General features: G+C 44.6%; 1 protein-coding gene and 1 long non-coding RNA gene across 4 annotated transcripts in view; one reads left to right on the forward strand and one right to left on the reverse strand.

The window, feature by feature from the left end:
- Window positions 1-12,909: 12,909 nt before the first annotated feature.
- On the reverse strand, window positions 12,910-70,083 carry Polr2F (RNA polymerase II subunit RpII18). The gene is made up of 4 exons (XM_068359872.1): window positions 69,912-70,083; window positions 56,697-56,760; window positions 35,365-35,453; window positions 12,910-13,245 (listed from the first exon to the last, which is right to left on the reverse strand). The coding sequence occupies exons 1-4, from the start codon at window positions 69,938-69,940 to the stop codon at window positions 13,035-13,037; spliced, it is 393 nt and encodes a 130-aa protein (XP_068215973.1). The 5' UTR covers window positions 69,941-70,083; the 3' UTR covers window positions 12,910-13,034.
- A 73,092-nt stretch (window positions 70,084-143,175) lies between these two features.
- Window positions 143,176-144,179, forward strand: part of LOC137628331 (uncharacterized) — a 54,204-nt gene continuing 53,200 nt past the window's right edge. The window contains exons 1-2 of one of the 3 annotated variants that reach the window (XR_011041333.1): window positions 143,180-143,303; window positions 143,472-143,652. This is a non-coding gene — a long non-coding RNA (uncharacterized lncRNA). Of the gene's footprint in view, window positions 143,653-144,179 lie in introns of all 3 variants that reach the window. The other 2 variants (XR_011041331.1, XR_011041332.1) reach the window with 2 other exon arrangements.

Consider the following 144,179-nt stretch of genomic DNA (forward strand, 5'->3'; position numbering starts at 1 on the left):
CCTGCCTCAAGGGTTGAGGAGGTTGCCGCATAGCAAGAGGCTCCTGCCTCAAGGAAAGTGGAGGTTGCTGCATAGCGCTGGTACCTGGCAACTCCCAATGCGGCAGCTCACGCATGGAGGCAGGAGGAGCCTCAACATCATACGTCTGGCAGGGTGGACTGCGCAGAGGTGGAGGAGCGCTCGCAGGAGGAGGTGTGCTAACCTTCTCTGCCTGAAACTCCTGCATCAACACCGCAAGCTGAGACTGCATTGTCTGCAGCATAGACCACTAGAGTCTAAGAAAGACAACAACAAACGGAGCTACTGTCCGTTGAGACTGAGGGTCTAAAACAGCTGGTGCGGCAACAGACGGAGTTACTGCCTGTTGCGGTACCACCTTGCCTCTCTGGGAGGTGTGCAGTTGTCGTACTGCAGCAAGTCCGAACTGACCCAGTGCTAATGGCTCCACCTAGGAGTTGGACTTGCGCGGAAGGGACCGACTTGCACTTAAAAGCTGCAAGATTTGGTCCATGGTTTCTGCGAGAAACCTCTTCCGCAGACGAGGAATAAATGGGCTCTCTCGTCTTTGTGTGGGTGGGGTGATCACGTCGGCTACGTGAGTTGGTTACACCCGAAACTACGGAGGGAAACGTCTGTTCGTCGATCAAGGCCTGATGAACCCATAAGTCCTTCGACGTTACTTCTCCCCTGGGCTTGGGAGCTTGTAAGAGGTCCCAGACTAGGCGAACAACTGGCACGAACAGACGAACCCTCGAACGCAACACTGTAACACTTTGCGCTTATCACTTTATCACTTTTGATTTTCTGTTTGCACTTATTTCACTGGAAGATTTCCCAAATAAAAAGTTCCTTTATTAGAATTAAAACCATTTAAGCTAAGAAAGAATGAACAAAACGCTAGAATCGGTTTACTCTTACTGCAACGTGACACCGTGAATACTCTCTCTCTATCGTAACGATAGAGCGCAAGTTGAACGTTCTGTACGTCAACAACTGCAGAGACAAAACAAAACGTTAGTTCAACTTTGAAAACAGTACGAGACTATCAAAGAAATTCTTTCAAAAACATTAAAATAGCATAATATGTTAACAGGTAAAAACGAAATGACGGGCTCAATGTTAATTAACTTCGGTTCCAAGAAAAGACCGCCTACTATTAGGAAAGGTCGAATATAAACAAATATAAAAATTAATTTTAATAAGTTTATAATAAAAGGAAGTTAATCGAAGAGGCCTATAAAAGGCGGAGAGATATAAAATAAATCTATAACTTTTGTTAAGCAAAATTAAGAGAGTCTATACTCTCTTCGACACCAACACTTCCGTCTAAGGGAAGGGTCGGCCATTAAAAGTGAAAGAGAGTTCATACTCTCTTCGTCACCAAAATTAAATAAAAAATTAAATCAAATTAATTCCAAAAACTTGCTAAGCTAATGATAAAGCTTCCTGAATAGCGAAGGCTAAACTCTAGAGCAAATACATCACCAAATCGTGAGCAATAACTCCAGAATCAACAGCGTATCCATGTAGGTCTAGCCGGAGGCACGACAGAGGAAAAATTGAGGTGGTGTTGACAAGAAGTACTGGAGTACCTGACCACAGATGGCGCTGTTGTGTTCACCCCCACCTGTATAGCGATCGCTGGCGTATCCCGACCGTAGATTTCTGTCGGCAACAGAGTTGACAGCTACATGATTATCGGGTAAGATTAATATTGAAAAATTAAGGATATAGAGTTTCCTTTATCAGGGCAACTCAAAAGAGAAGGGTTCTAACCTCTAGGGATAGAAAAAGTGTACACTTGCACTGACTCTTCTTATATTATTTAATATTGTGGGGTAAGTATTAACTGATTTCTAATCAGAGTATTGAAGGAATTCTATTCTTTCAATATAGGATTGGTCTCAGCAAAAGACTGTACAAGGATACACAAGGTATGTTGGAAAATAACTACTGTATAATATATACTATAGTTTTCTGTCTGCAGTATATACTATACTGCAAATATACTGGCTACTGTATAATCATATACTGTAGTTCAGCCAGCAAGTTGCCGGCAGGGTCAGCACCTGGCGGCACAGTCCGGCTGGACTAGAAATTAGGAAAGACACATACTTGTGTATCCCTCCCAGGCAATTGCTGTGACCTTCCCCACCCAATATTAAGACTATAGAATTTCCTGCTCAGGGAAAACTCAAAAAAGAAGGGTTCTAACCTCTAGGGATAGAAAAGCGTACTACCACTGACCCCTCTAAAACTATCTAATATTGTAGGGTAAGTTATTAACTGATTTCTAATCAGAGTATTGAAGGAATGCTATTCTTTCAATATAGGATTGGTCTCAGCAAAAGACTGTGCAAGGATACACAAGGTATGTTGGAAAATAACTACTGTATAATATATACTATAGTTTTCTGTCTGCAGTCCATACTATACTGCAAATATACTGGCTACTGTATAATCATATACTGTAGTTCAGCCAGCATGTTGCCGGCAGGGCTAGCACCTGGCGGCACAGTCCGGCTGGCATGTCGCCGACCGAGTAAGTACCTGACGGCACAGGTTAGTACCTGGCAGCACTAGCTGACAGAGAGAGAGAGAAAGCATGGAGTGAAGGGCTGCCTTATTAAAATGTATGTTTACAATAGGTATGGGTGTAAGTATATAACCTTACTGCCTTCCTCCAGAATGAGGGTTCAAATGGAAGGGGAGAATGCATCATTCAGGCTTCCATCCAGCCACAAGATCCGTTGCCGGCATTGCCAGTTTCAGGAATGCGGATGGCAGTCCAAGGGAGGACTGAAGAACCTTCAGCAGCAGAAGGGTCTCCCACCGGCAGCCGTCATAGTCGGCACAACCTTCCCGGAGCTTTGTGTCCATAAGGGAAAGACTGAGTGACTAAACAGCTGCTTATGTAGGAGGATATCTATTCTTCAGCCTAGGGTCTGCCGAATCTAACAAGTGTAGAAGAAGGTGGCAGGGTTGCCGCCACTTCCACACGAGTGAAAACGGATTTTGAGCGAAGCGAAAAATCTATTTTTGGGTGAGATAGCCAGGTCTTCCTGATGGAAGTTCCTTTAAAGTAGCTTCCTAGGGTATATTTGACTACAGTGATATTCCCAGAGAATTTAACCTTAAGGTATCCAGAATTCTAACTCCTGGCGCGAATATCCCTAACTATTACCTTTAGGGATATCGCATATCAGAGGACATATTCTTGACACGCCACATAGCTATCTTCACCCCGAATAGCGTTTACGCTTCGAGAGGGAAAGTGGCAAGAATAAAAGGAGAGCCATTATTAAGGCACTACTCCTTACTGTTTTGAGTAGCGATATCCCTAAAGGCAAAAGCCAGGGATATTCGCGCCAGGAGTTAGAATTCTGGATACCTTAAGGTAAAATCCTCTGGGATACAGTGAACCCTCGTTTATCGCGGTAGATAGGTTCCAGACGCGGCCGCGATAGGTGAAATTCCGCGAAGTAGTGACATCATATTTACCTATTTATTTAACATGTATATTCGGACTTTTAAAACCTTCCCTTGTACGTAGTACTGTTAACAAACCACCCTTTAATGTACAGAACACTTAATGCATGTACTACAGCACCCTAAACTAAACAAGCACAAATATTAAAGGCGATTTTATATCATGCGTTTCCTAAACACCTAAAAAGCACGATAAAAAATGGCAACCAATGTTTTGTTTACATTCATCTCTGATCATAATGAAGAAACAAACTCATTTAGTGTACACATATATGTATAGGTTAGTTTTTGCATCGATTATATTGATTATACAGTACTGTATGTTGATTTTTTTATTACCAATGTTTTAGTTTATGTATTTTTCTTAGGACTTCCAAATGAAATGTTTTTCTTTATGACGCCGCCTGAAACGACGGCGTCATAAAGTACTGTACGCTCAGTAAACAACCACGCTCAGAACAAACAAGGCATTTAACGCGCATGATGATAGTGATAAATAATGATACAGTACAGTATTTACAGTAAAAGCATTTACAAAATATGTTACCTTACAAATATAATTTACCGTATCTATATAAAATCATACAGTACTGTACAGCACATACAGTATTGTACGTAGCAAAGCAGGAAAACAATTTACGAGAGAGAGAGAGAGAGAGAGAGAGAGAGAGAGAGAGAGAGAGAGAGAGAGAGATAGAGAGAGAGAGAGAGAGAGAGAGAGAGATTGTTTTACGTACGTACAGTAAATGTAAATTTTAAACATAAAAAATCAATTTACGAGAGAGAGAGAGAGAGAGAGAGAGAGAGAGAGAGAGAGAGGAGAGAGAGAGAGAGAGAGAGATTGTTTTACGTACGTAAATGTAAATTTTAAACAAAAAAAATATGATAGGTTACAACATGTAGACTTTTAAAACCTTCCCTTTAACTTAATGCATACAGTACGTACAGTACTAAACTATAAAACAGGCACAAATACAGTTTTAGAATGTAAGAATATTAAAGTAAAAAATAAACATTGTTACTGTACTCACCACGAAAGAAGTTGACGAAAAACTTGAATGATGATGGCGATGAATTTGCTGCACAGTAGAAATGATGATGATGAAGCTGATGATGTGTTCTACTGTGCAGCCAGGTAGTATTTTACGTCTCTTCAGACGGAGGTGTCTTTTCCTGGGACACCTCTTCAACTTCTTCCTGGGAAACTTCTTCAATTTCTTCCGAAGGCGTACTAGCAGGAGGAACTGGCTCTTTTTTGCGAGGCTGGAAGAACATTGTGATCGGAAGTTGTTGCCGCTGCTTCTTTTTTCGATCCAAGAGCATTTTGTAGGGAGTCATTATGTCATCAACCTTGTTGCAGAATTGCATCGAGCGAACCATATCCTCGTCCCACTCTTGCAACATTTCTTTCAACTCCTTCGCATGGTTGCAGGCCTTGGCAAGCCGTTCTAATGTTAAGCCCGTTTCTTCGACATTTTCTTGGGTCTCTTCCTGGGTTTCACTCTCTTCTTCGCTTGCCGATTTCGTCAGGTCTTCGAGGTCTGCGTCAGTTAGGGGCTGGGAATGGCAGTCCAACAACTCGTCGACGTCTTCAGTCGTCATGTCGCCAAACCTGTCACCTCCAATTATGGCAGCCAACTGCACAGATTTGCGTACTGCAGAGTGTTGGATTTCAGCAGGTGTAAATCCCTCGTCGTCGTAAACAATCTGGGGCCACAACTTCTTCCAGCTCGCATTCACAGTTGCAGGTTTCATCTCTTGAAGTGCCTTCTGAATATTCTGCAGGCACGTGGCTATGGTGTACTGCCGCCAGTACGCCTTCAAGTTAAAATCTTCATCCTCATCATCTTGAGCAGCATCCACACACGCAACGAGGTCCGCCAAGGTGTTCTTCGTGTAGAGGGCCTTGAACGCCCTGATAACCCCCTGGTCCATCGGTTGAATTAATGACGTGGTGTTGGGTGGCAGGAACTCAACCTGAATTCCCTCATGCGACAGGTCAGTTGCGTGTCCACCAGCGTTATCCATAAGGAGAAGGATCTTGAATGGCAAGCCCTTCTCTAAGAGATATTTGCTGACTTGCGGGATAAAACACTGATGGAACCAGTTGGAGGTCAGCATCTTCGTAATCCATGCTTTTTGATTATGCATCCAGTACACGGGAAGGAGATTCTTATTTTTATTTTTCAAAGCGCGAGGATTTTTCGACTTATAAATAAGCCCCGGCTTTAGCAAAAATCCAACAGCATTGCCACACATCACGAGGGTAACGCGATCCTTGAATGCTTTAAAGCCAGAGGCTTTGGCTTCCTCTGAACAGGAAAGTTCGCGACGGCATTCTCTTCCAAAACAAGCCGGTCTCATCCATATTAAAGACTTGTTCCGGCTTGTATCCACCTTCGCCGATAATATTCTTGAACGTCTGGTTCACGTAAGTTTCAGCAGCGGCAGTGTCAGCCGAACCAGCCTCCCCATGCAGGGAAATGCTTTTCAGGGCGAAGCGTTTCTGAAACTTCGCGAACCATCCTTTGCTGGCGGAAAAACGTTTCTGAGGCTGGGAATCAGTGGATGTCCCTGGTTGGGGATCATCTGCATCATCATCATCTTCAGCATGGTTGCCGTCGTCGTCTTTAGGTTCCTTTGCAGCAAAATTCTCATATAAGCTCAAAGCCTTTGTTTGGATGGTGTTCGTATCCAAGGCTATGTTCTTCTTCCGGCAGTCGGCAATCCACACAGCTAAAGACCTTCCATGCGTACGATCGTTTTATTACACGTTGTAACGACTCGCTTCGCTGATCTGCTAAAGGTGATTGCAGCCGTCTTTCTAATGTTCGCCTCGTCCTTCTTGATATAGCGAACAGTAGATTCGTTGATGCCAAAATAGCGCCCAGCGGACGCGTAACTTCTACCATCTTTTAACATATCGAGAAGCGTAACCTTCTCAGCTATCGTCATCATCCTTCGGTGGCGTTTAGGCTCACTACCAGCCTTAAGAGAAGCAGAACGCTTGGGAGCCATTACAGTAGGATTTGACAAAAAGTTCAACTTAAAAAGGTCACACACAGCACAGATTCACAAACTTAAGAACGTCTACTCAGCGATACGCGGGAACAGAGAGTGGACGATCCGGGCCCGCGAGAACCTAGATGCTGCGGGTTGGAGATGATGGCAAAACACCAATCACAGGCTAGATAACAAAACTTGAGTTCTGATTCGTCATCTATCAGCGCTTGAACCAATCACAACCCGTCTTACAGTATATGATGCGTAGGTTACCAACTCATACAAGATGCCCCGCGCATACCGAACGTACGTATTAATAATAATAATAAATAATGATAATAATACAGTACAGTACTGTAATAATAATAATAATAATAATGATAATAATAATAACAATCATAATTTTATTAACAACAACAATAATAATAATAATAACAATAATAATAATAGCTTTACGTATGCTATTTTTTTCTTTTGTAGGATGTGTGTGTGTGTGTCTCTCTCTCTCTCTCTCTCGTACGCTTATTCGAAATGTGATTTTTGCAACAAAGAATATTATTGGATGCAGTACTGTACTACGTACGTATACATACAAAAGATTCATGGAAAAGAAGCACATCCATTACATTTGTAGTACTGTACGTACAGTAGTAGCCATCAGCAGCCTTACACCATTATAATATTGTATGACTGCATCTGATTTGAGTTTCATGTTCGATTTAATTTTACTACGTACTGTATACAGTACTGAATTATCGTATGATAATACAGTACAGTACAGTAATACAGTAATAATAATAATAATAATGATAATAATAACAATAATCATTTTATTAACAACAACAACAATAATAATAATAATAACAATACTGTAATAATAATACAGCTTTACGTACGCTATTTTACGCTTTTGTTGTACTGTAGGATGTGTGTGTCTCTCTCTCTCTCTATCTCTCTCTCTCGTACGCTTATTCGAAATGTGATTTTTGCAACAAAGAATATTATTGGATGCAGTACTACGTACGTATACATACAAAAGATTCATGGAAAAGAAGCACATCCATTACATTTGTAGTACTGTACAGTAGTAGCCATCAGCAGCCTTACACCATTCTAATATGGTATGACTGCATCTGATTTGCGTTTCATGTTCGATTTAATTTTACTACGTACTGTACTGTATACTGTACAGTACTGTACAGTATTATCGTATGATCACATTCTCTTTTCGTGTTTTATTTCTTTCTGTGCTGAATTATTTATCATATGTAATGCAATGAACAATCAGTAAGAGCAGATATTACTAATTACAGTATTAATGGAATTACAGGTAACAAAATATCGTATTTGGTTGTCTTCAGATTTCGCAGTATTTTCGAATTTTCCGGAAAATCCGCGATATGTATATATATATGGGTTATGGAAAAAACCCGCGAAGTGGTGAATCCGCGATTGTCGAACCGCGAAGTAGCGAGGGTTCACTGTATATCACTGTAGTCAAATATAACCTAGGAAGCTACTTTAAAGGAACTTCCATAAGGACGACATGGCTACCTCACCTAAAAATGGATTTTTCGCTTCGCTCAAAATCCGTTTCTTCAGCCTAGGGTCTGCCGAAGCAGGACTAGTCTTCTAGACCGCAGGGGAGAAGGTGTCGGCATCATACTACCACTTCAGGTGCAGCCTAGGGAGGCTTAGCCTCCTATGCCGGCAGCTGTAAGCCAGCAGGGGGAGTGACTACTCGCCCTGCTGCTCTGCTGCTGGCAGAAAGACTGAATACTCTGAGGTTCTGTCGAAAACCAAAGCCGGGATTTCCCCGGCAAAGGTGGGAGACAGAAAACCCTAGCCTAGTCAAGCCGGAGTGAACTACTCTAAGGGAAGACCAGATAGGGTTCTCGCCTACGGCGGCACTCAGAGGGAAGGAGGGTTACCCTTAATTCTCCACAGGAGACAAGTATCGAGTTATTTAATTCTAGGAGATGTACTATCTCCCGTTGAATTGAAAAAAACGATACACGAGGGTAAACGGGGATAATATCTGAAAGTATACTACAGCGCATAGGCTAGGTAGCCTAGCGCGAGACGAGATCTCGGTTACCTAAATCGCCGAAACTCTAATGTATACGATCGACAAAAGGAAGAGTAGATTATGCATAAAATATATATCTTTACTAGTATAATAGCGCCTAAATAGCTTTCATAATTTATTAATGCTATTACTACCGGGAAAGTCGTTCTGCTAACTAAATAACACATGCATAACGAACGACAGCACCCATGGCACCTCCGGTGACAGGCCTAGCTCCTTAACACAATAAATTACTCTAATTTCACTGTGAAGCAGGAGCTAAAAACTATACACTGTAAAGAATAAATACTCAACTTTCCAGAGGCAAAAGAAGCTAGAGATTGCATATTAATTCCTCACAAAAGCGATCAAAAACTTTAGATCAACAGGGAACACCACCGTGCGAAATCACTACAAAAATAGGAATGAGCGCCATCTTGGATACTCGTAGTAGTAGGGGAGGAAGGGTAACCTTGACATCGGCTTCCCTTCTGTTTTCGCCACTCTTCCCCCTCGAAACAAAAACGCTATTCGGGGTGAAGATTGCTATGTTTCGTATCAAGATATAAGTCCCGATATTATGCGATATCCTTAAGAGAAATTTTAAGGATATTCGCACCAGGAGTTAGAATTCTGGAGACCTAAAGGTCAATTCTCTGGTTATATCACTATAGCCAAATATCCCTCAGAAAGCTACCTATAGGAACCTTCCATCAGGACGACATGGCTTGAGCCCAAAAAAGCACGTCTACAATCATCATTGAACCACGGTTTGTCCTTCACTCGGTACCTTAACATACGAGAAGGGATACACCTATCAATTATTTTGACTAGATTCTCAAAGGGACAACAGGATCAACACTACTATATATTTGTGACCAATTCAGCACATAGATCATGCAAAATCCGGAGTTTCATTCATGTTGCCAATGGACGATAATTTATAGTTTTTAGATCTGTAGTGCTTGATTATAAAGCTTCAGAAATTATCTAAATTGTGTTATAGCAAAACTATATTCTGTTTTCTGACTTTTTTTCTAAATTCAGCATTTACATTTAATTACGCGACTTGCACATTCACATGTTCCCACTAAATTTCCTTTTTATTTCCTCCAGAATAGCAGCTATGAATATTGTCTATTTTCTTGCCTTCATTTATAGCTTGGCAGTATATTTTCTTGAGCATCTTTTCTCCATAGTGAATACGGGTATACAGTAACGTGAAAATGTCGGTCTTATGGGGGCATAGGAAGAAAACCAAAAAACATTGTTTCCTACAAGAAAATGCAGTATTTCTTGTTATCATAAATTTTGATAATTATTACATCTTAATGTTAAAGAAATTGTGAGCAATGGCATCTGTATAACTTCCCCAGTCGCAGACGATGTATTACACCCTTCGCCCTTCAGTCCTACCACAACCCTGAGAGAGAGTACATGCCCCAGTTTGACCTCTGACATTCAGTCCTTTTTACGTATGTTTTTCTTGTTTTCGGCAAGAATTTCATCATTTCAAAGAGGAAAAGACAATTTCAACATCATCTTGCTAGCATAAGGAAGAAGGAAATTTGCTCTGTTAAGAGTTCAGAAGAGAGAGAGAGAGAGAGAGAGAGAGAGAGAGAGAGAGAGAGAGAGAGAGAGAGAAGAGTGGCCGCCTTGCCTCACAGGAGCCAAAGGAAGCAAGATATTGAGCAAAAGGACCTTTGTTTATGAGTAAATTATGATAAATAACTTTGTTTTCATTTATCAGTATCCCAAAAGAAACATAAAATTCATAATTATCAGGATTTATCATTATTGTCTTTGTAAAAATACAAAGAAAAACTTGGAACGCCAACTGACATTCACTCATTTTTACGTTTGTTTTTTTAATTTGCGGCAAGAATTTTATCATTTCAAAGAGGAAAAGACAATTTCAACATCTTGCTAACATAAGGAAGAAGAAAATTTGTTCTATTAAGAGTTCAGAAGAGAGAGAGAGAGAGAGAGAGAGAGAGAGAGAGAGAGAGAGAGAGAGAGAGAGAGGCGGCCACCTTGCCTCACAGGAGCCATAAGAAGCAAGATATTGAGCAAAAAGGATCTTCATTTATGATTAAATTATGATAAATAACTTGGTTTTCTTTTATTAATACCCAAAAAAATACATAAAATTCCTTATAATCATGATTTATTAATAGTATCTTTGTAAATATACAAAGAAAAACTTTGAAAGCCTGTATCTCAAAACTATACTCATTGACCTTCAAATTCAATAGTCTCCCTTAGTTTTAGATATATCATTGAAATTTGGTAAATAAATTAGAAATACATTATAAAATAATGAAATGAAGCCCTTTTTTCCAATTTTTGTTTCATTTTTTTTTCTGATTTTTAGAGTATAATTTTTTACCATAATGAAAAAATTCATATCTGGCTAAAGAATTTAGAAAAAAAAAACTCTTCATATTATTGGAGGTCTATATAGGGTAATAATATGAGATCTTAGAAATAATTATCAAGGGATAAGATAGACTTTGAAAAACACTAATTTTCAGGTAAATCGCCTTGGCGTTGCAAAACCAAAGGTTAGAGACAAAAATCCTATGCAGATTGGAGATGTCCTAAGTCACCTTAATAAGTGATATGAATGTCAAAGTCCTGTCATTAAAAATTGGCATTAGCCGGCCCGCCCCCCTTTATGCTATTTTTTTTTTTTTACTATTGTACGGTGATTGAAATGCAAACAAAACAGCTGCTGATTCGATTGTTTATGACAAAACAGCTATTTTTTGTTCGATTGTTACTATTTCTGTATGCATTTACGCAATGATTACAGTATAACGTTACTAAGCATACTTTTATCATTATCTTTTAATTTTCTAACCCATTAAAGTACAAGATGGGATAAATATTTATACCGGGTTACTGTAGATATCAGATTCCCTACAGCACTGCGCAAGAGACGATGCCTCAGGAATTGCGCCATATTCAAGATAGCTGCGTATAACTTTGTACAAAAATGGTTAGTGGTCGTTGCATAAGATATGTACACTTAGTTAATCTTAAATTGTATAAATATTGTACAGAACAGTATTACACAACAGACTGTTTATTAACTATGTACTGGAATCTACAATACTATACTGTATATAAACGTTGGCTGATTGTGCAGTGAGTTGTCAAATGTAGTAGTCATCTGAACGAAAATAGTGCACATACGCACTACAGTGAAGCTGTACTGTAGTAATAGTACTGTACGTATAGTAGAATAATAAACACTACAGTACCAGCGAGTATTATACAGTACTGTATTATTTGATAGGAACAATAGAGTTTTACTATAAGTGTATGATGACTACTAGGTAAAATTATAGTTTTGGTCGGGGCAACAACTATGTACTGTAGCCTTACCGTGTCTAGTACATAGTGTACATGTGTGCACAAGTACTATATACTGTATATTTAAAAACAAACTACTCATACTGTGATAGAAACCAAATAAAAACAATATTAGGCAGTACTTAATACTCGAACACCTGCTCGTAGTCAATGGGGCAGCGACTTGTTAGGTTAGGAGTTATCCCATCCTAGGGCATCAAACACTCACAAAATCACCCTTTTCGCACCTGTCTCTGTTACCTAACCCTTGCGAAGAATAGGGTCTGACTGTAAAGAGAGAATTTCAGAGTTGAACTGAGGGAAACTAGTATTAAGTTTGAGAGCCCTCTTGTCCCTCACTTGTTGAATTCAAATGACTTCAACAAGGTATTATCTCAATAAGAGGGTTAAGGATCATGTCTGTCAAGATCAAACCAAGCACTATGGGTAAAGTTTGGTATAATTTTTTCCTTCACTCAACCACATTAATTAGCTGTATTCCACAGACGTTCTGTGATGACATCCATCACATTCTGAGAGTAATCTAATTCATATTCAAATCTGCTTTTCTATAGTCAAAAGAGAGCCCACCCTGATAGGGAAAATGTTAAGCTGGCAGGTTGCAACAAGTAAAAATGTCTAGTTAATTTAGGCAGGCACAACTACTCAGGGCCAAATTATGGCTTGGTCATACCTTGCTCAAATAAGAATCCAGCCAACTACAATACAAGGTGTTAGTAGTCTGAGAAGCACAGTCTAAGTGAAGTATGCTTCCCAAGAACTCCCCAAGAGTGTCTCCCATTATCAAATGTTAAAGTTCTCATCCTTTCTAAGTTTCTGTCATTCAACAACTGCAACTAGACACCTAAAGTATTTGATTACACACCAATATAATTTATACTTCTTTGCAGACTTTTGACTTTTAGATAACACATGCTTTTTGAAAGCTTTCAAATACCTTAAGTTTCTTTCTAGGACTTGCATAATAAAAATTTATATAAAAAATCTAAATGTACACTTTATTCAAATGTAGGCAATGTTACAATCAAAAGCAGTGACTCTTTCACAAACAATGAGTCTATTATTGATTGGTGAAAAACATAAACAATTACTGTATTTAAAAATCACTTATAATGAGTTCATCAATGCCCCAATCTTCATAAGAGCCATCAGGAAGATACCGTCTAATAATAATAGGAATTTTTCTTTCTCTCAATTCCTTAGCAGCAATCTGAAGTGGATCACTCTCTCCATCAATTTCAACCATTACTGGTGCACACATTGCAATCTGCAATGCTCTCGTACCTAGGACCCTTGCTCTCTCATATCTGTAAAAATAAAAACTATAAGTGACTCATCATATAAAATCTTGAATAATAAAAGAACCCTTAACTCTTTCAATCTTAACCAGCCACCCATTGAGATACTACCGCTAGAGTTAAGGAGTCTTTTGATTGGCCAGACAGTACTACATTGGATCCTTCTCTCTCGTTACATTTCATTTTCCCTTTGCCTACTCACACACCAAATAGTGTGGCATCTTCTTTACATATTCTCCTCTATCCTCATGCAACTGACAACACCAAGATCACCAAACAATTCTTCTCCACCCAAGGGGTTACTGCACTGTAATTGTTCAGTGACCACTTTCCTCGTGGTAAGGGTAGGAGACACACTAGCTATGGCAAGCAGCTCTTCTAGAAGGACACTCCAAAATCAAACCATTTTTCTCTAGTCTTGTGTAGTTCCATAGCTTCTGTACCATGGTCTTCCACTGTCTTGGGTTAGAGTTATCTTGCTTGAGGGTACACTCGGGCACACTATTCTATTTTATTTCTCTTCCTCTTGTTTTGTTCAAGTTTTTTATAGTTTATATCGGAGATATTTATTTTAATGTTGTTACTCTTCTTAGAATATTTTATTTTTCCTTGTTTCCTTTCCTCAATGGGATATTTTCCCTGTTGGAGCCCTGGGCTTATAGCATTCTTCTTTTCCAACTAGGGTAGTAGTTTAGCAAGAAGTAATATGTTATTTTTATTAGTAAAATAAATTTTTGAATATACTTACCCGATAATCATGTAGCTGTCAACTCCGTTGCCCGACAGAATTCTATGGAGGGATACGCCAGCTATCACAATACTAGAAGGGGGTGTACTTACCAGCGCCACCTGTGGCCAGGTACTATAGTACTTCTTGTTGACACCTCCTCAATTTTTCCTCGGTCCACTGGTTCTCTATGGGGAGGAAGGGAGGGTCGATTAAATCATGATTATCGGGTAAGTATATTCAAAAATTTATTTTACTAATAAAAATAACATTTTTCAATATTAAACTTACCCGATAATCATGTAGCTGATTCACACCCAGGGGGGTGGGTGAAAACCAGTGTACAAGATTAAAGGATAGCTAAGTATCCCATATTTCATATAACAGTTATCTCAAATAACAATGAAATAATAAGTACCTGGTAAGGAAGTCGAATTGAACCGTTACTCTGCCTCTTTTTTAAGTTCGTCTTCCTTACTGAGCGCAGCGTTCCTCTTGGAGGCTGAATCAACCCAAAGGTGCTAAAGTATATAGGGCTGCAACCCCTACTAAAGGACCTCTACACAACCTCTAACCCAGGCGCTTCTCAAGAATGAATTGACCACCCGCCAAATCAAAAGGATGCGGAAGGCTTCTTAGCCTACCGTAACAACCATAAAAAACAACAATACAAGCATTCAAGAGAAAGGTTAAAAAAGGTTATGGGATTAAGGGAATGTAGTGGCTGAGCCCTCACCTACTACTGCACTCGCTGCTACGAATGGTCCCAGGGTGTAGCAGTTCTCGTAAAGAGACTGGACATCTTTAAGATAAAATGATGCAAACACTGACTTGCTCCTCCAATAGGTTGCATCCATTATGCTCTGCAGAGAACGGTTTTTATTAAAGGCCATCGAAGTAGCTACGGCTCTTACTTCGTGGGTCCTTACCTTCAGCAATGCAAGGTCTTCCTCCTTTAAGTGAGAATGGGCTTCTCTAATCAGAAGCCTTATATAATACGAAACCCCATTCTTGGACATGGGCCTCGAAGGTTTCTTGATGGCACACCATAAGGCTTCTGACTGTCCTCGAATAGGTTTAGACCTATTAAGATAATACTTGAGAGCTCTGACAGGGCAAAGAACTCTCTCTAGTTCGTTACCTACCATGTTGGAGAGGCTAGGTATTTCAAACGATCTAGGCCAAGGACGTGAAGGAAGTTCGTTCTTTGCTAGGAATCCGAGCTGAAAAGAACATGTTGCAGATTCGGTCGTGAAACCAATGTTCTTGCTGAAGGCATGAACCTCACTGACTCTCTTAGCTGTTGCAAGGCAGACGAGGAAAAGAGTCTTGAGGGTAAGGTCCTTGAAGGAAGCTGACTGGAGAGGTTCGAACCTAGGTGACATAAGGAACCTTAAGACTACGTCTAGGTTCCAGCCTGGAGTGGATAGACGACGCTCTTTAGAAGTCTCAAAAGACTTAAGGATGTCTTGAAGGTCCTTGTTGGAAGAAAGGTCCAAACCTCTGTGGCGGAGAACTGAAGCCAACATACTCCTGTACCCTTTAATCGTAGGGGCTGAAAGGGATCTCTCATTCCTAAGATGTAATAGGAAGTCAGCTATTTGGGTCACAGAGGTATTGGTAGAGGATATTGAATTGGCTCTACACCAGCTCCGGAAGACTTCCCACTTAGATTGGTAGACTCTACGAGTGGAAACCCTTCTAGCTCTGGCAATCGCACTGGCTGCCTCCTTCGAAAAGCCTCTAGCTCTAGCGAATCTTTCGACAGTCTGAAGGCAGTCAGCCGAAGAGCGTGGAGGTTTGGATGTAACCTGTCTACGTGAGGTTGACGTAGAAGGTCCACTCTTAGAGGTAGAGTCCTGGGGATGTCGACTAGCCATTGAAGTACCTCTGTGAACCATTCTCTTGCAGGCCAAAGGAGGGCAAACCAGCGTCAGCCGTGTCCCTTCGTGCGAGATGAATTTCTGCAGGACTTTGTTGATTATCTTGAACGGTGGGAATGCGTAAAGGTCGAGATGGGACCAGTTCAGCAGAAAAGCATCCACATGAACTGCTGCAGGGTCTGGAACTGGGGAACAGTACAGCGGAAGTCTCTTGGTCATGGAGGTGGCAAACAGATCTATGGTAGGTTGACCCCACAAGGTCCAAAGTCTGTTGCACACACTCTTGTGGAGGGTCCATTCCGTGGGAATGACCTGATTCCTTCTGCTTAGGCGATCTGCTGAGACGTTCATATTGCCCTGAATGAACCTCGTGACCAAAGTGAGGTTTTGACTTCTTGACCAAATGAGGAGGTCCCTTGCGATCTCGTATAGGCTCCTCGAATGGGTCCCTCCTTGCTTGGAGATGTAAGCCAAGGCTGTGGTGTTGTCTGAGTTCACCTCCACCACTTTGCCTAGCAGGAGGGACTTGAAGTTCAGCAGGGCTAAATGAACTGCTAGTAGCTCCTTGCAGTTGATGTGGAGCGTTCCCTGTTCTTCGTTCCACGTTCCCGAGCATTCCCGTCCGTTCAAGGTCGCACCCCAGCCCGAGTCCGATGCATCTGAGAAGAGATGAAGATTGGGGGTCTGAATAGCCAACGATAGGCCCTCCCTGAGAAGGAGATTGGTCTTCCACCACAAGAGAGTGGTCTTCATCTCTTTGGTGACTGGGATAGAGACTGCTTCGAGAGTCAAACCCTTGTCCCAATGAGCTGCAAGATGGAATTGAAGAGGGCGGAGGTGGAGTCTCCCTAGTTCGACGAACAGGGCCAGTGATGAAAGGGTCCCTGTGAGACTCATCCACTGTCTCACCGTGCAACTGCTCCTCTTCAGCATGCTCATGATGCAATCTAGGGCTTGGCTTATCCTTGGGGCCGATGGAAAAGCCCGAAAATCCTGACTCCGAATCTCCATTCCCAGGTACACAATGGATTGGGAGGGAATGAGCTGAGACTTTTCTATGTTGACTAATAGACCCAGTTCTCTGATTAAGTCCAAAGTCCAGTTGAGACTCTCCAGACAGCGACGACTCGTGGAGGCTCTCAACAGCCAGTCGTCTAAGTAGAGGGAGGCTCTGATGTCCGATAAGTGGAGGAATTTTGCTATATTCCTCATCAGATGCGTGAACACCATAGGAGCTGTGCTTAGGCCAAAACACAGGGCTTGGAATTGGTAGACAACCTTTCCAAAAACGAATCTCAGGAAAGGTTGGGAGTCTGGATGAATAGGAACGTGAAAGTAGGCATCTTTCAAGTCCAACGAGACCATCCAGTCCTCCTGCCTGACTGCTGCTAGGACCGACTTCGTCGTCTCCATCGTGAACGTCTGCTTGGTGACATACGCATTGAGCGCGCTGACGTCCAGCACCGGTCTCCAACCTCCTGTCTTCTTGGCCACCAGAAAGAGACGGTTGTAGAAGCCCGGGGAATGATGGTCCCGGACTATAACCACTGCCTTCTTCTGCACAAGTAGCGATACCTCCTGGTGCAACGCTAGCCTCTTGTCCTCTTCTTTGTAGTTGGGAGAGAGGTTGATGGGAGATGTGGTCAGAGGGGGTTTGAGGCAGAATGGAATCCTGTAACCCTCCCTCAGCCAACTGACAGACTGTGCGTCTGCACCTCTCTTTTCCCAGGCTTGCCAGAAGCTCTTGAGTCTGGCTCCTACTGCTGTCTGGAGATGCGGAGAGTCAGTTTTTTCCTTTAGAGGCCTTGGAACCTTTCCTAGACTTGCTCCTGGAAGAGTCTGGACGGGAGCTTCCTCGGCTGGGGGCTCTACCACGAAAGGGCGGTATGAACGTCGTAGCAGGAGTATCAGCTACTGGGGTGCGATAAGTCCTAGGGACTGAGGTAGCAACCTTAGTCTTACGAGCCGATGAGGCTACAAGATCATGTGTGTCCTTTTGTATCAGGGCAGCAGACAAGTCCTTAACCAGCTCTTCGGGGAAGAGGAACTTCGAGAGCGGAGCGAAAAGGAGTTGAGACCTTTGACAAGGTGTAATGCTGGAGGAAAGGAAGGAACAAAGCTGTTCACTTTTCTTAAGAACCCCTGATACAAACAACGACGCAAGCTCGCCAGACCCATCTCTAATGGCCTTATCCATGCAGGACATCAGTAGCATGGCAGAATCCTTGTCCGCAGGGGAGGTCTTCTTGCTGAGGGCCCCCAGGCACCAGTCTAGGAAGTTGAACATCTCAAATGCTCTAAAAACACCCTTCAGAAGGTGATCAAGGTCTGAGAAGGTCCAGCAAACCTTAGAGCGCCTCATTGCAGTTCTACGAGGCGAGTCTACCAGACTTGAGAAGTCAGCCTGGGCAGAGGCAGGTACTCCCAAGCCTGGTTCCTCTCCTGTGGCATACCAAACGCCCGCTTTAGAAGTGAGCTTAGTTGGAGGAAACATGAACGAAGTCTTGCCAAGGTGCTGCTTAGTCTGCAACCACTCCCCTAAGATCCTAAACGCTCTCTTAGAGGACCTTGCTAGGACTAGCTTAGTAAAGGTAGACTTAGCTGGCTGCATGCCCAGCGAAAACTCAGATGGTGGAGAGCGGGGAATAGCAGAGACAAAGTGGTCTGGGTATACCTCCCTAAACAGAGCCAAGACCTTACGAAAGTCAATAGAAGGCGGGGAAGACTTGGATTCATCCACGTCTGATGAGGGATCCAGGTGTGCCGCCTCATCATCAGACGCCTCATCACCAGAGTGTAGCGAAGAGATCGGAAAGGTATGCTGAACAGCAGAGTCAGTACGAGCTGGAACATCAATATTAGTGGTTTCCTCTTCAAGACTCTGTTGAGGGAACACCTGAGGCTCAGACTGCAAAGGCTGAACAAAAGCAGAAGCAGAAGGTAGGCGCATGGGTGGAGGAGGCTGACTCCTGGCATGAGTGGCTGAACTCAAGGGTTGAGCTTGCTGAGAGGTTGGCGGAAGCGGAGTAGTAAGTTCCTGTTCCTGTGGTGTGAGCGGAGAGCGATGAGATAGAGGCTGCGCAGAACAAAGTAAATGTCTCGCCAGTTGAGGCTCCTGAGGCGCAAGGCTAAGGTGTTGTGGTGCTTGCCTAGAGGAGGGTTGAGCTCGCTGCAGCGAGAGCTGAGGAGACTGACTCATGGTTGGGAGAGGTTGTTGTACCTCGACTGAGTGTTGCATCACTGGTGGAGCAGCAAGTGGAAGTGGAGGAAGAGGGGTATAAGCCTCCTGATCCCATTGCTGAGGTTGCCTTAAGGAAGGCGGAGGCTGAACACCACTGAGAACAGTAAACTCAGAACGTGGCTCAACATCGTACGCCTGGCAGGTGGTACTGCGGTCAGGCGGAGCGAGCGCAGGCGGAGCGAGCGCAGGCGGAGCAAGTGCAGGCGGAGGCGGAGGCGCAACCTTCTCAGCTCGACACTCACGCATCAAGACCGAAAGTTGTGACTGCATGGACTGCAGAAGAGACAACTTGGGGTCGGCAGACACTACGGTCTGCTGAGGCAAAGCCTGAACAGTAGAGATCTGTTGCGGCAGAACCTTACTCCTCTTGGGCGGAGTGCAGTCGACTGATGACTGTGGCGAGTCAGAGCTGAGCCAATGACTGCAGCCCGGTTGAGCGCTCGCGTACTGGACTCTGCGTTTGAGTGGTCTAGAGACCTGAGTCCAGCGTTTCTTCCCTGACAATTGATCAGCGGACGAGTAAAAGACGGGCTCAATCGTCTGCAGGTGGGAGTGACGGTCTCTGGAAGACACGCCCGCAACCACCGAGGATACTTCTGTGCGCCGATCAAGGCCTGCCGAACCCTTTTGCCCTTCGACATTGCTTCTCCCCTGGGCATGGGAGCTTGCAAGAGGTCCCGGACTGGGAGGACGACTGGCGCGCACAGAAGTATCCTCACGCACCACACTGACACTGACACTAGCACTTGGCACTGCACTGACACTAGCACTCGTCACAGCACTGGCACTAATACCACCCACTGCACTCTTGACCTTAAGCTCCTTGACTTCGGCCATAAGAGACTTATGATCGCTAACCACTGACTCTACTTTATCGCCTAAGGCCTGAATAGCACGCAACACAACAGACATATCAGGCTGAGGGCAAATAGTAGGTTCGGGGGTAGCCACTACAGGGGTAGGAAAAGGTAGGGGATCATGAGGTGAGGAAAAAAGTGAAGAGTGAGAAGAACTCCTCCTAACTCTGCCTCTCTCTAACTTAGTTGAATATTTCAAAAGACGGACAAAATCAAGTTCCGAAAGTCCGGCGCATTCCTCACATCGATTTTCTAACTGACAGGGCCTGTCCCTACAGTCAGAACAAGCGGTGTGAGGATCTACCGAGGCCTTCGGAATACGCCTATTACAAGACCTACATCGTCTATGGGTGGGGGCTTGTGAAATATCAGACATCTTGAATCCAAAGAGTTAGCCAAGTGGGGTTTCAAAATCAAGCAAAAGATCGTTAACCGTTAATCAGGACTATATAAAAGCTATCTAAGCTAATATAAGAAGGTTTCCAGTAAAGCGACAGCCGAAATCAAAGAGAAATACTTCACCAAATTCGTGAAAATACTCCAAGAACATAAGCGTATCCCAGAACGTCTTGCCGGAAGCACGACAGAGGAAAAATTGAGGAGGTGTCAACAAGAAGTACTATAGTACCTGGCCACAGGTGGCGCTGGTAAGTACACCCCCTTCTAGTATTGTGATAGCTGGCGTATCCCTCCATAGAATTCTGTCGGGCAACGGAGTTGACAGCTACATGATTATCGGGTAAGTTTAATATTGAAAAAATAATAATAATAATAATATACCATCCCCTCAAAAAAAATCATATCACAAGTACATGGCCCTTTATTGATATCTTGCTTATCAACTTATTTTATGTAAAAAAGTATTAGAATTAATTATTCAAAATAGTTCTTATTGTACAGCTGATTAAATTCCTTTCTATTTAGCCCATGTACTTTAATACACGTCATAAATTTGGTTCCTGGAGATGTGAGGATGTTGATTTTTTAAATAGGTCAGAATTCCACGATATAAATTTTTTAATATGTTCCTATGACACAACAGTCAACGAAGTACTTACAACACACTATCATTTATAAAATCCCAATGCAATATCAAAATACCTACGCACAGTAATATTAACCCTTTAATATTGGTCACTTTATCTTAAACTTGGATAGTGAGTTATTGGGTATTTTTGACTGGCCAGATAGTACTATATTGGATCCCTCTCTTGTTACGGATTTTTCCTTAACCTATAAAAACACTAGATAGATAGGCTATTCTTTAAACATTCTACTCCCTTCACACATCTAAAAACACTAAGGCATCAATGACCTTTGATGTCAGGATGCCCCAAAACCTCAAATTATTCATTCATTCTAAAAGCACTAAGATGACTGAAAAATTCTTCTTTACCACACTATAATTGTCCAATGGCTACTTTCCACTTGGTAAGGGTGGAACAGACTCTTTAGCTATGGTAAGCAGCTCTTCTAGGAGGACACTGCAAATCAAACCACTGTTCTCTAGTCTTGAGTAGTATCAAAACCTCTGTACCATGGTCTTCCAATGTCTTGCTTGATGATACACTCAGGCACACTATTTCATAGGTTTCCTTTTTTTTCTTTTCTCACTGAGCTATTTTCCCTGTTGGAGTTCTTATAGGGCTTATAGCATCCTACTTTTCAAACTAGGTTTATAGCTTAGCTATTAATAATGTAATAATAATAATAATTTATTCTCCTTACTGGACATGAAAGTGAGTGCAATCAAAAGTAACAAACTAGTTGTTGGAATACAATGACAATAATGCAGTTGGTAGTGATGGCACAGCTGCAAAAAGGTTTCTTTGCTGTAAAACCTGACATCAATGGAAGTGGTAATTCGTTTTTTTGACTTACATGGAACTGATCTATATTTTGCTGGACAGTGTTTCTCCTCTCAACATTGAAAATTGTCCTATAAGGAGGGAACAAATCTTCAACACTATTGCAGTCAAACCTCTTGACGTGAAGGAATCTGCTTACGAAACTTTCACACTGCAAAACGCGATGTGAAGAATTTTACAACTCGCATCACTAAAAATGTTTCAGACTACGAAAGGAGGTATGGTGCAAGAGCCTGACCGTATCCGAGACTGATTTCAAAATTTGCATACAGCCAACCCATAAACTCAATACCATTCTCCAACGCTCCCAGTGGATTATGAGCTAGTAATCGGTGATAGGCGGACTAGTGAACAGAAGTCGGTGAGCTGGCAATTAGAGATAGGAGAACTAATGATAGGCATTTCGCAACGTCCAGATCGTGTTTGCTAAGAGTGGTACTGTCAGAAAAATATCCTGATTAGAAAGGGACCAAGGGTTCCTTGTGAGGAGTCTTAACTGAAGGAAGATGAGGTGGATCGATGGAATCTTCGGGATCTTGTACCCTTCTGTGAAGCCTCTTCCCTCTTTTCCCGGAGGGCGCACTGTTATGCGTTTGCGAGGAGGGCAATGGGGAGATGGTGACCTGTCAAAAAGTTTCCCCTTTCGTTCTTTTGCCTCTCACACGAGTGCGCAGGAGAGTACTGGATTGTTGGCAAGCGCTTGTGCACACGAGAGCGCTGGTGCACAGATAAGCCGGAGAACGCTGGTGCGCAGGCGAGCGCAGGTGCTCAGGTGAGCGGGCGCGGGCACGCAGGCAAGCTGGAGAACACTGGTGTGCATACGAGCACAGGTGAGCGCTGGCGAGCTGGTGAGTGCTGACGAGCTGTAGAGCGCTGGCGTACAGGAGAGCACTTTGTGAGCTGGAGAGCACTGATGAGTAGGAAAGCACAGATGTGTAGCAGAGCAGGGGAGCGCAATTGTGCTGGTGAGCGCAGGTGCGCTGGCGAGCCAGTAAACGCTGGTGCTGAGAACGGCGAAAACGCGTTGGAGAGTGCCAGCGAACAGGAGATCGCCGACGAGCTCTTGGTGAGCACTGGCGCCCAGCCGAAGGTCTGGAACGCTGAGAAGGAAGGCTCATTCTCTAGGGTAAGGGGTGTTTTGCAAAATCACGTGGCAGGAACGGTGAAGGCATGTCAGGAACGGAGATGTGCCCTTTGGAAGGGCGAACATCCACCATGGGGGATCGTAAGCGATCCACAAAAGTGTCCAAGACCGAAGTCTGAGGACTAGCGGCAGCGTCGTCAGGAGAAGGTCCAGGAACGGCGAAGGTAGAGGGCCAGAAGACAATGGAAGAGGAGGCTCCTCTGTGGAGGAAGGCTGCGTTGGTGAAGAACCAAAGAGGTGTCTCTTAACCGGAGGTTTAAGATTTACTTCTAAGGAGGAAGGATGACGCCCTTTGATGATGCCCCTAGGGGCCGGTGGATCAGCAGGCTGACTTTCAGAAGTAGCAATCCTCCGAAGAGGAGTCTCTACAAGTGGCCCCTCTCGCGAACGAGTGATCACTTCTCAGGAGAGACTTGCCTAAGACTATGCTCTGACCCCGAAGGAAGTGAGACTCAGCAAGGGGGGAGCATAGTCTAGGCGAAGACAGCAACAGCAATCGGAGTCGATGAAGTGATGAAGATGTATGGAAGTTCTCCCTCAGAAGGGAGAAACAACCCAACACCTGGGGAGGAAAACTCTCCCTTGGAAGGGAAAGTAGTCCAACCCCTGGAGGCGAACCTCCTGGCAGCGCTCTAAGATGATCTGCCAAGAGCGGTGCCTGAGGAAGCGTAGCCGGAGCTAGTTCCTCGAAGATGAAGTGCTGATCAGGAGCTGCCAAGGGCATACTTCTAAGGAGAAGGGATGACGCCCTCTGGGGGCCAGCAGTGACAGCAGATTCCCCAGGCATGAACGGAACAGCTTTACTTTGTCGGCTCTCATAGTCGAATGAAAAAGAACTGCATCGCTGAGGAAAAATAAAACAAATTATGTAACAAAAAACTCCCTCAAGAGGAACACCTAGTCCGCGATGGGAAAGGAGACCACCGAGGGAACAAACATAAAATATAAGCAGCACACTCCCTTCCCCGGTCGACATCGACTTGAGGAGAGCGGAGAATAACTGTAATAAAACAAGAATTGCAATTATTTAAATCAACTAAAAATATTCCCTAATCGGAAGAACCACTGGATCCTCTAACGGGAAGTGTTCCTCGCGGTGAAGCAGCTGAAAAGTTAAATTACAAACAATTATAATTTCACTTGAATAATTAAGAAAAACAATAGGAAGCGCAACCTAACCCACGAACTGGAAAAGTGCTCCCCCTGTTAATATACTGTTGGAAGCCCAAGAAAGGTGAACGGCCTTGAGAAGAGAAAAACCGAAGTCAAGTTCTGAAAGGCCACACTCCCTTCCCTCAATAAATCCATATGTTCCCGTGGAAGAGCGAAAGGCTTAGACAAAAGTTGAAAGAGGAGGGTCCAAACGATGACGATTCCCCTGCGGCGGCGGCCGAGTCAACGGCAAGTTATCCGCCGACGGGATAACCGATGGACAAGGGGGGAAAGGTTGGAAAAAAGTAAGTCAAAAGACAAAATTTAATGGCAGTCTAAAATAGGCGAGGAAGAAGAGCCGTAACAGCTGAACTCTATCCGAGCCAAAATTAAAGTGAGCTAAATCACAGGAGTTTGAGTAGGAATAGCAAGCTATCCTTCCTAACCCCGCTAAATAGCGGGATGGGTAGTTAACTCTCGCTAAAATTTTAATGGCTCGTCCTTTCAGTTTCACAGAAAGTAATATCCCTAATAAATAGCGTAGGTTTGTATTCCAGTTACAGAACAAATCAGTTGTTTGCTCGCGGTCAAGAATTTCTAGTTGCTGTAATCGTATGAGTCTTAATTGTTCAAGAAGCATCATCCACTGCAATTCAACAGGGATAAAGTAAAAGGTTTTCTCTGTTTCTGGTAAATATGGAGAGTTTTCTTTTAGACAGATTATTATTACTATTATTATCTAATCTACAATCCTACTGTATTTGGAAAAGCAAGTTTGTTATAAGCCCCATTAGGGCTACAACAAGGTTAATAAGCCCAATGAGAAAAGAAATGCAGAATAAACTATATGAGAAATAATGAATAAAAGAAATTAAAATATCCTAAAATAGATTTGTCATGTAAGAACTATGAAGAGTGACTCATGACAACCTGTTCAACATAAAAATATTCGTTGCAAGGTTGAACCTCCGAAGTTGCACTGATTCAACTGACTGATTATGATCGTTCCATCTGATCATGGCTGGAATAAAACTTCTAGAATACAGTGTAGTATTGAGATCTATGATGGAGAAGGTAAGAATGTTAGAAATAATGGCATACCCAGTACTACGTGCTGGATGTAATAGTCTGGGAAGGTATGAATGCAAAGGATGGTCTGAATATGTTATTTTCATTAGTAAAATAAATTTTTGAATATACTTACCCGATGATCATGTAGCTGTCAACTCCGTTGCCCGACAGAAATCTACGGTCGGGATACGCCAGCGATCGCTATCCAGGTGGGGGTGTACACAACAGCGCCATCTGTGAGTAGGTACTCAAGTACTTCTTGTCAACAAGAACTCAATTTTCTCCTCGGTCCACTGGTTCTCTATGGGGAGGAAGGGCGGGTTCTTTAATTCATGATCATCGGGTAAGTATATTCAAAAATTTATTTTACTAATGAAAATAAAATTTTTCAATATTAATCTTACTTGATGATCATGTAGCTGATTCACACCCAGGGTGGTGGGTGGAGACCAGCATACATGTTAACAAAGAAGCTAAGTATCCCGTATTTCATTTTATCAGTTATTCAAAATAACAAACATAAAATAAATAAGTACCTGGTAAGGAAGTCGACTTGAACTATTACTCTGCCTTTTTTAAGTACGTCTTCCTTACTGAGCCTAGCGGTCCTCTTAGGATGCTGAACGACTCCTAGGTGCTGAAGTATAAAGGGCTGCAACCCATACTAAAGGACCTCATCACAACCTCTAACCTAGGCGCTTCTCAAGAAAGAATTGACCACCCGCCAAATCAACCAGGATGCGGAAGGCTTCTTAGCCGACCGTACAACCAAAAGACAACAATAAAAAGTATTCAAGAGAAAGGTTAAAAAGGTTATGGGATTATGGGAATGTAGTGGCTGAGCCCTCACCTACTACTGCACTTGCTGCTACGAATGGTCCCAGGGTGTAGCAGTTCTCGTAAAGAGACTGGACATCTTTGATATAGAATGATGCGAACACTGACTTGCTTCTCCAATAGGTTGCATCCATAACACTCTGCAGAGAACGGTTCTGTTTGAAGGCCACTGAAGTAGCAACAGCTCTCACTTCATGTGTCCTTACCTTCAGCAAAGCAAGGTCTTCTTCCTTCAGATGAGAATGTGCTTCTCTAATCAGAAGCCTGATGTAGTAAGAAACTGCGTTCTTAGACATCGGTAGAGAAGGCTTCTTGATAGCACACCATAAAGCTTCTGATTGTCCTCGTAATGGCTTTGACCTTCTTAAATAGTACCTAAGAGCTCTAACTGGGCAAAGTACTCTCTCTAGTTCGTTCCCCACCAAGTTGGACAGGCTTGGGATCTCGAACGACTTAGGCCAAGGACGGGAAGGAAGCTCGTTTTTAGCCAAAAAACCGAGCTGCAAGGAACATGTAGCCGTTTCAGATGTGAAACCTATGTTCCTGCTGAAGGCGTGGATCTCACTTACTCTTTTAGCTGTTGCTAAGCACACGAGGAAAAGAGTTTTTAATGTGAGGTCCTTAAAAGAGGCTGATTGGAGCGGTTCAAATCTTGATGACATTAGGAACCTTAAAACCACGTCTAGATTCCAGCCTGGAGTGGACAACCGACGTTCCTTTGAGGTCTCAAAAGACCTGAGGAGGTTCTGTAGATCTTTGTTGGTGGAAAGATCCAAGCCTCTGTGGCGGAATACCGCTGCCAACATACTTCTGTAACCCTTGATCGTAGGAGCTGATAGGGATCTTACGTTCCTTAGATGTAACAGGAAGTCAGCAATCTGGGTTACAGTGGTACTGGTTGAGGAAACTGCATTGGCCTTGCACCAGCTTCGGAAGACTTCCCATTTAGACTGATAGACTCTGAGAGTGGATGTCCTCCTTGCTCTGGCAATCGCTCTGGCTGCCTCCTTCGAAAAGCCTCTAGCTCTTGAGAGTCTTTCGATAGTCTGAAGGCAGTCAGACGAAGAGCGTGGAGGTTTGGGTGTACCTTCTTTACGTGAGGTTGACGCAGAAGGTCCACTCTTAGAGGAAGAGTCCTGGGAACGTCGACTAGCCATTGCAGTACCTCGGTGAACCATTCTCTCGCGGGCCAGAGGGGAGCAACCAACGTCAGCCGTGTCCCTTTGTGAGAGGCGAACTTCTGAAGTACCTTGTTGACAATCTTGAACGGCGGGAACGCATACAGGTCGAGATGGGACCAATCCAGCAGAAAGGCATCCACGTGAACTGCTGCTGGGTCTGGAATCGGAGAACAATACATCGGGAGCCTCTTGGTCATCGAGGTAGCGAATAGATCTATGGTTGGCTGACCCCACAGGGCCCATAGTCTGCTGCAAACATTCTTGTGAAGGGTCCACTCTGTGGGGATGACCTGACCCTTCCGGCTGAGGCGATCTGCCATGACATTCATATCGCCCTGAATGAACCTCGTTACCAGCGAAAGCTTTCGATCTTTTGACCAAATGAGGAGGTCCCTTGCGATCTCGAACAACTTCCTCGAATGAGTCCCTCCCTGCTTGGAGATGTAAGCCAAGGCTGTGGTGTTGTCGGAGTTCACCTCCACCACCTTGTTTAGCTGGAGGGACTTGAAGTTTATCAAGGCCAGATGAACCGCCAACAACTCCTTGCAATTGATGTGAAGTGTCCTTTGCTCCTGATTCCATGTGCCCGAGCATTCCTGTCCGTCCAGTGTCGCACCCCAGCCCGTGTCCGATGCGTCCGAGAAGAGACGGTGGTCGGGGGTCTGAACAGCCAATGGTAGACCTTCCTTGAGAAGAATGCTGTTCTTCCACCACGTTAGAGTAGACCTCATCTCTTCGGAAACAGGAACTGAGACCGTCTCTAGCGTCATGTCCTTTATCCAGTGAGCAGCTAGATGATACTGAAGGGGGCGGAGGTGGAGTCTCCCTAACTCGATGAACAGGGCCAGCGATGAAAGTGTCCCTGTTAGACTCATCCACTGCCTGACTGAACATCGGTTCCTTCTCAGCATGCTCTGGATGCATTCTAGGGCTTGATTGATCCTTGGGGCCGACGGAAAAGCCCGAAAAGCTCGACTCTGAATCTCCATACCCAGATAGACAATGGTCTGGGATGGGACGAGCTGGGACTTCTCTATATTGACCAGGAGGCCCAGTTCCTTGGTCAGATCCATAGTCCATCTGAGATTCTCCAGACAGCGACGGTTTGTTGGAGCTCTTAAAAGCCAGTCGTCTAAATAGAGGGAGGCTCTGATGTCTGCCAAGTGAAGGAATTTCGCAATATTCCTCATCAGTCTGGTAAACACAAGAGGTGCCGTGCTTAGGCCAAAGCACAGGGCTTGGAACTGGTACACAACCTTTCCAAAGACGAACCTTAGGAAAGGTTGGGAGTCTGGATGGATGGGGACGTGAAAGTACGCGTCTTTCAGGTCTAACGAGACCATCCAGTCCTCCTGCCTGACCGCTGCTAGGACCGACTTCGTCGTCTCCATCATGAACGTCTGCTTGGTGACAAAAGCATTGAGAGCACTGACGTCCAGCACCGGTCTCCAACCTCCTGTCTTCTTGGCTACCAGGAAGAGACGGTTGTAAAAGCCCGGGGATTGATGATCCCGGACTATGACCACCGCTTCCTTTTGTAGCAAGAGCGACACCTCTTGTTGCAACGCTAGCCTCTTGTCCTTCTCCTTGTAGTTGGGAGAGAGGTTGATGGGAAACGTAGCTAGAGGGGGACTGCGGCAGAACGGAATTCTGTATCCCTCCCTTAGCCACTTCACAGACTGAGCGTCTGCACCTCTGCTCTCCCAAGCTTGCCAGAAGGTCTTGAGTCTGGCTCCTACTGCTGTCTGGAGAGGAAGGCAGTCAGAACTTGCCTTTTGCGAACTTGGAACCCTTCTTGGACTTGCCACGGTGACTGTCTGCACGGGTACCTCCTCTGCTGGAGGCTCTGCCACGAAAGGGCGGGATGAACCTAGATGCAGGTGTGTCAACTGCTGCAGGGCGGAAGGGTCTAGGCACGGAAGGTAAGGTTTTAGCCTTACGTGCAGAAGATGCCATAAGATCATGAGTATCCTTCTGGATAAGCGAGGCAGCCATCCCCTTAATCAGCTCCTCCGGAAACAGACACTTGGAGAGAGGAGCAAACAACAACTCTGACTTCTGGCAAGGAGTGATACCAGCCGATAAGAAGGAGCAAAGATGTTCTCTCTTCTTAAGGACTCCTGACACATACGAAGCCGCAAGTTCACCAGCCCATCCCGAATTGCTTTGTCCATGCTAGACATGATCAGCATGGCCGAGTCCTTATCTGAAGGGGAAGTCTTCCTGCTTAAGGCTCCCAAACACCAATCGAGGAAGTTGAATATCTCGAAGGCACGAAAGACTCCCTTCAACAGATGATCCAAATCAGAAAAGGACTAGCAGATCTTCGAACGTCTCATAGCCAACCTGCGGGGAGAGTCAACCAGACTTGAGAAGTCGCCCTGGGCAGAGGCAGGAACTCCCAAGCCGGGTTCCTCTCCCGTGGCATACCAGACGCTCGACTTAGAAGCAAGCTTGGTAGGCGGAAAGACGAAAGAAGTCTTTCCCAGTTGCTTCTTGGAATGCAACCACTCTCCCATAACCCTCAAAGCTCTCTTAGATGATCTGGCGAGAACAAGCTTGGTGAAGGCAGGCGCAGCAGACTGCATGCCCAGAGCAAACTCGGAGGGAGGAGAACGAGGGGTTGCAGACACAAACTGCTCAGGATACAAGTCCCTGAACAAGGCAAGGACTTTACGAAAGTCTAAGGAGGGAGGCGTAGACTTGGGCCCTTCAAAATCAGAGTGAGGTTCATCCAGATGTGCAGCTTCGTCATCCGATACACCATCATCCGAAAGCTGAGTTGTAAGTGGCAAAGGTAGAGCAGAAAGCTGAACGGCTGAATCCGGCAGTACGGGTGCATGCGTACCTGCGGATCCAACATCATGCCGCTGCTGGTCGGTCTGCGAGCTGGCAACAACAAAAGCAGAGGGCTGGTGTGTGGGAGGGGCTGCGGTGGGTTGAGGAGCATGCGGTATGGTATGCGGAGCATGCTGTAAGGTATGCGGCGCATGCTGCATGGTATGCGGAGCATGCTGTAAGGTATGCAGAGCATGCTGCATGGGCTGCGGAGAATGCCGCATAGTGCTGGAACCCGGCAGCTCTACAGAACCTTCCCACTGCTGATGCGGTAGCTCACGCATGTTAGCAGATGGTGCAGCAAGAACATGCGTCTGGCAGGGTGGACTGCGCATCGGTGGTGGAGCTCTCACAGGTGGAGTGTGGGAGCAGGCAGCCGCAGTATCTGCTGAGCGCACAACCTCGGCGGGTTGTAGGTTAACAGGAGCAGTGTTAACCTTCTCAGCATGATACTCCTGCATGAATGCCGCAAGCTGAGACTGCATAGTCTGCAGCATGGACCACTTAGGGTCTACTGTGGTTGGAGCAACAACAGACGGAGCAGTAGCCTGTTGAGGGACCACTCTACCTCTCTTGGGAGGTGTGCAGTCATCAGATGACTGCAGCGAGTCCGAACTGACCCAGTGGCTACACCTGGGCCGTTGGACTCGCTCGGAAGGGACCTTACGTTTGAGCGGTCGTGAGACCTTGGTCCACCGTTTCCTCCTGGAAACTTCTTCCACAGACGAGGAATGTAAGGGCTCATTCGTCTGTATGTGGATGGGACGATCCTTAACAGATACGTCCGCAACCACTGAGGATACATCCGTGCGCCGATCAAGGCCTGCCGAACCCTTTGGTCCTTCGACATTGCTTCTCCCCTGGGCTTGGGAGCTTGCAAGAGGTCCCGGACTGGGAGGACGACTGGCACGCACAGATGTACCCTCATGCGCAACACTGACACTGACACTTTGCACATCACTAGCACTAACACTTCCCACTGCACTCTTCGCTTTCAGCTCTCTGACATCTGCCAAGAGCTGATTACGGTCATTAGCCAATGACTCCACTTTGTCACCGAGAGCCTGAATGGCACGCAACATATCCGCCATTGCAGGCTGAGCACTCGTAGCAGGTTCGGGAGTCACCACCACAGGGGAAGGAAAAGGTTGAGGGGCATGGGGAGAGGAAAAATCCACAGAGCGAGAAGAACTCCTCCTATTTTTCTCCTTCTCTAACCTACGTGCATATCTAAGGAATTCGTTAAAATCGAATTCCGAAAGCCCAGCACATTCCCCACATCGATCTTCCAATTGACAGGATTTACCCCTACAATTGGAACATACGGTGTGAGGATCTATAGAGGCCTTCGGAAGACGCCTAGCACAAGTCCTAACGCTACACTGCCTGTACTTAGGTAATTGAGACTGGTCAGACATCTTGAATTTAGAAGTAGTCAAGGGGGGATTCCAAAATCTAGCAAAGTTCGTTAACAATTAATCCAAATTAATTCCAAAAGCTTGCTAAGCTAATGATAAAGCTTCCTGAATAGCGTAGGCTAAACTCTAGAGCAAATACATCACCAAAACGTGAACAATAACTCCAGAATCAACAGCGTATCCAAGTAGGTCTTGCCGGCGGCACGACAGAGGAAAAATTGAGTTCTTGTTGACAAGAAGTACTTGAGTACCTACTCACAGATGGCGCTGTTGTGTACACCCCCACCTGGATAGCGATCGCTGGCGTATCCCGACCGTAGATTTCTGTCGGGCAACGGAGTTGAAAGCTACATGATCATCGGGTAAGATTAATATTGAAAAAAATGGAATAATCTTATGCCACATCGCATAAAGAACTGAACAACAATGCAAGATTAATTATTATTATTATTATTACTTGCTGAGCTACAATCCTAGTTGGATAAGCAAGATGCTATAAGCCCAAGAGGGTTCAATAGGGAAAATAGCCCAGCGCAGAAAGGAAATAATGAAATAAATCAACTACAAGATAAGTAATACACAATTAAAATAAAATATTCTAAGAGCAGTAACATTAAAATAAATCTTTCCTATATAAACTATAAAAACTTAAAAAAAAAAACAAGAGGAATGTTAATGTTAATGGAGTCTCATCAAATGAATTTCCAGTGAACAGCGGAGTTCTCCAAGGGAATGTGTTGTCACCTATATTGTTTATCCTCCTCATGGATTTTGTAATACATAGAACAGTCAGAGATAGTGGAGAATGTGTGCAAAGTTAATGTTAATGGAGTCTCATCAAATGAATTTCCAGTGAACAGCGGAGTTCTCCAAGGGAATGTGTTGTCACCTATATTGTTTATACTCCTCATGGATTTTGTAATGCATAGAACAGTCAGAGACGGTAGAGAATGTGTGCAAAGTTAATGTTAATGGAGTCTCATCAAATGAATTTCAAGTGAACAGCGGAGTTCTCCAAGGGAATGTGTTGTCACCTATATTGTTTATCCTCCTCATGGATTTTGTAATGCATAGAACAGTCAGAGACGGTAGAGAATGTGTGCAAAGTTAATGTTAATGGAGTCTCATCAAATGAATTTCCAGTGAACAGCGGAGTTCTCCAAGGGAATGTGTTGTCACCTATATTGTTTATCCTCCTCATGGATTTTGTAATGCATAGATGGTGGAGAATGTGTGCAAAGTTAATGTTAATGGAGTCTCATCAAATGAATTTCCAGTGAACAGTGGAGTTTTCCAAGGGAATGTGTTGTTACCTATATTGTTTATCCTCCTCATGGATTTTGTAATGCATAGAACAGTCAGAGACGGTAGAGAATGTGTGCAAAGTTAATGTTAATGGAGTCTCATCAAATGAATTTCCAGTGAACAGCGGAGTTCTCCAAGGGAATGTGTTGTCACCTATATTGTTTATCCTCCTCATGGATTTTGTAATGCATAGATGGTGGAGAATGTGTGCAAAGTTAATGTTAATGGAGTCTCATCAAATGAATTTCCAGTGAACAGCGGAGTTTTCCAAGGGAATGTGTTGTCACCTATATTGTTTATCCTCCTCATGGATTTTGTAATGCATAGATGGTGGAGAATGTGTGCAAAGTTAATGTTAATGGAGTCTCATCAAATGAATTTCCAGTGAACAGCGGAGTTTTCCAAGGGAATGTGTTGTTACCTATATTGTTTATCCTCCTCATGGATTTTGTAATGCATAGAACAGTCAGAGACGGTAGAGAATGTGTGCAAAGTTAATGTTAATGGAGTCTCATCAAATGAATTTCCAGTGAACAGCGAAGTTCTCCAAGGGAATGTGTTGTCACCTATATTGTTTATCCTCCTCATGGATTTTGTAATGCATAGAATAGTCAGAGATAGTGGAGAATGATTGGACTGGATTGGTGATAAGAATTTAGCTGACCTAGAGTATGCTGATGATGCTGTCCTTGTTATCACAACACCACAGGATCTGCAATTCTTTCTTACAAGAATGCATGAAATATCACACGAAGTTGGGCTGAAGATAAATAGAAGAAAGACAGATGGTGAGAACAAAGTATGTAAGGGAAGATGAAATATCATTGGAAGGAGAAAGGATTAATGAGGTAGAATCATTCAAGTATTTAGGAACTATGATCTCCAATACAGGGTCTTTAGAATTAGAGTTTAGTGAAAGATTGAAAAAAGCAATTCAGACAATGGCTAGGTTAAGTAAAATTTGGAAATCAAATCGCCTGAAATTACATATAAAAATCAGACTATATATCAGTTGAGTGAGATCGATGTTACTCTCTGGACATGAGTCATGGTATGATAATGAAATTATCTCCAATAGATTTAGTAGATTTGAAAACAAAGCCCTCAGAAGGATAGTGAGAGTTAAATGGCAAGACAGGATTAGAAATGAAACTATAAGAGAGATTACTTGAGTGCCATATGATGATGAGATCATGATGAGGGGTAAATGGAGATGGTTTGGGCATACTCTTTGCACTTCCCAAGAGAGATTATTTTACCAAACGTTCAGCTGGGTTCCACAAGGCACTAGAAGAGTTGGAAAACCCAGGCCTACATGGCTGAGGATTATGAAACGCAAGGCAGGAGATGAATGGAGAAGTATTGAATTAACCAAGACCCTATGCGCCAATTATGAACATCAGCAGCTACAGCACCGATATGGAAATTATGCTTCTCATGTAAAGAAAATAATAAAAGCAAAGAAAAAGAAAACAGACCTAGGATTTTACTAAAAACAGAATTCAAGCTGGACCTATTAGAAATGGATATACTGTAGCACATAAGGCTATATGGCTAGGTTCCTAAGCAACAGCTACAACTCCATCAAACTAAAGACAACAAATGGTGAAAACTATTATTCATAAGGTGTTAAGCAATTGATTTTTTGCCTAAGCTTACTGCAAATGCTTAGTTTTTATTCGTTAGGCTAATTCAAGCAGTTACTGGGTCACCCTCCTACTCCAACATTAGGAGGAACAAGGAAGACCCCAAAAAACTGTAGACTCTAGAAACTGCTTTCATTCAAGCAGTTACTGGGTAACCCTCCTACTCCAGCATTAGGAGTAATGAGGGAGACCCAGATGATTCTAGACTCTCAACGAAATATTTCTTAGCAGGGAGACCCAAAAGCCCCAAGGAAGGCAGGAGTTGCAGCAACAGGAAAGTCTTCCCCATTGGTAGATGCCACTGCTTCCTAAGGAGAGCAACGATGTCCACACCTGAGGTTTGTCCGGAGTCGAGCGCTCTACTGGTGCATTATATTTAGAGTGGTCATCACTCTCACACGACCGTCCTCCAGAGGAAAACAAGTGAGCAGAGTCAAAGAGGAGGGCTTGCCAATGGCCAAGGAAGTTGGGGTTTCTTCGCCTTCGAGGAAAACCCTGAAAAAAAGAATATCTTAGACATCCTCTTTGCCGCCTATCAATCTCCCCCTCTAGGAGGATGGTTACTCCCAACACTCAATAACAGGAGTCTACAAGCAGAGAGACTCTGCATACAAGACAATTCCAGAACGAGTCAAGCTATAAGGCCAGTTTGGTAATGGGGGTGAGAGAACGTAACGTTCTCACTCCTCTGAGCCAAAAAACAAAAGTGACGATTGAACACAGGTGTGTGTACTGTAAGCGGGATAGCCGGTAATACCCCCTATCCTCATAACCACCGGTGTGGTAGTTATACCTCGCTAAAAGTGTTAAGGCATGTCTTTCAGGTTTGCCGAAAGTATACAGTATTCCCTAATAAAGAGTGAGAGGGTTTGCATTAGTGATGGAGCAAATGAAAATTAGTGTGGGCCAACTGACAATATATTAAGTACTCCTGCAACCAATCATTTATAAAATACCTACTTAGTCATATAAGGTGTTGTTATTCGTTTTGTTACAGGAATTTGATGACCTTCACCAGCGGGCAATAATTCCATTTGATTCTCATCTTCCTGCAAATCAAAGAAAATTAATGAAGTCCAATATTAAATCTGATATAACATTTGTGTATTACTAGATAAATAATCAAAAGGGCTAAAGAAATTATAATTATTTTCAATATTTTTGTCTCAATCTTTCATTATATCTAAATTAAAAATTTATAAAAAAAAATAATTCTACTGTAACTTTTCATTATATCTAAACTAAAAATTTATTAAAAAGAGAATCTACAGTACTGTATTCCCTTGCCTACAAGCAAAAAAAAACCATGAGTAGAAACAGTACCCAACTGTATACTCTATTCATTTTGATAATTTTTTCATACTTTTTTATCTTTATAAATTCAAGCTTTCATAAACTCTCCCTGCAGTTGTAACCCTATCTACACTCAAACACTTTTTCAACTAAAACTTACGCTCACGGTAAACACATCCTTTCATACTCAAAAAAAAATTAAAGCCTAAACACTAACAGTGAAGGTAAATACTAAAACTTGACTGATGATGATGACAATTAGCTTTGCAGTAATAAACAAATGTAGATTATGATAGCTAGATAAATGTACAGCACAGCAAAGAGCACTACTGCTCTTCTCAAAGCACCACTTCAGCAGGTGCTTCTTCATATGGTGCAATATTTTCGTCGTTGTCATTCAGCGTGGTAAATGACAAATTTGAAAGTAATTTGTATTTTTTTTGCTTATACAATTCTGATTTCTTACGTAGTAGAGATGATACAGAGTGAGTTGGTTTAGCTTTAATAACTTTAATGTGAGGACAGCTCCTCAAAGGCGAAACCTCAGGATCAAACTTATCCCTAAAACAACTGAGGGCAAAGCTCACCTACTTCATTCGCAGAGCAGATCCTGATAGTACACCCGCAGGTCACAATCCGAGAAAAATTGCTTCCTCACTGAACTTCTTTCAGTATATGGACTTTGAGAGTCTTCGCTCATACACTGGTTGGAAATCCTCCAGAGTTTTTTATAAACATTATGCGAAGCAAGTGCACGTGTTGAAACATTTTGTGGTGGCGGCAGGTAGTGTGGTGAAACCTGTCTAGTGCTGCAATGAACAGTGAATTGATTGGGACTTTTAAATTCGGGTGAAAAGGTGTTGACACCTTCCAGTGCAATACCCTTTTATTGAGTGTCACCCTGGTGACACTAGGACTGTTCTTTTTAGGTGCAGAATTATACCAATGACACTAGTGCCATGTGTACACTTGTACACAGAGTTGATAGTTATCCAACATTTACAGTAAAATTATCTTGATAATTTTTCAACTGATTTTGAGTGGCCACTAATTTTTTCTTCCCTTTCAGGTAGAAAATATTTTTATTTGTATATGTTGAATGTATAATTCTATTACAAATTTTAATACACCTTCTGTTCCATTTGATTATCGATTTAATAAAATGGTGAAGTGTCTTTGCGTCTTATTTCGCCCCGTATGTAGCTAAATAAACTTAGCCGGAGTCTTTTACTTATTTTCCTAAGTAAAGTTCATACTTAAGGTACTTAATCATATGAACAAAAAGATCTAAATGATATTTATATTTGTTCCTATATGAATACAAACCTTGTGCTTCTATTGTCGAGTACGACATTTCCCTACAGGGGCAGGAGGCCCTAACATTGTTCCATGCTTAGTGGTAATGACGTACAATGGTATCGTCATATACAGTATTTCAGTAGTCTGAATGACCATATAGAAGCTGACCCAAGGTTGAGGCACTTATACAAACCCACAGATACAGTACTTTCAAGCAATTCTCTGGTAAACTTCCATAAGGACGACATGGCTTGAGCCCAAAAAAACGGATTTTGAAGCAAAGCAAAAAATCTATTTTTGGGTGAGATGGCCATGTCGTCCTGATGGACCCATCCTCCTTTTCTAAGAAAAGGATTATGTAATAATCCCCTCCCAAAACTACTCTATCTGTAGCACCATGCTCAATGCTACAAGGAATGAGCGGCCATTTTGGGCCCTGTAATAGTAGGGGAGGAAGGGTAACCTTGATAACGGCTCTCCTTCAATTTCCCCACTCTTCTCCCTCAGAGCGAAAACTATATTCGGGGTAAAGATTGCCATGTGTCATATCAAGATATATGTCCCCTGATATTATGCGATATCCTTAAGAAAAACTTTAAGGATACTTGCACCAGGAGTTAGAATTCTGGAGACCTATGGTCAATTCTCTGGGAGTATCACTGTAGCCAAATATCCCTTAGAAAGCTGCCAATAGGAAGCTTCCATCAGGACGGCATGGCCATCTCACCCAAAAATAGATTTTTTGCTTTGCTTCAAAATCTGCTTATTATGTCAAACTCCTTAGTATTTGGGGGTCTGTAAACTACAATATTCACTAGTTTTTCAAATTCAAATTCTACCGCAATCAATTCACATTCTGTGTTGCTTTATTTTTCAGACTTTTCCTTGATTTATGTCTCTTCCATATATTGCGGTTCCCCCTTGATTCCTATTTGTTCTGTCTGATCTATATGTTTGGGAATATGACAAATTCGGAGATAATTTGTATTTTTCCTAATCATACAAACCTTAGCTATTTACATAGGGTTTACTTTCGGCGTAGCTGAAGTGACGAGCCATTAGATTTTAACGAGGGTTAAACTACTCCCGCGCTAGTTAGCACGGGGGTAGGGGAGGGGTAGCTAGCTACCCCTCACCCCTCCACACATCGGTGAGCTGCCTCACTTCACTTAGAGGTAGGACTTGTCTTGGGAGACAGGGCTGGCAGGCAAATATGTGTAAATAGCTAAGGTTTGTATGGTTAGGAAAAATACAAATTATCTCCGAATTTGTCATTTGTTCTGTAACCGAAATACAAACCACACTATTTACATAGGGTGACTTACCCTTAGGCAGGATGGAAAGTCCCCAGCCTTACTGGCTTTTGCTTACCCGGGGACTCAGAATCCGAGTGCACAGCACTTCGAGAAAATGAGTCCCTGCGCCTCGCAAGTTTCTTGCTACGCAAGAAACGAGCGGCCTACATAAGTTGTGTGTGGAGAGATGAAGTGTAACTCGTCCTAGGAAGTTGACCTGAAGTCCTTTATATGGAATTCTAGGCTAGGACGTCCCCATACCACCTCGTCAGGGTATGGGGGACGCGACAGTATTGTACTTAATACTAGGAACACAAGGAAGCATGGTTTACCAGCAGAGGTTTGAGGTCAGCTATGCAGAGACCCAGGATGCTATATTCCCCAAGAGAGGGGAGGATGAAGAAAGAAGTAAGGGCCAGACATACTCTTTCATTCACGCAGACTAAAACCGGGTAACAGTGCCCTCAACCTTCTGCTACTTGTCCATTAAGGAGCCTGAGGTTAGACCAGCTGTTGTGCATCCACCATAGGGCCGATAGAAAAAGTAGCGAGGCTCCTGTGGGTCACGTCCCGCAGGTAGTGGGCTGTGAAGGTCGTCTGACGCTTCCAGACTCCAACTTGTAGAACCTGCGTCACAGAGAAGTTTCTCTTGAAGGCCAGGGACGTGGCGATGCCCCTGACATCATGTGCCCTAGGGCGACGTGACGGAGGAGGGTCTGGATTTAAGGCATGATGGATGGTCTGTCGAATCCAGGCTGAGATGGTATTCTTGGTGACCCTCTTCGTCCTACCCATGCTCACAAACAGGGCTTGCACGCGGGGACGGACTGCAAGGAAGCATGGTTTACCTGCAGAGGTTTGAGGTCAGCTATGCAGAAACCCAGGATACTGCATTCCCCAAAAGAGGGGAGGATGAAGAAAGAAGTAAGGGCCAGACATACTCTTTCATTCACGCAGACTAAAACCGGGTAACAGTGCCCTCAACCTTCTGCTACTTGTCCATTAAGGAGCCTGAGGTTAGACCAGCTGTTGTGCATCCACCATAGGGCCGATAGAAAAAGTATCGAGGCTCCTGTGGGTAACGTCCTGCAGGTAGTGGGCTGTGAAGGTCGTCTGACGCTTCCAGACTCCAACTTGTAGAACCTGCGTCACAGAGAAGTTTCTCTTGAAGGCCAGGGACGTGGCGATGCCCCTGACATCATGTGCCCTAGGGCGACGTGACGGAGGAGGGTCTGGATTCAAGGCATGATGGATGGTCCGTCGAATCCAGGCTGAGATGGTATTCTTGGTGACCCTCTTCGTCCTACCCGTGCTCACAAACAGGGCTTGCATGCGGGGACGGACTGCAGCTGTTCTCTTCAGATAACGTCTCAGACTTCTTACTGGGCAGCGTAGCAGGTGATCTGGGTCATCTGTTACGGAGCGGAGACTCACAACCCTGAAGGAGTCGAACCGTGGGTCCGGCACTCCAGGGTTCTGAGTCTTGGCAACAAACTCAGGGACGAACCTGAACGTTACCTCCCCCCATCCCCTTGAATGGGCGATGTCGTATGAGAGACCATGAAGTTCACCGACTCGCTTGGCCGAAGCCAGAGCGAGCAGGAATACTGTCTTCCAAGCCAGGTGTTGGTCAGAGGCCTGGCGTAATGGTTCGAACGGAGGTCTCTTCAGAGCCCTGAGGACCCGAACCACGTTCCAAGGAGGCGGTCTCACTTCCGACTGAGGGCAGGTAAGCTCGTAGCTACGTATGAGTAAGGAAAGTTCCAGCGAGGAGGAAATGTCTATTCCTTTCAGCCTGAAGGCAAGGCATAAGGCTGAGCGATAGCCTTTCACAGCCGAGACAGAAAGGCGCATTTCCTCCTGCAAATAAACGAGGAACTCCGCTATTGCTGGAATAGAGGCATCGAGGGGAGAGATACCCTTCCCATGACACCAACCACAGAAGACTCTCCACTTCGCCTGGTAGACCCCTGCGGATGACTTTCGCAGGTGTCGAGACATCCTTTCCGCAACTTGTTGCAAAAAGCCTCTCTCAGTGAGGAGACGCTGGATAGTCTCCAGGCGTGAAGCCGAAGCGATGCTACGGCTTTGTGGAATATGTTGCAATGTGGTTGTCCGAGTAGCTCGTGTCGTGGGGGAAGCTCTCTCGGGGGTTGCGTCAGGAGCTGCAGAAGGTCCGGAAACCACTCTGCATGATGCCATAGCAGAGCTATTAAGGTCATCGACAGGTTGACCGATAGTCTGGTCTTGTTGAGCACCCTTCTCATCAGACAGGACGGTGGGAAGGCGTAGACGTCGATGTTGTCCCACCGTTGTTGGAAGGCATCTTGCCAGAGTGCCTTGGGGTCTGGGACTGGGGAGCAGTACAGCGGCAACTTGAAATTCAAGGCTGTCGCGAACAGGTCCACTGTCGGGGAACCCCACAAAGTCAAGACTTTGTTGGCTACCTGAGGATCCAAAGACCACTCGGTACTCACTATCTGCGAAGCTCTGCTCAGATTGTCGGCGAGCACATTCCTTTTCCCAGGAATGAAGCAAGCTGATAGACGTATCGAGTGGACTTCTGTCCATCTTAGTATCTCTACTGCAAGATGGGATAGCTGTTCTGAAAAGGTACCTCCCTGCTTGTTGATATAAGCCACTACCGTGGTGTTGTCACTCATCACCACCACAGAGTGGCCTGCCAGGGTCTGTTGGAACTGTTGAAGGGCCAGGGAAACGGCCTTCAGCTCTAGCAGGTTGATGTGGAGGTACTTTTCTGATTCTGACCATAGGCCTAAGGCCCTCTGGTTCAGAACGTGGGCCCCCCACCCTTCTTTTGATGCGTCCGAAAACAGCATCAAATCCGGGGGAAGGACGAGAAGATCCACTCTCTTTAGAAGGTTGTCGTCGGTCAGCCACCATTGCAGGTCCGTCCATTCCGCAGGTCCTATCGAGACCAGGAAGTCCGGGGAATCGATGCCCTGATCCCACCGGGACTTGAGCCGCCACTGCAGGGATCTCATCCTGAAGCGGCCGTTGGGAACCAGACGGGCCAAGGAGGCTAGGTGACCTAAAAGATGTAACCACAATTGGGCTGGAAGATCTTCTCAACTGAGGAAAGGCTTTGCAACCCTCCTCAGCCTTGCTATCCTGTTGTTTGATGGAAAGGCTCTGTGGAGATCGGTGTCTAATATCATACCTAGATATACCAGTCGTTGTGTTGGGAGCAGAGAGGACTTCTCGAGATTTACCATGATCCCTAGATCTTGGCAAATTCCCAGAAGCCTGTCTCGGTGTCGAAGAAGGGTCGACTCAGAGTCTGCCAGATGAGCCAGTCATCCAGATAACGGAGGAGACGGATGCCGTTCCTGTGCGCCCACGAAGGTATCAGTGTGAACACTCTGGTAAACATCTGAGGTGCTGTGGAGAGACCGAAACACAGCACCTTGAACTGGTAGATCTTGTTGTCTAGGCTGAATCGTAGGTACTTCCTGGAAGACGGATGGATTGGGATCTGGAAGTACGCGTCCTTCAGATTCAGTGTGCACATGAAGTCTTGCGGTCTCACTGCAAGTCTGACCGTGTCTGCTGTCTCCATGCTGAACGAAGTTTGTTTGACAAACTTGTTCAGGGCTGAGAGGTCGATGACAGGTCTCCAGCCTCCAGATGCCTTCTTTACAAGAAAGAGTCGACTGAAGAAGCCTGGGGAGCCGTCCACGACCTCCTGGAGAGCATCCTTCTTGAGCATGGTCTCGACTTCTGCCCGAAGGGCTAGCCCCTTTGCCGATCCCGTGGCATAGGAGCTCAACGACACTGGATTCGCTGTCAGGGGAGGTTGAGATGAAATGAACGGGACGCGATATCCTTGTCCGATCACAGAGATCGTCCAGGAATCGGCCCCGAGTTGGTGCCAACTGAGCACACAACTTTGTAGGCATCCCCCCACAGGTGGACACGCAGGGGGATTGCCAATCCTAGCGCTTGCGGCCTCGGCCGCTCCTTCTAGGATTTTTGCCTACCCTGGAGGACTTTCCGCCCTTCTTGTCTTTGACAGGAAAGGGCTGCGGTTTAGACACCTTGGTCTTAGCTGCCGGAGCCTGCTTCGGTGTCCTGCGAGGCTGCTGTTGTTGTTGAGGAGCTGGAGGTTTGTAGGGCCAAGATGTAAGGGCCTTCTGGAGGAGCGAGTCGTGACTCGTCTTCCTCCACCTCTCAGCTGTCCGTTCTACGTTCTTGGGCTCAAACAGGTTTCCTCCAAGGATGGAGGAATGTCTGAGCTTGCTGACATCCATAGTGGGGACCTTCGGGTGGAACCTCTCGGTCACCGCATCACGACGCTTGAGAATCGAGTTAGCCCACAGATTAGTGACCTGGCGAGCTAAAAACTCGATGGAGCACATGCCCGAGAGGAGGAAGGTCTCCAGGGCCTTCCTATTGCTCTCCTTGGACAAGTCCTCAGAGCGCAATAGGATGCCAAGAGACCCTAGCCAGCCATCCAGCCACGAAGTGGCCTGCATGGCACACTTCGCGACCTTCTCCTGGCTCAGGACCTCCGACGCCGTGAACGTCACCTGCCGGGTGTTGAGTTTCTCTACAGAGAGACCCCAGGTAAGCTCTTCTACGGAGTGGTGGAGGGGAAGAGCTAAACAAGGCTCTTCCATGATCTCGAAGTACCTCCTCTGCTGCATGCGAGGAGGTGGGAGGAGCTTGTTCCCGGCAGAAGAACGGCTGGAGGAGGCGAGCTCGGAAAGTTGGCCCTCGACCTTGTCCCTGGCGCTCTTCACCCCCTGAGACCAGGGCAGGGCTGCACTGGTCTTGGGGGGCTTCTGAATGCCATAAACCTGGTCCAGGACCGTATCCTTGCCTTCGCGAGGGGCGGTCTCGGGGTCCTTGAAACTATTGAGTTGCCCCATTAGTCCAAGGACGTGCCAGAAGGCGTGTTCCGATTCGCGCTGCTCTCCTCCTTGTGGACTGGCAGCTAAGTCTCCTGTCCCCATTGGCTGTTCATGGGGGGACACGCGGACGTTCTCCCGGGGAAGGGATGGCTCTGGACGAAACCTCGACGATGATTTGGGTAACGTCTTGGAATCATTGGGTTCCCTCCTGGGAGGGATACAGGACTTCAGCAAAGAGGTCTGGAAGGTCCCTCCTACGCGAGACGTTTCTCTTCCTTGAGGTGGGGTTCCTCCCATTGGTGCCGTGGGAGTGTCTCACCTCACTGGATTCTCCCGAGGACGGGAAAGGTTCGTCCACAGGAGGAGAAATCATCTGCGAGTGAAAAGGGGCCTTCCCGACGGACCTCTTGGGAGCCAGCTTAACCCTGGGAGAAGTCACCGAGAAATCCACTCCTCTCCTTCTCTTCAGCGGGGGCGAGGGAGCCTTGGGTTTCAGTCCCCCCAGATCAGCGAGGGTTGGCTTCATAGCCTACACCACCGCTTTCATCAGGGAACCGAACCAAGGCTTGCGGCTGACTGACACAGTGTCAGCGATCCCCGCTGGAGGGAAGGGGATCGGTTGATCCTTCGGAGTGGATACTACAGGGCCTGCCTGGAAAGAAGAAAGGGAAGACAAATGTTGTCCAGACCTCTCCGATGACTCTTCCTGCTCCTGGGCGCGTGCTCGGCACTTTCGCGATGGTGATCGCGAGGACGATCTTGAAATACGTGGCCCCGGTACCTCGCAAGGCTAGGCGCGCTGCGAAACCCGGCGGGAATCGCGCTGGGGGTTACGCTGGTGCTCGCACGATGGTAGAATCACTGGTTCGTGCTGGCGTTCGCGCGATGGCAGAATTGCCGAGTCGCGCTGGCACTCACGCGATGGCAGAATCGCTGGGTCGCGCGTGGGTGCTGGGTCGCAGAGATGAGGGCGCGGGCGAGTGTGGGCGCGCTGGCGACTTGGCGCGCGGGCGAGTGGGTGCGTTGTCGCACTGGCGAGTGGGCGTGTAGGTGAGGGTGTGTGTGAAAGCACAGGTGAGCGCGAGTGCCTAGGTGATCGCTGGCGATCAGGAGAATGATGGCGCGTAGGTGAACGATGGAGCCTAGGCGAGATCAAGCGCGTTGGCGAACGGTGGTGCGTCGGCGAGCGCTGGCGCGCTGGTGATCGATGACGCGTGGAACGCGAGGGCGACCGACCGCGCACAGGTGAGTTGGCGCGTGGGCGAGTCGGAGCCCTGAGGTGATCATACGCGTGGGCACGGTGAGCGTTCGCGCGCAGGCGAAGGATCGCGCGAGCGCATAGGAGAACGCTGGCGCGTAGGAGATCGCTGACGCGTAGGATGGCGCGCCGTGGCTGATGGTCTCGAAGGTGAAGTCTCGTGGGCGGGATCAGGAGCTGGCTCGTGGGCGGGCTCAGGAGCTGGCTCGTGGGAGGGCTCAGGAGCTGGCTCGTGGGCGGGCTCAGGAGCTGGCTCGTGGGCGGGCTCAGGAGCTGGCTCGTGGGCAGGCTCAGGAGCTGGCTCGTGGGCGGGCTCAGGAGCTGGCTCATGGGCGCGCATGCACCTTAGTGCACGCTGGAGACTAGAGAGCAGGCTGTGGTCGCCGCATAGGGGAACGCTGGCGAGGCAAAGGAACAATGTCCTTGCCTGCGCCCAGATCAGAAGATCGTGGGCGCGCATCAGGAACTGGGCGTGCAGTAGTGCCCTGACGCGCCGGAGGATGACGGTGTTCAGGAGACTGTTGACGCGCAGGGTGCGCAGCAGGAGCTGAAGTGCGCGTGCGCGCAGGCGTGCGCTGAGCAGGAGAGCGCTGGCGAGCAGGAGAGCGCTGGCGAACAGGGGCGCGTTGGCGATCAGGAGAGTGCTGGCGAGAAGAGTCTGACGACTCATGTACCGTAGAGCGCTTGCGCGCCTGGCGAGCAGGAGAGCGCTGGCGAGCAGGAAAGCGCTGACGAGCAGGCGGGCGCTGGCGTCAGGAGAGCGGTGGCGCTTGCGCGCATCTGAAGGGCGCGCAGGTGAAACCTGGCGCGGAAGGCCTCACCCACATTGTGAGATAAGCCCTTCTGCCCCGAAGGGACCGGTGCTTGCGTAAGCAAGGAAGATCTGGCAGGCGCAGGAGATCACGAACGATCTGCAGAGAGGTCCAGAGGAGTTACTGCTACGGTCTGCTCCCGACGAGAAGTCCTTCACAGGGGACGACGAGGATGACGACCCGAAGAGGAGGCGCCTCTTGACTCCCTTGTAAGGAGAAGGAAGGCCTCGGCGACGAAGAGGAGGGCGAGCCTTACGGCGAAGACGACCTCGTGGCAGGATATCAGCATCGTCGGTCCTCCGAAGAGGAGTCTCTGTTAGTGCACTCCCCCGAGGGGGAGCAACACTTGCAGGAGAGACCGTTGGACCCAGCTTCCCCCTCGAAGGATGTTCGGAGGGGGAACCTGAGCCTTCAGCAACAACAGCAACAGTAGCAGCAGGGGTTTGACCAGACCCATCGGACGCCTCTGCCACAACAACGTCGTCAATAGCCAGGGGATCTACCTCTGGTATTACCGGCGACTGTTGGACAGCTGCCCCCAACTGGATCAGATCAAACAGGGCTTCCTTGGAGGGCGAGCCCTTAAGCCCCAAGGAAGCCCAAAGCTGGAAAAGATCATCGTTAGAAACAGTTTGATCGTAATCTACAAAATCAATAATATCGCTATGGGAGGTAACGCCCTCTCCCGCACCCCGAGTTTGGGAAACAAAAGAAGGGCCTACGTTACCACTCGGCGGCCTCTCACGAGAGACCGAACGAGTGGGAGCTTCGGAGGAGGTTCGGGCAACGGAAGAAGGGTCCTTTGAGCCTTCCTTCCCCAGGGCAGTCCCTGAGGGAGAACGGTCTCGCTTAGAACTCTTCTTACGCCGCCGGGCAAACCTCTCCCACTGGGAGGTAGGCCACTCCCGACATTCCATACACAGATTATCACTACTCGACACTGCGGGCAAAGGGTGTGAGAGAGGATGGAACAGAAACGTCTGTACATCGTCCGGGCCAAAAGTGAAGTGAGGCAGCTCTCCGGTGTGTGGAGGGGGGAGAGGTAGCTAGCTACCCCTCCCCTACCCCCGTGCTAGCTAGCGCGGGGGTAGTTTAACCCTCGTTAAAATCTAATGGCTTGTCACTTCAGCTACGCCGAAAGTAAACCCCATGTAAATAGCGTGGTTTGTATTTCGGTTACGGAACAAGCCATGTTTCACTTATATTTAATATATCTATTTTTTTCTGTTTGGGTTAGTTCTTCTAAGAACTCTATTTTCCTTTTAGAGTTACTCGTGACTAAACCCTGTGCATTCAACACTATTATGGTTTGTGTTTCATCCCCATTATTTAACATTGGTAATAATATGGATTCTCCCATGCATCCTTCCTGTTCTGATATGATGCTCTTTTCTTCATTTCCAGGAATTCGGCCATTAAAAAATCCAACTTTTACATTATATTTGCTCTTTCGCCTTCATATTTATTTTTGTGTGTATACCTGCAATTATCCCCATATCTGCACCAACCCCTGGCATTATAGATGCATTCTTTGTAGTTGGGCTCTAATTGTGCATATTTGGGTTGAAAGGCATCATATCTTGGGGCCTTTAGTGCATAGCGCGGTATATTCTCAGCTTGTTTTTTTGTTTCATTTTTCTTTTGTTTGCTGAGTGTTCTTACTTTCATTCATGGTTGCAGGATGCATATATCGACATTTTTGTTGAATTTGTATCCTTTTCCTTCTTATAGGTTTTTGCATATTTTGGGATGGAGATCTCAGCATTCGTCTCCATATCCGTCAAAATACGCACATTTACCATATATTTCATAATTATGGCATATCTTTGGCTGCTTGTAGTAGCATCTTAATATAAAAACGATCTTAGTATTCCACTATGGAAACAAAGATAAATAGAATCGTGCACTACATCGATTCGTATAAACATTAAGAGAAAATTAACTTCCTTTAATATCTGACTAAGGAAAATACTGACAGGAACAATTAATTTCAAAATAAAAAGTTCCTTTTATATAGTACAACTAAAAACTTGAGAAGTAAGAAGAATGTACTATTCATAAAAATCTCTACGAAATATCGTAATATTGTAACAATACTGATAACTGCTTAACAACTGAACGCTAGTTAATCTTAGCAAACAGATTGAAGAATACCTTAAGAAAACTATTAAAAGGATAAAATTTTCTTAGATAATCCTTTAATTAAATTTATAACTTAATATTTCAAACGAAAGTAGTCACTTATAATTCTTTGTAAAAGCAAGACGGACTTATAGCCTACGACATAAGGCTGTGACGTCATCAATGGACGAGAAGTTTACCTTTCGTCCTATGCTTTCGTGAGGTTTAAAATAGGTCGATAAACCTTTTAATCTTTCCTTTTAAGTTATAAATATGTGATCACATTCAAATAAAAGAAAAAAGGCGAAAGCCTAAACTCAAAAAACGTTAATACATCACCAAATAACGTCCAAACAGAGTAAAAAGCGAGAAAGAATTTCCAAAGGAACCGACGGCTACGCCGGCAGGGAAAATCTAAATTGGTTGGGCATAGTTCTACCTGTGGTACCGCGAGAGCGCTGGGGTACACCTGGCATATCTGCGCTAGGTGCGCAAGAGATTTTGAATTTCCTGCCGGGGTGTCCAGGGACTTGGCCATTATATAACCAGCGGGTAAGTTTTATATTTAAAAATACCATCTATAACATCGCTAGGCAAAAAAAAAATGTAAACAATCCTAGTTGAACAAAAGCAAATGATTTCACTGTAAAGATAAAAACAATTCTTATTTTTATTTTACTTAAACACACAACTATAATATAGGATTATACTGAGCATATTATATGTTAAGTCAATCCTTCCAAACTACAGAGTAATTAGAAATAATCGTACAACGATTGAAATACAAACAAAGCGGCTTTTTTGGGCTCGAGCTATGTCATCCTGATAAAAGTGCCTCTAGGCAGTTTTATACTTGGGATATTTCCTGCGAGTGATACACCAGAGAATTATACTTATAGAGGTATCACAGGGTTACAGCCCCCAGAGCAAATATCCCGAAAGATATCATGTATGTGACATGGACATGTTTAAAACAACCACAGCTATCCTGTCCTTGTCTCGAAGGATATGGGATAGGATTGGATATGTGAAAGAGCCGTTACAACTCTGATATCAGTGTGTTACTGTAAACACGTTCGCTGGTTCTCCATTCCTTCTTACAGCTGTCATATTGTTGCTTGGTTGGGAGTTTTCTGCTTTGTTTTTCAAAGTTTTTGAACCTTTTTGGATTATGGATGACCCTCCTTCTTCCTCATCCATTAAGTCGAGTACAATATGACAAATTCGTAGATAATTTGCATTTTTTCTAATGATACAAACCTTTAGCTATTTATTAAGGGTTATTACTTTTAGCAAAGCTGAAAAGACGAGCCATTACAATTTCAGCAAGGGTTAACTATCAATTCCGCTAGTTAGCTGGTGTAGGGGGGTAGCTTGCTCCCTCTCACACACCAGTGATTTAGCTCACTTTGCTTGGAGGTAGGACTTCAAGGGGATAAGTGCTGGCGGGTAAGTTTGTATAAATAGCAAAAGGTTTGTATCATTCAGAAAAATACAAATAACCTACGAATTTGTCATTTGTTCCGTAACTGGAGTACAAACCTACACTATTTACTAGGGGTGACTCACCCATCAGGAGGGTTGACATACCTGCCAAACTGGCTTTTGGCTTTACCCAGGGGCTCCTTATTTTGAATAGGTTTGTACCAAAAATAAAGAATCCCTGCACCTCGCTAAACCTTGCTACACAAGGTCCACGGCCTACGCAAGCTGTGTGTGGAGATGCTTAGAAGTATGACTATCAAGGTAAAAGTTATTGCGAGTCTTTGTAGGAAAAACTCGAGACCACGACTTTCCCAATACCTCATCGCCAAGGTATGGGGACGCAACAGTATTAGCTTAGTACTAGGTACACAAGGAAGCATGGTTTACCTGCAGTGGTTTGAGGTAAGCTTCAGCAGAGAACACAGGATGCTGCTTTCCCCAAGAAGGATAGGATGAAGAAAAGAATAAGTGCCAGCCAAACCTTTTCATTCACGCAGATTAAAACCGGGTAACAGTGCCCTCAACCTTCTGCTACTTGTCCAATAAGGAGCTTGAGGCATTAAACCAGCTGTTGAGCAGCCACCACAGGGCAGATAGAAAATGTATCAAGCCTCCTGTGGGTCACATCTTGCAGGTAGTGTGCTGTGAACGTATTCTGACGTTTCCACACCCCAGCCTGTAGAACCTGCATCACAAAGAAGTTTCTCTTGAATGCCAGAGACGTAGCTACGCCCCTGACATCATGAGCTCTGGGGCGACGTGAAGGAGGAGGGTCAGGACTCAGGGCATGGTCTATGACCTTGCGAATCCAGGCAGAGACAGAGCTTTTAGTGACCCTCCTCTTGTTCCTCACTGTGCTGACGAAAAGTACAGATACACGGGGACGGGCCGCGGCTGTTCTCTTGAGGTACAGCCTCAAACTCCTCACTGGGCAGAGTAAGACATGATCAGGATCATCAGTTACAGAGCGGAGACTCAAAATCCAGGAAGAGTCGAATCGGGGATCCCCCACTCCCAGATTCTGAGTCTTGGCTACAAACTCAGGGACAAAGCCGAATGTTACCTCTCCCCATCCCCTTGAATGGGCAATGTCGTATGAGAGACCATGAAGTTCACTGACTTGCTTGGCCGACGCCAAAGCTAGTAGGAACACCGTCTTCCAAGTGTGGTGGTGATCTGTTGCCTGGCGTAATGGTTCATAGGGAGGTCTCTAAACTGAGAACTTGAACCACGTTCCATGAAGGAGGTCTCACTTCAGACTGAGGACAGGTAAGTTTGTAACTCCGTAGAAGTAAGGTAAGTTCTAGCGATGAGGAAATGCCCATTCTGTTGAGTCTAAGGGCGAGGCTTAAGGCTGAGCGATAGCCTTTAACCGCCGAGACTGAAAAGCATATTTCCTCACGCAAATACACAAGGAACTCTGCTATTTCTGGAATAGTGGCATCAAGAGGAGAGATACCCCTTCCACGACACCAACCACAGAAGACTTTCCACTTTGCCTGGTAGACTGCTGCTGATGATTTCCACATGTATCCTGACATCCTTCTCGTAACTTGTCATGAAAATCCTCTCTGAGTGAGGAGATGCTGCATAGTCTCCAAGCGTGGGCTTTGTGGTAAATGTTGGCATGTGGTTCTTTGAGTAGATCGTGTCGTGGAGGGAGTTCTCCTGGAGACTCCATCAGGAGTTGCAGGAGGTCTGGAAACCGTTCCGCATGATGCCATAGCGGAGCTATGAGAATCATTGAGAGGTTGACCGATGTTCTTGCCTTGTCGAGTACCCTCCTCATCAGATAGAACAGGGGAACGGCGTAAACGTTGATGTCGTCCCGCCGTTGTTATTATTATTATTACTTGCTAAACTACAACCTTAGTTGGAAAAGCATGATGTTATAAGCCCAGGGGCTCCAAAAGGGAAAATAGCCCAATGAGGAAAGGAAACAAGGACAAATAAAATATTCTAAGAAGAGTAACAATATCAAAATAAATATCTCTTATATAAACTATAAAAAATTTAACAAAACAAGAGGAAGAGAAATAGGATAGAATAGTGTGTCCGAGTGTGCTCTCTAGCAAGAGAACTCTAACCCAAGACAGTGGAAGACCATGGTACAGAGGCTAGGGTACTGATCAAGACTAGAAAACAAGGGTTTAATTTTGGAGTGGTGGTCTCCTAGAACAGTTGCTTATCATAACTGAAGTGTCTTCTACCCTTACCAAGAGGAAAGTGGCCACTAAACAATTACAGTGCAGTAGTTAACCCCTTGAGAGAAGAAATGTTTGGTAATCTCAGTGTTATTCAGGTGTATGAGGACACAGGAGAATATGTAAAGAACAGGCCAGACTAGTCGGTGTGTGTGTGTATGTGGAGGAAAATTAAAAATGAAATGTAACCAGAGAGAAGGATCCAATGTAGTACTGTCTGGCCAGTCTAAAGACCCCATAACTCTATAGTGGTAGTATCTCAACGGGTGGCTAGTGCCCTGGCCAACCGACTACTTAAATGCATCTTGCCCGAGAGCCTTGGGGTCTGGGACTGGGGAGCAGTACAATGGGAGTCTGAAGTTCAGGGCTGTTGCTAAGAGGTCCACAGTCGGAGAACCCCACAAAGTCAGGACTTTGTTGGTTGGCTACTGGATGATTCAAAGACCACTTGGTACTCACTATCTGCAATGCTCTGCTCATATTGTCAACAAGCACATTCCTTTTGCCTAGGATGAAGCGTGCCGATAGTGGTATCAAGTGAATCTTGGCCCATCTCAGTATCTCTACTGCTAGATGGGATATGGACTACAAAAAGTACCTCCTTGTGTCCTTTAGGTCCAGTGTGCACATGAAGTCCTGTGGTCTTACCCCTTCTGACTTTGTCTGCCGTCTCCATGCTGAACGGAGTTTGCTTGACAAACTTTTTTCGAGCTGAGAGGTCGATGACGGGTCTCCAACCTCCAGACACCTTTTCACAATAGTCGACTGAAGAAGCCTGGGGACTCTTAGAGTAATTCCTGGAGAGTGCCTTTTTTCAAAAGGGTCTGGACTTCTGCCTGGAGGGCTACCCCCTTTGTTGATCCCATTGCTAAGGAGTCTATTGACACTGGATTCCTGATCAGGGGAGGGAGAGATGTTGTGAACGGGACGCGATACCCTGAACGAATCACGGAGCCTGTCCAGGGTTCGGGCCCAAGTTGCTTCCACCTGTCCCAGTAACTTTATAGGCATCCCCTACTGATGGACAAATGGGGGAATGCCTTTCAAAATGTTTATGGCCTCGGCCGCTCCGTCTAGGCAATTTCCCTCCCCTGGAGGACTTAGTGCCTTTCCGGTCTATGGACGTTACGGGCTTTTTAGACACCACTGTCTTCGCTGCTGTCTTGTTCGTTGTAGTCTTAGCTGGACAGGATTGCTGAGCAGCTGGTGGTTTATAGGGCTTGGATGTCAAAGCCCTGTGGAAGAGGGAGTCCTGGTGAGACTTAATCCATCTCTCAGCGGCATGTTTCATGTACTTTGGCTAAAAAAGAGAGGATCTCTCTAGAGAGGAGTTCCTGAGCCTAGCGATCTCGGCATTCAGGACCTACTGATAGAATCTCTCAGACGCAGTATTTCAACGTTTCAGGATGGCATTTGTCCATAAGTTCGACTCTTGATGGGTGAGAAACTCGATGGTGCGAGTGTCTGAGAGAAGGAAAGTTTCCATCGCTTCCCTAGTGCATTCCTTGGAGAAATCCTCGGTACATACCAAGATTCCCAGGGTCCCCAACCAAAGATCAAGCCACGAACTAGCCTGCATGGCATACTTCGTGACCTTCTCCTGGTTGAGGATCTCAGTTTCCGAGAACGAGAACTGACGGCTAGAGACCATCTCTCGAGAGACTCCCTTGGCGAGTTTTTCCCGAGAGTGATAGAGAGGAAGAGCTGGACGGTAAACCCGTCGAGTACCCTAATGAGTCAGGACTTGCCAGATGCATGTACCGACTCTTTTTGCTCCCCCTCCGAAGCGGGACTAGCAGCGAAGTCTTCCTCTCGGGGTGGGTCACAGGCATCCCTGGAGTGACTGGTGGTTCCTGCAGGCCTAAAGGTCCTTGAAGAGGACTTTGGGAGTCTTCGAGTCCTTCGATTCCTTCCGAGGAAGGAGGTAGGATTCAAGCATCGAAGGCTGGATGGGATTGTCCCTCCTGACTTCCGACGGTGGTGGAGAACTCTCCGTGCGAGAGGAAACTTCCTCCGAAGGTGGAAGGGAGAAGTCTGAGCCTCCCGTGACTCCCTCGGTAGAGGTGAGGAATGAGAGTATTCGGCGGGAGAGACAGGAAGGAGAGGCCTCAAAGGCCTAACAGGAGTTAGTTTCACCTAAGGGGATGTAACAGCATCTGAGACTCCTCTTTTCCTCTTCAGGGGAGATGAAGCCGAGGTTCCTAACAGGTGGTTTGCTGGTGCCGTAGGATGGGAGGTCTCTGAAGAGCGAGATGACATGGCAGGCCAGAAGGCTTGCACCACTGCTCTGACCATGGCTGCTTGCTGAGTTATGCACTGTCAGAAAGATCCCATGAAGGGAAAGGGACCGAATGTTCCCTGCGAGGAGTCTCTACCGATGTTTGTGGTGGTGGGTTTGCCTTCAAAGATGGAATCTTCAGGATCCTGGACCCTTCTATGGAGCCTCCATTCCTTTTCCCCAGTGGTCACATTATAATGTGTTTGCAGGGAGGGTAATGGGGCGACGGTGACCTGTCAAAATCTAAGGTTCTTTCGCCTGTGGGATCGTTTTGAAGCCAGGGGAACCTGCTCTAAGACTTGGCGCGAGAGAGTGCTGGTGTGTTGGCGAATGCTTGCGCGCAGTAAGGCGCTGCGCAGGAGAGCGCTGGTGCGCAGGTGAGCACTTGTGAGTTAGAGAGCGCTAACGCGCAAAAAAACGTCGCTGAAAATGAGAGCGCTGACGTGTAGGAGAGCGCACCTGCGCAGGGGACCGCTGATGAGCTGAAGAGCGCTGTTGCGCTGGCGAGCGAAGGCGTGCTGGCGAGCGCAGGCGAGTTTGCAAACGCTGATCTCTGGAACGGCGAGAATGCGCTGGAGCGCGCCGGCGATCGGGAGATCGCTGGGGCATTGGAAGGTGCTGAAGGACAGGCGAATGCTGATGTATCAAAGTGTGCTGAAGCGTTGTAGAGCGATGACGCTCTGGGAAGCGTTGGAGTGCTGGAAGGTGCTGATGTGACACTGGTGAGCGCTGGTGTACTGAAGGTCTAAGGCCACCGCAGGCTGCCATTGAATGTTATCCTTCCTCCGTCTCTTAAATGAGGGGAATTAAGTGGAAGTCGTAAATTCCAGTGGGGAAAGCCAATAATAGTCTGCAACGGTGATTTCCCTAGGAAACAGAGATCCATATCCATTCACCCTGTGGAGAGGCTTTCTGCTATTTTTTCCTTCAATGCCTCTTATTGTCTACCTTGTTAGCCACTATGTGTAGATCAACAAACCTTGGATCAAACTCCACAGGAACAGTAGTCTTGGCTACCTTAGGTCCTGGAGTTGGAGAATCCACAGGAGTGACACATCTGGAAACAGCGCATCTAGGCAATGAATGCCTCAGTGAAGCACTATCTGTCCGGGAAAAATGCTTAGAAGTTTGTTTAGGTAAAGCGTGTCTAACTTATTCAAGAAAGGCGCATGTCGCGTGATCAGATGCAGTGTGTCTAGTGCGTTTAGGCGAAGCTCGTTCAGATGAAGCACATCTGATTAATGCCCGTGGAGGAATATCTTGTCAGGATGAAACACTTCTTGATGAGGCTTGTCTGGGAGAGATGCTTGATAAAGAAGCACGTCTGGGAGAGGTACATGATGGAGAAGCGTGTCTGGGTGAAGCACGTCTGGGAGAGGCTTGTGTTGAAGAAGCTCGTCTGGTTGTGGCACGTGTTGGAGAAGCTCGTCTGGTTGTGGCACGTGTTGGAGAAGCTCAACTGGTTGTGGCACGTGTTGGAGAAGCTCGTCAGGGTGAGGAGAGTTTCTGGAAGATCCTGAAGTCCTCTGTTGAGGTGGAGATGAAAAGTCTTGACTACGTGAGGAGTGTCTTCAATCTTCCTCCGAAGAAGGAGGATCTGACCAAAGTTGTGTTACAACCCTACGAGCATGCTCCGGGGAGCTAATGTCTCCCTCAGAAGTCTCCAAATGTGGTAAGGAGACAATGGCAGGCTTCTTCAAAGACAAAGATGAGACGACATCCTCAATAGCAGGGGCTGCAAACTGCTATGCTACTGGTGGGGTCTCGAAGAAAGGGCCTGCTTCAGCCACTCTTCGGAAAGCGAATCCCAAAGTCCCAAGGAGGGCCACAACAAAGGTATGTCATCATCAACCTAGAGGGTAGAAGGCTCCTCCTGAGGAGGAGGCCCACCCATTTCACTAGGAGGATGGAAGGATTTCTTTGCTGCAAAGCTTGCCCTAAGGTTAAAGGGTCACCATTTTTGTCCGATTGGCATCCGGAGGGAACCAATGGAGAAGAGTTGGAGGGCAGAATACCAGGGGTGGAAGAAGGAAGTAGGGCCTTGAGGATGATCCCCAAAGGGGGAGAATCTTTTTTAAATGTTTTTCTCTTCCTACCATCTTTCTCCTAAAGGGAGGGTGACACTCCCGACAGTTGTCACATGGGGAGGCCTGGCTGAAATGGAGTGTCCTCTGCAGGACAGGCATAACTGATGAGGATCTGTGTCTTTAGTGCTCTTGAAGGTACCTCAGGTCTTGGGCGGCACCCCTAAGCACATCCGAATCTCTCCAGGCAACCCCAAAAAGTCACAGGCACTAAATGCTGGAAAAGAAAAAAAAAATAGTTAGTCAACAAGAATTCACAGCTGATGCCTGCTATCAAAGCGGTTTGTCAGTGAGCCAGCAAGGAGGAGGGGGATATGCTTCCCCACAACTGGATAGTTGGCGATACCTCATTATAAACTTCAACTCCTATTTTTCAGCAACACTGTTTTCATTCTCCTATGTAGAGGACAATGGTCTGCATCTGTGTAGGAACAAACATTAGTTCAAATTTTCATATCGTATGTAATACTCGTTGATTTCAATCTCATCATCATCATCTCCTCCTACACCTACTGACGCAAAGGGCCTCGGTTAGATTTCGCCAGTCGTCTATCTTGAGCTTTTAAATAAATACATCTCCAATCATCTCCTACTTCACACTTCATGGTCATCAGCCATGTAGGCCTGGGTCTTCCAACTATTCTAGTGCCTTGTGGAGCCCAGCTAAACATTTGGTGAAGTAATCTCTCTTGGGGAGTGCGAAGGGCATGCCTAAACCATCTACATCTACCCCTCCCCATGATCTCACCCACATATGGTACTTGAGTAATCTCTCTTGGTTTTATTTCTAATCCTGTACTGCCATTTAACTCCCAATATTCTTCTAAGTGCTTTGTTCTCAAATCTACAAAATTTGTTGGATATTGTTTCATTGTCATACCACGACTTATGTCCATACAGTAACACCGATCTTACTAAACTGATACCAGTATATAGCCTGATTTTTATACAGTATGTAATTTCAGGCGATTTAATTTCAAAATTTTACGTAACGTAGCCATTGTTTGATTTGCTTTTTACTATCTTCCATTAAACTCTCATAGTTACTAAATGTTTGAAGGATTCCACCTCTTTAATACTTTCCCCTTCCACTGACATTTCAACTTCCATTGCATATTCCGTTCTCATAATCTGTCTTTCTTTGATTTCAGTTTACTTATGTTCATTTCAATTTGCATCTGATGACCAGGAAACTAAACTGGATATACTCCAGGACAGTCAGTAAAGATAATACATACTGCATGAATGAAAAAAAGTTGATACAAAACTGCTAGGACTTCAATAATTACCTCTCCCTCTTGAAGGTCATCCAAGTTTTCATCTTCTTCGACTTCCTCAAATTCATCACCAACACTGAAAATAAATGATACATTATAAAGAACAATGTTTTTACAATAAATACAATAAGACTAACACAATTCAGTAGCAAGGCAATGAATGCAGAATACCTGAAGATAATGTAAAAAATTTTAAAAGTAATTTGTAATTTTCCTAGCTGTACAAACAGGAGTCCTTTACGATAGGAGATAACTTCATCACAAACTGGAATGACCGTTGATTCGTTAAAAAGGTACTATACTTAGTTAATACCGAGAGGTGCAAGGACAAAGCCTCGGCAACAGCCTGTCATAGACGATTCACTGACAGTATATCCTTAGACCCAGGACTGGAAGGGGTGGTTGAGGGGGAAAATGACAATTTCAAAAATATGTTATTTTCATTAGTAAAATAAATTTTTGAATATACTTACCCGATAATCATGTAGCTGTCAACTCCGTTGCCCGACAGAATTCTACGGAAGGGATACGCCAGCGATCACTATACTAGAAGGGGGTGTACTCACCAGCGCCACCTGTGGCCAGGTACTGCAGTACTTCTTGTTGACACCACCTCAATTTTTCCTCGGTCCACTGGTTCTCTATGGGGAGGAAGGGTGGGTCAATTAAATCATGATTATCGGGTAAGTATATTCAAAAATTTATTTTACTAATGAAAATAACATTTTTCAATATTAAACTTACCCGATAATCATGTAGCTGATTCACACCCAGGGAGGTGGGTGAAAACCAGTGTACATGACTATAAGATAGCTAAGTATCCCGTATTTCATATTATCAGTTATTCAAAATAACAATGAAATTATAAGTACCTGGTAAGGAAGTCGACTTGAACCATTACTCTGCCTTTAATAAGTTCGTCTTCCTTACTGAGCGCAGCGTTCCTCTTAGGAGGCTGAACAACCCTAAGGTGCTGAAGTATACAGGGCTGCAACCCATACTAAAGGACCTCTACACAACCTCTAACCTAGGCGCTTCTCAAGAACGAATTGACCACCCGCCAAATCAAAAAGGATGCGGAAGGCTTCTTAGCCTACCGTAACAACCCAAAAAACAACAATAAAAGCATTCAAGAGAAAGGTTAAAAAAGGTTATGGGATTAAGGGAATGTAGTGGCTGAGCCCTCACCTACTACTGCACTCGCTGCTACGAATGGTCCCAGGGTGTAGCAGTTCTCGTAAAGAGACTGGACATCTTTAAGATAAAATGATGCAAACACTGACTTGCTCCTCCAATAAGTTGCATCCATAATGCTCTGCAGAGAACGGTTCTGTTTAAAGGCCATCGAAGTGACTACAGCTCTCACTTCGTGGGTCCTTACCTTCAGCAAAGCAAGGTCTTCATCCTTCATGTGAGAATGGGCTTCTCTAATCAGAAGCCTTATATAATACGAAACTGCGTTTTTGGACATAGGCATCGAAGGTTTCTTGATTGCACACCAAAAGGCTTCTGACTGTCCTCGTATAGGTTTTGACCTATTAAGATAGTATTTCAGAGCTCTGACAGGGCAAAGAACTCTTTCTAGCTCGTTACCCACCATGTTGGAAAGGCTAGGAATTTCGAACGATCTAGGCCAAGGACGTGAAGGAAGTTCATTCTTAGCTAAAAATCCGAGCTGTAAAGAACATGTTGCTGATTCGGATGTGAACCCAATGTTCTTGCTGAAGGCATGAACCTCACTAACTCTTTTAGCTGTTGCAAGGCAGACGAGGAAAAGAGTTTTGAGAGTAAGGTCTTTGAAGGAAGCTGACTGGAGAGGTTCGAACCTAGGAGACATAAGGAACCTTAAGACTACGTCTAGATTCCAGCCTGGAGTGGATAAACGACGTTCTTTAGAAGTCTCGAAAGATTTAAGGATGTCTTGAAGGTCCTTGTTGGAGGAAAGGTCCAAACCTCTGTGGCGGAGAACTGAAGCCAACATACTTCTGTACCCTTTAATCGTAGGAGCCGAAAGGGATCTCACATTCCTTAGATGTAATAGGAAGTCAGCTACTTGGGTTACAGAGGTATTGGTAGAGGAAACTGCATTGGCTCTGCACCAGCTTCGGAAGACTTCCCACTTGGATTGGTAGACTCTACGAGTGGATACCCTCCTTGCTCTGGCAATCGCTCTGGCTGCCTCCTTCGAAAAGCCTCTAGCTCTAGCGAATCTTTCGACAGTCTGAAGGCAGTCAGACGAAGAGCGTGGAGGTTTGGGTGTACCTTGTTTACGTGAGGTTGACGTAGAAGGTCCACTCTTAGAGGGAGAGTCCTGGGAACGTCGACCAGCCATTGTAGTACCTCTGTGAACCATTCTCTTGCAGGCCAAAGGGGAGCAACCAGCGTCAGCCGTGTCCCTTCGTGCGAGACGAACTTCTGAATGACTCTGTTGATGATCTTGAACGGCGGGAATGCATATAGGTCGAGATGGGACCAATTCAGCAGAAAAGCATCCACGTGAACTGCTGCTGGGTCTGGAACTGGGGAACAGTACAAAGGAAGCCTCTTGGTCATGGAGGAGGCGAACAGATCTATCGTAGGCTGACCCCACAAGGTCCAAAGTCTGTTGCACACGCTCTTGTGAAGGGTCCATTCCGTGGGGATGACTTGATCTTTCCTGCTGAGGCGATCTGCTGAGACGTTCATGTTGCCCTGAATGAACCTCGTTACCAGAGTGAGATTTAGACTTCTTGACCAAATGAGGAGGTCCCTTGCTATCTCGTACAGCTTCCTCGAATGGGTCCCTCCCTGCTTGGAGATGTAAGCCAAGGCTGTGGTGTTGTCGGAGTTAACCTCCACCACCTTGTCTAACAGGAGGGACTTGAAGTTCATTAAGGCCAGATGAACTGCCAGCAGCTCCTTGCAGTTGATGTGGAGCGTTTCCTGTTCCTTGTTCCATGTTCCCGAGCATTCCTGTCCGTTCAAGGTCGCGCCCCAGCCCGAGTCTGATGCGTCCGAAAAGAGATGAAGATTGGGGGTCTGAATCGCTAACGATAGACCCTCCTTGAGAAGGATGTTGGTCTTCCACCACAAGAGAGTAGTCTTCATCTCTTTGGTGACAGGAATAGAGACTGCTTCGAGCGTCAAATCCTTGTCCCAGTGAGCTGCTAGATGGAATTGGAGAGGGCGGAGGTGGAGTCTCCCTAACTCGACGAACAGGGCTAACGATGACAGGGTCCCTGTTAGACTCATCCACTGTCTCACCGAGCAACTGTTCCTCTTCAGCATGCTCAGGATGCATTCTAGGGCTTGGCTTATCCTTGGGGCCGATGGAAAAGCCCGAAAAGCCTGACTCCGAATCTCCATTCCCAGGTAAACGATGGATTGAGAGGGAATGAGCTGGGACTTTTCTAAGTTGACCAATAGACCCAGTTCCTTGATCAAGTCCAAAGTCCAGTTGAGACTCTCCAGACAGCGACGACTTGTGGGGGCTCTTAACAGCCAGTCGTCTAAATAAAGGGAGGCTCTGATGTCCGATAAGTGGAGGAATTTTGCAATATTCCTCATCAGATGCGTAAACACCATAGGAGCTGTGCTTAGGCCAAAACACAGGGCTTGGAATTGGTAGACAACCTTTCCAAAAACGAATCTCAGGAAAGGTTGGGAGTCTGGATGAATAGGAACGTGAAAGTAAGCGTCTTTCAGATCCAACGAGACCATCCAGTCCTCCTGCCTGACCGCTGCTAGGACCGACTTCGTCGTCTCCATAGTGAACGTCTGCTTGGTGACATAAGCATTGAGCGCGCTGACGTCCAGCACCGGTCTCCAACCTCCTGTCTTCTTGGCCACCAGAAAGAGACGGTTGTAGAAGCCCGGGGATTGATGGTCCCGGACTATCACCACTGCCTTCTTCTGTAACAGGAGCGACACCTCCTGGTGTAACGCTAGCCTCTTGTCCTTTTCCTTGTAGTTGGGAGAGAGGTTGATGGGAGAAGTGGTCAGAGGGGGATTGCGGCAGAATGGTATCCTGTAACCCTCCCTTAGCCACTTGACAGACTGGCCGTCTGCACCTCTTCTTTCCCAAGCTTGCCAGAAGGTCTTGAGTCTGGCTCCTACTGCTGTCTGGAGAGGAGGAGAGTCAGTGTTTGCCTTTTGAAGTCTTGGGACCTTTCTTAGACCTGCCCCTGGAAGAGTCTGGACGGGTACTTCCTCGGCTGGGGGCTCTGCCACGAAAGGGCGGAATAAATCTTGTAGCAGGAGTATCGGCCACTGGGGTGCGGTAAGTTCTGGGAACTGAAGGAGCAACCTTAGCCTTACGAGCTGAAGAGGCCACAAGGTCATGAGTGTCCTTCTGAATAAGGGCCGCAGACAAATCCTTGATAAGCTCTTCGGGGAACAGGAACTTAGAAAGCGGAGCAAAAAGTAGCTGAGACCTTTGACAAGAGGTGATGCCAGTAGAAAGAAAAGTGCAAAGTTGTTCCCTTTTCTTGAGTACTCCTGAAACAAACATTGAGGCAAGTTCGCCGGACCCATCCCGAATTGCTTTATCCATACAGGACATTATAAGCATGGCTGAGTCCTTGTCAGCAGGGGCAGTCTTCTTGCTCAAGGCCCCCAGGCACCAGTCGAGAAAATTGAAAATCTCAAAGGCACGAAATATACCCTTTAAGAAGTGGTCTAAGTCGGAAAAGGTCCAGCAGACCTTAGAGCGCCTCATAGCCGATCTACGTGGAGAGTCGACCAAACTTGAGAAGTCAGCCTGGGCAGAGGCAGGGATTCCCAAGCCTGGTTCCTCTCCTGTGGCATACCATACGCCCGCCTTAGAAGTCAGCTTAGTAGGAGGGAACATAAAAGAAGTCTTCCCTAGTTGCTGTTTGGACTGCAACCAATCCCCTAACATTCTTAAAGCTCTCTTAGAGGATCTAGCAAAGACGAGCTTAGTATAGGCCGACTTAACAGGTTGCATGCCTAGCGAAAACTCAGATGGAGGAGAGCGAGGGGTAGCAGAAACAAAATGATCCGGGTAAACCTCTCTGAAAAGAGCCAGGACCTTGCGAAAGTCAATGGAGGGAGGAGAAGACTTGGGTTCCTCCACGTCCGAAGAGGGATCATCAAGGTGCGCAGCTTCCTCCTCAGAAACCTCATCACCTGAGTGGTGCGAAGGGAGAGGTAAAGTTACAGCGGTGTGCTGAACAGCAGAATCCTGACAAGCGGGTGCATAAACACTTGCGGTTTCATCCTCAAGTCTCTGTTGAAGAGGATGAGGGCTGGTAACGACAAAGTCAAGAGGTTGGGATGAAGGAGGTTCTGCGGCGGTTTGAGGAGCAAGTGTGGAGAGAGGCGACTGTATTAAAACCTGAGGTTCAGGCTGCAAAGACTGGTCAAGTAGAGTAGAAGAAGGTAGGTGCATGCGTTGAGGTGGCTGACTCCTAGCATGAGTTTCCTGTCTCAAGAGTTGCGCTTGCTTCAAGGGTTGAGGTGGATGCGCAGTAGCAGGTTCCTGTCTCACGAGTTGAGGTTCTTGAGGTGTGAGCTGCGAGAGTTGAGGTAGCGGCTGCGCAGAACGCAGTTCCTGTCTCACGAGTTGAGGTTCTTGAGGTGCTAGCCTCAAGAGTTGAGGCTCTCGCCTCGAGGAAAGTTGAGGTAGCAGCTGCGAGAGCTGAGGTGGCTGCCTCAAGGATGGTAGAGGTTGTCGTACCTCAAGAGGTTGTTGCCTCGAAGATGGTCTAACTGCAAGAAACTCTTGCCTCAAAGGAAGAGGAGGATGTAAGGCATAAGACTCCTGTTCCCATTGTTGAGGTTGCCTTAAGGAAGGTGGAGGTTGCTGCACAACGCTGGTAACTGGCAACTCCCAACGCGGTAGCTCACGCATGGAGGTAGCTTGAGGAACCTCAACTTCGTACGTCTGGCAGACTGGACTGCGGTGAGGAGGAGCGCTCGCAGGAGGAGGTGTAACCTTCTCTGCCTGAAACTCACGCATTAAGACCGCAAGCTGCGACTGCATGGACTGCAGCAAAGTCATCTTGGGATCAACAGACGATAAGGTCTGTTGAGGCAAAGCCTTAACAGAAGATGAGGTCTGTTGAGGCATCGCCTTACCTCTCTTAGGAGGTGTGCAGTCACCTGATGACTGCGGAGAGTCAGAGCTAACCCAATGACTGCATCCGGGTTGTTGAACTCGTGAGGTCTGGACTTTACGTTTAAGAGGTCTTGAGACCTGAGTCCAGCGTTTTCTCCCCGAAATTTCTTCTGCAGACGAAGAAAATAAGGGCTCAATCGTCTGCGGGTGGGAGTGACGGTCTCTGTAAGACACGCCCGCAACCACCGAGGATACTTCTGTGCGCCGATCAAGGCCTGCCGAACCCTTTTGCCCTTCGACATTGCTTCTCCCCTGGGCTTGGGAGCTTGCAAGAGGTCCCGGACTGGGAGGACGACTGGCACGCACCGAAGTACCCTCACGCACAACACTGACACTAGCACTCGGCACCGCACTGACACTAGCACTCGGCACAGCACTGGCACTACCACTTCCCACTGCACTTTTGACCTTAAGTTCCTTGACGTCCGCCAAGAGGAACTTGTGGTCACTCACTACCGATTCCACTTTGTCACCTAAAGCCTGAATGGCACGCAAAACATCGGACATATCAGGCTGAGCACAAATAGTAGGTTCGGGGGTAGCCACTACAGGGGGAGGAAAAGGTTGAGGATCATGAGGTGAGGAATAAAGCGAAGAGCGAGCAGAACTCCTCCTAACTCTCTCTCTCTCTAACTTAGTGGTATATTTAAGGAATCGAACAAACTCAAGTTCCGAAAGTCCGGCGCATTCCTCACATCGATCTTCCAACTGACAGGATCTTTCCCTACAGTCGGAACAAGCGGTGTGAGGATCAACCGAGGCCTTCGGAATACGCCTATTACAAGACCTACATCGTCTATGGGGAGGGGCTTGAGAAAGGTCGGACATCTTGAATCAAAGAGCTAGTCAAGGGGGATTCCAAATAAAGCAAAAGATCGTTAACCATTAATCAAATCAATATAAAAGCTATCTAAGCTAATAGAAAGGTTTCCAGTATAGCGAAAGCTGAAATCTTAGAGCAATACTTCACCAAAAACCGTGAACAAGACTCCAAAATTATAAGCGTATCCATGAACGTCTTGCCGGAAGCACGACAGAGGAAAAATTGAGGTGGTGTCAACAAGAAGTACTGCAGTACCTGGCCACAGGTGGCGCTGGTGAGTACACCCCCTTCTAGTATAGTGATCGCTGGCGTATCCCTTCCGTAGAATTCTGTCGGGCAACGGAGTTGACAGCTACATGATTATCGGGTAAGTTTAATATTGAAAAAATTTGTATTTTTCATAACTATAAAAACCTTCAGCTCTTTACCATGAATATGTACTGTAATTTGGTAAGCTGAAACTAACCATAAAAGTTTCAGCTAGGTACAACCACCTGCCGCTAGTTAGCTGTGGTAGTAGGGGGTAGACCAGACACCCGGCTCTCATACACACAGGAGATATGACGTCACTTTTATTTTTTTATTAAAGGAAAGACTTTCTGGGGGAGTTAGGTGATGGCGGATCAAGTATGAGTGAAGAGTTCAAGGTTTGTATAGTTAAGAAAAATGACAAATTCGTAGATAATTTGTATTTTTCCTAACTATACAAACCTTAGCTATTTAATAGGGGTATTACTTTCGGCGTAGCTGAAATGACGAGCCATTAGAATTTTAACGAGGGTTTACTACCCCACCGCTAGTTAGCAGGAGTAGGGGAGGGTAGCTTGCTAACAACCCCATCCCCCCCCCCTCACACCTGTGCTTGAGCTCCGTTTGCTTGGATGTAGGACTTCAAGACTTCAAGGGGGATAAGGCTGGCGGGCAAGTTTGATTAAATAGCTAGGGTTTGTAAAGTTAGGAAAAATACAAATTATCTACGAATTTGTCATTTGTTCCATAACTGACATACAAACCTCGTTATTTAATAGGGGTGACTCACCCATTAGGAAGGGTGGAACGTCCCAGCCAGTACTGGCTTTTGGCTTTGCCCGGGGGCTCGTTATTTGAGTGTGTCAGCACTCAAAAATAAGGAGTCCCTGCACCTCGCTAGAACCTTGCTACGCAAGGACTGCGGCCTACGCAAGCTGTGTGTGAAGGTATAATAAAGTGTGACTCGTCCTAGGAAGTTGACCTGTAGTCCTTTAGATGGAAACTTTAGGCTAGGACTCTCCCAATACCACCTCGTCAGGGTATGGGGACGTGACAGTATTAGCTTAATACTAGGAACACAAGGAAACATGGTTTACCTGCAGTGGTTTGAGGTCAGCTGTGCAGAGAACCCAGGATGCTGCTTTCCCCAAGAGAGGGGAAGATGAAGAAAAGAATAAGGGCCAGACAAACCTTTTCATTCATGCAGGCTAAGACTGGGTAACAATGCCCTCAACCTTCTGCTACTTGTTCAATAAGGAGCCCGAGGTTTTAAACCAGCTGTTGTGCAGCCACCACAGGGCCGATAGAGAACGTATCGAGCCTCCTGTGGGTCACGTCTTGCAGGTAGTGGGCTGTGAAGGTCGTCTGACTCTTCCACACCCCAGCCTGAGAAATTCTTTTTGAAGGCCAGGGACGTAGCTATGCCCCTGACATCATGTGCTCTAGCTCTAGGGCGACATGACGGAGGAGGGTCTGGATTCAGGGACAGATGAATCACTCTACGAATCCATGCCAAGATGGTGTTCTTGGTGACCCTCCTCTTAGTCCTCCCAGTGCTAACAAACAATGCTTGCACCTGAGGACGGACTGCAGCCGTTCTTTTGAGATATAGCCTCAAACTCCTTACTGGGCACAGTAGGAGATGGTCTGGGTCATCTGTTACAGAACGAAGACTCGAAATCTGGAAGGAGTCGAACCGAGGGTCCGCCACCCCCGGATTCTGAGTCTTAGCAATAAACTCAGGGACGAATTTGAACGTTACCTCCCCCCATCCCCTGGAATGGGCGATGTCATACGAGAGACCATGAAGTTCACTGACCCGCTTGGCTGAAGCCAAAGCTAGTAGGAACACAGTCTTCCAAGTTAGGTGGCGATCTGAAGCCTGGCGTAATGGTTCATGGGGAGGTCTCTTAAGAGACCTGAGAACTCAAACCACGTTCCATGGAGGAGGTCTCACTTCCGACTGAGGGCAGGTAAGTTCATAACTTCGTGTGAGTAGGGAAAGTTCCAGCGAAGAAGAAATGTCCATTCCTTTGAGCCTGAAGGCTAGACTTAAGGCTGAGCGATAGCCTTTCACCGCCGAGACTGAAAGGCGCATTTCTTACCGCAAATACACGAGGAACTCCGCTATTGTTGGAATAGTGGCATCGAGTGGAGAGATACCCCCTTCCACGACACCAACCACAGAAGACTTTCCAGTTTTTCCTGGTAGACAGATGCGGATGATTTTCGCAGATGTCCAGACATCCTGATCGCAACTTGTTGCGAAAACACTCTCTCAGCGAGGAGATGCTGGATAGTCTCCAGGCATGAAGTCGAAGCGAAGCTATGGCTTTGTGGAAGATGTTGGCATGTGGTTGTCTGAGTAGATCGTGTCGCGGAGGGAGTTCTCTCGGAAGTTCCGTTAGGAGTTGCAGAAGGTACGGAAACCATTGCGCGTGATGCCATAGCGGAGCTATGAGAGTCATTGAAAGATTGACTGATATTCTGGTCTTGTTGAACCCTCCTCATCAGACAGAACGGGGGAAAGGCGTACACGCCGATGTTGTCCCACCGTTGTTGGAAGGCATCCTGCCAGAGTGCCTTGGGATCCGGGACTGGGGAGCAGTACAGCGGAAGCTTGAAATTCAAAGAGGTTGCGAACAGATCCACAGTCGGGGAACCCCACAAAGTCAGGACTTTGTTGGCTACTAGATGATCCAAAGACCACTCGGTACTCACTATCTGAGACGCTCTGCTCAGATTGTCAGCGAGCACATTCCTCTTGCCTGGGATGAAACGTGCCGATAGTGGAATCGAGTGGACTTCGGTCCATCTCAGTATCTCTACTGCAAGATGGGATAGCTGCTTTGAAAAGGTACCTCCTTGCTTGTTGATGTAAGCCACTACTGTGGTGTTGTCGCATATCACCACCACAGAGTGACCCGCCAAGTATTGTTGGAACTGTTGAAGGGCCAAGAAAATGGCCTTCATTTCTAGAAGATTTATATGGAGTCACTTTTCTGATTCTGACCACAGGCCTGGGGTCCTGTGGTGCAGAACGTGGGCCCCCCACCCCTTCTTTGAGGCGTCTGAAAACAGCATCAGATACAGGGGGAGGACGAGAAAATTCACTCCTCTTCGTAGGTTCTCATCTGTCACCCACCACTGGAGGTTCGTCCATTCCGCAGGACCCAGAGGGATCATGACGTCCGGAGAATCGTAACCTTGCTTCCACCGGGACTTGAGTCGCCTCTGGAGGGATCTCATCTTGAGTCGACCGTTGGGAACTAGACGAGCCAAAGATGAGAGGTGACCGAGGAGACGTAACCACGATTGGGCTGGAAGCTCTTCTCGTCTGAGAAAAGAGCTTGCGACCTTCCTCAGCCTTGCTATCCTGTCGTCTGATGGGAAGGCTTTGTGGAGATTGGGAAGTGGATGATTCTCCAGAACGAGAAGAACTACGCCTAACTCTGTCCCTCTCTAATTTACGAGAGTAGCGCTCAAAAGCCAGCCACTCACTCTCAAACAACGCAACACATTCTCCACATCGATCTCCAAACTCACAAATTTTACCCCTACATTTAGTACAAATTGAGTGGGGACCTACAGTGGCTTTAGGAAGCCAGGTCTTACACCCTTTCACACACTTTCTATAAGAGGGAGAGGGGTCAGCCATATTGAAAAGTTAAGAGATATAAAACAAGCAAGGGTCAAAATAATCCAAATCATCCAAATCAAAAAAGTTTCATGAGAATCCGAAAGCAAAATCCAACAAGCGAAAGCCAATAACCAAAAATTGTACATCACCAAAGATAACTATCCAAAATACAAGGTAGTTAGCGAGTGAATTCCAACGATGTTGCCAGCAATGGCAGCAGAAAAGATCTGAAGAAGCATGGAGTGGTTCTGTGTATCTCGCGTGAGGGCGCTGGTGTACGTGTACACCTGGCTACTCTATCTGCGATTGCCACGAGTTTTGAATTTCTGCCGGACGACAGAGACTAAAGCTATTTTTATATAACCAGCAGGTAAGTTTAATGTTTAAAATATTTTTTTTACAGATTTATAAAAAGGGAATGTTGTGCAATTTTAGGTGTATTTAATGTTTTTATGACGATTTCTGGTGGAAATCCATAGGTTTTGAGCTATAGCAGGTCAACTACCGAGTAATATTAATGAAACACGGTCAAAACACAAGAGCTTTTGTTTTCCACGAATTCCAGATGCATAGCAAACGTGACTTAACATTCCATTTTCTATGGAGTCGCTCATTAAAGTGTCCATTGAATTACTACATCCTAACTTGATTGGGATAATGATTTATTGGTTTTCGTTCTGCAGTATGCTCGCTTCGCTTGCGATTAAACATTATCTCACTGGTCCTATGTTCTGACAAGAGGAACATGTTTCGCTACACGTGTTAGCCCCGGGGGCTAGTATTTTGGTGTTAATTATCAGTTATACAAACTTACAACTTGATTACCTCAGTTATTATTATCTAGAGATTAATGGTTAAGGGTTTAAACGAATGTACTGGTAAAGTTTTATTGAAATATAGTGAATAAAAATAATTTTGAGAATATCTTTGAAGTAAAATAGAAGCCAGTAGTCTACGGGGTGGCTGCAAGGGGTATAGGCCCCCAGTAGGTAAGGATACGCCTCCTAGATTAGGTTAGGTGGGGAACCTTAGGAGAGGTGTAATTGTTCTTGCGTATGTTCAACTTTTTAAATGTGGTTTTTCATCTGTCTCAACGAACTTCACAGGCTCCGAAATAAATTGCAAGGCCCATTAATATATTCCTTATGTTTTCTATATCTTTAACACCCTTAATTAAGTTTAATCTCTATAAATTTTGGTGAGTTTCTGTCAAGCAAAAAACTTTATTTCTACTATTTAATTCCTTCTCAACTTCCATCACTTTTTGTTTTGTCAAGAATTGTATGTACAACAAATAAATCTTAAAGTTTTCTTTTATTTTATGTTTATATTCTTCTTCTTTCCTTAAAACCTGTGCCTGCCTTCCTCGCTCTGCCGAAAATTTTCCCTTCTGTGCAACATTCCTTTCTTTATGTACCATACATCTTCACCATTTTGTCTGTTTGTAATTCTTCCCTTAGACGCCTATTTTACTCTTTCTCTCAACGCTTCTTGTTTCTGGACGATTTCTAAGGTTCTTAGCCTTTCCTAAAATTGTCCACTTCTCTCTTTCACTTTTTATTTTTACTAGTATTGGCCTCGGTCTGTTTCTTTGGTTTCTACCAGCTTGGTTATCAGTTGGTCTATTACCTATTTTGAACTTACCAAACCTGATTGTTTCCATTACTTCAACTCGTTACCCCTACATCATCTTTTAACAGCCATTCACACCTAACCTTATACTTTCTTTGTTTTTCCTCTGCGCTTTCCTAAAAATTGTATAATATTATCATCATTGATTGCTAAGCTACAACCCTAGTTGGAAAAGCAGAATGCTATAAGCCCAGGGGCTCCAACAGGGAAAAGAGCCCAGATCATTGAAGCCTTTGTATATCAGCAGCCAGTTCCTCACGTGTTCATTATTAGTGGACAACAACTAACCTAAACTTTCCCCCCTAACCTACAAGCCGTGTCCTTGCCTACATACCTAACGGGGGGGGGGGGGAGCTAACACCCCTTGTGACCCGCCTTACACTGCCGTATTCTAAGTTGGACATAATACATACAGGTGGCCAATATCATACATACACCCCGGCAAATTAACTCGTTGTCCTACCTCTGAAGAGCCCATTGAATCGTTATTTCTATTATTGCCTGTTCAAGTACCTCTAGCGGCGGCTATCCAGTATTAGCCTATCATTTGTCTCCAACTTTATATACTCTACCTTCCTATTCTTATATGATCCCCTGCATTCTCTACAAAACCAAAAGACACTTTTAGTAGTCTGCAACATTTTATAATCTTCCTTGCCATTTTACCACAACCATTGTGGAACCATGGCTCGCCGCCTTCTTGCATACAGGACATCATTATAATTAGTTATGCCCTAAAATTCAAGTCACATGAAAATTACTTACTCGTCTCCATCGAATTCTTCGTCGGCCATGTCGAAAAGTGGTGGCTTATAAAATACTTTTGGTGGCAGACAAAACGATGGCGTATTTGATGGTTCCTAAATGATGTGAGTCACTAGTCCACAAGCGATAAGTGTACAGCGTGCAGCGACAGAGCCAGAGCGTTAGGTTCAAGAACTTCAAGGTTCCTCGCTGCTCTCTCCAAAACACTGTGATTGTGGGCACACTACTAGAAGTAAATTTATTATAATTAGTTACCTACTATGCAGCAGCACAGCTTGCATACTTTTACTTCTAACTTCAAGGGCCCTTCTAATATACCGGGTAACCTCTTTTATTATTTTTATTAGTACTCGCTAAGCTACAACCCTAATTGGAAAACCAGGATGCTGTAAGCCAAGGGGCTCCAATAGGGAAAATAGCCCAGCGAGGAAAGGAAAAACAGAAAAATTAAATATTTGAAGAACAATAACATTAAAATTAATATTTCCCATATAAACTTTAACAAAACAAGAGGAAGAGAAATTAGATAGCATGGTGTGCCCGTGTCATTTCCGAAGAGAGCGGAATTTTTTCTATAGAAAATAGGTATTAGGGGATTTTCCCTAGGTTACATTGCCCTATAATACGGTACAACAATACAAAATACAGTGCAGTAACCCTTTGGTTGAAGAAGAATTGTTTGTAATCTCAGTGTTGTCAGGTGCATGAGGACAGAGGTGAATATATAAAGGTTAGGCCAGACTATTCGGTGTATATGTAGGCAAAGGAAAATGAACCGTAACCAGAAATAAGGATCCATTATAGTACTGTCTGACCACTCAAAAGACGCCATAACTCTCTAGTGGTAGTATAGCAATGGGTGGCTGGTGCTGTGGCCAACTTACTATCTTTGTGTTGGTGTTTCTAGATTCCCTATGTTTATATTATTATTTCTAAGTTTTCTTAACTCATTACAGCTAAACACGAGCTCATAGTATATTGTGCCACCCGTACACAAGACACTAATAAAGGTAGATCGAAGAGTCTAGAAATTTCACAATGGTGTATCTCTATTAGTAGGACATGAACTTAATAGATGGTAGTAGTGTTTTTCTGGTCCTAGTTCCTTATTGCGCACTCCGCAAAATAGGTTTGCGGGCACTCTATTACTTTATAGATAGGTGCAAAGCTTTTAAGCTTATTCTTATTATTAAGCTTATATTAACTGTGCCTTAAATAAATTAATAAGGAGATTCTCAATCTTTACTTTTATCCCATTCTACCTTGAAATTAGATAGGATAACACCCTGTTATCATCAGTTTTAGCAACCTATTGTGGTCAGATTGGACTTTTTAAGTTCTTCTTTCATACGCATTGCCCTACCTATAAATGCAGCCAGATCTCTGCTAGGACTCTTTAGCGTACCTAAATTTATGTTTTCATTCATTGGCTGTCCTAATTTCTTCATCTTTACACAGTTCACACAAATCATCTTCACATTTTCACCTGGAATTCGATTTTAAATTGAGCATATTTAATCTTGTCTTCATTACAAGGGATGACTTATCCAGATTCATTTCCCTGATGTAAGGCTGTGGGCCATATCCTTCAATACTTTACTTACTTTACTTTGATGGCTGCTTTTCCGGTCCCATACAACAGGAGAACCCCACTCTCTACAGGACCTCCACTGTTGTTTTACCTTGTTCACAGTATTTATCTTTTCAAGTCACATATTGTTCATTTACTGTTAAATCGTCACTGTCGAAAGACTCATGAAATAAGAAAGTCTCCAGTTTCCTCTTGAAAGTCTTAATATCTTCAATTATTCGAATGTTTCGTGGGAGCTTATTATATAGTCTCGGGCCGCATATTTAAAGGCTCTTGAGCCCAAAGTGGTCATAAATCTAGGTTCCAGTAGTTTGAAGCCTTCTGTAACTACTCTCGTGTCGACGCGATTTGTTGGCTGCGCAATATGTAGCAATTCTCTTAAGTATTTTGGACGACCGGTTCTGATAACTTGGTGGGTTATTGTACATATTTTGAATTCAATTCTCGCTTTAATCGGCAGCCATTGTAAATCAATTAGTATCAGTCTTGCTCCTCTGTTTATTATGTTTAGTAATTTCTTAAGTTGGACTTTTAGTAGATAGAGTTGCAGTAGTCAATTCTGATAACAGTTTATCACAAGTTTCTTAACAGAATTTTCGTTCAGGTACTTTTTTTATAAACGCAATATTTCTTAGATGATAACCAGCACTTTTTATTACATTATTTATTTGTGCATTTAGAGACAGGTTACAGTAAAAAAATACACCTGGATATCGAACTTTACTAGATATCAGCACCGAGTCATTATTTATGTTCATTTTCATATCACCTAAGTTTCTTACGCTGTTTCTCTTGCCCACCACTATGAATTCAGTTTTGTTCTCGTTTAATTTTAGTCGTTTAAATGTCATCCATTCTTTAACACTATCCAGGATTCGGTTTAGAGTTTCACTAGTGTCATGTATATCATTTATGGAGAAGTAAAATTGTGTGTCATCTGCAAATTGTTTAAACTTCACGCCATGCCAATGTAGCATTTTTGATAGACCCATAGTATAGATGCATATATATATATATATATATATATATATATATATATATATATATATATATATATATATATATATATATATATATATATATATATATATATATATATATATAACTAAATGGTGATTAAATAGGTTGCAAAGCACAAAAAGGCGTAGGCCTGTCCACTATTTTATCACCATCCATTTGCAGTTGATTGCTATAACTTCCATTTATTTAATTCATTTTTTGCTCTCCGAAACACCTGCCAATCAGGGCTGCCGAAACGTGGAATTTACGTCATCGATACGACTAATCTGCTCCACATCTTGATCAAATGTGGAATCCGAGTGTTAATAAATTCCACACTTTGTAAAGAGATGATGTATGTTGATTAAAATGTGATAAAACGTAATAAATAATTAATATGAGTGTTTTATTATCTATTTTCCCCGTGATATTTATATAAAAAATACAATCATTGTAAAGTCTATGGAAGTGTGGATGCAATGGGACTAGGTTAGTAGGAGGCTCAGTGGAGTTCAGCGCTTGATGTTGTCGACTCACTGAAAGACTGATTCTTAAATCAGTGAACTTGAGGGAATTAATTGCAATTACCGCACAACAGTTGCCTTTTGACGAATTGATTCGCCAGCTCAAGAAAAATCTAAAAGTTTATTCTTTTTCATGTGAGTATCCTTTTGCAATTTCTGTAGACAAAATGCTGTGAGGATTATATGAAATAGGCTTACCTACTCATACTGTCGTTTCATAACTTTACTTTTCCTCTTTGAAGGCATTTTTATGGTCTGCACTATACAAAGCTCTGTAATAATGTAAAAAGTGATGTTTGTGTAAAATTAATGTCATCACATCACTACTATGATATTTTAAAATGGACGAATTATAATATTTTTTTTTTTCAGTAAATGGCTAAAAATCTTAGCCTAAAATACAATATAGCATAATCCAATCGATGTTCTTAATCTATGTTCGTACTTCCATTGTTAATTCTAATTGCTATGAATGATTTTATATAGTTATAAAATTGAGTTATGTCATTGTAATGTCACTTTTAGTGTAACTGACAAACGTTATCAAGTGAGACTTAGAGAGGTGAAACTGGGACTAATCAGTGACACCGCTGAGCGTGGAGTTGCCTAGTGTGGAGAATCCGGCATCCCTGCTGCCAATAAACTGTTGATTAGTTGTGGCTAGAAACGAACAACTGAACTTATATCCCTTCAGGAACTGGTGAAAAATGGTGTAATCTTAGGTGAAGACGCTCGAGGCTTCCCTCGCCTCCTATCTGGCCACCTACATAAGATACCTAAGGTTTCAATTTCACGCGGGAAATTTCCGTTTTAGGAAAATTTTGGATCCAAAAGGGAAAAAACTTCAAAATCAAGAGGAAAACAGGGAAATGCTGCTGGAAGATTTCATATACATGAAAAGCAGGATAGATAGAAAAAAAAAAGCGGAGAAGCCGTGAAAATAAAATAAAAATGCAAGGGATACCCTCAGTATAAGATTGAGGAAGCTTTCAATCCAACTCAAAGAATTTCTGTCGGATAATAGGTAAACAACAGTCAGTCCTTATGTTTGAGATAATTTTACTATTTATTTACTTGGAATAATACCGATTCATCCTAGGCGTATGGTTGCTGATGTACTTTATAAAAAAAAATTTAATTGATTTTACCTTCATTTATTTTTTTTCTTTAGTTTTCTTTAGTGTGAAGGAAGAAAAATAACATTTGATAAAGAGCAGGGATTGATAGGAGCCAGACTTTGCTACTTCTGGCGAGCCTGGGAGAGGAGAGGAGCAGACCTTTGGTCCGTGTTTTTACTAGTGAATCCTCCTTTGTTAGTTACTCCGATAAGACTTTACTGCCTAAACAACTTTGCAACTTCAATGTCTCTCTTTTGGGAGAGGGAGTCTTTTGTCCGGTCCTGGACGTAAATGCTCTTTACACCTTCATTCAGAAGTCAAAGTTCTCCATGGAGACATCAAAATCTTTGGAGAAGAGGGGAGCAGACCTTTGGTCAGTACTTCTTCTGAAGGAGGATTACTTTTTCCTTTTATAGGGAAACCTCCTTTAGTTTTTAGCTACAACGATTCTCTCTCCCAGTTCTAGAGAGGAGTCTAAATGGCAGGCTATGCAATCAAACTTTATCTGAGGTTTGTTTACAAGGAAGAACGGGTGTAGAATGGGTCAGTTTCGGGCGTGTGTTTTGGTCTCAGCTCCGCCCCTCTCATGTTCACGTAACTTTTGCTTTATGTAGCGGAATACTGCTCTCTGGAGAAATCAGAGCGTCCCTTTATCTGGATTTTTAGATAACGTTGAGCCTATCAAATAATTAGGTCTTCCTGTTAACAAGAAGAGTCTCTTCTGACACCAGGACACTCAGCACCTTGTCTTTTAGAACATTCAGCATCTCGCTCTGTTAACCTCTCGGCTCCACGTCTTACAGGCTCCACGTCTTGCAGGACTTTTGGCACCACGTCTTACAGGACTATCGGCACCACGTCTTACAGGACGATCGGCGCCTCGTCTTTCAGGACGCTTGACGTCGAAGTTCTAGCATGAGGCATGACTTTGAACATGAGAATCTAGGACTTCGTGATGACACTAGTCGAATCGTGTGTCGAGATCAAGGACGCCTTCATTCTGATTTCTTGGATCTAGAAAGGGGGTTTGTTCTAGGGCAAGAAACATCGGGGCAAACATGCTCAGCAGGAAGAGACTTGTTTTTCCCTCAGAATGGTCTCTCAACCCGCAAGTCTCTGTCTCTGGATGTTGTGGGGCAGACCTGTAACAGACATTTTTGCCTCCAACTGGAAGAAGAGGATCCCCTACTGCTGCTCCCTAGTCCCGGACGAGGAAGCTGTAGCAGTGGACTCCTTCCTGATGAATTGGACGGGGGTGGACATGTTTGCGTTGCCCCCGTTCGAGATCATCAATCTGGTCTTCATGAAATTCGATCTCCTCAATTCGGGGTGAATGATCCTAGCGGCTCCATTCTGGCCTGCTAGGGAATGGTTTTCTGAAGTGATGGGGATGTTTATAGACTTCCCAAGAAGACTTCGGCAAGTCCAGATCTTCTCAAACAGCCCCTCTTCGAGAGGTATCATCTTACCCCCCGTGCTCTCAACTGACTTCCTTCAGACTGACTAGAAGCTTGTCAGATCTCGAGGCTTTTCGGCACAAGCGACGAAATCTGTCGCCAGAGCAAGGAGGATCTCTTCACAAAGAGTCTACCAATCTAGGTGGGAGACCTTTAGAGCTTGGTGCAGGCGGCACAAGTTTCCTCATCCACTACCTATCTGAGCCAGATTGCAGACTTCTTCTTGTACCTCAGACAGGATGCTAAGCTGGCTGTATCTACCATCAATGGATACAGCAGTAGGCTCTCCGCCATCTTTAGGCATAGAGGCCTAGAGTTGTCCCAAAATCAAGGTTTGCAGGACCTCATTGGGTCTTTTCAGACGACGTAATAGGTACTCTTAAACCTGGATGTGGTGTTTAAGTTTCTGTGCTCCAAGAAATTTGATCCTATCTCGCTAGCCTCTCTTCGGGTTGTAGCGAAGAAAACCCTCTCCCTTATGACTCTAGCGAATGCCAAGAGGTCAGCGAAGTCCAGGCGATTGGGAAGATGGTGAGCTTCAATTAGGATAGGGCAGTTTGTGCCTTAAGGTTCATCTTTCTCGTAAAGAGCGAGAACCCTTCGTAACCCTGTCCTATGACGTTTGATGTCATTAACCTCACGAACCTAGTGGGTCGAGAGAAGGAAAGACTCCTCTGCCCAGTTAGGTCCCTCAAAGTTTTTTTTTGGCTCACACTATGAACGTGAGCTGTGCATCCAACTTATTATGGTGTTCAGTGAAAGATCCACCAAAAACCCCTATCTAAGTATGCTTTGTCCTTTTTCCTGAGGGAGAAAATTAGGGAAGCCCACCTCTTATGTGAGGAGGAACACTTCGCCCTGTTGAAATTACGGGCTCACGAAGTGAGAGCCATTGCTACCTCTCTGGCATATCAGGAATATATGTTAGTTAGGCTATTCATGGATGCTATTTTCTGGAGGAACAACTCTGTCTTCGCTTCTCATTAACTTAGAGAGGTGAGAGTAGACTTTGGCAAGTGCTATACCTTGGGCCCATACATAGCTGCGGTTTCTGTATTAGGCAAAGGAGTTAATAACCCCACTCAACCTTGGTTTATATGCATGTATGAGGGTTTGTGTTTTTATGATGGTCTAAGGACTTCGTCTTGTGGTGCGGTTCCCTCACTCTAGATAGATAGTTTATGTCTATGTTGCAGGGTTAGGTGGTTAGTTTTAGTAAGGTTGCAGTTTTTATTATATGGGGCGAAGGTAGTTTCTGAAGTCTAGTCAAGTTGTTGGTCTTATCCCTTTGACAGACTCGATTGAGTTTTTTGCAGCTTTGCAGGCTTACTCCTGGATAAACTCTCCTAAGGGAAAGCCACTCTAAAGGCTGTACCTTTGAATCAGCTACCTTAGCAGGCAAGGAATCGAGGTGTTTTTATCTCCTACAACTCTTTTGTTGTTTCCCCAACGATGTTTACTGTCTGTTTCCCTCCTCCAAATGTGTGAATCAGCTGTATATATATAACTGCCAGGTAAGTACTATTCATAAAAATGGAGTTTTTATGATAAAACAAAGTTTTATGAATACTTACCTGGCAGTTATATATATATTCGAAGGCCCACCCACCTCCCCTCAGGAGACAGGTCGGGCATAGATGAACTGAAGTCTTGGACACGGGAATGATTCCTTGGACCACCCTGTGACGGGTGTTACCGGTAACCTACCTCCCAACCACCACAAGGCGGTTGCCTCGTTTTGAAAAATTCTACCGATTTAGAGATATCAGCTGTATATATATAACTGCCAGGTAAGTATTCATAAAACTTTGTTTTATCATAAAAACTCCATTTTTGGGGGGTAGCCGACATCAACAAAGAAACAAAAACAAAAAGGGGACCTCTACTCTCTACGTTCCTCCCAGCCTAACAAGGGACTCAACCGAGTTCAGCTGGTACTGCTAGGGTGTCACAGCCCACCCTCCCACATTATCCACCACAGATGAAGCTTCATAATGCTGAATCCCCTACTGCTGCTACCTCCGCGGTCATCTAAGGCATCGGAGGCAGCAACAGGGCCTACCGGAACTGCGTCACAATCGCTCGCCATTCATTCCTATTTCTAGCACGCTCTCTTGCCTCGCTCACATCTATCCTCCTATCACCCAGAGCTTCCTTCACTCCATCCATCCACCCAAACCTTGGCCTTCCTCTAGTACTTCTCCCATCAACTCTTGCATTCATCACCTTCATTAGCAGACATCCATTTTCCATTCTCTCAACATGGCCAAACCACCTCAACACATTCATATCCACTCTAGCTGCTAACTCATTTCTTACACCCATTCTCACTCTCGCCACTTCGTTCCTAACCCTATCTACTTGAGATACACCAGCCATACTCCTTAGACACTTCATCTCAAACACATTCAATTTCTGTCTCTCCATCACTTTCATTCCCCACAACTCCGATCCATACATCACAGTTGGTACAATCACTTTCTCATATAGAACTCTCTTTACATTCATGCCCAACCCTCTATTTTTTACTACTCCCTTAACTGCCCCCAACACTTTGCAACCTTCATTCACTCTCTGACGTACATCTGCTTCCACTCCACCATTTGTTGCAACAACAGACCCCAAGTACTTAAACTGATCCACCTCCTCAAGTAACTCTCCATTCAACATGACATTCAACCTTGCACCACCTTCCCTTCTCGTACATCTCATAACCTTACTCTTACCCACATTAACTCTCAACTTCCTTCTCTCACACACTCTTCCAAATTCTGTCACTAATCGTCCAAGCTTCTCTTCTGTGTCTGCAACTAGTACAGTATCATCCGCAAACAACAACTGATTTACCTCCCATTCATGGTCATTCTCGTCTACCAGTTTTAATCCTCGTCCAAGCACTCGAGCATTCACCTCTCTCACCACTCCATCAACATACAAGTTAAACAACCACGGCGACATCACACATCCCTGTCTCCGCCCCACTCTCACCAGAAACCATTCACTCACTTCATTTCCTATCCTAACACATGCTTTACTACCTTTGTAGAAACTTTTCACTGCTTGCAACAACCTTCCACCAACTCCATATAACCTCATCACATTCCACACTGCTTCCCTATCAACTCTATCATACGCTTTCTCCAGATCCATAAACGCAACATACACCTCCTTACCTTTTGCTAAATATTTCTCGCATATCTGCCTAACTGTAAAAATCTGATTCATACAACCCCTACCTCTTCTAAAACCACCCTGTATTTCTAAGATTGCATTCTCTGTTTTATCCTTGATCCTATTAATCAATACTCTACCATACACTTTCTTATCATGAGTGAGAAAATTCATTTTCGTATTTGTGCGAATGATATTTGCAAGGTGAGGTTGCCGAAAGTGTCGGTTGACCCTCACACTATTTGTATGGGTTGCAGGGGGTTTGAATGTGCTCTAGATAATAGGTGCAAGGAATGCGAGGTTTTAAATGATGATAATTGGTTAGCTATGAAGCGCTATGTGCGCAAACTTGAGGTTGATAGAGTTAGAAAAGCTAAATCAAAGTCAAAGTCTGCTAGTGAGCCTAGCTTAGATTTATCTATTGACCCTTTACTTGTAACCTCTTTGGAAGTTATTCCTTCCCCGAATGAAGTAACTCCTGCCCCTTCTACAGGATCTTTGCCTACGGATGACCCTGGGTATGCTAAATTAGCTGCTGAATTAGAGGCCATTACAGCACAATTTGAGGCCTTTAAAGGTAAGGGTGTAAGTGAAATTAGTGCTTGTGAAAGTGCAGTGGAGGTGGGGACTGATCGAATCTGTCATACCCCTAGGTCTAGACCTCTACCAAGCTCCCAGGACCAAGGGAGAAGGTACGTCGAAAGCCGAAAGGGGGTGAGAGGTGCTTATCCTCGGACAGTCGTCGCCTCAGACAGTCCTGTTGCGATCTCCCAGGCTGCTCTTGACCGCCGTAGAAAAGGTGTGTCGGATACGTTTGTGTCTTCGCCTGATCGTTCTCCCAGACGTAATTGGCGTTACGAATCAAGATCAATGAAGAGAGGGTGGAACCGGGATGTGCAGTCTCGCTCTCCCTCTCCCGGTTTGAGTAGCCGAGATCCTGATCCTTCGGAAGACGATTTCGATGTTGTTCCTGTTAAGAGGACAAAACAGAGAGTCCTTAGCCCAGTTAATCCTGCTAAACTCCCTGCTTCTTCTGCCAGCACTCCCAGTCAAGCCGTACAACAACTGCCGTCTTCGGCACCGCGAGAGCCAGCGGAGGTTGCTAAAGCTTTCATGGTTGTTATGCAGGAACAACTTTCATCGTTAGTTCAAGCTTTCAACCACCCTTCTCAGTCCGTCAGACATAAGGACGTCTCTTTGCCTGTTAAGAGATCTTCTTCTAAGAGAGAACTTAGTATCTCTCCCAAGGAACCTCAGCGCACTTCGTCGGCTGTACGACAACGCACACCCTCTTCATCGACACGCTGCCAGGAATTTCCTTCCCCCCTCTCTCGGCGCCAGGACGATACTGCCTCTCGTTCTCGGCGCCGTGACGATTCCGTTTCTCTTTCGAAACGCCAGGACGTTACTGCCTCGTTTCTTAGGAAACAGGATGAATGCAGTCTGCATTTTCAAGGCGAAGGCAGCCTGCATCTTCAGGACGATTCCGTTTCTCATCATCGTGACAATACTGTACCGCTTCTCGTCAACGTGACGATACCGCTTCTCGTCATCGTGACGATACCGCTTCTCGCCGACTGGATTTTAGCGGCGCTCGGCGCCAGGATTCAAACAGCTCTCGGTCCCAGACTGCTGGTAGCCCAATTCTTCAGGATGTTATCCTTGAGCAGGACCTAGAAGATATTTTGGAAGAGGAAGAAAAACCTGCCGACTCTTCTAGTGATTATAAGGTTCTTTCTTGCTCTCTTTTGGAACTTTATGGGGAGGAATTTCAACCTTCGGCCCCTCGTTCTCCTCAGTTTCAATTTACCAGGAAGAAAGCTACTAAGTCTTCGGCCTTCATTAAAATGAAACTTTCAATTTCGGCCAGGAAAGCTCTCGCTAAGGTGGATGATTGGATGAAGGAACGGAGACAAGCTGTCAAGACCACCTTTTCTTTTCCACCGTCTCGGCTCGCTTCCAAGGCCGGTATGTGGTATGAGACAGGGGAACCTTTGGGGTTAGGAGTGCCTGCCTCCTCCCAAGGTGACTTCTCGGCCCTTGTGGACTCGGCAAGAAGGCATGCTTTAAACTCTGCCAAGGTGATGTGGTCCATGTCGGAGCTTGATCACCTCGTCAAGGGAATTTTCAGGGTTTTCGAGGTTTTCAGCTTCCTGGACTGGTCTCTCGGGACTCTGGCCAAGAAGTCTGAACTCCTGGAGGACACGAAGGACCTGACGAGTATCATGTCCTGCATGGACAAAGCTCTAAGGGATGGAGCGAATGAATTGGCTTCCCTTTTCTTAGCAGGGGTCTTAAAGAAGAGGGCCCTTTTGTGCTCCTTCACCTCTAGATCTGTGACTGTTGCCCGGAAGTCGGAGCTGCTTTACACCCCTTTTTCACGTCATCTTTTTCCTGAAGCTCTGGTCAGAGATATCTCCCTTCTCTGGCACAGAAGGCTACTCAGGACCTTTTGTCTCGGTCTGCTAGGAAGACCTTACCTGTTGCTCCTGCTCCTCTGAAGGAAGAGAAGTTTCAACAGCCCTTCCGGGGCAGGATCTCCTCGAGAGCGGATTTTAGGGGGAGAAGACAAGAGTCAGGGCCAAGGACCAGCAGAGGTGCGTTTAGGCCCCGGTCCAAAAAATGAGATGGAAGTCCTCCAGACACCAGTAACGGCAAGACTGTCTTGTTTTTGGCTGTCTTGGAAAAGGAGAGGGGCGGACACCTGGTCCCTCTCAGTCGTCAAGGAAGGTTACAAGATCCCCTTTTTAAAGAAACCACCTCTCTCAGACACTCCCCTAGCCTTAGTGGCTCAGTACACCGACACGGGGAAACGAGAGGCTCTTCTGGAGCTAGTCGACCAGATGTTGGTCAAGGGAGCAATAGAGCCAGTTCAAGACCTCGCCTCCCCAGGCTTTTACAATCTCCTGTTTCTGGTTCCCAAGAACTCGGGTGGATGGAGACCAGTCCTAGATGTCAGCTCTCTGAACGCCTTCGTGGAGAAAACAAAGTTCTCCATGGAGACGACTCAGTCAGTGCTGGCTGCAGTTCGTCCAGGCGACTGGATGGTTTCTCTCGACCTGCAGGACGCTTATTTTCACATCCCCATTCATCCGTCTTCGAAGAGATATCTGAGATTTGTGTTCCAGGGCAAGTGCTTCCAATTCAGGGCACTTTGCTTCGGTCTCAGCACAGCTCCCCAAGTTTTCACCAGACTAATGGCGAATGTGGCAGGCTGGTTACACCAGGAGGGGATAAGGGTATCCTTCTATCTAAACGACTGGCTGATCCGATCACAGTCGAAAGAAAAGTGTCTGGAGGACCTAATGAAGACGTATACGATGACTCAGGACTTGGGACTCATCATCAACTGGGGGAAGTCTCAGACCGAGCCGAATCAGACTATTCTCTATTTGGGGATAGTTCTGAATTCAGTTCTTTTTCAGGCTTCTCCCTCCCAGGAGAGGCAGACCAGGTGCCTGGACAAAGTCAAAGACTTTTTGAGGAAGCAGGAATGCTCAGCGAAGGAGTGGATGAGTCTGCTGGGAACTCTATCCTCCCTGGAGCAGTTTTTCCCGTTGGGGAGACTGCACCTAAGGCCTCTACAACACATCCTCTCAAAGGTTTGGAACAGGAAGATCCAGAAGGACACCTTTTTTTTCCCATTCCGACAAAGATCAAGGATCTCTTGATGTGGTGGCTGGACCCAGCGCTGTTGGGAAAAGGGATCTCCTTGTCCAAGAAGAACCCCGACCTAGTGTTATTCTCAGACGCGTCCGGGTCAGGCTGGGGAGCAACACTAGGGAACAAAGAGGTCTCAGGTATTTGGGAAGGGAGTCAGATCAGTTGGCATATCAACAGGAAGGAATTGATGGCCATTTTGTTAAGGCTAAAGGCCTTCAAAACCTCGGTGTCAGGAAAGACTGTGGAGATCAATTCCGACAACACCACAGCTCTCGCGTACATAAGGAAGCAAGGGGAACTCACTCCCTCTCTCTGTTCTCAACTGCGAGAGAGCTTCTCCTTTGGGCGAACGAGAACGAGACTCAGCTGTTGACAAGGTTTGTTCAATGGCAGAGAAACATCAGTGCAGACATGCTCAGCAGGAGGGGACAAGTCCTTCCCACAGAGTGGACTCTCAACCCGCATGTCTGTCGGAGCCTCTGGAAGTTGTGGGGCAGACCTGTAATAGACCTTTTCGCCTCCAGTCTAAACAAGAGGATCCCCAACTACTTCTCCCTAGTCCCGGACGAGGAAACTGTTGCAGTGGACGCCTTCTTGATGGATTGGACGGGGCTGGACATGTATGGCATTCCCCCGTTCAAGATCATCAATCTGGTTGTCAGGAAATTCTCTCTCCTCGATTCGGGTCGAATGATCCTAGTGGCTCCATTCTGGCCTGCGAGGGATTGGTTCACTGAAGTGGTAGGGTTGCTGATGGACGTTCCAAGAAGACTCCCGGCAGGTCCAGATCTTCTCAGACAACCACACTTCGAGAGATTTCATCAAAACCCCCTCGCTCTCAATCTGACTGCCTTCAGACTGTCGAGAAGCTCGTTAGATCTCGAGGCTTTTCGGCACCAGCAGCGAAAGCTATTGCCACAGCAAAGAGGATCTCCTCACAAAGAGTCTACCAGTCAAAGTGGGAGACCTTTAGAGCTTGGTGCAGGAGACACAAGGTTTCCTCGTCCTCTACCTCTCTAAGCCAGATTGCAGACTTTCTTTTGTACCTCACGCAGGATGCTAAGCTGGCTGTATCTACCATTAAAGGATACAAGAGCATGCTCTCAACCGTCTTTAGGCATAGAGGCTTAGCGTTATCTCAGAATAAGGACTTGCAGGACCTCATTAGGTTTTTTGAGACAACGAAGCAGGTGAAGTTAAGACCCCCTTCTTGGAACCTGGATGTGGTGTTTAAGTTTTTGTGCTCCAAGAAGTTTGAGCCTATCTCGCAAGCCTCTCTGCGAGATGTAACTAAGAAAACCCTCTTCCTTTTGACTCTAGCGACTGCCAGGAGGATCAGCGAGGTCCAGGCAATCGAGAAGCGTGTAGGCTTCACCTAAAATGGAGTCGTTTGTGCCTTGAGGTTCGACTTTCTCGCCAAGAATGAGAACCCTTCGAAACCCAGGCCCAGGACTTTTGAAGTCCCTAACCTCACGAATCTAGTGGGTCAGGAACAGGAAAGCCTCCTCTGCCCAGTTAGGGCTCTCAAGGCTTATTTGGCCCACACTAAGAACGTGAGGGGTGCTTCCAACTCCTTATGGTGTTCGGTGAAAGATCCTCAAAAACCCCTGTCAAAGAACGCTTTGTCCTTTTTCCTGAGGGAAACTATTAGGGAAACCCACCTCTTTTGTGAGGAAGAAAACTTCGCCCTGTTAAAAGTACGGGCTCACGAAGTAAGAGCCATTGCTGCCTCACTGGCATACCGGAAAAATATGTCAGTTAGGCAGATCATGGACGCAATGTTCTGGAGGAGCAACTCTTTCTTCGCTTCTCATTACCTCAGAGAGGTAAGAGTGGACTATGACAAGTGTTATACCTTGGGCCCATACGTAGCTGCGGCTTCTGTATTAGGCAAAGGAGTTATTACCCCCACTCAACCTTAGTTTATATACTTGTATATGGGTTTGTGTTTTTTATGGTTGTCTGAGGTCCTCGTCTTGTGGTACGGTTCCCTCAGTCTAGATAGATAGTTTATATTTATTTCTGTAAGGTTAGGTGGTTAGCTTTAGTAAGGTTGCAGGTTTTTATTATATGGGAAGATAGTTTCTGAAGTCTAGTCAAGTTGTTGGTCCTACCCCTTTGACAGACTCGATTGAGTTGTTTGCAGCGTAGCAGGTCTACTCCTGGCTGAAAACTCCTAAGGGAAAGCGACTCTAGAGGCAGTTACCTTTGAAGTCAGCTACCTTAGCAGGTAAGGAATCAAGGCGTTTGTTCTCCTACAACTCTTTTGTTGTTTCCCCAACTATGTTTTTCTGTCTGTTTCCCTCCTCCAAATGTGTGAATCAGCTATATATATATAACTGCTAGGTAAGTACTATTCATAAAAATGGAGTTTATATGATAAAACAAAGTTTTATGAATACTTACCTGGCAGTTATATATATATTTTAAAGCCCACCCACCTCCCCTCAGGAGACAGGTCGGGCAAAAATAATCTGAGGAACAGAAAACGGGAATGATTCCAAGTACCACCCTGTAAGGGTTGTTAACCATCTAACCACACAACCACCACAAGGCGGTTGCCGCGATTTTCCATTAAATTCTGCCACAGTCGGAGACTCAGCTATATATATATAACTGCCAGGTAAGTATTCATAAAACTTGGTTTTATCATAAAAACTCCATTTTTGCTCAGATTTTCATATAAAAAAATATGTTTTGTAAACATTTTTTCATCATATACTCCTTTTTCCAGTTGGGGATTAATTGAGGAATATTAATATTTTTATGCCCAAGAAAAGCCAATAATGTATATAGGCACCTCTGTTAAACACTGAGAACTCTCTGTAGATTCTTATACAGGTGGAAATGCCCAAAACATCAAGAGGATATGATCAGATATGGAGATACGTTCTGTTAGGGAGTAAAAAAAGTCATGTTTTACCTACAGTAATAAATGTTCATTGACCAGATAAGAGTATTTTTAACATCACTTTTTATACTAGATAATTTTTTTACATTTGACTGTTATAGTTATACAAATATATTTCAACAGAAGAGGAGGTGCGAGCAGCTCCACAACTTATGCCGAAAACAGCTTCATTATATGTTCAGCTAATAGAAGGAAGTGGACTCATTAATTGCCCCCCATAGCTCCTGAAATACCTCAATCTTCGACCTCCTAGACTTCGGTAAAGAACAATTCACATTTATTACATAGGCCAATGTTTTAATTATAGGTTTGTATGGGAAACAGTTTTGGCATCTGGTGGGTTATTTCAGGTAGTTGAAACCCATTGGTAATAAAAGAGAAATACCTGGAATCCTAGGGTAGGTAATGTGAGAGTGGTTATGGTTATGAGGACCACTTATAAACTGGGCCTGCCCTCGGACATGGCCTTGGACCATGTACCCAATTTAGGTGTAGATACACCTTCAAACCTTGTGAATTTATCCCAGACCAGACTCCAAACACCAAATTCTTGTGGCTGAGTAAAAACCAGTTGAATTATAGGATTAATTAGATAGTTAGAATAACGGCAAAATTCTACCCCATGCGGCAGGCTTGTGCATCACATACGCTTGCCAGAACAGAGGAACGGTGAAATAATGTTAAAGTGCAAGCAAAGTGAGCTACGGCCGAGAAAAGACCAGTTTAAAGGCCACTCATGAATGGCAGGGTCAATGGACACTGACATTGCCCTATCGAGCAAGACCATACGCTAGAGACTGACCATACACTCATATGATCAGCGCCCAAGCCCCCTTTCCATCCAAGATAGGACCAAGGAGGGCCAGGCAATGGCTGCTGATGACTCAGCAGATAGACCTATAGGCTCCCACAAACCCACCTCCTTAGTTCATAAGGATAGTGAGGTTGCGTTTACCAGTCAGGGACGTTACCACATCGGCCACCTTAATTATCTTCGTTTGATTGGCCTTGATTTTAGTGCTGCCTTTGACCGTGTTAATCCTGGGGCCTTTCTTTTCAAACTCAAACAATTGATGGTAGTTGGTTATTTGTTTAACATCGTTGTTGAGTTTCCACTTAATACATTGCAAAGAGTAGTTTTTAATGAGCAAGATAATAAGTATAGGAATGTGATATCTGATGTTCCTTAGGGTGGTGTCTTGGCTCATTACTGTTCATATTATTATTATTATTATTATTATTATTATTATTATTATTATTAGCTAAGCTACAACCCTAGTTGGAAAAGCAAGATACTATAACCCCAAGGGCTCCAATGGGGAAAAATAGCCCAGTGAGGAAAGGAAATAAGGAAATAAATAAACGATATCAGAAGTAATGAAAAATTAAAATAAAATATTTCAAAAACATTAACAACATGAAACAGATATTTGATATATAAACTATAAAAGGACGAAAGGATTTATGTAAGCCTGTTCAACATAAAAACATTTGCTGCGAGTTTGAACTTTTGAAGTACACCTCACGAGATACTTATTGCAAATGACGAAACAATAAGAAATTATCGCTCAAATCAGTTGAAAAAAATAAAATGCTTTTGAAATAAGATGTTATTCCGAGAAGAAACGAAATGTTCGAACCTTAATTATTTGGGATCTTTGCACGTATAATAATAATAATAATAATAATAATAATAATAATAATAATAATAATAATAATAATAATAATAATAATAATAAACTTGTTCTTAAGTCTAAAGAGGAGGAGGTGTGACTTAGAATTGGTTTGCTTTTATTTAAGGTTGAAGGGGTGGTGGGGTGACTTAGAGCTTAAGGGGTGATTGGGGTGACTTAGAATTTCAAGGGGGTGATCTAGAGCTTTAAGGGGTGAAGGGGGGTGACTTTATTCTAAGGATGAAAGGTTGTTGGGAGTGGCTTAGAGCTTAAGGGGTGATTGGGGTGACCTAGAAATTCAAGGGGTGATCTAGAGCTTTAAGGGGTGATAGGGGTGATTTTATTCTAAGGTTGAATGGGTGTTGGGGTGACTTACAGCTTAAGAGATGATTTGGGTGACCCAAAATTTCAAGGGGGGTGACCTAGAGCTTGAAGGGGTGATGGGGTGATTTTAGGTGGGGTGATAGCCAAACCTTTTAGTAACCAGTCAGTATGACACACCTTCCATTGTCTTTGAATAGAGTTCTCTTGCTTGAGGGTACATTCGGGAACGCTGTTCTATCTTATTTCTCTTCCTCTTTTTTTTCGATTTTTTATAGTTTATATATAAAAATGTAATTTAACATTAATGCTCTTAAAATATCTTATTTTGATTGCATATTACTTCTCTTGTAGTTTATTTATTTCCTGATTTCCTTTCCTCACTGGGCTATTTTTCCCTGCTGGGGCCCTTGGCCTTATAGCATCTTGCTTTTCCAACTAGGGTTATAGCTGGGCTAATAATAATAATAATAATAATAATAATAATTATAGGTCATACAATAATTGATAATAATAATAATAATAATAGGTCATACTTTGCAATACATCGTTAGTATGCCACGCTTTACATTAAGTACTTTTCTTTCCTCACTGGGCTATTTTCCCTTGCACTATCCAGTCACTTAACCAATCCGATGGCTATTTCCTATCAGACCGAGTAATTTAGATATATTTATTCTTTATTCATATTTTCTTTCATGTCTCGAATTGACATGTAGTTTATCTTTTCAGTATAAACCAAAAATACCTTAGACAATTTTTAATTCTCATGAAATCGATGTAACCGGGAGCTCGAATATGGGTAGATTGTTAGCGTGTTATAATATATGCGTTTTTATTTTTTAAATTAAATATATTTTTATGGAATGCGTTACGAAAATTTTGGAAAAAATCGGAAATGCAAAACTGTTTTATGTAGATTTTATATATTCATGCAATAAGTGAAATTAGAAAAGTCTGTGGCTTCTTCAACTGATTTAATACGATTATTATTATTATTATTATTATTATTATTATTATTATTGAAAATAATAGCTAGACTACCACCCTAATTGAAAAATAGCCAAGTGACGAAAGGAAAAAAAGAAATGAACTACAGGCGAAGTAATAAACAATTAATAAAATATATAAAGAACAGTAACCAATTGAAAATAAATCTTTCATATATAAATTATAAAAACTTTTAAAAAACCACGAGAAATAAGATGAAATAGTGTAGCTGAGTGTACCCTCAAGCAAAGTTACTCTGGGAGTATAAACTACCATTTGCCTGTGTTGTTGAGTTTTCGGTATTTTCCATATTCCCATCTTTCTATTTCCACTTATTCAATCTTACATTGGGAATATATTATTTACGTAATTAATTTATCATCCATGTATATAATTTTTCTTATGATGGCGCCCCACGGTAAATTTAGATATAATTTTCTTTAAAAATTAAAATGTTTAAACTATCGGTTAACGGTTGTTAAAACAGTTCGTCTTCTAGCCATTATAAAACGCATTGACGATGTCATCACCAATAAGAGAAGCCATTGTCAAAGAGACGGTATATTGGAGGCCTCTGATTGGTCAAGAAAAATTATTTTCTCAAATAAGGTTTCTTCAGAGCTGGTTTTGTCAGCCGGCTTTCTTTAGCCCTTGTGAAGTCGTCTCGTTCTGACGTATAAAGAAAGGTTGGTTTTGTGGTTTTAAATTTTTCGTTTTAAATTTTATTAATTTGCAAGAGGTTTTGTTAGCTCTGAATTTATATGGTATTCAACATTATAGGATCTGTGCTTTAAATTTTGAGTATTTTATTTCGATATTTTGATTCAAATCTATTGAGGAAATTATGCAGTAACTGCTGATATTTCAATATTTTGTATAGGTAGAATTTTATTTCATCAAATATTGGTCGGGTATTTTGCGTTTATGTAGATTAACAGGCATATGCATTGCCGTGCTTTAAGAGTTCTTTATTTCAATATTTTGACTTAAATCTATTGAGGAAATTATGCAGGAACTGCTGATATTTCAATATTTTGTATAGGTAGAATTTTATTTCGTGATTAAATATAGGCAAAGTATTGTGCGTTTATGTAGATTAACAGACATAGGCATTGCTTTAAAAATAAATTTTCTGAAAACCAATTTACGCGAGGTTTACTGTCTGTCGATTTTTTTTGAAGCAATTGCCTTCGATTTCCGTTTGGTTTTAATCGGAGTGCTCTGAACATAATTTATTTGCGCAAGCATTACTTGGCAAAGCGGGATTTTATCTAGCAGGTTACTTTGTACTTCTGTGGTGACTATTTGATACTAAAACTATTTTATTGGAGTTATGAAATATTACTTTGCTAGTTGTGATCGAATTTATTTTTTACTTCCGCCAACGAAATTGCTAGGTTGTTGTTTTCGCCCGTTTGTTGTTGTCTTTAAACAACTCCTTGGCCACAATTTTACTCTAAATAGTGAAGCTTTCAGGGATTAATTACTCAATTATACCAATACGTGGAAATGATTCAAATTAAAATCCTAGATCAAAGGTCAAGGTCGAGTAAAAGGTCGACCGAATTAACTCTTTAACTTTTCTTAACCTTAAGTTTGCACACGGTTGCCACACACTTCAAATTCGCTTACGGCCTAAATTAATTCAGGGAAAGACATGCTTGTTTAGAGAGATAAGCTGCCGTGGTGGAGGTTTGCGCAGCTTTCTTCTAGCTCGTGCTATGTAATGTAAGTCCCTTTACGGCGTGATGAGTTGTTAATGACCACACAATACATTTTTTTTATATAAAGCCTAAATATTGATTTAATATAACTTAACGATTATATGGAGAAACGCCATACCGCTCGTATATTTACTATATTTACAATACCACCCAACAATTGTCGGTAGAGCGAAAAAAAAATTAATTCTGGCTGGTTCCGGTAAACAAGGAAATAGGTATTTCTCTCGAGTGAATCTAAGATGTTCCTTTTAGAAGTTAACATTTTGTTGTGCGTTGTTAAAACTGCTTTTCCAACTAATAGGACTGAATTTTAACTAAGAATACTAACCCTGAAGAGCATTCATGAAAATTTTTTCTCGGAAATTTTTGTTCATGTAGTTAGTTTGTTCTTAGTTTTCCGAACCGGACGGCTATTTCATCCCATTTAAACAAAAATGCCATAGTTGCTCAACTGGATTTTTATTAATATTTAATCTTCATAATTTCTAGAAGAAACCTTGTAAAACCCAAATGGAGTAAATGAAAATGCATGGTGAATTAAAATTATATTCGGATATCTTGTATTAGATAATAACACCGGTTAGCAATGACAGTTGTACGTTTAACATGCGTAAATTGGTGGTACTTTAATGGTAAGGTAGTGTCTGGTTTTATAGTTTCATCAGAATAGTTGCTCACCAGAACGTTAGTCGGACAAACTCCCTTCCACCGTGGTTCCCAACGCAAGCAGTGGCTTAAAAGCTGGGTTTGCTCGTTCGAAGGGTTCGTCGAACCTGCTTAAGCAGTTCGATGGCGTCAATCACAAATAGGCTACACGAGGGTTTATGGACAATGAAGCCCCGCCCGCAAATGTTAGGCGAAACAGACATTCTACGAACTGTTCGACGTACAATCAATCAATCGACAACTAAATACCTCGTTCACATGCTCAAGCATCACTTTGAACACTTAATGTCGAACGCTGTTCGACGAACAATTCGACAGTGTAAAACCGCCTAACTAGGGGCCCCGGGCTGTGATCGATCTGCTACTACAGGAATGCTAGGCGAACACTTTACCACTGTATTAGCCTGACGTCTAGAATATCTCAAGTTATTGTTCAATGTTGAACACGAACAGGTCCCTTTTTCAACAGCATTGGTACCGAGGTATATGTAAATCGATCTAAACAAGAACTCTTCGTATTTAATTGTAACTAGTCTGAGGAACTGCTCGTGTTTGTCCGAAAGACTTTGGTTTTCAATTCTAGTAGCTTAAGTCTGGCTCAGGAAGCTCTTGGTAGTGTATCCCAATAGTTCAATTTCAGCTAGAAATTATCTCTGAACTAGTTAACTAGTATAAAGTTATGTATTTATGTGGTTTGGCTACGTAACTGCATAGTTGTTGATAGGTAAATCGCCAATTTTAAATGGATCCCCAGTCTTGATTTTTCGAAACTTGTACTGGTATTTAATTTTAACTCTTATTGGTATTTAATTTTATATAATTTTGTATTACGCTTAAGTTTTGTTGAGTGTAAAGACTGCCATGTGTTTGGAAGTTGGGTAAATGAATCTTGTAGTCCTGTAATTTTCAATGCTGGAAAAGTATTTGGTAATTCTATACAATAGCTCTGCCAGCAAGATATCAAATTTAAGTATTAAACAAATATTGAGTACATTTACTAAAAAGATGGAAGTCCAAGGTGTCGTTTGTTATATAAAGCTAAGTGGCGCTAGGACTATTAGTGGTTTAAAAATCAACATTAAATTTGACGACCTTAAAAAAATACGTCCTTCGACGTCATAACTTTCTCAAATTAATCTTCAGACTGAGCTCTCGTTTGTACGTTGACTTTCATTATTATATATTTGAATGTAATCTACGTAGTAAAACGTCACCCAAACGTCCTAGTTTTTAACCAAGTAATTACTGTATCCACATTTTATTTTGAAATAGCATTATAACAAAACTAGAATCACGTGACTCGAACCTTCAACCTCTGGTGCGGTTTCTCATTTACCATATACTTTGACATAAATTTCTGTGGATTTTCTTCCAAAGTTCTTGTCTCAATTGTTTAGATAATGAAGATTTTGTTTTGCATTATTGTGGTAACATCAAAAGAATCAAAGTAATGCCAAGATCATGGTGTAAAGGGAAAGTGACACTATTTGCCCAGTCTGTGATTCAACTGTTATAAGTGATGACTTGATATTAACCCCCCCACCCCTCAAAAAAAAGTGACAGCCTGCATGTATTGAATAAGTGAAAAAGGTGGGTTTTACGGATCCATTTTAAATAGAACTTGGTTTGAAAAGTATCATTTAGATAGAATCTAAGACTGTATTTTATGACTTATATATGTTAAATTTAGGCTTAAATTTGTTGAAAATTAAGATTTCTCCCAAAACTATAATTGGTGCTCATTTATACGTGAGGTTGAGGTTATTGTGCATTGGGTATTGTCTGAAAGGTAAAGCTCACATTTACCCTCAAACGTAAGTGCTCCCTCTAGTTAATGATACGGCTACTAGGTTAGGCTAGGTGGTGGCCTCATAAATTGGTAATTTGGTAATTTTTTATTTTATTACAGGGTGAGATTTCGAACAGAAAATGTTTTCCTATAGTAAATAACGTGATTTAACCGAATTTGCTGTTCATTTCAATCGGAAACAGATTCGGCTAACTTGCACGGTGTCACTTCTCTTACGAATGTACTGCGAACAATAACATTAGCAACGTTACCAATAATACACAGTGTTACCAACTATGTTGTATGGTACACAGTTACCAACGGCACGCTGACATTACTAACGATAGCAATGATAGATATTTCCATACGAATTTTGAATAATTTCTCCTTATAAGTTTTACCCAATATATAAAAAGTACAAAAAGGGCACAGAACCTAATAAACCCACCTAACCTAGCCTAGTAGTATGACAGGTCACAAAATAACATTTGATCTACATCGGACGTTGGCAGCCTGGTTACTGTATTTTTTCATGACACAATCTTTGCAACGGCGCCTCCAAAGTTTATTCAGATATACTGTTTTGTATTTTCCTCCGGACATTATAATTTCAAGAAGGTAATGAATAGAGAAGAAAAGGCTTGTTTTACGTTTATATATCGATTCCCCAGTATGTTTTCCCCACCCAAAACCCCGAGTTCCCACTGGGGGTCCCCCATTATCGGAGGATATAGATGTATATATATTTCTGAAACTATTCATTTGCGACGGGAACGAGTTGTCATTTTCGAAGAGCGTAATTTTTTCTATAAGTAAAAGTAGTTTTCCTAGGTTACATCGCGCTGTAATGCACTTCAATGTAACCGGTAATTTTACATGTTCCATTATGCTGTTAAAACGGGTAATTCATTCCCCACCCAAAAAATGTTTTTTCCCCACTGGGGTCCCCCAAGACTGGAAAAGTTAACAAATTGGGTAAAAATACTGTTCAAAAAGAGTCTGCTTTAGATAAAGCTCTAAGTATTTCATCAGAAAAAAAAATCAATTTATTAAGGGCGAAGCTATTGTGTTGAATTACCAATTAGTATGGAGAACTGCTCATATTTAATTCTGAAAGACTGGTTTTTTTAAACTAGTAGCTTAAGTCTGGCACAAGAAGCTCTGATAGTGTAACCCAATAGTCCATTTTCAGCTGGAAACGATATCTGGAACTAGTTTAGTAAAAAGTAATGCATTTAATAAAATATGCCTGTTGGGCTACGTAACTCTGTAAATGTTGATAGGTATAGCACCAATTTTAATTCCTCCCCAATCTTAATTTGTCGAAACTGGCATTACTGGTATTTAACTTTTGTAATTTTGTATTACGCTTAAGTTGTGTAGATTGTAAAAAACTACCACGTCCAATGGAAGAGCGTGGTTAATTATTTTTGTAGTTCTGTAAATTTCAATGCTGGAAAAGCTTTAATTTAGATCTGCAATCCAGTTTATTACTTAAGTGGAATTTGCAAGTGTGCTAAATAACTTTTTTGGGCTCAAGCCATGGCGTCCTGATGGAAGGTTCCTTTTTGGTAGCTTCCTTGGGTAAATAACTACTAAGATATTCCCAGAGAATTTAACCACAGGTTATCACATAATTCTAACTTCTGGAGCGAGTATCCTAAAGGTTTCCCTTTTAAGACATCGTATATCAACAGGGGACGCATGTATTAACGCGCCACATAGCTATCTACACCCCGAACAGAGTTAAGGCTTCGGTGTGTAAAGGCGGAGAATAGCTGGGAGCCGTTCCATAGCTAATCTCATCCGTGGCTACTTTTGGTACTCGAGACGTAAACAAACGGGCGCCATTGCTTGAATGACGTCACGTTCGTCTTCATCCTTTGTACAGTAGCTCGCCTTACTTAGACGGATTTTCCCTGTGCTATCTTTATCGCCTTGCATCCTTATTATGTCGCTACCTTCGGCCTCGCCTTCTTCTGGAAAGTTGAGTACAAGGTTCCAGTATTGTTTAGTTAAGCTCTGACCGTAAAGTAAATATTACTTTTCGAGATAATTGCTGTTTTGTGGCAGAGCTGTGCCTCTACCGGACCCGCCATTTTATGGCGTCGTTGTTGTTCTGCATGCCTTATTTAGTTAGCCACAACAACGCTTCCGGCCTCATTTACTAATCTATAACATTAGTTTATTTAGTGTTCATAGCTAGGAACTTTTATATCGTGTTTTGACGCTTTTTTACCGGTCATCGATTGACCCTATACCAGTTGGCTACTATAGCCCCCAGGCCAGTGCGCCTATATATCAGTGTTCATGCATGATTTATCAGTGATCCTAGGCTTATTTATGAAGATAGTGGCATTATTTTACAATACTTTTGACTGTGATGCAAGTGTTTTCGCCTTCAGGGACCATATAGGGGATAGGTTAGTTAGTGTGCCTTCCTAACCTAACCTACATGTAGGACCCCTATATGCTTCCTTCATCCCCCTGCCCTTGGCATTCCCTCTGCGTAGCCTTGCTCCCCTTACCACGTAAAGGGATCAAGCTCTTACCAGAGTATTTTATCGCCTCTCAGTCCTCCCTAAGGGAATGAACCCACCTTAGGGTTGCGCCTGAGAGTGAGGAACGGCTATCTTTCCTCTATGGCTAGGACTAGTCTACGACTGTCCTGCGATAGCGATATGTCTTCTATCCTTCCTAGTTCAGGACGCTCGGCCCTGCTCTAGGTTAGGTTTTGGAAGGATAATTCTGTTCCTTGCTGAAACTGTACCCATGCACCGTTTCAGTCAGGCTGCCTTACCTTAGGTTAGGGAGTGTCCTCCCTTCCTTAGTGGCCGCTCTGGTACAGAACCCCTTTCATGGAAGACTCTTCTCTTCTCCCCTCCCCACCTATCTCTTGTATAGCCTAGCCTATACTTAGGTTAGTCTATACCCATCTGTCCCCTGTCCTACAACTCCTCCTTAGGGTGGAGTGATAGGGCTACCTGGAGCTTCTGCGTACAGTCCGCTCTGGTACATATACCCTTCAAAGTGCCCTATGGGGTTAGCCACTGGATGTGTTCTGTATACAGGGGTCTCCCCCTCTTTGGGTGTTCCCTAGCCCTCCCTTGGGCTACCCTAGCTCCCGGTCCTCTGCGGCCCCTGCTTCTGGGTGATAGAGCCAACCTCTATCATGGGTACACCCTCTCAGGGGGGGATGTCTGGGAGTCCATGACTGGACTCCTTACATCCCTCCCCCTGTCTCTTTCACTATCCGGGTGCCGGTCCCTTGCCGCCTCCACTGTCGGTGATACCCACCTCCTACCTTGGTGACTCCCTCCATACCCCCATGGCCGCCAGTCCTCCGTGTGCCGGGGGACTGCCGCCTGCCGCCGGCTTCCAGCCGATGGCTCTTCACCTCCCTCATAGCTTGGCCGTCCGCCCGCCGGCCGGCCACCGGAGTGCCGGCATCCACTGCCGGAAACCCGGTTCTGCCATAACTATCCTTGATCCTGTCACCACTCTGGCATCCTCCGGCTGCCGGAGCCGCCGCTCCCTCTGCCGGCGGCCGCCACCCTGGTATTACTCTTGACTTATACTGTCTGTACTAATGCCAGAAACTCTGCTGGAGCGGCCTCCGGCGTGCCGGAGGTCTGCCGGACCCCCCCGGAGGCGTCAAGACGACTTGCACCCCCTTCTACTAGCTATCACCTCATACTGATAGCCCTACATTGCAACCAGATGGCCTGTTTACGTTAGTGGATCAGTACCTTGATACTGTTCTATTAGTAATCATGCTGTCCTTTTGCATTCTTCAGATTTCCAGCATGCTGCGTGTATCTTAGCGCGGCTGGTTGCCGGAAGCAGTTACCCTCGGGGATCCTTTAGCCCCCTAATTTGGGACTGAGTGACCTCAGTCCCAAACTTATCCTTGGTAATTTCCATGGAATTCCATTACCCTATGGATTCTGCGGGAATTCCATCCTGTGCCTTCGGCCACCTCGGATTATCCAAGGATGAAGCTTGCGGTAGCCAGCTGGGCGAGATGCATGGAGTATGTTTCTTTACTCTCTCAATCCTCTGTGCATCACACCCTTTATCAAGTTAAAATTAATGATTAATATTAACTTAGCTTGAGAGCCATTCTTATGACTCCCCCCATACTCATTTTCTCTTTCTTCCACAGGAGGAGCAGATGAAGTGTGACTTCGACTTCTGCGCTGTGAAACGCCCGCACTTCTACGGGCATACGGCTTGCAGGACTCACGCCCCTTGTGCTAACAAGAAAGGGGATTTGAAATTCTGGGACCCACTGAATTGTACGGTGTGCCAGGCTCACCTAGTTGATGCCTTCCATAACCCTCCCTCAGCGGAGGTCAGGGACACTTCTCGGGAGAAGCTACGCAAGTGGGTGCGTGGCTTCCAGAAGAATGCCACCGAACCGTACCTGGCCACTGAAGAATTGAGGTCACTTCTGTTCCCTAAGGCCTCCCCTGATTCTGTGGTACCCAAGGATTCGATCCCCACTGTCCAAATTACAGTGGAACCTGATGTAGTCATGGCCCAGTCCATGCACGAGTGCCGCCTGGATTCCGAAGATGATGAACACATGTCGGATGTCTCGGAGGACACGGAGAAGACCCTTATGGCTCAAGGGGCTGAAGATGATGAAGACCAGGTGGAATACGCAGAGTCGGAGCAAGAGGTCGCTCCTCCTTCCATCACCGCCCCTACTCCTGCACCGACGGAAGTGTCTCTCCCGTCTACCTCCACTACCCCGGAACCCTTGCCATCCACCCAAGAGATGCTCCGGATGATTAAAGCCATCATGGACGACAGGCTGAAGGAGAATCAGGAGTTCATCAGGTCTATGATAGGATCCAAAGAACCAAAGAAGATCTCGGTTAAGGATCTCCCCGCTTGCTCACATGCCAACCCATGGAGGTATGCTGAGCATATGGTTATAGCGACCGGCAGGATCTTCGTCAGTGACAAGATCGGCACGGTCCCTATGGAAGACGTGGAGTTCTTCCCAAATTTCGAGGCCTACCCGGACTGTTACGTCCGACTTCGCTCTGAACCTGCCTCTAAAGAAGAGACCGAACCGAAAGAGGAGATAGTGTTCGATCTCGCGAAGGCCCAGGCTATGCTAGCCAACACGTTTAAAAGTAGGGGTTTTACCTGCTCTAAGCTTCCGGCCCTGAGCAAGAAGCACCCTACCTACGTTGCACCTGAGAATGCAGTCCTTCCATTCATGGAAAAGGCCTTCGCTGCGTGCCTCAAGGCTGTGGAAGAGGGAAAAGCCTGCCCTGCACTGGAGGAGTGCAGACCCTTCTCCATAGTCACTCCCCCCGACGCTCGACACTGGAAGGACATCCAGCATACTTTCGTGGTGGGAAAGCTAGATCCTGACGTCGCCGGACGTCAGTTTAATGAAGACCTCCCGAAACTCAACGATCACCTCCTTCGTCGGGAACAAGATACGAAGGAGAGGCTCGCAGCATCCATGTCCCACCAGGTCCAACTGGACATCATGGCCTGTGACACCAGAGTACCAGACCACTACATGGTACTTGCCAAATCCCACATGGCAACCCTGGTGAAGGACATGTACCACTTCATGAAGGCTCGGAGAGCCTGTCGTGAATTCGTGTTCGCAGGTGCCACTGTGAAACATGAACCCCGGAGGCTGATTTCCTCCAACATCTGGGGCAAACTCCTCTTTCCTTCTGACCTTGTGAAGGAAATCACCGACAAAGCCGCCACGGAGAATAGGAACCTTCTCCACAAGTGGGGCATGTCAAAAAAGAGGAAATCCTCTCAGGACGACGGACCTCAACCTAAGAGGAAATCTTCCAAACAGAAACCCCAGCAACGTCAACCAAGACGTCAGTTTCCGGGACCCGCTACCTCCCAAGTGGCAGCTCAGCCACAACAGACCTTTCAGCTGGTCACCCAACCGGTCTTATCACAGTCACCGGTTTTCACCCCTGCTTTCGAGCAACAGACGACTACCTTTCGTCCCAAAGGTAGAGGCTCAAGCAGAGGTGCAGGCAGAGACGCGTCTCGCCGTCCCTCCAGAGGCAAAGGAGGAAAGGGAGCTAGCGGCCGAGGCAACAAGCCCTCGGGACACCAGAAGCAATGAAGTGCTTCCGGTGGGAGGAAGACTCCGCCAATTCCAGGATCGTTGGACCTTCGATCCCTGGGCACACAGCATCGTCAAGAAGGGTCTAGGCTGGAGTTGGACTCAACCACCCCCAACATTCCAGCAATTCTTCCAACAATCAACCCCCTTTCTGGAAGAATATGTCCTAGATCTCTTGAACAAGAAGGTGATAAGGAAGGTAAAGTCCACCAGGTTCCAAGGGAGACTGTTTTGTGTCCCCAAGAAAGACTCCGACAAACTCCGTCATTCTGGACTTATCCCCCCTCAACAAGTTCATAGCGAACGAAGAGTTCAAGATGCTGACTCTTCAACAGATAAGGACCCTTCTGCCTCGAGGTTCTTACACGGTCTCCATAGACCTGGCGGATGCCTACTGGCACATTCCGATGAACCATCACGCTTCCTCCTACCTAGGATTTCGACTCCAAAGGAAAAGCTACGCCTTCAGGGCCATGCCCTTCGGCCTCATCCCCCCTCAACAAGTTCAAGATGCTGACTCTTCAACAGATAAGGACCCTTCTGCCTCAAGGTTCTTACACGGTCTCCATAGACCTGGCGGATGCCTACTGGCACATTCCAATGAACCATCACGCTTCCTCCTACCTAGGATTTCGACTCCAAAGGAAAAGCTACGCCTTCAGGGCCATGCCCTTCAGCCTCAATGTGGCCCCTCGGATCTTCACAAAGCTGGCGGAGGCCATAGTACAACAGCTCCGCCTCCGAGACGTCCAGGTGATGGCCTACCTCGACGATTGGCTAGTTTGGGCTCCGTCGCCCGAGGATTGTGTAAAATCCTGCAGCAAAGTCACCCAGTACCTAGAACACCTGGGATTCAAGATAAACGCGAAGAAATCTCGCCTCTCTCCAGCTCAGAAGTTCCAATGGTTAGGAATCCATTGGAACCTTCAGTCACACCGCCTTTCCATTCCCCAGAAGAAAAGGAAGGAAATAGCAGGGTCTGTCAAGCGACTACTGAAATCCAAGCGGATCTCAAGACGCCAGCAGGAATGAGTTCTAGGCTCTCTACAGTTCGCCTCAGTAACAAACCCAGTGCTTCGTGCACAGCTAAAGGATGCCGCGGGAGTCTGGAGACGTTCTGCATCCATCGCTCGAAGAGACCTCAAGAGACGGCTCCCAAACAGACTTCGACTTCTCCTCAAGCCGTGGTCGGAAGCAAAGGCCCTGAAAAGGTCCATTCCTCTTCAACACCCACCTCCATCACTCAACATCCACACGGACGCTTCGCTGGAGGGTTGGGGAGGTCACTCCCACCAAAAACAGGCTCAAGGCACATGGTCTCCCCTGTTCAAGACGTTTCACATCAACATCTTGGAGGCCATGGCGGTCCTTCTAACTCTGAAGAAACTCTCCCCGCCTCCCTCGATCCATATTCGTCTAACCCTAGACAACTCGGTGGTAGTTCGATGTCTCAATCGCCAAGGCTCAAGATCGCCCCAGATAAATCAGGTGCTTCTCCCAATCTTGCGTCTGGCAGAGAAGAAGAAATGGCACCTGTCTGCAGTTCACCTACAAGGATTCCGCAACGTGACAGCGGACGCTCTATCTCGGACAAACCCGATAGTCGGAATGGTCTCTAGACGCAAGATCATTCTCCTTCATCTCCCACCAAGTCCCAGAACTTCAGATAGATCTCTTCGCGACGAGCGACAACAATCAACTTCCTCGGTACGTGGCCCCGTACGAGGACCCCAAGGCAGAAGCAGTGGATGCCATGTCACTGGACTGGAACAGATGGTCCAAGATCTACCTGTTCCCTCCCACCAACCTTCTGCTGAAAGTCCTCTCCAAGCTGAGAACCTTCAAAGGGACAGCGGCCCTAGTGGCTCCCAAGTGGCCCCGGAGCAACTGGTACCCCCTGGTCCTGGAGCTGCAGCCCAAGCTGATCCCTCTCCCGGGCCCAGTTCTCTCCTAACAAGTACAGAAGTCGACTGTCTTCGCTTCATCATCGAAAATCAAGGACCTTCATCTCATGATTTTCTCTCCCTAGCCGCAAAGAAGAGGTTTGGGATCTCGAAGAAAAGTCAAGACTTCCTCGAGGAATACAAGACCGAATCCACAAGACGGCAATACGAATCATCTTGGAGAAAATGGGTCTCTTTCGTCAAGACAAAAAATCCTAAGGAAATCACAATTGATTTCTGCATGTCCTTCTTCATTCACCTTCATGGACAGGGATTAGCAGCCAATACGATTTCAACTTGCAAATCGGCCTTGACTAGACCAATATTGTATGCCTTCCAAATTGATCTGTCCAGCGACATCTTCAATAAACTGCCGAAAGCATGCGCTCGTCTACGCCCAGCACCCCCACCGAAACCGATCTCCTGGTCATTGGACAAGGTGCTCCATTTCGCCTCCAACTTGGATAATGATTCATGCCCTCTCAAGTATCTGACTCAGAAAGTTATATTTCTCTTTGCTCTTGCCTCAGGAGCCCGAGTCAGCGAAATAGTGGCATTGTCAAGAGAAGAGGGTCATATCCTGTTTTCTGATTCAGGAGACATTACCCTCTCCCCGGATCCGAAGTTTCTCGCCAAAAATGAATTACCCACCAAAAGATGGGGCCCCTGGAGAATATGCCCCCTGAAGGAAGATGCCTCTTTATGCCCAGTAGAGAGCCTCAAGGTCTATCTTCGCAGAACTTCGAACTTTGGTGGAGGCCAACTCTTCAAAGGAGAAACATCGGGCAGCGACCTGTCACTGAAACAATTAAGAGCGAAAATCACCTACTTCATTCGCAGAGCGGATCCCGACAGTACACCCGCTGGTCACGATCCTAGAAAAGTTGCATCGTCTCTGAATTTCTTTCAGAGTATGGACTTCGAAAGCCTTAAAAGCTTCACAGGCTGGAAGTCCTCGCGTGTTTTCTTCAAACATTATGTGAAACAAGTGCACGAAGTCAAACATTTTGTGGTAGCCGCAGGTAGTGTTATGAAACCTGCACCTAACTCTGCATAGAACAGTGAGTTACTTGGGACTCTAACTCTTCGGGTGCCTATGTTGACCCTCGAGCGATATATAGAGATGTCGAAAACACTTAGTGCTTTCTTATAACTGTTCTTATCCCAGGTGAAATGTCATAGTTGTCACACAAGTGCCGCATGCCTAGAGCATGATGTGTTTTAATTTAAGACTAACGTTCCTCGAGGACGAGTGCCTACTAATAAATTTGAAATTCCCTTTCAGATTCAAGAGCAAGTCTTTATTACTATGTACATTATAATTTCTGTAAATTAACTTTACTTATTGCTGTAATTCATTTAATTTCCGCAACTGTGAAATAAAATTTCTATTTTATTACTTGTGCGTCTCAATCCGCTCCTACTTACTATGAAATACATGCCTGTCATAGTTTTATTATCCCCTTTCCTTATGGTTCATGGAGATTTTAAGGTCCTAACCCTTATTTTATATTCACTCTTACAAGTAATATTCCAATACGAATACTTACTCTTCATACCCTGGAGACGAAACCAACCTTCTCAGCACACAGTGTCCAACCACCACCTGTCTGCCTTCCAGAATGTTCCGATACGAATGCCAACCATTCAGTCTCGTCTACAAGTTCTTCAGGTTCTTCTAACAAGGTGAATAGCCCTTCAATAACCACTTTGACCTTGGCATGGCCCGTGGGAACTTCACTGCCAAGGGGGGCAGGAAGATTCTTCCCTACGGTTCTTTATTAAGATTACTATGCTAATTTGTTCAAAGCCCTTGGCACGTACCAATAGGGGAAAATCTACCACGATACATTGATTCTCTGGTATTCTTCCATCAGGACGCCATGGCTTGAGCCCAAAAAACGGATTTTGAGCGAAGCGAAAAATCTATTTTTGGGTGAGATAGCCATGGCGTCCTGATGGACCCTCCCTGCTACTTCGTCCAGTTTTTAGGTCCCACCCTGCTCTGCTGTATCATGGTGATCGGCAAGCAACTGGCTTCAGGATGAAGACGAACGTGACGTCATTCAAGCAATGGCGCCCGTTTGTTTACGTCTCGAGTACCAAAAGTAGCCACGGATGAGATTAGCTATGGAACGGCTCCCAGCTATTCTCCGCCTTTACACACCGAAGCCTTAACTCTGTTCGGGGTGTAGATAGCTATGTGGCGCGTTAATACATGCGTCCCCTGTTGATATACGATGTCTTAAAAGGGAAACCTTTAGGATACTCGCTCCAGAAGTTAGAATTCTGTGATAACCTGTGGTTAAATTCTCTGGGAATCTTAGTAGTTATTTACCCAAGGAAGCTACCAAAAAGGAACCTTCCATCAGGACGCCATGGCTATCTCACCCAAAAATAGATTTTTCGCTTGGCTCAAAATCCGTTAACTGTACTCTTAAACCAAAATAGTTATCTAAAAATAAATATTTAATTAACCTTGGTAGTACCTCGACATACGAGTGTCCCAACATATGAGAAATTTGAGATAAAAGTTAAGTTTTGAGCAAATTTATGCCCCGAGGTACGAGACAAATTTGAGATCGGAGGATATGAGACGGTGCCCTATGCGGCCGCTAGGTGGCAGTGTGTGCGAGAGGCTGCTCACGGGGACAAGAACATTGTATCCCCGTCGCTTAAAGCTATCTCCGAGCATTGACCATAGTTTGCTTTTTTTTTTTTTTTTTTCAAGTGTTTTGCGTTAATCAGTACAGAATTAAGTGAATAAATAATTGGTCCAAAGCAAGGGAGTGCAAACAATGGTAGTGTAAAGAAAAAGCGTATGACAATAGAGATAAAGCATGAAATAATAAAAAAACATGAGTGGTGTAAGTGACTGAGCTGGCTTGCCAATATGAGAGGAGTACATCAACAATATGTACCATCCTCAAGCAGAAGGATGCTATAAAGAGCACCAAGCCTTCCTAAGGACTAACCATCCTTTCCAAGCTGCGCACTGATATTCATGACGAGATTGAGAGGCTACAAGTTAGTGTGTGGTTGTGCGTTAAGCCTTTTGTGACGACACTTGTGTACGTCATTTATGTAACATTTTGAAGGGGAGACAAAAGCAAACATCCCTAGATAGGTTCCTTTTAAAAAGGCCGGCAAAAAGTGAAGGTGAAAGTAAAAAAGCGAGGCAAAAAGAGCCAAGCCGGAAGAAGTGTAAAAATGAAAATGAAAACTATTAGAATTAAGTTTAGTGTAACATAAGATTAACATTTATTTTTAAGTGTACAGTAAGCTAATTTCATTTGTTACAAAAGTGTAGCGTACCAAACGTGTTGCCGTAAAGTCTCCCTCCTCCCCTCTCTCCCTCCTCCCCTCTCTCCCTCCTCCCCTCTCTCCCTCCTCCCCTCTCTCCCTCCTCCCCTCTCTCCCTCCTCCCCTCTCTCCCTCCTCCCCTCTCTCCCTCCTCCTCCACACACACTGCCGTTACCCGTTACCCTCTTGTCTCGAAGGTAAGAACTCCATAATAATGTCAAATTTTATTGTAGATCATAACCAGTACATAGATATTTATTTTGTGAGCGTATGTTGTGAATTAGAACAATTGAAAACATGTTTTTCCACTGTAACATACTATTTTTAGGTGTTTTTTTCAGAGGGCTGGAACGTATTAATTTTTTTTGTTTAAAAGGAAAAAATTGATCAGAGATAGAAGTGAATTGACATAAGAGCTCGGTTCCCGGAACGCATCAAGCTCGTATCTCAAGGTATTACTGTACATTTATTACTAAATTTCAAGGGCTGCATTCATGTCTGGTCCTATCATGCCTGAGAAACGTATACACGTATACACGTTTAATTTATCATAAGCATTTTGGGTAATTTGCATAGCACACTTCAAAGTGTCGCTTAAGACATTGATTTACTTTAACTCCCAAAAAACAGAAGCTTGTTATACTTACTGTTGTATATTCATATGTCGTATCATTACTTATGTCAGACTATATTTGAGAGCCTGAATGGTTTAAAAGTGTTATTTATTTCTGATAGTTTAGAAATTATCTTAATGTCTCCGTGGAGAAGAATCTTTAAACACACACATTTTTGCCGAGAGCACAACAAAACAAATCAACACTGTATTCCAAAAAGAAGGATGTTGTTCAGATGGCGCTCGCGTCGTGGCGTGGGTGGTGCGGCGATGGGGGTGTGTCTAGGGCCTCTGTATCGGCCCATCCCTTTGGCGAAGGAATTAACTAAATGGAAGACAACCTGTGAATAGTGGATTTCACGCGCCTTTGCTTTATACACGACACCCAAAAGGTGCTCGCGCGAGGGTTGTAACCTCAGCATTCCATGCTTTTATCTTTCTCTGGTATAATTGGAAGGTTTTTATCAGAAAAGGTATACAAGAAGGACTTTTCACCGGGCGCCACAGGTTCGACCCAGAAATATATTTTTCCTACGTCAAAATCCGTTTATTTACATTTTGCTAGTCTGTTTCTTCTGCTCCTGTTTGTGCGTTTGTGAATGGCTTCTTGAATCGCACTTTTTTACCAGGGATGGAGGGTCCTGGTGGCTTGTCCCTCGGCTAAGGATTGTGACCTGTAAACTTCTAGGTTAGGTGGGTGTATAAGGTTCTGTACCCTATTAAAAATTTGTTAATCAAATTTTGTCCTGTTTTCACACGCCCAAAATCGAAGGGGGTTCCATTACGGATGAGCGGCTTATTTATAGTGGAAATAAAGGTTAAGTCCGGTAAAAGCACATCATTTACTATAGCAAGTTTTTTCTTTCTTAAAAATGTCGAAGTGTTTTTCTATAAATTTACCAAGTACAGTATTGTACAATTGGACTGGTATGCAGTGCATTTTCAGGAGTTACAAATGCAATTGATGAAACAAGACCAATCATAGGTAGGTTGTTGCAAAATCCTAGCAGGGATCTGGTTGTATACACAAGTAGGGCAATGTGTAGGGAAAATTTTTTAAAGATAGGTTGCTAAAACTGGTGATAGCTAGTTATCCCAACTAATTTCAAGGTAGAATGGGATAAAAGTAAATATTGAGAATCTCATTAATGAGGTTTGTGGTTCAGGTTCAATAAGCTTGATTACAGTAATAAGTACAAGCTTAGAAGCTTTGCACCTCTTATGCGAGTGTCCGGAAAATAATTTTGCAGAGTCAGCAGTTAGAAACCAGGACGATACCAAGCGCTAAGCCATAGCTTTCTAGTTATGGTAGTCTATCCACTATTGCTGAAAAAACTATATTTACTTCAGAAATTATTAAAACCAAAATACACAAGTAATATTTTACAAACCGTTTATTGCCTTTCAGAATTTTACAATTGCACTGTCAGAATTTTACCAGTTCCTACATCTCCTCACCCCCCCAATACCAGTTACGAAGGACCCAAGTGGGAAATAGTGGCCTTTGGGTGGGTAAACACCATAAAAGGGATTTGAAGTCATAGTAAAAATCAGAAATGCATATAATAAACACAAGATAACCCGTGGGATAAATGTATTGGTGTAAGTGGCATGATGTTAAAATACAGTATCATAATTACAAACCCTAAGTGGCCCTCAAATGGGGTTTGCTCTGTAGCTTTCTTCACTCTAATATAATTTTAATGCTGTTCTGGCAAACGGTATATGGATGTGCTGGGCATGCCATCCACGTATGCTATTATTAAACTCGTCAGTGATTTATACCACCTTTAAATTATTTGTTCCGCTGTGGCACGCTTCGCTCGCAAATACTGTTTCTTTTCTGGCAAGCATTACGTGGATGAGTTGTGCACGCCAATCTTGTGGGTCAATGGTCTACGCTCGTTATTTACAGGTTCTACCTTCGCTGATTTGGTAATTCGTGGGTCAGACATCCGTATACTGTAACCAATTAAACAAAAGCTTATATTTTCGTGGTTGCGCAATGCTGTTTGCGGCCCGATGATTTTAAACTGGCTGCGCTTGTTTTTCCTCTGGCCATCTTTGTGTGGTTTCCCCCTCCTCACAGCGTAACGCCCCATCTCTGACACGCTTCCATAGTCTGTCCTCGCGAAAGCATCTCCCGATAATTTTTGTGTATTACTAGACGTTTTCTCGGCGACATAGCCCCCCAAGAGTTTCTTCTTTTGAAGGGGCTGCTAAGTGGCACAGGAAGAAAGAACGCTGTGAAGCAAAGGACAAGTAGGCTAATGGTGTGAAATTTTAGGTTCTTTTAAATCAAGTGCATGTAATGTTTTAGAATTTTTGATGGATGTTGAAAAATACTGTAAATAAATTATTAATTGTAACTGCACTTAATGATTTTATTACTCCATCTTAATAATTTTTCGTGTTCACCAGGTGTACTGATTTTATGCTGTAACACCACAGGTCATCTTAATTAGCCTGGCTGTGTTTTGCCAAGGTCTGTGCACTTCATCACAACATGAATTGCTACCTGTTTACTGGATGTACAATAGAGAGTGGATAATAAGTAAGCTGCTGCTGAATGGGTTTCATTATTGCCTTGTGCAGGAGGTTGAATGTTATTTGTGGAACAAAGGGTTGGATTTAAAGGCCCAGCTCACCCTTGATAATGCTCCAAGACGCTTGTCCTCGGTTAGTGTATAGAATCCTAATGTGCAACTGGTTTTTTCTCTGAACACTGCTGAGCTCATCCAGGTGATGGACCAAGGTGTCATCAATAATTTGCAAGGCCCATTACAGCATACTAGTGATGGTGTGACTTAAAGTAGCTGTCGATAAAGACCGTGACCTGAATGTCATGCAGTATTGGAAGGTTCACAGTTACTGACTTAGTTAAGGAATTGTTTAACGATGTCCCCCCCCGACTGAAAGCTTGCGGGAAATGTCTAGCCAGGGTGTATGAAGGACTAACCTGCTTCTGTTCGGAGGCAGCTACTTAGTGTATTTTGATATTGAACAACTAAGTCGGTTATGGTTTCCTAGGTATTTCACTTTTTTCCCTTGGGTTTAGGTATATGGATAAATTTCAGCTTCTAAGGTTTCATGCCATCCTTTGAAAGTGTACCCATACATATAAGGTACATTGGATTTGTTGTATTGTGGTGATAGAAATAAATCCCTATGACAAGTTGGGCCAATTAGGGCTACAGCAAAGTTACCTCTTGATCTAAACCCCTTCAATTCTTTGCAGGTGTTAATTATGCATACAATGTTGAAAGGATTTTAGTTTTACATGTACCTGCATACACACTACACGTTAAATGAATGCAACCACCAACCAGTCAATGCCTTAAGGATTGCATCCTGCATCACGAAGTTACTGCGTGGAACTGTACAAAAAGGGTTAGTTGGCATTTAGTATTTACTGTATATAAAAACCATAAATACTGTAAATGATAGGATTGTACGTGGTCATGTATAAATAGTACTATACACAAAATTAGTAAAGGCTGCATGTAAGATGGCTAGGATAGCGAGTCGACCTCTCCAAGAGTGTGATCACATGAGCGATGTCGTTGTAGTACTAAAGTGATGGTACTGTACATATATTACAGCAATATACAGTGCAGTATCAGCAGGACTTCGTGACTTAGGAAAAAGTTTGTTCCGTGACTGGAATACAAACCTACGCTATTTATTAGGGGTATTGCTTTTGGTGAAGTTGAAAGGACAAACCATTGAAATTTAGCGAGGGTTAACTACCCATCCTGCTAGTCAGTAGGGGGTAGGGGGGCTAGCTCGCTACATCTCACTCGCACACCTGTGATGAGCTAGCTTTGCTTTTGGCTCGGATGGAGATCGGTCGTTACTGCTCATCCACCTCGCTTACTTTGGACTGACATTAATTTTTGTCTCTACCTGTGTTTTTATATATAAATGAACGTTTTTCTTGTATACTGTATGTAAACGGAAATATTTGTTTTATATATATACGTATGTTGTTAGTTTTCTTTCAAGTGTTTGTACCGTGTTACATGCTGGAGAAAATTTGAAGTATGGATAAAGCTGGTAAGTTTATGAACATTAGTGAAATGATCAGATATTTGCTTTTCTTCATTCATGTAGTTGCAGCATGTATGCTTATTATAAATGTTGAATAGCGTATTATATATAGGGTTGGTTTTTATTTGTTTGCCCAAGAGGAATGCTGTGCTCCTGGTTTTGAGGCAGCACAGGGCAGGTAGGCTGATGGTGTGAATTTCAGTTTCTCTTAATTTGAATGCAGGTAATGTATTGGAATATTTTATGGATGTTGAAAAAAATACTATTTATTATAACTGTACTGTATGAAATATTTCAAAACCTCATTCTGATAATTATGCCTTTTTCTTTCTTCCCGAGGTGTAATTTGATTTTTTACAGAAACGCTGTAGGTCATCTCATTTGGCCTGGCTTAAGTATGCAAGGCCCTGTGCACTGTCGCAACATGAATATGCTACTGGTACATGGAGAAGAACATGAAGATGATTTGTGCTGCTGTGGCTGCCAGTGCTCCAATCTGTCTGAAGGTTGTATTAAAGCTGAGGGGAAAAGGCAAAGGCATGATCCAAATGGAAAAAGCTCATTTTCTATGGATAGTTTAATAGCATCACAAGAGAAAAGCAGCGGACACTGGGGAAAACGAATTCTGTTTCCCTGCCATTTTGCTAAAGATGAATCTTGGCCGTCCACCAGTCTCAATACTACACAACCTCCACGTGCTTTTTACCAAGCCACCAAGGCTGGTTTGACAAGGTTAGATGGCATTTTTTGCATTGAACATAGTTACTTGGGAGTCGGCTTATGCGGACCATGAGGCAACAAATGTTTTCTTTAGAGCGCTTCAGAACATAGTGGAGTAGGGGTACAAGCTGGGATAAGGTTTGAATATGAATGAAATGGGTAAGTTTATGATCATTTGTGGGCAATTCTTTGATAAATGCTCAATTTAGATTAAAGTGTATGTACACTTAATGTAAATGTTTTAATTAGCATACATTATTATTATTAGTTGCTAAGCTACAACCCTAGTTGGAAAAGTAGGATGCTATAAGCCCAGGGGCCCCAATAGGAAAAATAGCCCAGTGAGGAAAGAAAATAAGGATAACATTTTTTAAGAACAGTAACATTACGATAAATATTTCCTATATAAACTATAAAAACTTAACAAGAGGAAGAGAGACTAGATAGAATTGTGTGCCCGAGTGAACCCTCAAGCGGTATGTAAATATTAAAATACTGTATCATACCGGAATGGTAGTTGTAAATTAGGTTATACATAATATTCAATATTGTAGTATATTTTCTATTAAATTAGGTTATACATAATATTCAATACTGTAGTGTATTTTCTATTAGTTTTTTATAAGATACAAGAGAAGAGGTTTCTTGCCCAGGAAGAATGCTATCCAGCAATAGCAGGGAATGGGTAGGCTAAGGGTGTGAATTTATAATTTTATCTGAAGTGCATGTAATTTTTTCGAATTTTTGTTGGATGTTGAAAAAAAAGATGCATACATTAATAGTAATTGCACTTTTTGAAGTATTTCAAAACTCCATCTAATAATTTTTCCTGTTTTAAGCAGCTATACACTGATTTTATGTTGTAACACCACAGGTCATCTTAATTATGTTGGCTTTGTGCCGGGAAGGTGTTGTGCACTTCATCACATCATGAATATGCTACCGGTTTACTGGATGTGCGATAAAGAGCGGACAATGAGTAAGCTCCTCCTGAACTGGTTTCATTATTGCCTTGTGCATGAGGTTGAGTGTTATTTGTGGAACAAAGTGACTTGCACCCCTTCTCCCAGCTATCTACACCATGCTGATAGCCCTACACTGCAGCCAGATGGCTTGGCTACATAAATAGATAGGTATTGTCTTACCGTTCTATTAGTAGCCGTGCTGTCGTCTTGCATATCACAAATTTCCAGCATGCTGTGTGTATCTTAGCACGGCTGGTTGCCGGAAACCGTTACCCTATGGGATCTTCTACATCCCCAATTCAATTGTCTGAGTGGTCTCAGTCCCAGATTTATATCCTTGGCAATTCCTACTAGAATTCCCCCTGCCTCCCTGGCAATCTATGAAGAATTCTGCCTTGTGTCCTCGGTCACAAACAAATTGCCTATGGATAAGGTTACGGTAACCAGCCGGGCGGGTTACACGGAGTATGTGTATCTACTTCATTTCCCGCTCCACTCCCAAACATCACAATGTTTATATCACTTAAAATTAAGTTAAAAATTAACCTTTTAATATTTAACTTTAGAATATAAGTCATTAATATGACTTCCCCATACTCATGTTCTCTTCCTCTTACAGGAGGAGTACGTGAAGTGCGACCACGGCTTCTGTGGAGTGAAGCGCCCGCACTTCTACGGGCACACGGCGTGTAGGACCCACGCCCCCTGCGCCAACAAGAAAGGCGATCTGAAGTTTTGGGACCCGCAGAACTGTACAGTCTGCAAGGACCGCCTAGTCGAGGCGTTCAATAATCCTACCTCAGCGGAGGTTAGGGACGCTTCTCGAGAGAAGCTACGCAAGTGGGTGCGTGGCTTCCAGAAGAACGCCACTGGACCATACCTTGCCACCGAAGACTTGAGGGCCTTGCTTTTCCCGAAGGCATCCCCAGACTCTGTGGTCCCCAAGGATCAGATCCCCACCGTCCAGATATCGGTGGAACCCGATGTAATCATGGCCCAGTCCATGCACGAGTGCCGCCTGGATACCGACAACGCGGAACGTATGTCGGAAGTGTCGGAGAACACGGAGAGGAACCTCATGGCCGAAGAACTGGACTATGAGGAAGACCAAGTGGAATACACCGAGTCGGAGCAGGTGGTCGCTCCGCTTTCCACCCCCACACCGACTCCTACACTGACGGATGTCTCACTCCTGTCTACCTCCGCTACCCCGGACCCCATCCCATCCAGCGCCCAGGAGATGTTCCGAATGCTCGAAGCTCTCATGGACAAGAAACTCCGTGAGACACACGAATACATCAGGACCATGGGAAGTTCAAAGCAGCCGAAAAGGATTTCGGTTAAGGACCTGAGGTATGCCGAGCACATGCCAATTACAACGGGCAGGATCTTCATCAGTGAAAAGGTCGGCTCGGTTGTCCTGGAAGAAGTGGAATTCTTCCCGAATTTTGAGGCTTATCCGGACTGTTACGTCAGACTTCGATCCGAACCTGCCTCTAAAGAAGAGACCGGACCGAAGGAGGTGATTGTGTTCGATCTCCCGAAGGCCCAGGCTATGCTGGCCAATACTGTTAAAAGTAGGGGTTTTACCTGCTCAAAACTTCCGGCGCTGAGCAAGAAGCACCCTACCTACGTCGCACCAGACGATGCGATCCTCCCCTTCATGGAAAAGGCCTTCGCTGCGGTACACAAGGCAGTGGAAGAAGGGAAACCTTGCCCTGCACTGGAGGAGTGCAGACCCTTCTCCCTGATTACTCCCCCCGATGTTCGACACTGGAAAGATGTCCAGCATACATTCGTGGTAGGGAAATTAGAACCTGACGTTGCTGGACGTCAGTTTAACGAAGACCTTCCGAAACTTAATGACCATCTCCTTCGTCGGGAACATGACACAAAGGAAAGGCTCGCCGCATCCATGTCCCTCCAGGTACAGCTCGACGTCATGGCCGGTGACACTAAGAGTCCCCGACTACTACATGGTGCTCGCCAAAACACATTTGGCGACTGTAGTAAAAGACCTGTACAGCTTCATGAAGGCTCGTAGAGCCTGTCGTGAATTCGTGTTCGCCAGTGCCACAGTGAGACACGAACCCCGGAGGCTGATTTCCTCCAACATCTGGGGTAAGCACCTCTTAACCTCTTCCCTTGTGAAAAAAATCACCGACAAGGCCGCCACGGAGAACAGGAACCTTCTCCACAAGTGGGGCATGTCGAAGAAAAGGAATTCCTCTCAGGACGACGGCCCTCAGCCTAAGAGGAAATCCTCCAAGCAGAAACCCCAGCAACGTCAACAGACGTCAGTTTCCGGGATCCGCTACTCCCCAAGTGGCAGCTCAGCCACAGCAGACCTTTCAGCTGGTCACCGAACCGGTCTTGTCACAGTCGCCGGTTTTCACCCCTGCTTTCGAGCAACAGTCGACTACCTTTCGTCCCAAAGGTAGAGGCTCAAACAGAGGTGCAAGCAGAGACACATCTCGCCGTCCCTCCAGAGGCAGAGGAGGAAGGGGAGCTAGTGGCCGAGGCAGTAAACCCTCGGGACACCAGAAGCAATGAAGTGCTTCCGGTGGGAGGAAGACTCCGCCAATTCCAGTATCGTTGGACCTTCGATCCCTGGGCACACAGCATCGTCAAGAAGGGTCTAGGCTGGAGTTGGACTCAATCACCCCCAACCTTCCAGCAATTCTTCCAACAATCAACCCCCCTTCTGGAAGAATATGTCCTAGATCTCTTGAACAAGAAGGTGATAAGGAGGGTAAAGTCAACCAGGTTCCAAGGGAGACTGTTTTGCGTCCCCAAGAAGGACTCCGACAAACTCAGTGTCATTCTAGACTTATCCCCCCTCAACAAGTTCATAGCGAACAACAAGTTCAAGATGCTGACTCTTCAACAGATAAGGACCCTTCTGACTCAAGGTTCCTACACGGTCTCCATAGACCTGGCGGATGCCTACTGGCACATTCCAATGAACCACCACGCTTCCTCCTACCTAGGATTTCGACTACAAAGGAAAAGCTACGCCTTCAGGGCCATGCCCTTCGGCCTCAACGTGGCCCCTCGGATCTTCACAAAGCTGGCAGACGCCATCGTTCAACAGCTTCGCCTCCGAGGCGTCCAGGTGATGGCCTACCTCGACGACTGGCTAGTCTGGGCTCCATCGCCCGAGGATTGTTTAAGATCCTGCAACAAAGTTACCCAGTTCCTAGAACACCTGGGATTCAAGATAAACGCAAAGAAATCTCGCCTCTCTCCAGCTCAGAAGTTCCAATGGTTAGGAATCCAGTGGAACCTTCAGTCACACCGCCTTTCCATCCCCCAGAAGAAATGGAAGGAAATAGCAGGGTCTGTCAAGCGACTGCTGAAATCCAAACGGATCTCAAGACGTCAGCAGGAACGAGTTCTAGGCTCTCTACAGTTTGCCTCGGTGACAAACCCAGTGCTTCGTGCACAGCTAAAGGATGCCGCGGGAGTCTGGAGACGTTCCGCATCCATCGCTCGAAGAGACTTCAAGAGACGGCTCCCAAACAGACTTCGGCTGCTCCTAAAGCCGTGGTCGGAAGCAAAGGCCCTGAAAAGGTCCATCCCTCTTCAACACCCACCTCCATCACTCAACATCCACACGGACGCTTCGCTGGAGGGTTGGGGAGGTCACTCCCACCAAAAACAGGCTCAAGGAACATGGTCTCCCCTATTCAAGACGTTTCACATCAACGGAGGCCATGGCGGTCCTTCTAACTCTGAAGAAACTCTCCCCGCCTCCCTCAATCCATATTCGTCTGACCCTGGACAACTCGGTGGTAGTCTGATGTCTCAATCGCCAAGGCTCAAGATCGCCCCAGATAAATCAGGTGCTTCTAACAATCTTCCGTCTGGCAGAGAAGAAGAAATGGCACCTGTCTGCAGTTCACCTACAAGGATTCCGCAACGTGACGGCGGACGCTCTATCTCGAACAAGCCCGATAGTCGGAATGGTCTCTAGACGCAAGATCCTTCTCCTTCATCTCTCACCAAGTCCCAGAACTCCAGATCGATCTCTTCGCAACAAGCGACAACAATCAACTTCCTCGATATGTGGCCCCATACGAGGACCCCAAGGCAGAAGCAGTGGACGCCATGTCACTGGATTGGAACAGATGGTCCAAGATCTACCTGTTCCCTCCCACCAACCTTCTGCTGAAAGTCCTCTCCAAGCTGAGAACCTTCAAAGGGACAGCGGCCCTAGTGGCTCCCAAGTGGCCCCGGAGCAATTGGTACCCCCTGGTCCTGGAGCTGCAGCCCACGCTGATCCCTCTCCCGGGCCCAGTTCTCTCCCAGCAAGTACAGAAGTAGACTGTCTTCGCTTCATCATCGAAAAACAAGGACCTTCATCTCATGATTTTCTCTCCCTAGCCGCGAAGAAAAGGTTTGGGATCTCAAAGAAAAGTCTAGACTTCCTCGAGGAATACAAGACCGAATCCACAAGACGGCAATACGAATCATCTTGGAGAAAATGGGTCTCATTCGTCAAGGCAAAAAATCCTACGGAAATCACCATTGATTTTTGCATGTCCTTCTTTATTCACCTTCATGGACAGGGCTTGGCAGCCAACACGATTTCTACTTGCAAATCGGCCTTGACTAGACCACTGTTGTATGCCTTCCAGATTGATCTGTCCAGCGACATCTTCAATAAACTGCCGAAAGCATGCGCTCGTCTACGCCCAGCACCCCCGCCGAAACCGATCTCCTGGTCTTTGGACAAGGTGCTCCATTTTGCCTCCAACTTGGATAATGATTCATGCCCTCTCAAGGATCTGACTCAGAAAGTTATATTTCTTTTTGCTCTTGCTTCAGGAGCCCGAGTCAGCGAAATAGTGGCATTATCAAGGGACGAGGTTCACATTCTGTTTACAGATTCAGGAGACCTTACCCTCTTCCCGGATCCGACGTTTCTCGCTAAAAACAAACTACCCACCAAAAGATGGGGCCCTTGGAGAATCTGCCCCCTGAAAGATGTGTGTCTATGTCCAGTAGAGAGCCTCAAGGTCTATCTTCGTAGAACTTCGGACTTTGGTGGAGGCCAACTCTTCAAAGGAGAAACATCGGGCAGTGACCTGTCACTGAAGCAACTAAGAGCAAAGATCACCTACTTCATTCGCAGAGCGGATCCTGACAGTACACCCGCAGGTCATGATCCTAGAAAAGTCGCATCGTCTCTGAATTTCTTTCAGAGTATGGATTTCGAAAGCCTCAAGAGTTTCACAGGCTGGAAAACCTAGTGTGTTTTCTTCAAGCATTACGCGAAACAAGTGCATGAAGACAAACATTTCGTGGTAGCCGCAGGTAGTGTTATGAAACCTGCACCTAACTCTGCATAGAACAGCGAGTTACTTGGGACTCTTAACTCCTCGGGTGCCTATGTTGACCCTCACGTGATACGTAGTGAATTCAAAGACACTTAGTGTTTTTCATAGACTGTTCTTCTCTCTCAGGTGAAATGTCATAGTCGTCACATGAGTGCTGTATGCCTAGTGCATGATGTGTTTTTCTTTTAAAAGACTAATGTTCCTTTGGAACCTGCGCTTTCTAATAATTTGAAATTTTCTTTCAGATTCAAGAGCGAAGTCTTTCATTACTATGCACATTATCATTTTATTGTAAATACCTTTACATACCTTATTGCATTTATTACCATATTCTGCAATTGTGAAATAAAATTTCTATTTTATTTACTTGTGCGTCTCAATCCGCTCCTACTTATACTATGAAATGCATGGTTGTCATAGTTTCATAATCCTTCCCCCTTTTTCCTCTATGAAACAGATGAAGATAATTGGGTCAATCCCTATTATATACTCACCCTTGCTATGTAATATTCCTAACTGAATACTTACTTGCGCTATACCTTCGAGACCAGACTGTTCTCCTTATAATATACAGTGCCTAACCACCACTTGTCTGTTTTTTTAGAATGTTCCTATACGAATAGCAACCATTCTGTCTTGTCCCCGAGTTCTTCACGTTCTCCCCGCAAGGTGGGTAGCCCTTCAAGAACCACTTTGATCCTCAGCATTGTCCGTTGGACCTTGGCAGGGAGTTTCAGCCCCACGGTACCTCTATCAAAATTACCATGCTTACTCTATTCAAAGCCCTCGGCGCTTACACTAAAGGGGAAAATCTACCACGATACATTGATTCTCTGGTATTCTTCCATCAGGACGCCATGGCTTGAGCCCAAAAAACGAATTTTGAGCGAAGCGAAAAATCTATTTTTGGGTGAGATAGCCATGGCATCCTGATGGACCCTCCCTGCTACTTCGTCCAGCCTTTCAGGTCCCACCCTGTCCTGCTGTATAATGGTGATCGGCAAGCAACTGGCTTCAGGATGAGGACGGACGTGACTTCATTTAGCAATGGCGCCTGTTTGTTTACGTCTCGAGTACCAAAAGTAGCCACGGACGAGATTAGCTGTGGAACGGCTCCCCAGCTATTCTCCGCCCCTACACATCGAAGTGTTAACTCTGTGGGGTGCAGATAGCTATGTGGCGCATTAATACATGCGTCCCCTGTTGATATACGATGTCTTAAAGGGAAACCTTTAGGATACTCGCTCCAGAAGTTAAAATTCTGTGATAACCTGTGGTTAAATTCTCTGGGAATATCTAGTAGTTTATATACCCAAGGAAACTACCAAAAAGGAACCTTCCATCAGGACGCGATGGCTATCTCACCCAAAAATAGATTTTTCGCTTCGCTCAAAATCCGTTTTTTTGAAAAAGTGTTGGATATAAAGGTCCTGCTCACCCTTGATAATGCTCCAAGACTCTTGTCCTCAGTTAGCATACAGAATTCTGTGCAATTGGTGGTCTTTTCTCTGAATACCGCTGAGTTCATCCAACTCGTGGACGAGGGGGTCATCAAAACCTCCAAGGCCCCCTTCAGCAGATAGTGATGGTGTGACTTAAGTAACTGTCAATTAAAACCCTGACCTGAATTTCATGCAGTATTTGAAGTTGCACTGTTGCTGACTTGGAGGTCGAGGTATCGTTCAATGATGTTACGCCAGACTGAAATCTTGCTGGAAATGTCTTGCTAGAGTGTACGAAGGACTAGCCTACTCCCGCTCTGAAGCAGCAGCGTACTGTATTCTGGTATTGAATAATTGAGTCGCTGTTATCATGGTTTCCTGAAGTATTCCACTTTTTTTCCCTGGGGTTTTGGACCCCCAGTAATTGTTCCATGGACCACTTTGCCAACTGTGTCCCTTTGGAGAATATTTTCCTTTACACTTTTCTGATAAAAATCTTCCAAATATACCAGAGAAAGATACAAGCATGGAATGCAGAGGTTACTACCCTCGCGCGAGCACCTTGTGGGTGTCGTGTATACATCGGGCGTGTGAAAACCACTATTCACAGGCTGTCTTCCATTTAGATAATTCCTTCATCAAAGGGAAGGGCCGTAACAGAGGCCCTATAAACCACACTTGGACCACGCCACCGACACCTAACACGAGCGCCCTCTATAGTGCTGTAAATGTCTATTACTGTACTTATATTTGTAAAGGTGAAACTAATAACTCTTGTCTTTAGATGTTAATTAGGCATATTATGATGTTAGGATTTTAGTCGTACATGTACCTTTATACATACTTGCATTTTAAATGAATGCAAGCACCAACCAGTCAACACCTTTTGGATTGCATCAGGCATCACAAAGTTACTGCGTAGAACTGTACAAAAATCATTAGTTGGCTATTAGTATTTACTGTATTAAAACCATAAATACTGTAAATTACTATAAATGATAGGACTACCTGGTCTTTTATTAATAGTACTGTACACAAAATTAGTAGTAAAGGCTACAAGTTAGGTGGCAAGGGAAACAAGTCTACCTTCCTAAGTGTGTGTTCACTTTAGCGATGTCGTCACAGTACTAAAGTGATAGTATTGTATATATATAACATCATTTTACAAAGCAATATCAGCAGGTCTTGTGACTAAAGAACAAGTTTGTTCCGTGACTGGAATACAAACCTACGCTATTTATTAGGGTATTGCTTTTGGTGTAGCTGAGAGGATGAGCCATTGATATTTAGCGAGTGTTAATTACCCATCTCGCTATTTAGCAGGGGGTGGGGTAGCTTGCTACCCCTCTATCGCACACTTGTGATCGAGGTCGCTTTGCTTTTGGCTCGGATGGAGATCGGTTGTTACCGCTCATCCACTACGCTTATTTTGGACTGCCATTAATTTTTGTCATAAACTTGCGTTTTTATGTATAAATGAACGTTTTAATTGTATATATAAATGTTAAATGCCTTATTATATATAGGGTTGTATTTTTGTTTAGACAGGTTTTGTTAGAAGATACACCAGAGGAGATTCATGGCCCAAGAGGAATGCTGTGCTCCTGGTTTTGAGGCAGCAAAGAGCAGGTAGGCTAATGGTGTGTGTGTGTGTTTTCAGCTTCTCTTAATATGAATGCAGGTAATGTATTGGAATATTTTTCAGATGTTGAAAAAATATATGTACATAATTTATTATAACTGTACTTATTGAAATTTTTCAAAACCCTATTTTAATAGTTATGCCGTTTTCTTTCTTCCTGAGGTGTAATTTGATTTTTTGCAGAAACGCTGCAGGTCATCTTATTCGGCCTGGCTTTATAAGTCTGCAAGGCCCTGTGCACTTCGTCGCAACATGAATATTTTACTGGTTCTTGGAGAAGAACATGAAGATGATTTGTGCTGTTGTGGCTGCCAGTGCTCCAATCAGAATGGAGAGTGTATTAAAAGTGAGGGGAAAAGAATTGATCCAGATGGAAAATGCCCATTTTCTATTGGACACTTTTGAGGAAAAGCAGTCTTTTTCCCTGCCATTTTGCTAAAGATGAACCTCGGCTGTCCACCAGTCTCAATACCACATATCCTCCACATGCATTTTACCAAGCCAGCAAAGGCTGGTTTGACTAGGTTAAACAGCATATTTTCAGTGAACATAATTACTTGGGAGTTGGCCTATGAGGACCATGATGCAACGAATGTTTTCTTTAACGAGCCTCAGAACCTTGTGGAGTAGGGGTACATGGTGGAATAAGGTTTGAATATGAATGAAATGGGTAAGTTTATCATTTGTACGTGATTAATGTAAATGTTTTAATTAGCATACATACGGTATGTTAATATTGAAATGCTGTATCATACTTAAATGATAGGTGCTATTTTCATTATACTGTACGTAATATTCAATACTGTAGTATTTTTTTCTATTTTTTTTTTATAAGATACAGTAGAGGTTTGTTTCCCAGGAAGAACGCTGTTAAGTAACGGACGGGTAGGCTAAGGATGTGAATTTTTAGTTTATCCCAAGAGCACGCAATTTTTTTGAATTTTTGGTGGTTGAAAAAATACATTATTAATAGTAACTGCACTTAGGAAGTATTTCAAAACTCCATCTAATAATTTTTCCTGTCTTAGGCAGCTATACACTGATTTTGTGCTGTAACACCACAGGTCATTGTAATTATGCTGGCTTTGTGTCGGCAAAGCTCTGTGCACTTACTCACATGAATATGCTACCAGTTTACTGGATGTACATTTAGAGTGGATAATGAGTAAGCTGCTTCTGAACTGGTTTCATCATTGCGTTGTGCCGGAGGTTGAATTTTGTTTGTGGAACAAAGTGTTAGATTTAAAGGTCCTGCTCACCTTTGATAATGCTGCAAGACGCTTGTCCTCAGTTAGCGTACAGAATTCTGTGCAATTGGTGGTCTTTTCTCTGAATACCGCTGAGTTCATCCAACTCATGGACGAGGGGGCCATCAAAACCTCCAAGGCCCACTACAGCAGATAGTGATGGTGTGACTCAAGTAACTGTCAATAAAGACCCTGACTGAATGTCATGCAGTATTTGAAGTTGCACTGTTGCTGACTTAGATGTCGAGGTATCGTTCAATAATAATGTGCCAGATTGAAACCTTGCTGGAAATGTCTTGCTAGAGTGTACGAAGGACTAGCCTACTCCCGCTCTGAAGCAGTAGCTTACTGTATTCTGGTATTGAATAATTGAGTCGCTGTTATCATGGTTTCCTGAAGTATTCCATTTTTTTCTGTGGGGTTTTGGTATATAGATGAATTCAACCTTAAAAGGTTTTATGCCATTTGAAAGTGTACCCATACATATGAGGAAGTTTGGATTTGTTGCATTGTGGTGATAGAAATTAATCCTTAAGAAAAGTTGGGCCAATTATGGCTACAGCAAAATTATCTTTAGTTCTAAACCCCTTCAACTCGGATAAATTCATTCTATTAATTCAAATCCCTCTTTGAACTTTGTCATGATGTAATTATATAGAAATTTAATTGTTATAACAATTTGTCCTGAAGTATAGTTGCACTATGGACCACAATTTTTTGGACCCCCAGTAATTGTTCTATGGACCACTTGGTCCAAATGGACCTCTGTTGAGAACCATTGGCATAGACGATCCTTCTCCACTAGTACCAGAATGGCAAGATATCTTCAAGTAAATTTTAATGTTTTAAAATTAAAGTGAAATATGTAGATTACTTGAATTTAATAATTATTAATTCTTAGCAGTTGGTCAATTATTTTGAATAAAAATTACAATAACTTGATAGTGTTTTTATAGCACATTATTTAACGTAACAATTGCATATGTTTTGTAGTTCCTTTATTTACGATAGTAGTGTATCAAGATGTTTTGAATGTTTCTTTACAGCACTGATGACTCGTTGGTTTTTTACTTACGATAGTACTATACCAAGACACTGGATATTTTACAGCTTGGATGACTCTTTGGTTCCTTTACTTAAGATAGTACTGTATAAAACGGATTTTGAGCGAAGCGAAAAATCTAATTTTGGGTGAGATAGCCATGGCGTCCTGATGGAAGGTTCCTTTTTGGTAGCTTCCTTGGGTATATAACTACTAAATATTCCCAGAGAATTTAACCACAGGTTATCACAGAATTCTAACTTCTGGAGCGAGTATCCTAAAGGTTTCCCTTTAAGACATCGTATATCAACAGGGGACGCATGTATTAACACGCCACATAGCTATCTACACCCTACATAGTTAACACTTCGAAGTGTAGGGGCGGAGAATAGCTGGGGAGCCGTTCCACAGCTAATCTCGTTCGTGGCTACTTTTGGTAATCGAGACGTAAACAGACGGGCGCCATTGCTAAATGACGTAACGTCCGTCCTCATCCTGAAGCCAGTTGCTTGCTGATCACCATGATACAGCAGAGCAGGGTGGAACCTGAAAAACTGGACGAAGTAGCAGGTAGGGTCCATCAGGATGCCCTGGCTCTCACCCAAAAATAGATTTTTCGCTTCGCTCAAAATCCGTTTTTTGGGCTCAAGCCATGGCGTCCTGATGGCAGAATACACGAGAATCAATGTATCGTGGTAGATTTTCCCGTTTTTTGAGTAAGTGCCGAGGGCTTTGAACAGGTTAGCATAGTAATCTTAATAGAAGAACCGTAGGGAAGAGAACTTCCTGCCCCCCCTAGCAGTGAAGTCCCCACGGGCCATGCCGAGATCAAAGTGGTTATCGAAGGGCTACTCACCTTGCTGGGAGAACCTGAAGAACTTTGAGACAAGACTGAATGGTTGGCATTCATATAGGAACATTCTCAAGGGCAGACAAGTGGTGGTTAGGCACTGTATGTTAAAGGAGAATTGTCTGGTCTCTAAGATATGAAGTAAGTAAGTATTCGTGTAGGAATATTACATTGCACAGGTGAGTATATAATAAGGGTTGAAACCTTAGTAATCTTCATCAACCATAAGAGGAAGGGGATAATAAAACTATGACAGACGTATATTTCATAGTATAAGTAGGAGCGGATTGAGACGCACAAGTAATAAAATAGAAATTTTATTTCACAATTGCAGAGAATATTAATGAAATGCAATATTATTATTATTATTATTAAATGCTAAGCTACAACCCTAGTTGGAAAAGCAGGATGCTATAAGCCCAGGGGCCCCAACAGGGAAAATAGCCCAGTGAGGAAAGGAAATAAGGAGATAAGGAAAAATAGAACATTTTAGGAATAGTAACAATATTAAAATAAATATTTCCTATTTAAAATATAAAAACTTTAACAGAACAAGAGGAAGAGAAACTAGATAGAAAAGTGTGCCCAAGTGTACCCTCAAGCAAGAGAACTCTAACCCAAGGCAGTGTAAGACCATGGTACAGAGGATATGGCACTACCCAGGAATAGAGAACAATGGTTTGATTTTGGAGTGTCCTTCTCCTAGAAGAGCTGCTTACCATAGCTAAAGAGTCTCTTCTACCCTTACCAAGAGGAAAGTAGCCACTGAACAATTACAGTGCAGTAGTTAACCCCTTGGGTGAAGAAGAATTGTCTAGTAATCACAGTGTTGTCAGGTGTATGAGGACAGAGGAGAATCTGTAAAGGATAGGCCACACTATTCGGTGTCTGTGTAGGCAAAGGGAAAGAACCGTAACCAGAGAGAAGGGTCCTATGTAGTACTGTCTGGCCAGTCAAAGGACCCCATAACTCTAGCGGTAGTATCTCAACAGGCGGCTGGTGCCCAGGCCAACCTACTAAAAAGTAATTTACAACAAATTATAATGTACATAGTAATGAAAGACGTGCTCTTGAATCTGAAAGAAAATTTAAAATTATTAGAAAGCACGGGTTCCAAAGGAACATTAGTCTTTTAAAAGAAAAACACATCATGCACTAGGCATACAGCACTCATGTGACGACTATGACATTTCACCTGAGAGAGAAGAACAGTATGAAAAACACTAAGTGTTTTTTAAATCACTACGTATCACTCGAGGGTCAACATAGGCACCCGAGGAGTTAGTCCCAAGTAACTCACTGTTCTATGCAGAGTTAGGTGCAGGTTTCATAACACTACCTGCGGCTACCACAAAATGTTTGACTTCGTGCACTTGTTTCGCATAATGTTTGAAGAAAACGCGCGAAGATTTCCAGCCTGTGAAACTCTTAAGGCTTTTGAAATCCATACTCTGAAAGAAATTCAGAGACGATGCAACTTTTCTAGGATCATGACCGGCGGGTGTATTGTCAGGATCCGCTCTGTGAATTAAGTAGGTGATTTTCGCTCTTAGTTGTTTCAGTGACAGGTCGCTGCCCGATGTTTCTCCTTTGAAGAGTTGGCCTCCACCAAAGTCCGAAGTTCTGCGAAGATAGACCTTGAGGCGCTCTACTGGACATGAGAGGCATCTTCTTTCAGGGGGCATATTCTCCAAGGGCCCCATCTTTTGGTGGGTAATTCGTTCTTGGCGAGAAACGTCGGATCCGGGAAGAGGGTAAGGTCTCCTGAGTCAGTAAACAGGATATGACCCTCTTCCCTTGATAATGCCACTATTTCGCTGACTCGGGCTCCTGAGGCAAGAGCAAAAAGAAATATAACTTTTTGAGTCAGATCCTTGAGAGGGCATGAATCATTGTCCAAGTTGGAGGCAAAATGGAGCACCTTGTCCAGAGACCAGGAGATCGGTTTTGGTGGGGGTGCTGGGCGTAGACGAGCGCATGCTTTCGGCAGTTTATTGAAGATGTCGTTGGACAGATCAATCTGGAAGGCATACATCAGTGGTCTAGTCAAGGCCGATTTGCAAGCAGAAATCGTGTTGGCTGCCAAGCCCTGTCCATGAAGGTGAATAAAGAAGGACATGCAAAAATCAATGGTGATTTCCGTAGGATTTTTTGCCTTGACGAATGAGACCCATTTTCTCCAGGATGATTCGTATTGCCGTCTTGTGGATTCGGTCTTGTATTCCTCGAGGAAGTCTAGACTTTTCTTCGAGATCCCAAACCTTTTCTTAGCGGCTAGGGAGAGAAAATCATGAGATGAAGGTCCTTGATTTTCGATGATGAAGCGAAGACAGTCGACTTCTGTACTTGCTGGGAGAGAACTGGGCCCGGGAGAGGGATCAGCGTGGGCTGCAGCTCCAGGACCAGGGGGTACCAATTGCTCCGGGGCCACTTAGGAGCCACTAGGGCCGCTGTCCCTTTGAAGGTTCTCAGCTTGGAGAGGACTTTCAGCAGAAGGTTGGTGGGAGGGAACAGGTAGATCTTGGACCATCTGTCCCAGTCCAGTGACATGGCGTCCACCGCTTCTGCCTTGGGGTCCTCGTACGGGGCCACATATCGAGGAAGTTGATTGTTGTCGCTCGTTGCGAAGAGATCGATCTGAAGTTCTGGGACTTGGTGAGAGATGAAGGAGAATGATCTTGCGTCTAGAGACCATTCCGACTATCGGGCTTGTCCGGGATAGAGCGTCTTGTCCGGGATAGAGCGTCCGCCGTCACGTTGCGGAATCCTTGTAGGTGAACTGCAGACAGGTGCCACTTCTTCCTCTCTGCCAGACGGAAGATTGTCAGAAGCACCTGATTTATCTGGGGCGATCTTGAGCCTTGGCGATTGAGACATCGAACTACCACCGAGTTGTCTAGGGTTAGACGAATATGGATCGAGGGAGGCGGGGAGAGTTTCTTCAGTGTTAGAAGGACCGCCATGGCCTCCAATATGTTGATGTGAAACGTCTTGAATAGGGGAGACCATGTGCCTTGAGCCTGTTTTTGGTGGGAGTGACCTCCCCAACCCTCCAGCGAAGCGTCCGTGTGGATGTTGAGTGATGGAGGTGGGTGTTGAAGAGGGATGGACCTTTTCAGGGCCGTTGCTTCCGACCACGGCTTGAGGAGAAGCCGAAGTCTGTTTGGGAGCCGTCTCTTGAGGTCTCTTCGAGCGATGGATGCAGAACGTCTCCAGACTCCCGCGGCATCCTTTAGCTGTGCACGAAGCACTGGGTTTGTCACTGAGGCGAACTGTTGAGAGCCTAGAACTCGTTCCTGCTGACGTCTTGAGATCAGTTTGGATTTCAGCAGTCGCTTGACAGACCCTGCTATTTCCTTCCTTTTCTTCTGGGGAATGGAAAGGCGGTGTGACTGAAGGTTCCACTGGATTCCTAACCATTGGAACTTCTAAGCTGGAGAGAGGCGAGATTTCTTCGCGTTTATCTTGAATCCCAGGTGTTCTAGGAACTGGGTGACTTTGCTGCAGGATCTTAAACAATCCTCGGGCGATGGAGCCCAGACTAGCCAGTCGTCGAGGTAGGCCATCACCTGGACGTCTTGGAGGCGGAGCTGTTGTACTATGGCGTCCGCCAGCTTTGTGAAGATCCGAGGGGCCACGTTGAGGCCGAAGGGCATGGCCCTGAAGGCGTAGCTTTTCCTTTGGAGTCGAAATCCTAGGTAGGAGGAAGCGTGGTGGTTCATTGGAACGTGCCAGTAGGCATCCGCCAGGTCTATGGAGACCGTGTAAGAACCTCGAGGCAGAAGGGTCCTTATCTGTTGAAGAGTCAGCATCTTGAACTTGTTGTTCGCTATGAACTTGTTGTTCGCTATGAACTTGTTGAGGGGGGATAAGTCTAGAATGACTCTGAGCTTGTCGGAGTCCTTCTTGGGGACGCAAAACAGTCTCCCTTGAAACCTGGTTGACTTTACCCTCCTTATCACCTTCTTGTTCAAGAGATCTAGGACATATTCTTCCAGAAGGGGGGTTGATTGTTGAAAGAATTGCTGGAAGGTTGGGGGTGGTTGAGTCCAACTCCAGCCTAGACCCTTCTTGACGATGCTGTGTGCCCAGGGATCGAAGGTCCAACGATCCTGGAATTGGCGGAGTCTTCCTCCCACCGGAAGCACTTCATTGCTTCTGGTGTCCCGAGGGTTTACTGCCTCGGCCACTAGTTCCCCTTCCTCCTCTGCCTCTGGAGAGACGGCGAGATGTCTCTGCCTGCACCTCTGCTTGAGCCTCTACCTTTGGGACGAAAGGTAGTCGTCTGTTGCTCAAAGGCAGGGGTGAAAACCGGTGACTGGGACAAGACCGGTTGGGTGACCAGCTGAAAGGTCTGCTGTGGCTGAGCAGCCACTTGGGGAGTAGCGGGTCCCGGAAACTGCCGTCTCTGTTGACGTTGTTGGGGTTTTGGCTTGGAGGATTTCCTCTTAGGTTGAGGGCCATCGTCCTGAGAGGATTTCCTCCTCTTCGACATGCCCCACTTGTGGAGAAGGTTCCTGTTCTCAGTGGCTGCCTTGTCGGTAATCTCTTTCACAAGATCAGAGGGAAAGAGGTGTTTACCCCAGATGTTGGAGGAAATCAGCCTCCGGGGTTTGTGTCTCACTGTGGCACTTGAGAACACGAATTCACGACAGGCTCTCCGAGCCTTCATGAAGCTGTACAGGTCCTTAACCAGAGTCGCCATATGCGATTTAGCGAGCACCATGTAGTGGTCGGGGACTCGAGTGTCACCAGCCATGACGTCAAGCTGTACTTGGAGGGACATGGATGCGGCGAGCCTTTCCTTCGTGTCTTGTTCCCGACGAAGGAGATGGTCATTAAGTTTCGGAAGGTCTTCATTAAACTGACGTCCAGCAACGTCAGGATCTAGTTTTCCCACCACGAAGGTATGTTGGATATCCTTCCAGTGTCGAACATCGGGGGGAGTCACCAGGGAGAAGGGTCTGCACTCCTCCAGTGCAGGGCAAGGCTTCCCTTCTTCCACTGCCTTGTGAACTGCAGCGAAGGCCTTTTCCATAAAGGGGAGGATCGCATCATCAGGTGCGACGTAGGTAGGGTGCTTCTTGCTCAGCGCCGGAAGCTTTGAGCAGGTAAAGCCCCTACTTTTAAAAGCGTTGGCCAACATAGCCTGGGCCTTCGGGAGATCGAACACTATAACCTCCTTAGGTTCGGTCTCTTCTTTAGAGGCAGGTTCGGATCGAAGCCGGACGTAACAGTCTGGATAAGCCTCAAATCTCGGGAAGAACTCCACTTCTTCCAGATCAACCGAGCCGACCTTCTCGCTGATGAAGATCCTGCCCGTTGCGATGGGCATATGCTCGGCATACCTCCAGGGGTTGGCGTGCGAGCATACCGGGAGGTCCTTAACCGAAATCCTTTTCGGCTCCTTGGAACTTCCCATGGACCTGATGTACTCGTGTGTCACTTGGAGTTTCTTGTCCATAAGCGCTTCAAGCATACGGAACATCTAATGGGCGGTTGGGATGGGATCCGGGGTGGCGGAGGTAGACGGGAGAGATACTTCCGTCGGTGTAGGAGTTGGGGCGGTGGTGGAAGGCGGAGCGACCTCCTGCTCCGACTCGGTGTATTCCACCTGGTCCTCTTAATAGTCAAACTCTTGGGCCATGAGGTTCCTCTCCGTTGTCTCCGAAATCTCCGACATGCGCTCCGCGTTGTCGGTATCCAGGTGACACTTGTGCATGGACTGGGCCATGACAACACGGGTTCCACCGTGATCTGGACGGTGGGGATCTGATCCTTGGGGACCACAGAGTCTGGGGATGCCTTTGGGAACAGTAAGGCCCTCATGTCTTCAGTGGCAAGGTACGGTCCAGTGGCGTTCTTCTGGAAGCCACTCGCCCATTTGCGTAGCTTCTCTCGAGAAGCGTCCCTAACCTCCGCTGAAGGAGTGTTATTGAACGCGTCGACCAGGCGTTCCTGGCAGACCGTACAGTCCCAGAACTTCAGATCTCCTTTCTTGTTGGCACAAGGGGCGTGGGTCCTACACGCCGTGTTCCCATAAAAGTGCGGGCACTTCACTGCACAGAAGCCGTGGTCGCACTTCAGTTGCTCCTCCTGTAAGAGAAAGAGAACATGAGTATGGGGGAGTCATAAGGATGACTTCTATTCTAAAGGTAAATATTAATTGATTAATCTTTAACTTAATATTAAGTGTGATGATCAGAGAATGGGCAGAAAAGGAGATAGATACATACTCCGTGTAACCCGCCCGGCTGGTTACCGTGACCTTATCCATAGACAATTTGTTGTGACCGAAGGCACAGGACAGAATTCGACATGGAATGCCCGGAAGGCAGTGGGAATTCTATTGGGAATTGTCAAGGATATAAAACTAGGACTGAGGCTACTCAGACCCTAGAACTGGGAACGTAGAAGATCCCATAGGGTAACGGTTTCCGGCAACCAGCCGTGCTAAGATACACACAGCATGCTGGAAATCTGTGATATGCAAGAAGACAGCATGGTTACTAATAGAACGGTAAGATAATACCTATCCATTTACGTAATCAAACCATCTGGTTGCGATGTAGGGCTATCAACATGAGATGATAGGTAGTAGAAGGGGTGCAAGTCGCCTTGACGCCTCCGGAAGGCTCCGGCAGACCGACGGCACGCCTGAGGCCACTCCAGCAGAGTTTCTGGCATTAGGGAAGACAAATATAAAAGTCAGGAGGCACGCCGGCGGGGAGCGGCGGCTCCGGGCTTGGTGACAGGAACAAGGATGGTTATAGCAAAACCGGACTGCCGGCAGTGGATGCCGGCACTCCAGGGGCCGGGCCGGTGGACGGATGACCGAAGCTATGAGGTAAGAGGGAAGGCCATCGGCTGGAAGCCGGTGGGAGGCGGCAGTCCCCCGGCACACGGAGGACTGGCGGCCCAGAGGGCAAGGGATAAGTCACCAAGGTAGGAGGTGGGTATTACCGACAGGGGAGGCGGCAAGGGACCAGCACCAGGATAGTGAAAGAGACAGAAGGAGGGATGTAGGGGCACGGCTACGGACCCCAAGACATCCCACCTGAGTGGGTGTACCCATGATAGAGGCTAGCCCTATCAACCAGAAGCAGGGGCCGCAGACAGAACGCATCCAGTGGCTAACCCCATAGGACACTATGAAGGGTATATGTACCAGAGCGGACTGCACACAGGAGCTCAAGGTAGCCCTATCACTCCACCCTAAGGAGGAGTTGTAGGACAGGGGACAGATGGGTATAGACTAACCTAAGTATAGGCTAGGCCATACAAGAGATAGGTGGGGAGGGGAGAAGAGAAGGGTCTTCTGTGGAGGAGGCTCTGTACCAAAGCGGCCACCAAGGAAGGGAGGACACTCCCTAGCCTAAGGTAAGGCAGCCTGTCTGAAAACGGTGCATGGGTATCGTTTCAGCAAGGTACAGAGCTAATTCCCGTAAGGCAGCCTGTCTGAAAACGGTGCATGGGTATCGTTTCAGCAAGGTACAGAGCTAATTCCCCCAAAACCTAACCTAGAGCAGGGATGTTACACCCTGAACTAGGAAGGATGGAAGACGTATCGCTATTGCAGGAAAGGTCGGAGACCTAGCCCCAGTAATAGAGGACGGACTAGCCGTTCCTCATTCTCGGACGCAACCCTAAGGGGGGATCATTCCCTTAGGGGGGACAGAGAAGCGGTATATACTCTGATAAGAGCTTGATCCCCTTACGTGGTAGGGGGAGCAAGGCTACACAAAGGGGATGCCCTAAGGCAGGGGATGAAGGAAGCATATAGGGGTCCTACTGTAGGTTAGGTTAGAAAGGCACACTATCTAACCTGTCCCCTATATGGTCCCTGAAGGCGAAAACACTTGCATCACAGTCAATAGTATTGTAAAATAATGACACTATCTTCATAATTAAACCTAGGATCACTGAAATATTTCATGCATGAACACTGATGTTAGGCGCTCTGGCCTAGGGGCTAGACTAGCCAACTGGTATGGGGTCAATTGATGACCGATAACAAGGCGTCAAAACACGATATAAAAGTTCCTAGCTATGAAGACTAAATAACTAATAGTATCGATTAGTTAATGAGGCCGGAAAAGGCCGGAAAACGCTGTTGAGGCTATCTAAATAAGGCATGCAAAACAACAGCGACGTCATAAAATGGCGGGTCCGGTCAAGGCACAGCTCTGCCACAAAACATCAAATATCTCGAAAAATAAAAGTTACTTTATGGTCAGAGCTTATTTAAACAATACTGGAACCTTGTACTCAACTTTCCAGAAGAAGGCGAGGCCGAGGGTAGAGACATGGCTAAGATGCAAGTCGATAAAGTACGCACAGGGAAAAGTCCGACTAGTAAGGCAAGCTACTAAACGAAGGATGAGGACGGACGTGACGTCATTTAGCAATGGCGCCCGTCTGTTTACGTCTTGAGTACCAAAAGTAGCCACGAAAGAGATTAGCTGTGGAACGGCTCCCCAGCTATTCTCCGCCCCTACACTTCGAAGTGTTAACTCTATGTAGGGTGTAGATAGCTATGTGGCGCGTTAATACATGCGTCCCCTGTTGATATACGATGTCTTAAAGGGAAACCTTTAGGATACTCGCTCCAGAAGTTAGAATTCTGTGATAACCTGTGGTTAAATTCTCTGTGAATATTTAGTAGTGATATACCCAAGGAAGCTACCAAAAAGGAACCTTCCATCAGGACGCCATGGCTTGAGCCCAAAAAGACATTTTGAATTTTTCGTCTTGGAGACTTGTCTGTAGTTGTCCCTTGATAATTGTCATTGGTCATCCATTTATAGCCGTATGGCTCATCTGCATCCACTTTGCCAACTGTGCCCCTTTGGCGAATATATACTAGTGCTGTAAGTGTCTATGACTCTACTTAAATTTGTAAAGGTGAAACTAATTGCTGTATTTCTTTAAATGTCAATTAGGCATACTGTGTTGTAAGGATTTGTCGTTAATTTACCTGTATACATAATACTAGTTAAATGAATGCAAGCACCAACCAGTCAACACCTTATGGATTGCATCAGGCATCACGAAGTTATCGTGTAGAACTGTACAAAAATTATTAGTTGGCTATTAGTATTTACTGTATATTAAAACCATATATACTGTAAATGACTATAAATGATAGGACTACATGGTCTTTAATTAACAGTACTCTACACAAAATTAGTAGTAGAGGCTGCAAGTTAGGTGGCAAGGGAAGCGAGTCGACTTTCCTAAGTGTGTGTTCACTTTAGCGATGTTATCGCAGCACTTAAGTGATAGTTCTGTATATATATTACATCATTATACAATCCAATATCAGCAGGTCTTGTGACTAAAGAACAAGTTTGTTCCGTGACTGGAATACAAACCTATGCTATTTATTAGGGTATTGCTTTCGGTGTAGCTGAGAGGACGATCCATTGACATTTAGCGAGGGTTGATTACCCATCCCGCTATTTAGCTGGGGGTGGGGTGGGGTAGCTTGCTACCCCTCTCTAGCACACTTTTGATTGAGCTTGCTTTGCTTTTGTCTCGGATGGAGATCGGTTGTTACTGCTCATCCACTACGCTTATTTTGGACTGCCATTAATTTTTGTCATAAACTTGTGTTTTTATGTATAAATGAACGTTTTTCTTGTATATATGTGTTAAATGCCTTATTATAATTTATATTGGGTTGTCTTTTAGTTGTTTGACAGGTTTTGTTAGAAGATACACCTGAGGAGATTCATGGCCCAAGAGGAATGCTGTGCTCCTGGTTTTGAGGCAGCAAATAGCAGGTAGGCTAATGGTGTGAATGTTTTCAGGTTCTCTTAATTTGAATGCAGGTAATGTATTGGAATATTTTTTGGATGTTGAAAAAATATATTCATAATTTATTATAACTGCACTTTATGAATTATTTAAAAACCCCATTCCAATAGTTATGCCTTTTTTTTTCTTCCTGAGGTGTAATTTGATTTGTTTGCAGAAACGCTGTAGGTCATCTTATTCGGCCTGGCTTTATAAGTCTGCAAGGCCCTATGCACTTCTTCGCATCATGAATATCCTACTGGTACATGGTGGAGAATGTGAAGATGATTTGTGCTGCTGTGGCTGCCAGTGCTCCAATCAGTGTGGTGGTTGTATTAAAGGTGAGGGGAAAAGGCATGATCCAAATGGAAAAAGCTAATTTTCTATGAATAGTTGAATAGCATCACAAGAGAAAATCTGTGGATACTACTTCTGGGGGAAAATGCAGTCTTTTCCCTTGCCATTTTGCTAAAGATGAACCTCGGCCGTTCACTTGCCATTTTGCTAAAGATGAACCTCGGCCGTCCACCAGTCTCAATACTACATATCCTCCGCATGCATTTTACCAAGCTCTCAAAGGCTGGTTTGACAAGGTTAATCAGCAATTTTCAGTGAACATGATTACTTAGGAGTTGGCCTATGAAGACCATGAGGCAACGAATCTTTTAACAAGCCTCAAAACGTCGTGCAGTAGGGGTACGTGTAGTAACCGTACAAGGTGGAATAAGTTTTGAATATGAATGGAATGGGCAAGTTTATGATCATTTGCGGGAAATTCTGATATATGCTCAATTTAGATTAAAGTGTATGTACGCTTAATGTCAATGTTTTAAGTAGCATACATGCAGTATGTAAATATTAAAATACTGTATCATACCTGAATGATAGTTATAATTTAGATTATAAATAATATTCCATACTGTAGTATTTTTTTTCTATTGTTTTTTTTTATAAGATACAGGAGAAGAGGTTTGTTGCCCAGGAAGAAGGCTGTCAAGCAAGGGATGGGTAGGCTAAGGGTGTGAATTTTTATTCTATCTTAAGTGCATGGAATTTTTTCAAATTTTTATTGCATGTTTAAAAGATAATATACATTATTAATAGTAACTGCACTATATGAAGTATGTCAAAACTCCGTCTAATAATTTTTCCTGACTTAGGCAGCTATACACTGAATTTGTGCCGTAACACCACGGGTCCTCTTAATTATGCTGGCTTTGTGTCGGCAAGGCTCTGTGCACTTTACAACATGAATATGCTACTGGTTTACTGTATGTACAATAGAGTGGATAATGAGTAAGCTTTTCCTGAACTGGTTTCATTATTGCCTTGTGCAGGAGGTTGAATGTTATTTGTGGAACAAAGGGTTGGATTTAAAGGTCATGCTAACCCTTGGTAATGCTCCAAGAGGCTTCTCCTCAGTTAACGTACAGAATTCTAATGCTAACCCTTGGTAATGCTCCTAAGACGCTTCTCCTCAGTTAAAGTACAGAATTCTAATTGGCAAGAGGTGGTCTTTACTCCGAACACCGCTGAGCTCGTCCAATTGATGGACCAAGACTTGGTCAAAAACTTGCAAGGCCCATTACAGCAGACTAGTGATGGTGTGACTCGAAGTAACTGTCAATAAAGACCCTGACCTGGTGTCATGCAGTAATTAGTTACACCATCGCTGACTTAGTTGTCCAGGAATTTTTTAAGTAACGCCTAACTGAAATCTTGCTGGAAGTGTCTGGCTAGAGTGTACGAAGGACTAGCCTACTCCCGCTCTGAAGCAGCAGCTTACTGTATTCTGGTATTGAATAATTGAGTTGCTGTTATCATGGTTTCCTGAAGTATTCCACTTTGTCTCCCTGGGGTTTTGGTATATAGATGAATTTAAGCTTAAAAGGTTTTATGCCATCATTTGAAAGTGTACCCATACATATGAGGAACATTAGATGTGTTGCATTGTGGTGATAGAAATTAATCCTTGAGAAAAGTTGGGCCAATTAAAGCTACAGCAAAATTACCTTTAGTTCTGAACCCCTTCAACTCTGATAAATTCATTCTATTAATTCAAATCCCTCTCAACTTTGTCATGGTGTAATTTTATAGAAATTTAATTGCTATAACAATTTGTCCTGAAGTATAGTTGCACTATGAGGACTGATGCTCCCAAACTTAAATACCACAGTGAATGACCAACCGTTAGAACAGGTGGACCAGTTCTCCTACCTAGGGAGCATCCTAACATCAGCTCCCACAAGCAAAAAGGACGTGGAGAACAGGATCAGGGCAGCCCACTCTGCCTTTGGCCGACTCAACTGCCGCGTATTTAACAACCACGCACTGACAATGACCACCAAAATAATGGTGTTCAGGGCAGTAGTCCTCTCCACGCTCCTGTATCCATGTGAAACATGGACGCTATATAGAAACTATATTAAAAATCTAGAACGCTTCCAACAAATGAAACAGGCAGATCTTGAAAATCCCCTGGGAGAGCCACACCACCAACATTGAAGTCTTAGAACGTGCCTCGCTGACCAGCGTGGAGGCCACCATCATCCACCACCGCCTCCGCTGGATAGGACACGTGCATAGGATAGATCCATCAAGGCTCCCAAAGAAAATATTCTACGGAGAACTGACCCAGGGCACCAGACCACGAGGAGCCCCGAAAATGCGCTATAAAGATCAACTAAAGCTCACCCTGGCTCTAACTGACATCGATCCTTCCTCATGGGAAGAAACAGCTAGGGACAGGTAAACCTGGAGGAGTACAGTACACCATGGCACCGTGGACTTCGAGGAGAAGAGGAGACAAAATGAGGAGGCTAGGAGGAGAAGGAGAGAGCGATTAGAACAGCCCCGCCCACCACCTACCCTCCCTTGTGAACACTGTCCGCGACTCTTCCACCACAGACTAGGACTTAACCCTTTTACCCCCAAAGGACGTACTGGTACGTTTCACAAAAGCCATCCCTTTACCCCCATGGACGTACCGGTACGTCCTTGCAAAAAAATGCTATAAAAATTTGTTTTTCATATTTTTTGATAATTTTTTGAGAAAATTCAGGCATTTTCCAAGAGAATGAGAGCAACCTGACCTCTCTATGAACAAAATTAAGGCTGTTAGAGCAATTTAAAAAAAAATATACTGCAAAATGTGCTGGGAAAAAAATTACCCCTTGGGGGTTAAGGGTTGGAAATTTCCAAATACCCCGGGGGTAAAAGGGTTAACAGCCACATCAGACATAAGCACCCACCCCATAGATAGGAGGCTGATGGCTAACGACAGAACCCAATACTCTGACACGAGTGGGCGCCGACGACGATAGTTGCACTATGGACCTGAAATACCACGGACAGCAATTTTGTTTGGACCGCCAGTAATTGTTCCATGGACCACTTGGTTCAAATGGACCGCTGTTGAGAACCACTGGCATAGACGATCCTCCTCCATTTGTACCAGAATGGTAAGATATCTTAGAGTAAATTTTAAGGTTTTAAAATTAAAAGTAAATATGTAGATTACCTGAATTTAATAATTATTAATTCTTAGCAATTGGTCTATTTTGAATAATAAAAATTACAATAAGTTGATAAACGAGTGTTTTAACGTAACTATTGTATAGTATTTTGTAGTTCCTTTATTTACGATAGTAGTGTATCAAGACATTTTGAATCTTTCTCGACCTCTCCAAGAGTGTGATCACTTGAGCGATGTCATCGTAGTACTAAAGTGATAGTAGAGTACATTTATTACAGCATTATACAATACAGTATCAGCAGGCCTTGTGACTTAAGAACAAATTTGTTCCGTGACTGGAATACAAATCTACGCTATTTATTACTGGTATTACTTTCGGTGAAGTTGAGAGGACGAGCCGTTGAAATTTATCGAGAGTTAACTACCCATCTCACTAGTTAGCTGGGAATAGGGGGGGATTGCTCGCTACCCCTCTCTCGCGCACTTGTGATTGAGCTCGCTTTGCTTTTGGTTTCGGATGGAGATCGGTTGTTACCACTCACCCACAACGGTTATTTTGGACTGCCATTAATTTTTGTCTAAACTTGCGTTTTTATGTATTTCTGGGTCGATCTGTGGCGCCGGGTGAAAAGTCCTTCTTGTATGTCTTTTCTGATAAAACCTTCCAATTATACCAGAGAAAGATAAAAGCATGGAATGCTGAGGTTACAACCCTCGCGCGAGCACCTTTTGGGTGTCGTGTATAAAGCAAAGGCGCGTGAAATCCACTATTCACAGGTTGTCTTCCATTTAGTTAATTCCTTCGTCAAAGGGATGGGCCGATACAACGGCCCTAGACACACCCCCATCGCCGCACCACCCACGCCACGACGCGAGCGCCATCTGAACAATATCCTTCTTTTTGGAATACTAAGTGTTGATTTGTTTTGTTGTGCTCTCGGTCTTTTTTATCTATCGTGGATTTATTTTGTCATGTCCGAAGCTTCATCTTCACTCATTCCAATGTTAAGTACCATAGTTTGTTTTGACAGTATTTTATTGTACCGGGCTTTTGTTTTATATCCAGTATAGTCTGTTTTATTATTCCCGTCTGGCCTTTCATGGCGGCCATTGTTTGTTCATTTGTTGGGAATTCATCTTTGTCTGCCCGTTTAGTACTCTGTCACTTAGGTTCTTGGTTAAGTCCCTGGCCTTATGCCTTTAGAACCGTTATTATTTTTATTTTTATTTTTTTGTGTTTTTATGCTCATGGTACTTTTTGCTAGTAAGTCCAGCCTACGAACGAGATAGCGATTTAGCTTTGTATTTGTTTAGTGCCCGCCCCTCCGAGGCGTTCGTCACTCGACTGTGCTATTTATTTAAAGTTTTAGCAGATGCTATTCTTCGATCGTAGTGTTATATGGATGTACATTTTTATTTTATACGTTTATAATAGTGTTGTGTGATTTTTAGTCCTGTTTTTGTGTCCAAGAGAGCGAGAGATTGGGGTCCCCGTTTTCTGTTCGCAGTCACGAGTTACCCCTTTCTCTCGTTTTCTTTCTTTGCTCTGGTGGTTGAGCGGATTTCCCGTTTTCCGTTTTGTGCGTTCAACGGGTTCTCCCTCCCTCACCTCTCCCCCTTGGGGTGGATGATAACTTACGAGTTATTTATTTTTCGTGACTTTTCAATTGTTAGCGTTATTTTGGTCCGTGTTCGTCCTCTCCCCGTTACGGCTCGGGAGTAGTTTATGAACGTTTTCCACTCCGCCTTGAGTTCTACTCCAGCTTGAGGGATTCTCAATGACTTTCGTTCTATTGTTATATTTATATATTGTTTAATACATGGGACGGGCTTCATATTGTTTAGATACGACCCTCCGGTGGCCCTTACTGCGGTCTCAGGCCACGGCCATATCCACAATAGCCATTGTTATTACAATTGTGTTTTTATTCACAATAATTATTCAGGACCTTTCTTCTCCCTCCGGCCTCACCGGAGTTTGTAAATATGCTTTGCTATGATCTAAGCCTTAGCCTTTAGCTGCGGCTTGGCTTTTATATCTTCACAATTGAATTATTAGCCACAATTGAATTATTCAGGGTATCTCATTATCCTCCGGCGTCACCGGAGGTCGCCCATACACTTCACACTTATATTTGCCTTGCCTTTGGCTAAGACGGCATTATTCAGGACATCTCATTACGCTCCGGCTTCACCGGAGGTCGCCCATACACTTAATTAACACTTATATTTGCCTTGCCTTTAGCTAAGGCTGGTGTTTATATTTATTTTAAGGGCATGTCACTGCTTCCCCGACCCTCGCAGGTCGGCAGATTGCTTTAAGTTATTTATCCTTATGTCATTAACAGACATTAGGTAAATTACAAATATACAAACATTTGGATATTATAGTGCCAACAATGGTTTTGGCCGAATAGCGATTTAAACGTTTGCGATTTAGTCTGTTAGTCTGTTAGTTTGTACTCGCCCCAGGAAGGCTCGATTTAGACTATATCCTTATTTATTGGTTACGTTGTCGTTATTCTTCGTTTTTGGTTATTACAATGACTAAAAATGAAAAAGAAAAAGGAAAAAATAAAAATAAAATAAAAACAATCAGTTTTATTTTACTTTCCTTATATTATTGTGTGATGATAGCTTTTATTATGTAACCTTGAGAGTGAGAACATAGGGTGCTCGTTTATTAGCTCGAGTAAGGGAGGTGATTTTCCCGTTCTCCGTTTTTATACGTTCACGAGTTATTCAGGCCTCCTCTTATTATCAGAGTTGATGATAGTACGTTTAATGTTATACACGTTTTATTGATGTGGTTACTGTTAATATAGCTAACACTATTAGTAGGAACGTTGGTGTATGAGTCATTAATTGGGTTCGATTTATACCGACACCCTTAGCTCCGCCTTGAGTTATGTTTAGCTCCGCCTTGAGTTATACGCCGCTATAATGGATACTCATTGGGTGAGAACTAGTCAGATATTTGGAGTGCAACGGTGAAATCCGGCACTCAGACTCCGGCTGAGACCTTTTTGCACACGAACCTTTGTCATGTTTGATCTCAATTACACCTTTCCGGCCCCTTTTTTCATCGAATCTCCGGCTTCGCTGGAGATAACTCAAACATTCATTGAGGTTAATGTTATCGTACCGGTGACGGTCACGATCTCACGGGGACTAGCCTTTGCTACCGGATCTCCCATACAAACAGAGATCAAGCAGACATCCAGAACCGGAGTTAACAATGTGATACCGATGAGGGTTTCACAGTTTCATTATTACGGTCCCTTTTTCATCGAATATCCGGCTTCACTGGAGATAACACAGACATTCAGTTTTAGAGAATGTTATCGTACCGGTGAGGATCACGTTTTCACGTTGCCGGACCTTTGTCACTGGTTCTCCGGTACAAACTGAGATCAATCAGACGATCAGAATCAGGGTATGAACCCTTTTTCATGAATAATCACAATATCGTCATTACGATTCTTTTTCATCGAATCTCCGGCTTAACCGGATATCGTACAGGCGGTCAGCATTGAGGTTAATATTAGATTTCCTCTGGTTCACGTTGTCACTATGACGGACCTTTGTTTGTACCGGGGATGGTTACCGGAGATCCGGTACAGTCGGAGATCACTCAGACCACGGGTGGCCAATCTTTTGTTTTACCTGTAAAGGGAAGGATTTAAAAAAAAAAAAATTATTTATGAACGTAACTATGCCTATATTTATGCATGTATTTAATTCTAACTATGTATAAATATGGATAAATATCCATACAACATCGTGTTCAAATAGAATTAAATTAATTATGCCTATATTCATGCATATTCAATCCTAACTGTCTAAATATGGCTAAATATCCATACAACATAGTGTTCAAATAGAAATACATTAATTATGCCTATATTTATGCATAGTCAATTCTAACTATGTCTAGATATGGATAAATATCCATACAACATAGTGTTCATATAGAAATAAATTTCCACCCAGTGGCGAATGCGCCAACAGTGTCACATTTCATGAATACAAGTGTCGCACTATACCCCAGAAGATAATACATTAAATAACTTGTCTTTAAAATTGCTTTTTAAGAGTAATACAGCTGATCCCAGCCTGTGAATAGGATCGCTAACCAAAGTTCAAGGAACATCCAGACTTATGTCCCCTTTGTGTTACAGAAGGTTCGCCTGCATGGTTCCCATCAGGATGATGATGATTCTCTCTGGCCTGCAAGAGAGGCTCTCCACCCTTGGGTATCGAAGTTGGGAAGGAATGCTCCATCTAGAGGTCCCTATCTCCTCGGAGTGTCCTCTCTAAGGTTGGACAACGACCCCATGGACGGGCAGGTATGTGGGGATGAGTTTTGAGCCTTCAGCTTTGCAATTACCTACGTCGCCGACCTAGGACCATTAAAGGATCCTAATGTTCATGTTACCCTGCATAAACTGTGACGGCTAAAAGCAACACATTCTAAGGAAATCCAAGGGGCTATGACGAGCTCTAAGGTATGGGGGTGAGTCAGTGCCGTTCAGGAACTCGGATATAGGTGGTACCATAAATCTGGAGGGCATAGACGTCCTCCCTCTGGGGGACCTAGATTTTACTTCCAGGTACTAGAATTCCCATTCAACGGATTCGTTCGATTGAAAGAGATTGCCTTGGTTAGCTTAGACAAGGTACCGAAGGTAACGGTATTATTTCCTAAAGGGCAGGCCCGATCTGTCTGGACCAGGATGTTGTCAGCCTGGGGGGTACGATAATTCCAGGCTCTGCCCTTCCAGTTCGACCTACACGTTTGTTGGTCTGATCGGGTCAGTTGTGGGAAGTACGTTCTGTCTGAGACCTCTATCAGACAGGAATCGATAGTCGGTTTCCCACTCGTCATCACAGCCTTCCTCTGGTTCGACGCTTTTGTATCTGACCCCCCATCATCAGGTGGTCTACCTCACTGATTCCCCAGGTACACAGCCCAACTCCGTTGGGATGTTTTGCCTGCATGCAGCCCTAGATCCGAACCCTCAGGCTCCTTTCATGGACACCAGAGAGGAAGCTACAGGAGTAGAAGACAGTCCCGACATCAAGGCGGACCTAGGAAAAAGGGGGCTCGGAGAAGGGAAGGACCTAGATTCACTACCTCACAACGCGGTGGTCCCGGTAGAGGGAAGACTTTACCACTTTCGTGACCATTGGACTCGGTCTGTGGGATCATAGCATAGTCTCTAACGGTTTGAGATGAAAATGGCCTCAAGGTCCTCCTCCTCCGCCAGTGACCTTCTCCCAGAAATACACTCCCGTCCTGAAAGAGTACACCACAGGGTTACTCAAGAAAAAGCAATCAAACGACTATCTCTTAGGTACGGACCTTACTTCCCCGTGGGACCGTCACCACCTCTGTCGATCTTACCGACCGCTATTAGCTTGCGCCTATAGCTCGAAACTTCTCTTCTTATCTGGGTTTCCACCTAAGCAGGAAAGCCTTTGTGTTCAAGACATGCCCTTCGGCCTCAACATTGATCCCAGGATATTCACGAAACTGGGAGAGGCAGTGTTAGAACAACTCAGGAACCAAGAGATACAGATCATTGCTTATCTGGCCGGTTGGCTCATTTGGGCCCGGCCGGCCATAGAAGGCAACAGAGCTACGAAGGAATTACTTCGATCGTTCGACAACCTGTGATTTCGGGTCAATCTCCATAAGTCTCGCCTGCGACCATCAGGCCACTTAGAATGGTTAGCCATTCAGTGGGACCTTTCGAAGCACACGTTGTCTCTCCCTTCCAAAAGTAAGAGGAATAGGTTCCAAGATCAAGAATTTCTCAAGCACAAACAGGTGTCCAAAGAGCCTAGAAAGTATCCTCGGTCTTTCCCAATTCACTTCAGTAACAGATCTAATAAAAGCCAAACTCAAGACATCAATCGATTTTGGAGAAAGAGAGCTACAGTACCTATAAGAAGACAAGGTCTCGAAGATCCCCTCTGTCGGGAAAATGAGACTACGCCCATGGTCCGAACCGAAGAACCTCTCCAAAGCGGTTCCTCTACAATTCCCACCTCCACAAGTGACATTCCATTCAGCCGTGTCTCTAAGTGGATGGGGGGATTTCTCCGAACATCAGATGTTTCAGGTTCTTGGTCACTAGCCATGAAACAGTCCCATATCAATGTTCTCGAAGCCATGGCAGTGTTCTTGACCCTGAAGAGAGAGACTCCTCCGAGGTCGACCCACATCAGAGTAGTGTCAGACAGCACAGACGAGGTACACTACGGAAACAGGGGAGGATCCAAGTCACCCAACCTGAATCAGATCCTGGTCACTTTCTTCGCCTGGGCAACAGAAAAGAACTGGTTCCTGTCAGCACCTCACCTAGCGGGAGGCCAGGATGTGAGAACGGGCTCACTATCCAGGACGAGTTCCCTGGAGTCAGAATTTCACTCTGGTGGATACTCAGGTTCGTTCCAGGCATCCAGGTAGATCTATTCACATCTCAGATCAATCACAAACTTCCTTGTTATGTGACCCCAATCCTGGACCCTCGGGCTCATGCCATGGACGCATTACCCCGGGATTGGAACCATTAGAGGAAGATTTCCCTATCTCTCCCAGTGAATCTTCTAAAAACTTTAACACCGACTGCGCTCCTTCCGGGGCGCAGTGGCTTTAGTACCACCTCACTGCCCAAGAACAGTTGGTTTCCTCTCCTCCTCGAGTGGAAACTCCGTCCCATCCGGATCCCGTTCCTCAAACTGACCCGAGTATTCCAAACTCACTGTGTCAGATTACTCAAGGATGTCCAAAACCCTAACTTTGTGGACTACAGGAAGTTGGCAGCTCGTAGAGACTCGAACATTGAACCGGAAAACGATTTCTTCATCGAATCAGACAAAAGGGACTCGACAATTCGCCAATATGATTCGGCCGTTAACCCCCAAAATAGGTGGTCCCCTTGGAAAGTTATTCCTCTTCTCCAAGATACTTTTCTATGTCCGGTCACCACTCTCAGGGCCTTTTTAGCCACGACTGCTACCCGATCGTCTGGCCCCTTGTTTATCAGAGAACAAGGAGGTACCATTCCCATACGTGGTATTAGGCTATAGATCCTATACTTCGTTTAACAAGCCAATCCGGGATCATTTCCCCCAGAAGATGGACTTTGATGACCTTATAAAGTTCACGGGTTGGGAATCTCCTATGGTCTTCAAACGCCACTATCTAATGAACTTACAGGCTCTTAAATACCCAACAGTTGCAGCTGGGAGCCGTATCTCTCCCCAGTGATCTTTTGTTCTTCCTTTCATCCATCTCTTTTCCTCTCCCTCCTACCCGCCACTCGCACCACGACGCCGCTTCCTTGGTGGTTCGTTAGCCCTAAGTTTATTACATATTAGGTTATGTTTGTAACTATTATTGATTACCGTTGTTACAGGGTTGGGATATTCTTAGCCATGTCAGTTTTGTAGCATGTTTCCTCTGATACTCGGAGGCTTCCCTGTTATCATGTTTGTTTACCTTAATTATTTATGATTTTCTTTACATGGTGTTGTTTCTCTCCCCTCATTAAATTAGTTATTGTTGGGCTTGGAAGGCATTCTCTGGTACATTTTCACCCGGCGCCACAGATCGACCCAGAAAAGGGATTTTGACGAAGGAAAAATCTATTTCTGGGGCGAGACCTGTGGCGCCCGGTGAAACCCTTCCCCCTTTATTTTACACGATCCCACCCTTTCCTTTCCAAGCCGTCATGACCATTACAGAAGGATGTTGTTCAGATGGCGCTCGCGTCGTGGCGTGGGTGGTGCGGCGATGGGGGTGTGTCTAGGGCCGTTGTATCGGCCCATCCCTTTGACGAAGGAATTAACTAAATGGAAGACAACCTGTGAATAGTGGATTTCACGCGCCTTTGCTTTATACACGACACCCAAAAGGTGCTCGCGCGAGGGTTGTAACCTCAGCATTCCATGCTTTTATCTTTCTCTGGTATAATTGGAAGGTTTTATCAGAAAAGACATACAAGAAGGACTTTTCACCGGGCGCCACAGGTCTCTCCCCAGAAATAGATTTTTCCTTCGTCAAAATCCCTTAAATGAACGTATTTCTTGTATATGTAAATGTTAAATACCTTATTATATATAGGGTTGTCTTTTAGTTGTTTGACAGGTTTTGTTATTAGATACACTGTAGGAGATTCATGGCCCAAGAGGAATGCTGTGCTCCTGGTTTTGAGGCAGCAAAGGGCAGGTAGGCTAAAGGTGTGAATTTTTTCAGGTTATCTTAATTTGAATGCAGATAATTTATTGGAATATTTTTTGGATGTTGAAAAATATATACATAATTTATTATAACTGCTCTTTATGAAATGTTTAAAAACCCCATTCCAATAGTTGTGCATTTTTCTTTCTTCCCGAGGTGTAATTTGATTTTTTGCGGAAACGCTGCAGTTCATCTTATTCGGCCTGGCTTTATAAGTCTGCAAGGCCCTGTGCACATCTTCACAACATGAATATTTTACTGGCATATGGAGAAGAACATGATGATTTGTGATGCTGTGGCTGCCAATACTCCAATCAGTATGAAGGTTGTATTAAAGGTGAGGGGAAAAGACTTGATCCAAATGGAAAATGCCCATTTTCTATTGATAGTTGAGTAGCATCACAAAAATGGTTAGTTGACTTTTAGTATTTACTCTATATAAAAACCATAAGTACTGTAAATGATAGGACTGTACCTGATCTTGTATTAACAGCACTGTACACAAAATTAGTAAAGGGTTCATATTAGTGAAGGTAGTGAGTCTACCTCTTCAAGAGTGATCACTTGAGGTATGTCTTAGTACTTCAGTGATAGTACTGTACATATATTACAGCAATATACAATGCAGTCTCAGCACATCTTGTGACCCAAGAATGACAGTGTTATGTTGCTCTATGAAAAGCGTAGTGTGGTGATGAATAGTGTTATTTTCTTACCGTGTATTGTACCTACAGAACTGAAGTGTTCTTATAATAGTCCATCCATCCATATACCAAGGTACTTCCCCCAATTTTGGGGGGTAGCCGACACCAACAATGAAACAAAACAAAAAGGGGACCTCTACTCTCTCTTCCTTCAGCCTAA

The sequence above is a fragment of the Palaemon carinicauda genome, chromosome 36, assembly GCF_036898095.1.
Source record: "Palaemon carinicauda isolate YSFRI2023 chromosome 36, ASM3689809v2, whole genome shotgun sequence".
Taxonomy (NCBI): domain Eukaryota; kingdom Metazoa; phylum Arthropoda; class Malacostraca; order Decapoda; family Palaemonidae; genus Palaemon; species Palaemon carinicauda.

Excerpts from the sequence above, each read along its gene's own strand:
- Polr2F (XM_068359872.1), bottom strand. The coding sequence starts at position 69,940 with ATGGCCGACGAAGAATTCGATGGAGACGA. Across the intron at positions 35,454-56,696 it reads ATGACCTTCAAGAGGGAGAG|GAAGATGAGAATCAAATGGA; the intron begins GTAATTATTGAA and ends TTTGATTTGCAG. Across the intron at positions 13,246-35,364 it reads ACAACACCTTATATGACTAA|ATATGAGAGAGCAAGGGTCC; the intron begins GTAGGTATTTTA and ends TTATTTTTACAG.